Here is a 144179-nt window from a genome sequence, read left to right on the forward strand (position 1 = left end):
ATCTATCTATCTATCTATCTATCTATCTCCAGTCCCCAAATTGTCCAAACTGTAGGCTTGAATACAGTGAATCTGGTGGTGATGCTGCTGTTTATGTATAATGTGTTTCATGACAGAAGGAAGCTTCTCATTCTCCTTCAGTCTGTTGTGGTTTCTTCTGTTAAAATATATTATTGCACTGATATGTGGAGGAGAATGTTCTGAGCATCACAAGATGAACATTTTCTTCAGGCAAGAGTTGATGAAGCTATGCGACTCACAGGTGACATTAGCAGTCACATTACTTGTTCATGGAAACTGGCAGGGTTACAGCAGAAGATCAAAGCTGCTGTTTTACATAGACCTTCTGCTGGCATTTTTCTTCTTTTTTTTTTTTTCTCACTTGTCTTTGAGCCTTGCTTTATGCTTTCTCATTTTACCATCTCTGGAGTTTTCTTTTGTCACTGGAATAATTTGATTTCTTTGGAGCTTTCTCAGGCTGGAATAGATGTGTTTGGTTGGTTGCCTGTCCACCTTCTCTTTGACTCAAAAGTCATCCCCTGTGCTATAAACATCCATGCAAACCTTTGCTTTCCTTCTCAAGTTGTTGCCCAGCTCTCTATCTGCGCGCAGGAGGTAACTGAAAGCATGCAGCAGAGGATGGAGAACAGTGTTCTCTACAGCATGTTCTTCGGTATAGAGCCTGCTCAGAGGGGTGCAACGATGCACCACTAACATGGGTGTACCCAGAATGCTTCATAAAGGCATCATGCTTCCCTTAGAGGAACAACTCTCAGACTCTTCTTGCTGCTGCAGAAGTAGCACATGCCTAGGTACATTCCCATCCAACCAAGCCTTTACAGAGATGTTTAGATCTGTGGAGTGGGAGCCCTGCTAGCATGTTAACTTTAAATGTATGTGCCCACACATGCTTAACTTGGCTAGCAGCTATTGCAATGAAACAAGTTTTGCCAGTAGCTTGGGCCGACATAGTCTTTTTTCCCATTAAATAGGTCACAATGTTGTTTTTTGATTTGTGCTCTTGTTTACCAGATTCTTAGCTTGGCTGACAGATAGCCTGAAGGCACGATGTTGCAAGGGGGCAGTGGGATGGCTGGAGGTCTGATGAGGGATGTGTTTCTCTTGCTGCAATGCCCTCTGTATCTCCCCAGAAGCCCCTATACAGACAGACAGACAGGAGGTGAAGAGATGGGGTCAGGCCAAGTTGTGCTATGCAGTTTGATGATTGTGCAATGCTGTGTCCCCAGGAAGAGGTTTAAGACAAGGCAGCAGGGCAGTCCAGGGTCTCCCTGCACCAGACACCTTCCCTTATTTTACAAGAATGCATTGCTGGGCAGGAAATTGGATGCAATAGATTTGTGGTCATATTGCGAAAAAAAAAAAAAAACAACAAAAGACTGTGAAATCAGCACATTTGTTTATCTTATGGAATAGTCAGATGAGAGAGCACTCACCTTCTTTCACTCTTTCACAGGTGAATTGTACAGACTGTGCCTCCAAAGGTGATGAGTGACAAAACCAAGACCATCTCTCTCACATCCCAGCGGCAAGTGTGCTGACAGGAATCGAGGGAGAATTGTAAAACAGCCAAACAAAGGAAGAATTTGGCAATGGTCATTTTGAAATAAACCTGTTTGTGACAAGCAGTGGCTCTGGCAATATTTATGCTATGATTCATACCAAAGTGCAGCACCTGCATTTCTAGTCTGGATGACATCTAGGATAGAAGCAGTAGCAAATACTATTCTAACATTTAATAATGAGCAAGCAAGCAAACACCAAAGCTGCTCTTGGCTCTGGAACTACATTAACTTAGAGTAGGACATGTGTAAGAGCTGGCTAGAAGCATCTTTACACTGCCAGGTGCATGTTACTCTTAACTGACTCACAACAGACTGGGGTTAGCACAGTTGCCTATCTCTCTGTATTCACTTGCAGTCTCTCTTTTATGTAACAATTGCAATTACAAGAAACTTTTAGCTGGCACATACCACAATAGAGCCCTTTGAGGATGCTTTCAGAATATCCCTTACACTGCCTTCTCCTTGATGGCAAGACTGACCTTTCTTACCTGTGTCTATGTGAAAGAGCCAGCAGAAGTGTCTGCAGGCTACTCCTGGAAGCCTCCCTACAGACAGATACAGGCATGTTATTCTCTCAGTGCTACTGAAATAAACAAACTGCTACAGCCAGGAAGACATGAGAGATACTTTGTAAGCCTGGTTATTGACTCTGTCAAAAGGCAGCTTTTAGAACCTCATCAAATTCCAGTGGATGCCAATGTGATCTGCATATAGTAACATTGCAAAAACAGCTTTTCTGAGGGTATGAAAAAGTGAGGTTCCTGTTTCTTTACAGAAACTCAGCTTCAAAATGTGGGCTTGTATTCCATCTCCTGCCCTACTAATATGATAAATACCTAGTTAGTGAAAAAGCCTGGCTTACTGGCTGTCTTACCAGGGGAAAATGAGATCAGAAAGAGGGGTGTCTACAGATTACTTCCTCTAAGTAGATCTTTGCTTCCAACAAAATCTGCAACATTTGGACTTCTCAGTTAGTCCTCAAAGGTAATTATTGGGTTTTGCCTATATAAAATACTTGTGCAGGGAAGTATCTTCACACAGGCTGGTTGGGTGACTTCTCTTCTTAGCACTACATGTTCTCTTAGTTTTTGCCTGTACTCAACTATTGAAGCTAGTTTTCAGCAGTTTAAAGAAAACATCCTTAAACATTTAAGCAGGAAAAAATAAGAAGAAACAAGTTTTTAAAACAGAAAAATTGACTGGAGGCTGGAAGAATTGCTTACATGATAAACCTGCTTGCTTACATTTTGGCCATCTCACCGGACTCTAATTTTCCACTTGAAGGAATTCTTGTTTCTTTTAATTTCTATTTCAGGTTTATGACTTTTAAGTCAGTGGAAATGTATCTCATATCTTGCTAGTGTATTTTTTCAATTGCTGGAGAGGTGAAAGTTATACCTCTACACTCTGCAAAAGGTTGCTGTTAATCACATCTGAAGCAATGACAGATCCTTTGCCTGTCCTGAACTGGACAGTCCCCACTGCACAGCCCAGTCCTTTCTACTTATTTATTTTGATGGGTGTGCACATTTGCTTTATACATGAAGAGGAAATAATTCACAGACACATATTTCCAAAGCCATGATAAATTATTCAGGTTTCCATACACAGCAAATAAAAGACAAAACACACATGTTAATAAAATTATAAATAGCTTTCTATACTCCTTTTTATTACACATACTAGTTAGAGACAACAAGACTCTGGACATTGTGAAAATGAATGCCATCTTCTGTTCACATGAAGTGTGATTTTCCCAATCTGAGTATCTTCCCCACAGTGTAGAAACTATGCTGGGTCAGGTAGAAATGTGAGGAGGCTGCATTATTGATACGTCTGCAGCTGATACTCTTACACAAAAAAATAACCTCTTCCCAGCAAGCAGGGTCAAATAGAAGAGAGGTGCTGTAAGTTCTTCAGTAAGAAAATATGGACCACTCAGAAAAGTTCACCCTAATCTACAGAAACAGTTTAGTTATGAAACTGTCCACTATCTGGTATCCACTGCCATACCTGGGAAACCCACCATCCAAAAGCAATGCCTTAATCCTTGTTCACACTTGGCCTGGTATCAGGGTCCAAGCAGATTTCTGCTCTAGCTCTCATGGTTCTTGGAAGGCTGCTCCTGGCGCATGGCCCCTGCAGACATCTGGGGCCATGTGCCAGCCATAGCATGGCAAACCCTGCAGCTTTGAGGGTGAAGAGTGAACAGGTTAAATGGAAACTGTTCTTCAGAGCCAGGATCACAGAACATCCCTTAAATTCATCAGGGTTTGTTCAAATACAGGAAGATACTTCCTGACTCACTGACAAAACTAGCGTGATTTGTTGGCTTGTGGTCTTAATGTTTTCCCAGAGTGATATAGACTCAGGTCTTGAAACCATCAGTGGTATTGGGTGTGCAAGGAAAATTGAGCCTTGCTTTGTAACAGTACTTTGAATTTTAAATTAAACTTGCTCATTATATTGGTTTAGGGAGCAACATTTGCAGCAGCTGCTGCCTATCTATAAAAGCATGCCCTTTCCCCCTTTCTTTTTTAGACTGAAAGGAAAGCAACAAATCCAAAAGCCAATAGACTAGAAATATCTGATGGATATAATGAAAGAGATGAAGGGGGACAGATGACACACAGATGAGTTTTGCACAAAAAGGTTTAATGGTGAGTAGTGCCACATTTCTTCTTCATGTTCTGTGCCTTTTTATCCACACTTCCATCTGGCCTCTCTCCTCCCAGCGGTTGTTTTGTTGCAGCATGTAAGGTTGTTGATGTGGGGTGATGATGGCTCACATCTGCACAGGTCCTGCACCTGTGACAGTGCTGCAGGACCAGCATAGCCCATACAATTCTCAGAAGCATAGCAAAAGTAATGGTCATTTTAGAGCTCAAGAGCTTCTGCAGCACTGAGACTTGAACTAGTTTTAGAAACATTTCCTGAGCAGCGCTGCAGCCCAGCCTTTGCAGGCAGGGCAGTACTACTACCTGTCAGCACACCACTGAGAACTGGGTCGAGGAAGGACTCTGCAACTTCAGCAGTGCCATGGGAATCCTATGGCATAGGCAAGCATGTAGCAAACTTTCCTTTCTTCAGTACTAACTCACCGTTCATCACTAGATGGATCAGAACTAGCTGTACCCAGGAGCATGAGGAGAGAAGGAAAGGGCTATGGATGTCACTCTCCATTTACTAAGAGGAGTCACCTAGTACTGAAGGGAGAACAGTGAGTCAGGAGAGGTCAATCCCACAGTGCTGCATTTGTGGTGCTGTCTGTCCAGAGCAGGTGCAGTTGGTGCTCAGGGCTTGCCTTCCTCATTAAACATTCTCCAGGGTACAGGCTTTCCCAGCTGACATCTAGTGTTTCTGGATTTGGGATAGTTGCTGTTTCCCCAGAAGTGGGTAGAGGATTGTTTTATTTTCTGCCAAGAGTCACTGGCATCAAAACAGTTTTACCAGGGCTTATGGAAGTACTTCTAGCTAAAACAAATACTGAAGTCAAACCTTTAGAGAATTTGAAAGTATTTATGGGTGTGGTTCACCAAGCAATTCGGGTGATTTAAACTAGGATTAGTGCTGAAAAAAGAAGATATTCTGGCCCTTCCCTCTTCTGTCAATTCTCATTTCTGCTCCAAGCTGTAGCAGCAAACTCATTGGGCTGCAAACAATGCCCTCAAAGCCAAGTGACAGCTTCCTGCTGGATGAGTGAGCTGAACTGGCTGAACACGCCAGGTATTTGTGTGAACCCAAAAGACTGCAAAGCAAGGATGGACAGGACAGATATTCCCCTTTTAGTGCAACATGGCTTTAGATTATTTTAAGAAACTCAGGAAAAATAGACAATCAAAAGTTAGTGTTGAGACTAGGGTGCTAAAATCTCTTCTGTGGCAAGCCAGGCAGAGATTCACACCAACCAGAATCTAATACACCCTACATAGCCTTAAACGTACACATCATCTATAAATTCTCTATTACTCTCTCTCCATTTTTGCCAAAATATTCTGGACTAAAGTAAAGCTAAAAAGTAGAAAAAAGCAAAACATGAGAAGCACAGAAGTTAATGCAACAGAATGCCTAAACCCTGTAATCTGTTCAGACTCTAGCTGTAAACACACATGCAACCTCACACACCAGCCACCCTCTAAACAGGAGACGTCAGCCTTGGTCACATTTGTTGATCAGTTGCCAACAGTCTCCTGATCAAAACACATGGACTAAGACTTTGAACTGTGGCTATCATCCAGAAGAGCACCTGCTCAGCTGCTGTGCTTAGTTTTGTTTACTGTTTCCCACTATCTTCTAACCGTGCTGCTTTTACAAGACAGTTTAGGTAAGTTGAACACAGGATTTACTAAGCTGGCAGAATTAGATTCCCTCTTGCAATCAATCTAAAGGGACTCTGTCAGAACTGGACGTACAGGGCTGTCCAGGAAACCATACCAGAACATGGGCTGGCTTAGAAAGAGTGGCTTATCTTATTTTCCAGGTGCCTTGTTTACCCGGACTATGGATGAACGAGGGCCTCCTTTTCCCAAGACTCTTTCTGTATCATGATGAGTAATGAAAAGGACTTGCCATTGCTTCCAGCTGCCATTTAAAACTGTCTCTGCTCCCTGCAGAAAGGACTGTAGATGTTTTCCAAAGGTGAGTGCCATTTTCTAGTCTGATTAATTCAACACTTAATTACTCTGTTCTCACTTCCCAAAGTGTTTAATTTACTTGGTTTGTTGGAGCTGGCAATCACAGGTAGGCTTCAGGGAGCAGAGGTTAGGAGAAGCACATCTGGCTTCCAAGATTTGAAACTCTATAATTTGATGCCCTGATGGATTAAAAGCTGGAAGGAAGGACTATAGCTATTTATGATGTAGCAAAGCCACAGAGCTTATGAAATTTATTCCTCAGGCAAGAACATCAACCTTTTCCTGACCCTAGACTCTAATTTCAGTCCTTGGCATCTGAACACTGCACTTTTGATCAACAGCTACGGGTACATAACATCCCCAACCATTCAACAAGGTTGAGAAGTCATTTACTTCACACATTTCCTTCTTTTTCACATTCCCATTCTACCTTCATCACCAGTTTCCTTCCATATAATTAATAGAAATAGCAGGAGATGACATAGAACACTGAATGAAGTCTCTCTCTTACTTATGGCTTACACTGTAGCCCTCCTCTCTGCACAGGGGCATCTAGGCCAGTCCCTTTATCATGTCAACTACTGCATCTCTGCCCATCAGGAATAAGACAATGCTATTCCTGGCTGATGCTGGGAAATATGAGGACACAACATGTCATCTGAACTGTGGTTTTAAATACTTCTTACTGTATAACACAATTTGGACAACATTTCTCATCAACAGTGGGACTGATTCAAACACTAGTAAGAGGAAGGACATCCTCACAATTAAGCATGTGTCAGATGAAAACTAAGTGACAAAGGCAGTTTAATAACCTTGCACCACACCCTGCCTGATGGCAACAGAGCATTCAAAAAATCCCTGTTGCTGGCAGTGCTAATAAAGGCCTTGTCTGAATTACAAACATGACACAGTATGTCTCCAGCTGGGATTTTTAAGTGTTGGGAAGCACCCTCTGGTCCACAGTAGTCTTCTGCTGGGCACACAGGGGAAACACTTCTGTTGAGCAGAGGAGGCAGAAATCAGACCCTCTTGGTGTGAAAGACTGTGCTCTTTGACTATATTTACAATGAGCAATTCCAGCCCAATTCCTTAGTTGTCTTTTTTCACAATATAGTCAAAATCACACTACAAGACTTCCATACTTCATTACATTTCCTAGATTTGAAAAAGACAAATTAATTGATTTGGCAGATAAGTTTTAAAACTGGAAATTGCAGAAAGAAAATACAAACAGCTTCTTGTTACAACTCAAATTACCATATTTGCAACTATCTGCTTCCCAAAACTGTCATTAGCACTGTTGGCACACTTTACTTTTTGAGGTTAACCTCAGTGCAGGCATAGAAATGTAGAGCCCTTGAATTGGTTGAGATTAGGTCTGCAGATCAGTTTCTCCAAGCTACAAATGGAAATTTGCTTTAGCTCTTGCAAAGTGTGGCTCTGGGCCTGGTGGATTTCAACAGTAAGGTTGCAGTGACCTCATAGTCTTCATACCTGCGATGTATGCATGGATGCAAGGCTCTAAATTCCTGTGAGGGAAGGTGGTGTTCCTTGGGGCTCTACTGGTGGGAGGGTTTCCACACTCCCACATCATGCACAGGAGTGGGCTTTGGCAGGAAAACCCACTCATCCCAGCAAACGGGTGCCATTTGGCCTCCCCCTCTCCAGTGAGAAAGTGTCAGGAAGCCCTGCCTGTGGGAGCCCTCCTGTCCTCTTGGCCCTTGTTCTCTTTGTCCCTCCTTTACTGGAAGCTTTGGGGGTAAGGGGACCAGTGTATTTGGGTTGAATTTCCTGCTGGTGTTAAACCACCACAACTTCTGTCTGTTATGCAAAGGCACGCTCAAGTCATGACTCCGCTATGGTGTTGCTATAGATGTGTAACAAGGAGTTGTGGCTTCAGATTGATAATGGATTACAGGAGTTTTTTAATACCAGATTTTGAAACTAATTCTTCAACAGAGACAGTTTGCATATACTTTACTTGCCAGTCAAAGTAACATTTGACAGAAGTCTCTCTTAGGAGATTATAAACAATCTCTGCCAAAGATTGTTTTTCCATTAGAAAAAACTTTTCTTTTAGAGATTTCATTGAAACACATTAAAAACAATGCACATCAGAGATTATGATGATAAATATTTGCTGAAAACAAGTGGTTTCCAGCAATTTTATAAAAATTAACTTCACTTCTGGAAATGAAAATGTTTAGTCCAATGAACTCTGGAAGAGGCAGGAATGCTTCCCTTAGTGCTTAATGCAGTAGTACAAGTACACGTGAACATCAAACTTGAGTTTAATGAGACCCCTTCATGATTATGATGTTTACTTCTGATCTCACTGGTGGAATCTGAAAGATGCTTTAAATCTAGCACAGCATAAAGTTGCACCTCTGTTCTTCTCACCAGATGCCATATTTGGGTATTTACAGATATGTCCATGGGAAATTCAGAGATCACATCCACATTGAGCAGCTGAATTTTGCTGGGGTTGGGCACAGGGTGGAACTGATGGTAGAAAGAGGCCCTTGCGACCATCATGTTTGTCTAATAAGCACCCCATGCACTCACTTTGACCTGTGCTCTCCTTTTGTGCAATGCCTGGCTCAACTGGCACCACAGTGTTTCACATGAATGATGTAGCATTCTTTCCTGCAGTGAACAATTTAAAGCAGAAGGGTAGGTCTGGTAGGGGAATTGTGAACATACTACGCTAGCATGGAAGACTGAACGTTCAAATAATTGAACATCCTTACTGAAGAAAAACGTATTAAAGAAGGCAGAATTTCTCTCTGGCATGCTTTACTTTGGTGGCTGTGGGAGTTTTGTAGAGCTTTCCTAGCCAAGACAGTAAGAAATAGGACAACTGTATGGTGCTAAGTCACAGCTGGGGAGGTTGTTCTTCCTGTAACTCTCCTTTACCTTCTGATGAAAAATATTCTCCCCGTTTTGCTAAGTACAAGCCAACAGTATGTCTTGGAGAATGAATGGCAAATTGGAAGTCACATGGTAGCTTTGTATTAATCTATTCGTATCTGTCCTGTAAACCCAAATTGACACCAGATTAGGTTCCTTTCTGTATTTTCCTGGGATGGCAGCAATAAGTGCTTTGCAAAACACTTCTCAGGCAGGTATTATTACCTGGGATAAAAAGGCTGGAAATCCCCCTCTTCTCAGTAGCACTTGCTAACTTTATGCCTTGATTCAGTTATTGAAGCCTACATGGAAACTGTATTAATCCATCAGTTTAAACATTCATGCAGCTCCTTTCTGAACCTCTATAAGCAGGCTGATACTGCAGATGATGCTTAAGCTTTCTCTGAAACCTGTACTGGCACCTGACTACCAGGTCTAGCAGCTGTAGGTGACATTTCCTTCTGACTGTGAGCAGCTGAGGAAATTTAGCCCATCCTATCTGATGTTAATTTGGTTATGGTGACTCACCTCCTTCCATGTTTTCCAGGGTAATTGCAACAACATTCTCCAACTGCCAACACAATCCCTGGGGTCTATAGAAAATTTTTATTTGAAGTGTTCTAGTTGTAGAGAATAGTGGTTAATTTCTTAAGTATAACCAAATCTGCGTCTAATCCTAGCTATCAGGTGTAATTGGGAAACACTTCTAAAGAAATGTATTTCCTGCTTCTTCTGCAGATACATACCTCAGAAATGATGAAATAATCCATACTATAGGCTTAGGAGAGTAGGTTATGTTTCTGTCCTGCAACTCACCTGGACCTACATGGGCCTTCATGTGCACTGACACATTGTCATTGGCACAAAATTCCAGACTTGTACCCTTTGTTTTTCCAGTAATAAAAGTTTTGGTTTAGCAGTAATTGATTGCACCCAGCAATCTCACATTTGCAACCAACAGAAAGACCTAAAAATAATACAAAGTTGTAGTGCTTTTTAGGTAAATTTAGTGACAACGGCATTCACTGCTAACCTCTCTGCACAACTTTTGCTTAGCTGATGGATTGCTACATCTATTTTGACTTGTAAGCAGTCCTGTGTAGGGGGTCTGAAAGTGAAGCTGATTCATCTTTCATGCGAAACAGACTAGTCAAACTATACTTCTTTGTGGCCAGGCTAAAAAACTTGATTTTGCAATGTAATGAGCAGCTCAAAAAGTGAAGCACAAGATGACAATGAGTCATACATATGCTGTTTTTTAACATCAGCAGTCGAGCCCCTCTAATGCAAGAGCCTTCTCCTCTCTCCCACGTTTCTCTGACAGCAATTTTGAAAAGTACAACTTCATCCTCCCCTCCCTGTGCACCACATGCTGGTGTCTCACTTAGTCCTTACTCATGCAAATTCCAACCCTCTCCCCCAGCCCTTCAATTGCTGAGGTGCAGCAGCAGCATACTGACTATATACTTCCAACACATAGAGTCCAGGGTTTTTCCAGGTGTGTTACATTCAGCTATGACCATGCCTGAATCCATAGGGAAGATACCTCACCAAGCTACACTCAGAATCCTGTGCAGATACAACGGAGTGCATACTCATGAGCCTGGTCGCAGAATCACAAGAAATGCCTACACCATTGCAGCAGATGTTACTGCATTTCTGCAGGAGGACTGTATGTGGGCTCAGGCTGTCAGCATCTCTTTGCTAACAAGTCCATGCAGCATGTCCAAGCATTCACTCCTATTTGAGACCCCTTATCACCCTGGCCTAGATTTTTTTAGTCTTTCTCTCTGCCTAGTGTATGCTAGTGCATATTGGCAGTGTAGGTTTCCTAGGCTTGGTGACAGCAGGAGCCAGAGTTTGAGCAAGGTGGTCCAGGTTTGCCTTGTCTCAGGACAGGCCAGTGAATTTTAAGATACATTCAACTGACTCAGTAACACAATTGCTTTCTGAAAAGCAATCTTTTAATATGCATGTGTTGGATTTGGCCCTCACCCGCAGTAGTCTGGCTGGTGCAGAAACGCTAGGTCAGTTTGGTTAATGCAAAACTGAACCAGGTTCACTGAGATCCTCATCTGGCTTTAAGGCAGAGTAGCTGCTGGTCCCACTGCTCCTGTAAATCTTGTTATGATAAATGGTGTAGCTATACAGAGGAATACCATCCATTCTCTTCTATATACCACTCATCTGACTTTTGAAGACCCAAATATTTCTACCTGCAAAGTCTGAGTGGCCTTTCAGAAACCAAGTACCTTAGGCATTGTTGAAAACTGATTTTCTTTCTCCTTTTCTCCCATTGCCTTGTTTTCTGAGTCAGACAATCCCTGAAAAGAAACATGAGTGAATTTTTCTGGGCTTTTTTTTTTTTTTTTGTTACACAGTAGACTGAGTTTAACAAATAAAAAATCAAATAGAAATTAATTTTAATATTGTGCAGAATGCTTTTAGGCCACCTTCAAATATACTGTAATGCTCTATCTCCTCTGACTTAGCCAATAGCAGGGTTAATTTACTTTCTTTGCAGTTACAACTTTGGCATTACTCCTCCATTTCACCGGCAAAGCTGGAATAGTGATGCAATTAAAATCGAGGCACCTGTTTTAAACAATGATGCTGCAACACATCATTTCTGCAATAAAAATTGCCATGAATTAGGGAGGTAACTTCTCCTTTGAGGGAGGAACACAGCCAACAGAGGTTTAGGACCTGGAATTGGCTCCAGCACAGCCAGCTCTATAAGCTTCACTGTTGCTCTCTGTTAAGACCTGACCATTTGGGAAGCTGGCTCCTTTCTAGACCTCCTGGCTCTGTAAAGCATGTGATATTTGGGAATTTCTAAACTCCTGCAGTTTCATAACTTTCTCAGTCACTTGAACCCCAAAGGTCCTAAAACCTGTGATTCTCATCTTACCCTTGTCTCCTCACCCTTTTAAAATGAAAAAAATCATATATATCCATCTTCACCTGAGGCTACCTCTGAATGCCCTTGGCCCCACCTTAAAATCATTTACATGTAATCAGTGATCTCTTGTGGCTTTCTGAACTCTGCAGTCAAGTCAGCAACAAAACTTCCAAAGACAGTACAGCCAGTAACAGCCAATAAAAATAGCCATATGAAGCACTTCTTTTATTTGATGCATGCTGCTGCATGCCAGGGAAAAATAATTGGAAAAATGGCCTGCACCAAAGTGTTTGCTTCTTCCCCATCTTCTTCAGAAAATTTCTTCAAGATTTGAGTCTGAGTGCCAGCAGAATACTTCTCTAAACTGCAAGGTAATCTGTAATGCATCTTGGCCTTGAGAAACAAACTGTGGAGTTTGTCTATATTATAGATTTGAAGGTAAAATTAAAATTGCCATTCATTCATTTATCCTCAAGATTGTGTTTCAGCAGCTCTTCTCTGAAGCTACAAAGATGGTTAGTATCCATCTTCAGTTATTTCACTGTCAGGAGATAAGCTTATCATGTTCTTTGCATGAACTACACTTTCTGTATACTTGCGACGTGCAAATACCTGCATTTTCTCAATTTCTGGAGTGAGTCAGGGCAGGATCTGTGCATCTTTTAAACACAATTCTAAAAATTATAGAATGAAGCTCTATTTCTAGTTGCATTCACAAAACAAAACAAGGCATTAATAAAAGTGAAACAACAGAATTGATACTCACTTGTAAAACTTGGCTACCCTTTTTTTTATCCACAAATTACCATCTAGACTTTTTTGGTTTTTTTATCAGTAGTACAGGATTTATAAGAAAGGAATCCAAAGCTATCCTGTGACTGTGATTCACTTTCCTGAGCCTATTGCCATGAAAGCAGTAAATGACGCAATAGGCTGTGACTTCTAGTCAAAGGTTCATCAGAGAGTCCACTAAGAAATTTATACTCCCAGGTCTGCATTTTACAGTAAATAGAAGCAAGGAACTGTGAGAAACATGCTGTTAGGAAGGGAAAAACAAAAAGAAAGTAAAAGGAGTAGTTAACCAGCGTTGGTAAGTTGACCACACATCTCAAGTGTGCATAAAGCCTCTGGGGAGGTGGGCAGAGGAGGAAAACTTTTCTAGTAGAAACCCAGGAAGTTTTATGATATAAGAAAGACCCCTCCACTTCCCAGAATCTGACAGAAGTACTAAACATGTCCACAGCTGGAAGCTGAAGTATGGTAGTGGCCATTAATTGACAGAGATAAATACAGGCTGAATAAAGGTGGGCTCTCTACTGAGCCACTTAGAGCAGCAGTGGGAGATGCTGAACAGTTTGTCAGAAGCAGAATATCAAAACACAGACAGCTCAGGTAGGACTGTTACTGAAGTACAAGTTCTAATACAGTGTCCTTTCTCTCTGCAGCACAGCATTATCTGGAGAATTTCTGATGACAGACTCACATTTGCTGTTTTGGTTTCCATTATGTAAAACCACAAAGGAAAAGCTATGTAGCAAACTGCTTTGGCTTGCCAATTGTTAAAATGAATGCAGACCCCTCTGCTGCATAGGGACCACCTCTGCAATAAAAAACCCACCACATATATTCCTGCAGTATACTAAAACATCAGCCTGAAGTCAAACAGGAGGTTCCCAGAACTTCAGAAGGCAGGCATTGCCTCCTCTCAATTCTGACTGTAACAAAAAGAGAAGCTTTGATACTCTTCAGCAACAGAAAGTGATCAAAAAGGATGCAACAAGCAACAGTTTATTTGTAGAAAAATCCTTTAAAATTTACTACAATGTAAGATTAAGGAAAAAATAGTCTTAATATATATACATACAATATATATAAACAAACACATATCGCACCATGAAAATTACATGCTTTTTAGAACAGAGAATGGGTCATATTCCCTCATAACAATTTTAAAGTTATCACTGCAAGGAACCTTGCTTCCTTTTTTATTTTTTTATCCCCATCAAAGTTTTCAAGTACAGGAAGTAAGTAATGCAGGATCTAATAGTAGAAAACCTTTGTTATACACAAATTACAACTGACAGCTAGACAATATTATTCTGCAGTATCCAACACTTGTGTGTTTTGAACTCTATCATAATGATATGAACTTTTACCTGAGGTGCATGGAAATAACAAAGCATGATAATTGGCAAGTTTAAGAGATTTTCACATTATGATTTGACTGTAATCGAAGTTGATTAGGTATCACATCTATACCTATAGTACTGGCACAAGAATGCTCTGCGTGAGTCATCACCAATGACTTAGAAGTGCAGGAAAAATTAACAGGCAAGCACCACTTGCAATGATAAGCATGCAGACAATTTAAGTGAAACAGAGGTAGCATGTTCTTGTAACTCCAGCAGGGTCATTCAAATCAACTGCACTCTCCCTTCTGCAAAAGGCACTCACTTTTTCAGCTAAAAACAATGCGCTTAAGTTTGGTCAGACTGACCACAAATGGTGGATTTCTCTCCTTACAAATATAAAAAAAAATGTTAAGCAGAGGACACAGAGAAAAGAAAAAAAATAGGAGGTAAGAAACACACATATAAGGTACTATGTGCTATTCACCTCTCCCTACCTTTTATGGGGAGATTTATATAAAACAGTTGCAGTACATAATCCAAAAGTTAAGACTTTCCAGTTGAAATGGCAGTATTAAGCAGCACATTCTCAATCAGAAATAGTTTTAAACCACCAGAAGTACACCAGTCTTTTTAATAAAGAGCAACGATTCACAGTTAGGAGTAGAAAGTTTATGCACAAAAAAGGTGGTGCCAGAGAAGAATCCTCTGATGCAAAAGCTCATAAATTAGTATGCACTGTAACTTTATATTGTATCTTCTATCCTTTCTGCACCTTGAAAGGATGCCCATGCAAAACACCTCCTCTTACCGTGACACTACAGAACTAATTGAGTTGTAAGATGTGCCACTGTTGCAACTGGAGGCATAAGCCTCTTGACCATTAGCATCAAAATTAATTTTGAATACTGAAGATGCCTTCAGTAAGAAATCTGCAGCATCTCTGCGACCTAATTCCCTCAGCTTAGACATTAGTATGCCTACAGTGCTGTCAGGTGCATTACTCCATTCCTGCAGAAGAGCATGAACTGGGCTTGAGAGAAAGTAATTTTGTGTTCCATTATTTGTGTTGTACTTTGCAACAAGATCAGGGAGGCCCAGGTTCATGGCAAGAAGGCACCAGTCTTTGCCCATTGGATCAGGTGGATCCAAAAGTCGACTTAGTTTTCTCCTGGTAAGTAGATTCAGATCAGAAACATGAATATCCATTCCTAGGCTTCCCTGGGAGTAAACATCAAGACATCCAAAACACAGTATACTGCTAAAGCTCTCTTTATATCCCCCCATAGTGTTAGTTAGTGATGTCTCTTTTTGACTCTGTGCACGGAAAAAGTCTCTAGGCTGGTAGACCATTACTGGTTCATGATGTTCCCTCAGCTGCTGAGGACTGAGGTAATATTTCCCGGTCAGAAGACCTGGTAAGGTTGTGGCTATTAAGTTATCAATGGTGCTGCACACAGAATCCAGAAGTAAACAGCACTTGATCTTCTCTGTTTCCAGTCCTCTAACTTGAACCTCTATACCCTGCCCATGGTTGACCAGCAGCACTAAAAGCTCAGCTCCACGATTCATAATCTTTGATCCATTTACCCAGAGACGTATATCAGCATCTCCCTCTGTGCTCTGCTGATGAATCCACCTGCAGAGATTCACCTGAACTTTGTGAAAAATTCCACAAGGAAATGGGGTAAGATGTTCCACAGGAACGATTCTAACACCACCATAAATCAGCACTTCATCCTCCTCATCTGTCCAAGACCTGTGGAGATTGTCAGTCTTTATGAGAGCAGGAATATCCACCATTGCTCCACTGCTAAGGTCCCTTGCACAAATATCCATGGCATCCAAAATCTGTATCAGTTCTTCTATGTCACTATCTGTCACCAAACGTTGGATGTCCTCTATGGTGTACCGACCTCTATAGTGATGGAGGGCTTTTGGGTTCTCCACTGACAAGATTTTTCCAAGGACATTAGAACAGAGCCAGCGAGGATCCAGAAGCACAACATCTTGGACAGTTTCACTCTGCATAATGTTAATCTGTTTATAAATATGAAAGTTACTGTTTACATCTTGTGAAGATGATAGCCCACATTCACACCTTCCTAACAGACTGACCCAACAATTTAATTAGCACCGCACACAGGAGAAAACAACAGTGCATTTAAATATATGGCAAGTACTCAGAACAAAAACCAGATCTTGTTATATTCCACTACTAATGAAATTATTAGAGCCCAACATCTGGAAAGCATAGTCATGCTCTGAAAAGCTGTTTAGGCAAAGGTGTTATCCTACTATTTGATTTCTAGTGAACATATATAAATCTCTCATATGCAGTGAACACTTCATAGAAGGTGATAACAGTGATCCTTTCCGGGTATTATATATTCATACAATCATAGCAATAAACTATAGTTCTTCCTGTCTCAAAGAGATTACACTGAACAAAATAGAAGCCACAAGACATAACGATAGCATGAAGTGTTAATAAGCATTCTCTACTTCTTATGATGTCTGAAGAGGAAAAAAAAAAAACCAAACAACTTTAGACATTTGCTTAAACTCATAAAGCAATATTCTACCTGAACAGTATCTTGCAAATAAAGAGATAGAATTTAGATAAAAATACTTACTTCTCCTATGCTATGCAACTGCTGTGCAATATGCCGTAGGTCATTTTCACTTGCTAGGGGATTAAGATGTTCCTGTACATCATACACAAACTGCTGTAAGGACATCAGCTGGTTGGGTCCATTAATTTTTCTCCAGGAAGGCAGTGTGGAGATTATTTTTTCACACAGGTGAGTCATAGGTGGGCAAGTCTTAGAAAAGCACAAAAAGCATCCATTTGAGAATAGTGGTAATAATTTTTTTTTCTGGCAGTCTAATGCATTCATAATGAATATTCAGATCTAAAGAGTTCCCTTTGTGCTGGATCCTTACTCTTTCATCTGGCATTCACTTGCCATAAGATCTATCTATCTTTTCTTAGAAAGGCGAATTGCAGAAACCAGTTTTTCACTGAAATAAGCAAATTTTCCAATTATCATAATGAGTTGCCATCATACATCTGTAAGTTAATTCTTGTTTCTAAAATTATCAGAATTTATTTAGAATCTGTACTCATCAATATCTTTGCAGGACCAATTTACTTCAAAAGATGAGATATCAGGGTACTAAATAAGAAACAAAAATGGCACTTTGATGTATTGTTTGCCTTACACTTCACTGATGCCCTCTCGTTGTATTCTCAAACCACAGCCTCCACTTCTTATGCAGTAAACCCCTTCAAACTAGTGACCATAGTTATAATAAAGCTTTCTTAGAGAAGGAAAGCTTACAAAGCTTACATCAGGAATGTAAAATAGGCTGAATTTTGCATGAATCCAAATATTTTCCTCAACCCACAGAATTAACTCAATAGTACATCGACCTGTAATTAATTACAAAAAAAAAAAAGCTTCAAAAGTGGCTGCAGAAAATCTTGTTGGTGTGTAACAAAGTATTAATCCATTTAACACAGGCTACAAAATATTTTATTTGGTCACCCTTAGTATGAACGTCTCCATGGATTCATGGTGGTAACATCAAACCATGGCTACTTTATCTTTAGTCTCATATGCATATACCTACATATATAGATACAACTGCAAGCAATATTTTTCAAATAAAAACACAGTCAAAAAGTTAAATCCTATTCATCCTACATATCCATATTTGAAATTATCTTTCTAACAGTTGAGAAAACTGTTCTACTCTGGTGGATTTTTTGTGAAAAAAAATTATTTTCCTGAAATATACTTATAATATATTTCTCTGTTTCTCTATAATTTCTCTATATTTCTCTGTTTCTCTACTACGCTGATTAAAAAAAAAAAATCCCAAAAAGGGGAAGCCAATGCTGGAATCAAATCACTGCCAATCAAAAAACAAAGTTATGACATAAAACTGAAATCTCAAATTATTTCCTTTCAACAGACAGGATTTTGGTTATCTGCTCAGAGCAGCTGCTATTTTGAAAATACTGACTGAATCTTTGATGCCAAGGGTTTATTTATCACAAGACCTGTAAAGTGTGCCGTTAGAACATTGAAACAATATTGGTTTCTGTATGCTTCATTGTTTTAAGTTTGAAATTTACAGTAGATTATTACACAAGATATTCACATTTTGGCTGATCCAACCCAGACCATTAGACACTACTTACAGAAATTATCTGGCTTCTTATTTCTTGCAAGTGATTTCGGAGAAGCTTCATATCTTTAGACCCAGATGCTCCAGCATCCAGGACAAATAACTTGTCTGAAATTTGCAAATCATTTCCAAATCTAAAGGAAAATAATTATTATTAACTTAGTTAATTTCTTAATACAATTGTACTTCAGTCTTAACTTTTACTAGAGTTGTTTTTCCTCAAGGAATGATGAAATTTAAGTAATGATTATGCTGAGATATTTTATAACCAGAGACACTATAGCTGCTGTAAAATTTTCTTGAAAATAATCAGAGATATAGAGAGAAAATTGTTTTCTCTCAGGATGAAGAGTGAATATGCCTAAGAAAACTGTAAATATGTCACATAACTTGTAATTTAAAAACAAAACATTTTACCAGAGAAAAGGTTACAGGCATTTATTATTTTTAAGATCTTAATATCTGTTGCTTGCTTTCTTCTCACTTTAAATAGTTTAATAGTCATTGCTGTTGACAGCTCTCTTTCTCACTTCCTTTTGACTTTCCAATCACACAAACCTGTTTTCCTAGCTCTGGACAGATTTGCATTTAAAATGATTCCAGCACCAAAGATGACACACAGGTATTTTTCTATTGGTTTATTTCAATTGATTAAGATACAGCCCCCCTCTTACACCACTGTTGTGCTGGAATTTCTACCTCTGTTTCCTGTACAGCCCAGACAAGCATCTGTACTTGCAGGTATGGATATTTCTCATACCCAGTGTTTCCCACCTACATGCTCACTCTGAAGATAATGTATTGTTACTTTAAACAATAGTATGTTTGTGGAAAATTCCCTATTTCCATCTACCTTTAGCATGTACTCCAGACATTTGCTGAAGAATTCTAGAAGTTTTGCTAACTTCTAGGTATCTCTTAGATTATCTTGTCACCTGTGACTCCACAATGTCCAGCTTTCTGCAAATTGTGTGGGGAGTACTTCCAGGCATCATTTATGTTTTATTTCATACCTATCCTAAATCAGTAAAGACCTAAGGGTAGTTTTCTTGTAAAGTTTCCTCTTTTGCATTTTGCATCCAGAGATTTTACCTGCAAATGGCCTACTTTTACAGTGCAAAACCCAAAAACCAAGATATTAGATTGAAAATTGGAATTGGTCTTTGGATGTAGCCCAGTGTGTACAGGGTAAGACTGCCTACACCACAATAAATTTTGACACCACTTGGCTCATTTTAGCTCACTCAGGGCAGCTTACTCCCTGTAATATTGGTAAATGTTTCAATTTTAGCACAACATATGTTTCCTGAACATATTCAAAATGTCATAATATCATATAAGCCATATAAAAACCTTTTACCTATTCCAATGCATTTTAGTTTTGCATTTTTCTTTCCAATTAGCACGTTTAAACACTATGTACAAATATACTTCCCACTTACCTGTTTCTGATTTCTTTCAACAGGGACATGTCTTTGTCATACCAGAACTCTCCCCCAACAGGCCGAGGCAGATTAACTATGTCAGCATGTGTGGCAACCAAAACAACACGCAGGGGACTTTTCAGCTTTCCACCAAATGCTAGAAGAAAAACAAGAGGATTCCCACACTACGAGGCATGCCTATGGAGGTGGCTGATACGGAGCCAGAAAAGCTGAAATACATTCTACATTCCTTATACCAACCACTTCTTTGGTGATTTACCAACTCCAAGTACAGCCATTAACTGCTGGTACTCTGGCAATTACCTGCTTACAGGATTGTCTATATAAGGCCCAATTTTAATAGCTACACTATTTGAATAACATCAGATACATTTATACTGTGTTGCTTTATTGGTTTAACAAAAACAGTAATCAGTAGCACTAATGATATAGCTACTAACTACAAACTATGACAGCATGAGGAAAAAATAATTGGAAATCACAGCTTCTTTAAAGGGTTTTGCATAATCTTTGGATAGTCCTGAATATTACAGGTGGAGAACAGAGGACTGTAAGAACACAAAATGTCTACAACATTCATATGTTGATATGAATGTTATTTTGAAGTACTTACACAAACAATGACCTCTCACTTAGGTGAGAGTTAAGTAGGAAAGCCTGGCAGAAGCCATGAAAAAGAATGAGAAAGAAGGAAAGAAAGATACAAATGGCATGAATGAGGTGACAGTACAGAACACAGAGTTTTCAATTTCTTCTCAAACTCATATTCCAGAAAAGAGAAGACATCATTAAACTATGTTTAAAAGAGGCAGTACACCCAATCCCACTCAGTTTTCATAAACTAAGGGCTACATAATCTTGGTTAATTCATAAAAAGCCACATTTCCCCAAATCTCTGCATAGCACTTCTTCTTTTTTTTTTTTTTTAATTGGCAGCTAAGGACTTAAAAAAATAACTGGAAAGTAATTTCAAGAGTTTTAACTTTTCTATAAATGTCAGTTACTAGATATTACTTGAGAGATTTGCAACAATATAGAGATGCACGGGTACTCATGTGTATAAACACAGTATATGTATAAAAACAGTATAAACACAGATTTAAGCTAAGTATCTAAGTAATCCTGATGATCAGAATCCAAGAGGAAAACATCAGCTGAGACTGAGGAGCCATTAAAAGCTTTCAGCAGTTGCAAATTAGCTTTATTTGCAGCTTTGCCACCTTTTTTGCAAATTTCTGAGCTTTAACTTTCACAGGTAATTTATTGTTGTTTAGATCCAAATGGTGACATTATTAACATTGTAATTTGATCAAAACCAGAAAATAAACAAATGCAGATGCCTGAACCAAAAACTAAGAGCTGGCCTTGGCTCATTGTCTGTCTGATACAAGGCATACAGAAATGAACAGAACACACAGAGAGAAAATAACTAACTCTTTGCACAATGTTGTGTGTACAACCAAGTGGTGTGTACAATTCTTCTGGCTTCTTCCACACATAAAATTCCCTTTTACCAAGAAACCTAATGTGAAGTTTGTTTGAATACATGGAGATGAAGACACCCAACATGGATGATGTACAGAGTTGCAGAGAAATAAAAGAAGCTTTATTCTACAGACCTCTAATACTTTATTACCAAGCATAAGAACATACCTATTGGCTCCTCAACAGGGACCAATGATTTCAGGAAATTGAGCCAAAAAGTCACTTGGTTTAACTGTATTTCATAAGGCTCCTCAAGACTAAAAAGCACTATGTGAATTGCCGTGTGATCGTTTGCAGCAAAATAATCATAACAGCAGAAGTACACAGGATTCCCAGAGAATTCCCAGATGCTGAAATCACCAACTCCTGAAAAACAGACAAACAGATGGAGAGATTGCACTTCATCAATAAGCATGAAACATCTTCTGGCCATGGAAATACAAACAAAACATTTAATGTGATTCAAACTTTCACAAACATAAACTGTATGCATGTGATAAAGAAAGACTGAAAATGCAATCATGAACAAAGGGAACAAGTTTCTGTCAGTTTCAGAAGCTTAGCAGTTAGACCCACAAAATTTGTTCCTTTCTCACATTCCTTCTCTAGGACATTTAGCAAGATGCCACATGTAAGTACCTGTGTTAAATGCATACAGTCTTATGCAATTAAATTGAGTTTTGCCTTGAACAATAGCATCAGATCTTACAATAGTCTTGAAAACCAAGAATAATGGCTCCCATTATTTTCCTGTTCACCTCAAAAAAACGTAAATTTTTATTAATTATTCTTAACATGCCACCAGTGACTTTAAAAACTATTGAAGCACATTCTAAGGAGAAGCTGCTTTGCTTTACAGAATTGTATTATTCACATAGTATGTCAGGGTACATCAGAGATGACAAATCACTATGTTAAGGGTTCTAAGAGATCCATGCTTCTTTTTGCCATCTCCTTTAGCTTTGGGTGAGAAAAGTGTTAGTATGTTGCACTTCCCACATGCTCCATCTGATTAGAGTGGTATCTGCTGCACTTGTACTACTTATTAAAAAAATGGTGATTAAGATGCACCTCAAACTTTTACGAGGAGAGAAGTCAAAACACTCCAAACTGCTGTTATGAGTGCAGCTACTCAGAGTTCACCTGTGTGTACATTTTGTTCTGTACCAAGACAATGCAGAGAAAGAAAAGAAAGTACTTCTGACAGCCCATGGCACAACTCTGTTTCCTGCACAAAGAACAAGCTTTAGCTACCTGGTGAACTCTTCAGCATCTAGGATAAATGTTTTGTCACTGCATTTGTTATTGTGCACTCATAAACAGGTTTCTGTCTCCAAAGTAAACTCTTGATTAATACTAACCCACCTTCAAAATTGCACCTGCTAAGGTACACAAAGCATTTTCCTTATGAAGAAGAGATCTGACTGCCTATGTAAATGGCAATTACTATGGCTGGTGGAGTATAAGGACAATTTGTGTGGTCTCAGAGCCAAAAGCCTTGTGCGTACTTCTGACACCTTCTGTGACTGACCTCTCTTACTGCTAACTGGCTTCAACTGCAGAGCAGTTAGTTTCCTTGCACAAAATGAAATTGAATCAGAAGCTCCACTCACTATGACTGATGAACTCCAGTGCTCATCAAATATGCTCCAGCCCTGACATGAAGTGAAAACAGTATTTCCTTCAGATAGCCAGGAATATACTTAAATGGTGAGGACTAAAGGGGACCGAACGTAACCTGATAAAATCCCCAGATGACATATAGTATAGGTGAAGAAACCTTCATATTAGTAGCTACTTTTCCGACCTGCTCCTGTCATACCAAATCCCTCTTTTCTACTCTCCCACTTACTCACCTCAAAAACATTTCTATGTAATACTGTAAAGATCTGACATGAGTGATTAAAATGTATATTACAACAACTACAATAATTCAGGCAGATTTACTTTCTCAAACAAATTAAATCCCACCAGTGCTGGATTGTCAAATACAGTCACTACTGTATCAAGTCAGAATTTCCCCCCCATTTTTATTTTAAAAAACAAGTTAAATGGCATTAACTGTCCTGCAGCATTAAGGCTCCAGGGCTCTTCTTACCATACAAGCAGGCATTCTGGATGTCAATGGCCTTGGTGGACTGGTCATCAGAAGAGAAGTGAGAGTGATGAGCAGGGGATACAAAAGTTTCTAATACCCCTTTGGTCAGGCCTGGCTCAAACATCATACTACGGCTTCTCACGCTGACATTTTCACAACCAGGATAAAGATTCGTAATACTTACTGAAACTGGGTCAGGGAAAGGAAAATGAGATTACAAACCATGTGAAAATTACAACAAGACCACTTCAAAACAAGTATTCAAGTCATAAAAGCAGACTAAAAAGCCCAAAGGGCACTTCAGAGAAAGCAGATGTCTATGAAGCTGTGGGTGTACATAACTACTTTCTTATTCTGAGTGATTAAAATATTAGAATGATCCTATAAAGCACTTTTGTTCTTTAGCAGATATAACTCTGAGAGGGAAGCATAGAAGAAGATTGAAATTTATGTGCATGAAAGGTTTGAGTAGCTAAAGTTCTATGTTGTAAAGATATACTGCCTTTCTTTTTTAGGCTAAGGGCTACAGTTTCATTGCATGATCTATTATTAGTGGCATGGAAATGTCACATATTCATATTATGGATTCCTGTAAGAAATGCTAAAAAATATCACTGTGCAACAAGTGAATCCAGGATGTTCAGGGAGAAAAGCAGGCCTTTTACCAAAATTATTTTACTAATACGCAATTTTTAAGTTTCTTGTTTAGTCAGATTCTCAGAGTGCAAATGAGAAACAAAAAGGCTTTTAACTGACTTGCACCATCTAGTGGAGAAAGATTTCTTTCCTCCACTAGTTGGCAAATTCTAGTATTTGGGTTTTACAATAGAAAGAGATTACTAGTTAGCTGTAAACCTACACTTTCATGTTTGATCTCCTAGTGTAATATTTTAAGTCTTTTGGCTCTTGTAAATAAATACTTAGTGAATTTGCACACTTATTTTTACAGAATTTAAACAAGAATATAAACAAACAAATCATGTGACCAAGTATAGACCAAATTGTACTGATTTAAATGTTTATCTGATTATATATATCTCAGCTTATAATATAATTGAAATGCTATATAATGATTTACATCCAAAAAGAACATATACTGAAAGAAACAAAACCCGAACTTCCAAATACTAAAATAACACCACAGTAACTTTGTATGTATAGAACTGCACATCTTTTTTGGCTTTATATCTAGCTAAGCTCTTTTGAAGTGCATGCTTCAGATTCACCTTTATTTCTACACTGATTTTCCAGTGTGACTAGGTAGGAATCTTTCTGATTTTATGATGGTGTGAGCACATAACACCTTTTCTTTAGTTATGTTACCTACAAACAGAAAAAAATCTATCTTCAGTCAAAATCTTGTACTGCCTCCAGGAACTGATTTCAGGAATTCCCTGAGTGATTTATCGCCCTTTGTATGACACAGTAAATTAAGATAAATAAATCAAGAACCTCTGATTGATTAATTTAATCAAGTCCTTTTTTTCTGTTGTCACAGATGTGAGGCCCTTGTGTTAAGTAAACTCAAATGCAATAACAATGTCTATGGCATGTATCTTGCCTTGTTAAGCCACTCTGTGAATGACCTATAGCTTCCTCAGGTGAACAGAGAGAAAGCAGAGATGGAAACTATTGCTAACACTCTTCTAATACTGCTTTAAAACGATGAACAAAATCCCAACCTGTATCATCCAAAAGTTTTTTTTTAAAAAAAAAAACAAAAACCCTGGCCTCATCTAAAACTGACACAGTAAGACTACTTCTAAACATCAGTTTAAACTTGAGCTCCTCAGCTTACCTTGCTTGTGTAGGCTCCCAGTGTTAGAAAAGGGACCCAGACAAACAGTTCACTTGCCTTTCCACTGTCCCCCTGTGAATTCTTCAAAAACTGGGCACATGCTTAAGTGTAAACCTAGCTAGTTCCTCCACACCTTGTACTTCTTCCCATTTTGCACAGGCCAGCTGGTGCATCATGAGCAATCTATTCCCTAATATTTGCAAATGCTTTCTTCACTTTAGACAACTTCCATTTTCAGCTTGCCTGAACACGATTTTAGACAACTCTAGCTGGGCTAATTCAATCCTGTACCTTAAGGAAAAGCACTCCAAGGCATTAGAGGCAGTTCTGAAACTTGTTATTACTTAAAAATCACATAGAGATGCAGCAACTGGTCCAATTTTGCAGTGTTTATCGAAGTTCCTCCAGCAAAAAGGAAGCTAGTTATGACACTGATGTTTGCAGCCTAGGACTTTCTGTGAAAAATAAACAGCAGTGTTTACAAATCCTGTCCTCCACTCTACAAGTTCACTTATGCAGCATGTAAACCTTACTCATCTATCCTTCACACTCACTGGTCCCTCTTCCTCTTACTTTAGGTATAAGCCTGTGCACAAGGAAATCAATTCCCTCTCCCTTTGTCATTTGTTTCTTACATGATTAGGCAGTCCTGTCTTTTGCAAGGCAGCCAACAGCTTGTCCTTAGGAGCTTAGAGAATAAGAGGAAACCATTTTCTCATACAAACATTATGGCTTAAAACCATACCTGAAGGTTTGGAAGACAAAGGAGATGGGGGGAATCTGCTTGAGTTTGTGGAGGAGAGCCTAGGCCTACGTCTTCGGAAAAAGCTTCGTATCAGGCCACACTTGAGGGACTCCACTAAGGTGGTTTTCCCAGTGCCAGAGTATCCAAACAACTTCAGTTTGATCCGGGGCTGTGGACTCTGTGTGTGCCTCAGCTGCTGGATGAAAATCATGCGGTGTGTATCCTAGAATTCAACACAAAGAAGAAATCAGAATGTGTGGCAGGGAATTTTTGCCTCTCAAAAAACTCAACATGAGGTTCAGATACACTTTCTTGCCAGACTGGTGTTCATCTGGTTCATAATGTCCATCAGTTACTGGACAGGGCGACAGGAGAGTTTAATTCTCACTCTCAAGAGCCACCTTGATGTTTCGTGAAAATTGCATGTCTTCAGGCTCAAATCAGTGAATGGAACTATTTCTATCTCCAATGGAGAGGGCAAAGTGTCAAAACTAGTCTCTTTCAGTGCCCATTCTCCTAACCCAGCAGTCTCAGAAGGTTAACCAATATACACACTCTTGTAGAATATACATGCAGCAGTGAAGAATTTTGCTGTGACAGCTATCACCTAAACCATCCAACAACTCAGTGTGCATTTCTTCTCTTTTCTTTACATCAACTTTTTCTGTGCTTCTCATGTTTGGGTGAATTTCAAGGAAACAGGGAGAAAGCAGAAAAGTGTGAGGGGAAAGGAACTAGACTCATCTTCCGTTTCTTCATTCTCCCACTTGGAGATGAAATAGAGGTTCTATTCTGCATTTCCACCTTATTTACATATAGGATAAGCCCCCCCTGAATTATAAGCATGCAGCAAATGAACTGAGAAATTTGACAGAAACAGTAGTGTATTCAATTTTGTTCATTCCTCACCAGAAGGCACTTATTTAGTAATTTAGTGACAGTGCAAACACTGCACTCTTTACAGCTAATCCTGAATCCTCCATAAGAGCCACTATGATAGCAGGTTCTTCTTGTGTCTGTGTTAGATGCAAAATACTTCACAAGCACCAAAAATAAATGGAAGGTATGGTCTATACTACATGATGCTGACCATTTTAAGTAGTACTAGACTATTTTCAGTGTTTAGATCTAATTTGTTAATTTCAATTGATCAGATTCTCTGTTACAAAGTATAATCTAATGAAGTTTATTGTTACTATGCATTTTTCCCACATATATAGAGACAGGCCTTCAGTAATGTAGAGTCCACTATCAAGAAGAGAGTTACAATTTACTAATATTTCTTTCAAAAGAGATCTGACCTTCTTCCTTTGTTCTAAGTAAATTTGTATTATTTTCATATTTACATCATTAATAAATCACAAATTTACCTGCCTACATGCAGACACAAATAAGAATTCAGTGTGGAGATGTAACTATGTAAAATGGAGCCTATTATGACAAACTTTACAAAAGCTGCCATTGCAAAGGAAGTCTGAACTTTACACTTTCTCACATCTTCACACACCTAGTTTACAATCCTAGGAAGTATAGATTTGCTGGCTGGCCTAAAGGACATGATTCTACTTCTACCAGTGTGCATCATCTTCTAGCAAGAGAAATGGTCATTTGTTTCAATTTCTCAAATCACAGACTCATCACTATAATTATAACAGGATTATTTTAATTTGTCTGGCTCTTGCCTGTAGTCTCCAGGCAAACAGGCTCTGAACTTTCCCAGCGTGAATGATGCTGCCTATATGACTAATCAATGTGTATCAGATGTGTCAGACATATTGCCTTACAACAAGCCCAGGTCATCTCTTTGTTCTAATTGGCAAGACATTTGGATATCCTGAAGATGCAGAATTAAAATACAATATTGAGAAGTTAGGCAACTGTTACATATGCTACTGACATTTTTGTAAGGGGCACAAACCCCCCATTCTTCATAACCTTGATCTAAGTGAAATGGTGATGCTGAGGAAATAAGTAATCTTGGGGGATGTGCTAATTCTTAAGAGCTTATTTTCTACTAAACACCTTAAATGCTTTGCTAGGGACTGTCAGAAACTGATAGATACAAATCAGTGGTGCAGACTAGCTTAGCCAGCTTCTTTAATATGTACATATTTGCTTTGAGGCCATCATTTCAAATTAAAATATAAAAAAGCAAAAAAGAAAAAAAAAGACACCATTGCAGCAAGGAATTTTGCAACAGCTTTTAGAATGCTTTTGATGAAAACCTCACTTAAAATTCATGCATTTCCAACCTTTTTAAGTCTTGCAAGCAGACTGGCTACATGTTCATGCTGCTCTGCTCTGGCAAGATCTTCTGCTGTTTTCCCATCCTGTTAAAACACAAATTGTTAGCAGCAGTTCCTTCAGCTTTCTTTTACAGATGGGTATCTAGATGCCGCGGCAACACAATACTTTAAATTCAGAGTCTGAGAGCAAAGTCAACACTCCTCCCCCTGAATTCCATCTCTCTTTCTCACCAATTAGAAGATGATAGTGATTTCTAGATACTGCCCATGGAACAGATTTAAAAGGTCACAAAGAAGGGACACATCAACATATTGACTTACATGAATAGTAGGTGAATGTTTGTTTACCAATGGATAAAGACTGACAGTGGCATATCAGCCACTGGAGGATTCCAGAAAGTAAGAAACTTATAAGGCATACAGTTTAAATTACAACAGCAAGTTTAAAAGGAGAAGCAAAGCTGCCTTCAGCATTCTAGTCTTGCGATTTAGTCACCTATGTTTCACAGATTAGCAGTTTAATATTCAAAAGAATAAAAGAAAAATTGAACTACTTCGACTATTACAGCTATCTTATGCTATTGTATTGTTTTAAATTTTGGTAAGAGGTAACTAATTAAGGAGTACTTTGTTTATTTCACTATCTTATATAAAAGAATTTGAAAATACATTTACAAGCAAAATAGAAAGTTATTTTCCTATTCAAGCTTTTCTGAAAAGTAGCAGTGTGTCGATTCTCTTTCCTGAAGAGTATCTACACACTGGTGTAGCAATAGGTAACCAAAATTGACATATAAAAAGGGCTTGGTTACAGGATCCATGAAAGCATATTTTGCACCTACTGGTAATATTTCATTACAATGGCTGACTGGCTCCCTGTATTGCAAATCAGACAGCCTGCAAGAGCTGATCCCGAGTTTAATAGCATTTGCAAGCATCTGCATCCAAAATTTTTTAATCAATCTGACAATTTTAAAGTTGGTTTAGAAACTTCCATGAGCAGAATCCAACTGCATGGTGCCAGTTAACATGTGAGCACAAGAGAGGTTTTGTGGCAATTTTTAAACATTTGAAATGATTGCATGCTTCAGGAGTGGAATTTGTAATTCAGCCCAGCTACTTCATGGTGTTGGAAAAGTTAGCTCTTCAGAAATGGCATACTGACAGAAGAAAAAGGCCATTAATTCTACCGCACAGGCTCAGAAAGAGCTGTTAATAAACTTTTCAGAACAGTTTAAAAGGCTTCTAGCAAACCAATGCAAAACTGAAATATTAAAATCACAACATGAAAGTTCCTCTGGTCCTGTCCTACTTTTTCCTTCTCTCTGCCTCCACACTGCTGGAATAAGGGATAATTACGTATATTCAGTGTACTGCTCCTGCTAGATTTAGTATCAGCAGTATTTATTTTGTTATGTCCTTTAAACTGACCTAAGCTACAGAGACAAAATGTATTTTTATCTTGGAATGACAGTGTCCACACAGGCAATTATACCAACACAGCCATCATGACATAAATGAAGTGTAACAGCTCAAGAATTCCCCATCATCCTTTTTTTATCTCATCTCTACAGTACATAGTAGTGCAGATATATATACACAATAGGATGTAGCAAACAAACAAAAAAAGACAAACACAGGTGACAAAGGAAATCTGTAGAGCATCCTACCAAGTCCACTCTATGCACATTTCATTATTATTAATAGGGAACATGCCAATATACAATTCAATAGTTATCAAAAAATAATTATTAAGTCCTAAACTTATTTAAGCCACAAATCCAAGTTTATTGGCATTCTCCTCCTATGTGAAGTCTGTGCTTAAGAGAAGAGACTGCAGGGCTAAATCTAGAGGAAAACAACACAAAAATTAGTATTTTCTACCAAATGGGTAAAGCAAATTATACAGAAGTTTTCTTGTTTTCCCCCTCAATTTCAACCATCTCAGGAATAATTTGTTAGGAAAAGAACTCTGAAAAATGTGGACTCAACTCAAATCTGATGACAACTTGTCTTCCTCATACAGAGCAGTAGTTATTTCTAAGCAGAATACATGGGTTACAGTGAGCAGCAATTTAAAATGGTCTGCCGGATCTGAATAAAAAACGTGGTCAGTTTTTTCAAAACATACGTAATGGTGTGCATGATGCCTATAATTTATCATGCACATGTCGAAGGACACTTCATTCCTGCTGTGGGTATGTCATTAGGAGGATGTTTCTCACCTTACTGAAAATGAAAATTGCCTTCAGTGTTACTAACTGGAAGCAATGGTGCTAGCTGATCTGACATGAACAATTTAGTTCACCAGGATACTTGGATGCTAGTTCACTCATCCATGCAACCACGTGTCTCCCACCATAAAACCAGAATTTCTTAGCCCCCTTAAAGCAAGAAAAATATTTAAGATACATACAGTGTATTTGTATGTTTCTCAAATGTGATACGAAATGACACACCCCTTAATGAAGTGACTCACTGTGCTCATAGAAAACACAATGATGCAGGTAATCCTTAGATGAGGAAATTATTAGGTGCAGACAAAGTGCTAGCTGTATGGTACCATAATCAGTTCCAAATTCAGTTGCAGGAAGGGAACAAGTAGACAAGAGAGATACAACAAGTACCACTCATGCTGTATAACATACATCTTTGTTTTTGTTTTTTTTTAATTTCAAAATTTAACATCCTCTTCCTACACCTATGAGATCTTTTTCTGCTATCATGCATAAAAGAAGAACATCATCTCTCAATACTTACAGAGGTTAATGCTTCTACATTGGCACCGGTAAGGCAAAGGAACCGGACGACATCAAGGATGCCATTGTTTGCTGCCAGGTGTAAAGGCGTCCTTCCATACTAAAATGAGGAAAGAAGCACCACCACATTAGTCAAAGAACTTCACTTCAAATTCTGTAAGTAATAATCAGGCATATTACACAATTATACATACTGATACACAGGAAAGCTTTTGCTGTGAGAAAGACTGCAAGAAAAAGTACTTCTGATTGTGGCTTAAGCACAGCTGCTGAAAATGCAATTAAAAACAAAGGCTAGATGATTATTTAAAAAATGGGGAAACAATTTTCTAGCTAAATCACTCACAACTGTGAAGGAATCATTTAGAGGGATTTTTTGGCTATATTTGATAATGTATTTTTAATTCCTGAAAATTTAATTGCCTTTTTACTTAATTAAATATGAACCACTTAAACAATACTAATTCCTTAACCTTTAGAACTCTGGGTTCTACTTCAATCCAAATACCACTGAAGATTAAATATCTCCCCATTTCACGCAAAGAAATAAAAGGAATGAATGAAAGAAGTCAGCATGAAATAACATATTTTTTCAGTGAAGAGGGAAAGTGCTATAAAGTATTGCTTTTCCAATTTTTTCCCTTTTTTCCATGAATCTCTTCACTGACAACAGATGCTCATGACATCCACTTCTGGTTTTGCATGTTTGGAGCTACTGTTACAAAAACCACCATTTATTCTCTGATGGTAGGCAACTATTACTTCACATTTTTATGCTTTCAATAAAGTTCTTCCTGCCTACAATCAGAAACAAACTCATAAAACTATTTATTGAAGGACGTATTTCTTCTTTCAAGAGCAAAGCCAGCTTTCTGACAACTGGAATCTGAAAAGATGCTCAGAATCCTCCAAACCCTACACCTCAGTTTGTGTTACAAACTGTGTCCATCCAGCAAGAGCAGGGCAGTGATTGTTCTCCTCAAAATTGGCCACACCTCAAATCCTTGTTTAGTTTTTAGCTCCTCATGACAAGAAGGACATTGAGGTGCTAGGGCATGGCGAGAAAAAGGGAATGGAGCTGGGGAAGTGTTTGGAGCACAGGTCCTGTGAGGAGCTTCTGAGGGAGCTGGGGGTGTTTAACCTGGAGAAAAAGGAGGCTCGAGAGAGGCCTTGTCACTCTCTCTACAACTGCCTAAAAATAGGTGTAATGAACTGCGTGTTGCTTTCTTGTGCCATGAAACAAATGACAGGACTACAGGAAAGGGCCTCAGGTTGTGCCAGAGGACTTTTAGATTGGATATCAGGGAAAATTTCTTCACTAGGCAGGTTGTCAAGCACTGGAACAGGCTGTTCAGGGAAGTGGTGGAGTCACCATTCCTGGAGGTGTCTAAGTTATATAGATGTGGGACTTAGGGACTGGTTTAGTCATTGACTTGGCAGTGCTGGGCTAACTATTAAACTCTGATATTGCAGTTATTTTTCAACCTAAATGCTTCTGTGATTCTATGATTCTAAATAAATGTGTGTGATGTTCTACTGTACTGAACCTCTGAAAGAAACAGACAGTGCCTTCAATCAGTATTACATACATGTGGGACAAGGCCAAATGTTTGGACCAAGGACAGAAGTTCATTTTGTTAATGCTCTGTTAATACAGGATTTGCTCCTGAAGAGAAGATATTAAAATTCTCTAGTAACACTCAAAACTCACCATTTCAAATAAAGGGCTCTCCAAAAATCTCTCCAGAATACATTACTCCTAAAACAATTACAGCAAAAGACTAACTACACCACACGTTCTGTAGCCATGATCCCACAGCCATTGAACATTTGAAGGCTAATTTTTCTACAGCATGCCAGTGGTGATCCCAGTTCAGCATTCTCCATCAGCAAACAGGACAACAGCCTCGTGGTCCATTAACTCAACTTCTCTAAAATGTGCCCCTATCTGTGGGTCTGGATTTTATTGCCTAGTCAATCAGATTTAAGCTGAGAAGCAGGGCTGGTGAGCTAATTTTTAAAATTTTTTCATTAGACAGCTGATGATTTTAATTGTTGAAACCAAAAGTGTTTGCATGGACAATCCTCAAAAAACCTGATAATTTTCTTTATCTGGCTAGTACAATGTAAGTGTTTTGGTAATAAATAGAAGTGTTAACTAGCAAAGTATTTTTGCTAGGATATGTAATTTTCCAGGAAAAAAAACATGGAGAATCTGAAGTACCTGAGTTAAAGAAATTGCAGCTAGCAACATAAAGATTCCTATAAGTAACTTTTAACCTTTGTAGCATATATAAAATTTAAATAGGGCAGAGAAAGACATGCAAAGCTAAATATCAAGCCCTAAGCACCATAGCCTGTCAGCAGAGTTCAGTGGCTGCTGACCATGACCTATTCAAATCATATAAAGAAAGTTTCAGAAACAGCTCACTTTTCCCTTAAAGACCTCCAGGGTAAAAGACATTATATAAACCTGTAAAGCATTATTTTTAGTTATCCCAGGCACTGCAGCATTAGCACAACATAAACAACAAAAAAGGCACTAGTGTCTCGAAATTAAGAGACAGATAATGAAATATTCTTTTTGTAAAGTGCTTACACCAACTACAGGTTGTTTTTAGCCGGCATTCATCTACCAATAATCAATGCAAACACCATTTTTAGTCATGACAACGTAGCAGAAAACATACCAGACTTCAATTCTGTGTATAACTTAATGTTACATATGAAATCAAAGCCAGCTGCAATGCATTTCATCTGTTCCTTTGCACCTAGATGTAATCTGCATAAAGCTAAATGGCCAGGGGAAAAGGGTTGGCAAACATACTGTGATAATTTACCTGGGTTCTTTCTTCATGCATATTTAATGATCTGAAACGAACTTCGGTAAATTTATGAGGTGAGTAATTTAATACTTTGCATTTGGCCACTTTGAGAGACAGAAAAATCAAGGAAAATACTTTTTCATATCAGAGAACATGAAAAGGTCACGTAATGCAAAGGTGAGTTAATAAACAACATAGTTCATCACCCATATTCCATTTACCTTATTAGTGACATCCAAACTACAACTTGCTTCACAGAGTGCCATCACAATAGGCACATTCCCATCTTTGCAAGCCACATGTAAGGGAGTGTTGCCATGTCTGTCTTGGAAATCTACAAAACATCCTTGACTGATGAGAGTTTTAACTACTTCTATTTGACATCTTCTTACAGCAAGGTGCAGGGCTATATGGCCATCCTGAAATAGAGAGATGACCTGTAAGTGAGATCAAATAACGCTAAAAATCAAATAATTTAGTAGAGTCACAACCTTCTCAAGTAACAGGGTGCATCTCCTTGCCTCAAGAATCACAGTGGTTTTTAATTTGAAGGTGGAGACAGGGAGATGCACCATATCTGTCAGAACAAATAAGCCACGAGATGAAAGCAAATTTCTGTTAAGCCACTTTGCAGAGGAAGAAATGAAATACAAACATACATTCTCTTCTAACAGGTTTCCTTGGAGGGAGGAGAGTGATCAACAGTTACAACCAGCTGAATATTGTAAACTCTAGTGTTTACTAAACAGAAGTTAGTGATGCAAAAGTCATGCAATCTTTTCTGATCAGTAACTTTAAAGACAGAGCTTTCTCTCTGTGGAACAACTTAAAGAGACAATGTAACAGGAAAAAAAAATTTAATTCTTTTAGAAGTGAAAACTTTTTTTCTGAACTTACTTTAGTAACTACTTTGTTAATATGAATAATAAAGGTAGCTAAAAGGTCAAAATACCAAAACACCAATATGAAAAAATGTAAGGAACAAAATTCTTAATTTATTTATTGGAATTACATAATGGAAGACAAAAATTGATTCTGAATCAAATAGAGTCATATTTTTAAATAGTTCTTATTGGAAATGTGTGTGATTTATCCAACCCATAGTAATCAAAGGCAACAGCAAATCCATCTTTTTCTCTGAAGTTAACAGTTTGTTGCTGATTACAGAACCTAATATTCCTTCAATTTTTCAGAATGCTTACTCATGAGGTGATAAATGATAAGGAGGTGATAGATCAGCAAAAACCCAATAATGGAAAAATAATCATCAGTGAACCACCTTAAAGACTGTTTCAGCCATCAATAGGTCCTGTGTGAACCGCTACGAAAATTCATGTTGTGGAAACAATGCTGACTTGAACCACTTAGATGAAGCAATTGAGAGACACGTCCCTGTGATCTCCGGATATAACTAACCTTGTCTGTTGCATGAAGGTCAGCCATGTGTTCTGCCAAGCATTCCACAATATCATGGTAACCCCTAGCAGATGCTGTCAGGAGCGGGGTCTCCCCTTCTTTGTTTTTAATGTTCACATTGCAACCTGCTTCACAGAGTGCTTTGGCAACAGAGTAGTAGCCATGCCAAGCAGCACAGTGCAGTGGGGTTTCTTCTTCCTACCAACATCGAAAATCAAAAACCAGTACTGAACCAAACTTCAGGAAGGACAATTCACCAACTTAAAAATACAGAAATATGGTATGAAGAGATAAAAGGCAGTCTACTGAGTAAGCCCTATAAAAAGATGTTGTAATGTCTAATGCTAACATTCTAAAATCAAGAATAACTTCAGCCAACATACAAGTGATTATGATACCTTGTATGTCAGCAATCCTACTTTAAATCTATCCATGCTCCTGAGGCTTCCTATCTTGGCTCTCTCACTTGAAAACAGACCCTTGTTCACAAACAACTTCTACCTCCTGTGTGCTATGACTAATCCAGTGTCTAAAACAGATCTATCACCATGGAGATGCAAATCCCACTAGACCTGCAGTTTGAAGCAGGTCACTCTGCTTACCATGTTGAGAAAGCACATCCCAATGTTCTAGCAGTGAAGATGCTTAAAAACCCGAGTCCTTTAAAGACACATCACAGCAAGCCTTTGAACTGTCTGCATTTGGAATTCAGTCATGACTGAAGTACTAATTTGCTTTTTTGCTTGAACCCAGGAAACTTCAGAATATTCAAATATTCAACTTCAATTCATTGTACATCAGCAGTTACATGGAATACCATTAAAAATCTCAAATATTTCACAAAAACATGCCAAAAGTAGCCCATTGAAAAAGCAGGGAGAATAAAACCCACTAAAAGGAGCTCTTTCAAATCCTAAGAAATGGGATATCCCTTCTGTAACTGGCAGATATCAAAGAGGAGACAATTGAGGCTGATGATAGCAGAGGATTTGGACTGCATTCAAGATTTCTGTAAAAATCTGAGTGTGAAGAAATAGACAAAGACCATGTCCTGACCTCTCTCAGCCTAGGGCTCCTTAAACAATGAAAAGGATGTCCTAGAGGATTCAGCACTTGGGGAGGCTTGTGGAGTCAAATTTGGGTCAAATGGATTTTCTTTTTCTATTAAGCCTTTTCTTCCTTGTTTTCTTGCAAGAGTTCAGATCTCTAAAGCAATCCTACTGAGAACTCCTGTAATTTTCAAGAATGAGTCCTTGACACTGCAGAAAAATCCTATGACTGGTAAAACCAAGCAGAATTCAAGGCAAAAACCAATAAAAACTTCAGCTGAATTCACAGAGTACACACCACCACCCACACCTTCGCGGAGCTGTTTCTCCATCTTTAAGCTTTCAGTTTTGAGAGGACCTGTGTTTTATAGCATTGGTTGGTTCTCTCTGTTTTTCACATAATCTTTATCTATTAAGAGCTATCAAAACCTCCATAATTCTGGTTTGCAAACAGGCCAGAGGCTAAAAGTGATACTTGAAGTTTTGACCACTTATGTAAAGCTTCATTTGTTGAAAGAAAAGCAGACAGTGTCCATGACTCACCTTGTCTTGAAAGTTTGGATTGGATCCAATGCTACAGAGAAACTGAACTACGTCCACGTGCCCATACCGAGCTGCCACGTGGAGAGCGGTCTCCCCGGACTGGAATTACAGGAGAACATGCCAGTGTAATTTCCTGTGTCACACCATGGTATCACTGCCTGTACACTGTGTACAGCCTGAATGCCCCAAGTGCTGCATGGGATACTCCTCCCTCTCCGTGACCCAGACACACAGCTCCATCAGCAGACCTTACAAACTGCCTGTACATGACAGACACACCAGCATTCGGCAGGTAGGTTATTTCTTCAAATGCTTTCTTTTTCCAGAACTTATTTTTCTACTTTATTTGTTCCATATCACAGCCACCATGGGATTTCTGAGCAATACAGGGAGGAAGCTGTGTGTGCAATTGTATTGAAGCACATGTCCCATTTCTATTCATAATATTTCTGTATGCTCCCCCTGCCCTGTTTATTCAAATGTAAGGAGCTGGCCTAATATTTTTGTATACCATGGCGCATTTTGGTCTCTATGTCTATTTTCAACACTTTCTTTTTTGAAATTATATACTACAGAAAAATATTTTTATTTAGTGAGCAACCTCTTTCCTAGTAGCCTTATCAGGAGTCAAACAATAATTTTCCTAATGTACCTTGCCTTGCATTAGTTCCCTTAACAAAGAAAACTGTTTCACAAATATAATTTCTTCTGTACAGGAGCTTTGGCTAGTATAAATCATTGCTATAGTATAAAAATTTAACAGCAACCAGTTTCCAGGCCATATGTTGCTCAAATAACACTGCCAAAGACAAGTTAAGTGCTCATCAGCTATAAATTGTTAGGCTTCCTTATACTCATCTTAATAACACTCAAATTTACTTGTCACACAAAAGTGATTTTCAATCAAGAGGAATGAAAAACCAAATCACGATTTCACCTTGAGTTCCAATGAGAAATCAAGTCTTTAAGTGAAAATCAATTTAGGCTTCCCACCTACCCACCATGTACTCACCACATTTAACATGCACACTTGGCAAACATTTGTCAGTAAAATAATGAGTACATCCAGCTACTTTAAAGTTCTGTTATCACGGCCTTGTATGTCAACTTAGAAAACCACACTGAAAAGCCAGCTAAATTCTTGGAATTATGGCACAGCTGAAAATTTGAAAGACCTCTCTCTTTATTAAGATAAAGTTATAGGAAATGGCTCTCTGCATAGAAAAAGAGTTATTTTCTTACCTTATCCTTAATATCCAAAGGACATTTATTGTCATTGAGAAATTTCAGTGTTTCTACATGTCCATGTCGAGAAGCCCAGTAGATTGCATTAGATCCAGCCTGTCAAAAATATTGATCAAGTTAAAATTCTAATTCTAGATTTTCAGCTGAGGTACATGTGCACATAGGTGTAAACTGACACACTGAAAATCTATTCAAGCTTATATGAATGCATTCACATTTAAAAAAAATTCAAATTGATTCAACAACCCTACATACCAACAGTGACAACAAAAACCCCTCTGTGCAAGGATGATTAACAGGATTACTAACTGTTTGCAAGGATAATCCTCTTCTCCCTTGCTAGGGAGTTCTTTGGAAAGAACAGTCATGGGATAAGAACCTTTCTTCTGCTTGCTTTACCATATATTAAATGGAGAAGCAGACAGTTAATCAAGCTTGCTTTAAATGAATTGTTACAGCATGTTTGGAAAAAAAGCCTATTGTAAAGCATGTTCTCCATCAAATATGAATTTTAGTTGCAATATTCACCATGACTAATATATTAATTTATCCTGCTACATTAAGTAAAGTTCACCATTGTGTTTTAGGGCAATCACTAATTTGAAGTAATTGAGGTGGTTTTGTAAGCATGAACTACACTGTAAGATTTATATCAATCAAATTATTTCAGTTAATAAAGTGATGCAAATCAGAGGCTATATATTAAAAACAAATGACATTGCTAAAAACTTGGTCATAAATTTTTGCTGTGGAAAACAGAAAACAGGATCTACAGCTCAGAGTTTTAAATTTCCAATACCACTTGGTATGAAATGCTTGCCTCCTGCTAACTGTACTAAAAAGCTTATAAAGAACAGTTGAAAAGCAGAAGCCCAACCTTATCTTGGACATCAATACGAGACCCACGCTTTAAAAGTAACTGAAGCATCTGAATGTTTCCACAGCCAGCTGCAATCAATAGTGGAGGTGTTCCATGCTAGCAGTGAAATACAACCAAGAATTATATAATTAATTATTGAAGGATTAAGAAAACAGTAAAATAGAAGACAGGCATTAAATAGCATTTCTGGATTTCCACTTTCAAATTAAGTCTTCAGGATATATTGTATGAAAAAAATTTATCCCTTTGGTAAAAAAAAAAAAATGCACAGTTATTCTCCATATTTTTGAGAGGAATTCATGATATATCACACAGTAAATTTATGCTTTTAAAATTAGGAATATTAATGTTGAGTTCTTATTAGCCTTGCTTGGCAAGGACACTCTCCTCTGCAATCTCTTTGCAGCTACCACACCACCTCAGACACAAGCCATCTGCAATGTCTAGTTCAAGACCCTATAAGACAGTAAAATAACATATTTTACTTCTATACTGCTCTTCACAAATATTTCTGAAAGTACTTTGTAATGAAGGTCACTATAACTATGTAAAAAACTGTGACCTTGTCTTGAACCATTTAAGAAATCATGTGTTTTTGTGTTTTAATGGGCAGTCCCATTTCACTTTCCTAAATGTTACTGGTGCACTGAAATACCGTAGTGGACAAGCAATTTCATTACTGAAAATGAACACTGCCATCTAACGTGCTTACATAACCAACTTCTGCAGTTTGCAACTTCTAACAGTGCTTTACAAAGTTGATTTTAGCAGTCTGGTTATTTTTAGGTACTCTGCCATCTTCACTGGCCACAGGAAACAGCAACTGCAACCAAGAGTGAAGGCTGATAATTGATGCACCACAGTTTCTGACCACAGATTTGAGTTATACTTTTGAAATGCCTAGGCAAAAAGTCCCCATTTAGGGCTCCATTTTAATGTATCTTGTGAAGACTGAACACAAAGCACATAAAAACTTCTCCTAGAAAAAAGGCAGAAGTTTTTCCCATTTGTTTGCCTTTTCATTTCAGGTGTTACATTTCTATTTAACAATCACACTGCTCTATTCAACAGGGTGGCACCTAGTCCCACACACACCTCACACCTCAACACAGAGCAACACTACCTTGTTGGGTTGATTGACATCGTAATTTGTCAGAGATCCCAGAAGGTGCTGTAATCCAGGAACATTGTCATCATTGATGGCATGAATAATAGCTTTCATCACAAAAGAATCTTCCTCATCCTTGCAATTAAATATGAAAGAAGAAAAATTGTTAGCTTTAAGAAAAAAATCCATATCTAAACAGCTGCCAAGACACACAAAAAAAATAAAACCTAATTTTTTTTTTTTTTTTGTAAAATAGTGCTTCTGCTGCAAGTTGTAATCTTTCATGAGGCATATGGCTAGCATGTATGCATGTTATTTGAAAACTCACACTCAACCCCCCACCACATTTTCTAGTAAAGTATGCTTCCCTCTTCTTCTTCACACACAAACCTGTTACTCACGGAGATTCCACACAGGTTACTTTTATTAGGTGTATTTTTTTTCTTCATAGGAAAAGTATATATGATAGATTTCAATTGAAGCACTACTTGCATAAAATAAAATAATTCCATGCATACATGTGGTGATTAAAACACCCAAGAGGAGCATGAATACCAGCTGAAGTACCAGTTTTCGTGCCATCCACAGGGGAGCTGCTTTGTTCCAAGATTCTAATTACTCAAATGCATCAGTTAAAAATCTAGAACCTAAGTAATAAGCCTAGGTACCTCTGCAGGTGTAACTTTATTTTTCTCCTCCGCACTAGAATTTCAAAGAGCTGCAATTCACAGAGCCCATTATTTGGATTGTTCTTACCTCCTCTCTCCTGAGGTTTCAGATTTTTTAGGACACTAACATTGGGCTATAATCCTTTCTGCTGGAACACAGGTGTGAAATGCTGATCCAGTGTTAAAAGGCATACAGATAGCTAAGGTGGGGGGCCAGTGGGCAGGGAAAAGAGAGCAAGAGGAGAACAAAGAGCACAGAATCCAAAAGATAAGAGGAGAAAAAGTGGAAACATGAGCATGGGAGTAGCACAGGAGGGACATGGGGAAGATAAATGTATGAAAAGGGCTTTGGAGAATTTTTGAAGTTTGATCCTATTAATGCACAGAAAAGATGATACTCCCAAGCTCTAAACAAATTAATACACATTCCTTGCTGATCTCAGGGAATTTGTGAAGTGTGTATTAAAACTCTTAGAGTAAGCTAAGAAGAATGTTTTTGGATTTACAAGCATTTTAATTACAAATTACAGCAATTGCTCATAACTACTCAACTCTAGTTGTATCTAATACCACAAACTGAATTCTGGCCAACTCTAAAGTTTCCACCTTAAAAAACTGCTTGTTGTGACACTGCTGTCTAGCATTCATTTGGTTTAAAAAAGTCTCAATTATTTTGAATATTCAGTGAAAATAAAAGGAATATAAGCAATATTATTTTAATCTACACAATGATGATGGAAATGTTGAGTAAAATTCAGATGACACTTTTTCACAATATAATTGTTATGGTATTAAAAAATCCTCATGAATCAAACTTCAAAATCAAGAAATTAATTTTTGACACCAGGAATCAGCCTCAACACAGTAAGTTAAATTTCAAGGTTTCAAGGTGCAGAAGATCAAACTATGGATAACTGACCTTCATAGCCTGAAAATCTATTTCTTCCTACTTAGGAGATTAGTTGATTATGCAAGTTGTCAAGAGCCTAATACTTCTGTTAGCTAGGAACTGGCAAAGTTCATATGTAATAAAGCATTCTAAATATGTAAGAGGACACTTACCAGGGTATCATCACTTCTAGCGACACTCATACTACTTCTGGACAAGAAAGATCTTGATAATCTTTGGCACAAGGATATTAAGCGCACTGATTGCTTTATAAAAATAATAAGAAAAGAAGCTACATGTAAAAAGATTAGAAAATTCTGACAGGATGCTATTGCAAAGATTTTAAAGGACTTAGCAAAACAAATTGAAGTTTGACTTCAACACCCCATCTGCTTTTTATACTGAATTTGAAACTTCAACTTTTGATTTTCATAATCCAGCAGAAGCACAAAGCAAACAATCCACACACAGCATTGGTATACAGATCATTAACAAAGAAGTCTTCTCCCATACTACCATACTCAAGGACTTATTCTCAGTGATGGAAGAATGTATTTCTTCTTCCTTCTTTTCCACCCTTAAATGTGTTGACCTTTCCCCAGAACAGGCAATGCTTATGTATTTGTATGCAACCAACATTTTGATGTGTTATTGAATGACTTACTTTCCATTTTCGTCGTGCTGCAAACTTCTTGAATTTCTCCATATTCACTGCAGAAGCTTTTCTGCTGAGTGCTTGCTGAGTGTCTTTCGGCTGTGACCAAAAGGAAAATCAAGCTGTTCTAAAAAATTCCATGATTTCTACTTGTAGGACTCTGTCCGTCAGTGATAAGTTCCACGTACATTATAATAGTACTCCAATCATACTCTAATAATGAAGTAATTGTAAGCACATAATTTTCATATTCAGAGATTAGTTTGGCATAGAGATGGAATTTCTTAGGAAAATGCTGTAAGGGAATTCCAGACATAAGAATGCAATACCAAAATGTGCTTTTTAATTTTAAACAAAAAACCTTGAAACACCAGACCCTTGAAACATTCAGCCTTGTCCTTCACCTCCCTCTCAGATAGAGGCATTTGATTTCCAAGATAAATCTTGTCTTCTGGGAAGATTTCCTGACTGATTTTAAATGCAGTGAATCCTTGCTGCAGTCACAGTGTAATCACCTGGATGCTGCTGAAAAATTACCCCCTTCCCAAACAAAATCACATCCCACCTACCAGTGGAACAAGATCTAAGCCTGCATACATTCAAAATTTTCATGGGCCAACACAAAGCACCAATGACTATGGAGTATATCTAATTTTGGATTTTTATGATCCCATTCTTGAAGTAATTTTTGCAGATATATATGTATATATGTATTAGAATCATGGAAAGACTTCAGTTGGAAGGGAACTAGTTTCAACCTTCCCTACCATGGAAACCCAAGTAAAGATAGTGGTGGGAAAGGGGAAAAGAGGATATGACCAGTGGAGTGGGAGTCAGATGCTTGGAAAGTTAAGTTACAAAGCAAAGTAATAGGGTACAACCTGTCTCTTTGCAGAACTGTGGAACTTGGTCCAAGAGAGACCAGCCTGCACAATGATTGCTTCAGTGGTTTAAAATATCATGTCAATACGTTCCACACATTTCAACTACTTCAGATTACTTCAGCAAAATGTCAGCAAAGCACGGTCAAAATCGTAATTTGGCATATTGGTGTTGAAATGCCTGCCCTCAGATGCTGAACTGTGAACTGGAGCAGTTGTGGCACAGATGAATATTCTGCTAACTGATTCTTTGGGAAATGGAATGGGATCAAATACCCACTGTGCATCCCCACATCCTGGGAATTCAATGGCACTCAATGGATTTACTACTCACAACCAGAATGTGATATGGAATTAAAAAAATTAACTGCCAGCTAGTAGTACACACATTAAGAAGAATGTTAGGTGCCATTTTCTCCCTCTCAACTTAGTAGCTTCACAACAGCTCAATCCAAACCAAACACTTAAACACTGAATAAGGAAGTGGAGCACCACATCAACTACTCTCTTCAATCTAAAAGGGAAGGACAGAAGAGAGATTACTGGTTTTTTCCAAGTCTAAATAAGACCATTAGAAAAAGAAAAAAAAAATTAATGTGAATTGGACTGGATTCAGAGACTGTTTGTGAGTGCAATGCTCTCTGAAGATTAGCTTCTCTGTCTGACCACGAGTTTAGTACCCATAGGGGGCTGCTTCCCTAATGCTAACTCACATAGAGCATACAGTAATGAAGCCCACATTCTGCATGTATTAGCTTTCATACAGACAGCTTTCCAAAACACTAACTTACATTAAACTATTACAACAATATTCCATGTTAAAGAACTTGAAAAGCATGAAATGAAGAATGATTCATTCTTCATTTGAATGATCAAAAACCGGACAACAGAGAATGAATAGCATGCTAACCTTGATCCAAGGATGCAGCAAACTGTCTTGGATAGTCATTCTCTTCCTTTGAGAGAATAAGAGATAGAACTGTTTCAGGTATTAATAAAATACATACTGTTTTATGTTTATGAAATTATCATCTCCAAATATCATATAATTTTAAACACTAGAGATGTAAGTGCCACACAGAAGAAAAACAACTCACTTTGGATCTTTGACTAGAAGTCTTCGTATAAAGTCTTTAGCTAGGGCACTGGTATTACTGAAGAATTCTTCTTCAAATTCATAATTCACAGCAGACACATTTGCCAATGTTTCTTGTTTGGTTTCTCCAAGAAATGGAGATGCACCACTTAGACTGCAAGAAAGACAGAATATTCCTCTCATTACAAGTTGTAACACTGCTGCTTCAACCCTCGAGATCAAACAACCGTAGAAAGTGAACAGTACTGTTTTCCATTTAAGGCTGCAAATTTACTTTCAGGAAAATGTGATGTAGCAGGGCAAAAAACTTTGCTGTAATTTCAAAGAATACTGTTAAGTTATACCTGTAGGAAAGTCACCTACAGATTTGAAGATAGCTTCCCATGCTAGCTCAATGCTGATTAATAGCAATTCTTTCAATAATTATAATATTGCTTTTAAGATCATACAATTTGAATCATGATGTACAATCAGAATAGTCTGATTTGTACACACACCACCAACACCCCAGAGGATAGAATAGGAATTTAAAAAACAACAGCATTTGCAAGAAACACCCATAGATTTTGGTACTTACAGAATATAAGTTATTACACCAATGCTCCTGGATTGAACGTAAAACAAACAAAAAAAGGATGAGGGAGAGGAGAGAAAAATAGATGGAAAGAGAGAGGAGAGAAAAAAAAAGGTTAGAACATAAGCATAATCATGAGAGATTAATTTCAAGTAAGATCCAATAACTTACCACATATCTGCTTCAAGACCAAGAGGCTCATAATTTACTATTTCAGGAGCTAAAGGAAAAAGCAGCAAGATAAGTACCTAGTCAAAGAACAGGAATAAGTCTCACTCTGAGTCCAAGTATGTCAGAGATAATAAGCTAAGATGCCTGATAGATTAAAACACCTTAATGCCAGTCTAATTTGAAATCAAATTGTTCAAATCACTTATTTAAGTTTCAAAATGTCATGAATTACACACAAATTTCATAATCTGTTAATCAGACAAGCCAAGTTAAGTCACAAATACTGTTTCACAAACTGAAAAAGAATAGTTTGAAGAAACGACAGTTTTCTCACCAACAAATTCTGGCGTTCCGAAGATATTTTTGAATTCATTTCCAAAGTCAATTTTGTGTGCTAAACCAAAGTCAATAATCTTGATTCGAGGCTTTGGTACATTCCTGTCCAACAACATTATGTTTTCAGGCTTTGAGAAGGAGGAAGGAGGAGAGAAAGAGCAATTACACATAGGTACAAACTGTGGACCAGTGTTCTTCAGCACTGAACATTCCTTTTTACCTCCATTAGACACTTGAATTGTGTTTTAGGAAGAAAAATCCTTTTTTTTCCTACTATGATCTAACATATGCTAAAAGTTAACTACAGTAAATTTCATGTTGATGCTGGAGTGTTATGATTTCCACAAGGCCAAGATTTTGCTTTTAGTAAATATCACAGTTTCATTTTCCATGTGGACTGACCCTAAGCAAACACACTGTCCTCCAGTAAAGATCACAGGCCCTGCTCTACAGCTATTCCAGCACTGCTGGGAGCTTGCAGGAAGCAAAACTCTATAAACTAATTACTGGGTTTGGTTTACATGAGTCCCTGGAAAAGGTTTCTTTCACACCATATAAGCAATCAGGAAAGTGTATCTTGTTGCCTTCGGATCTTCCAGGCAAATTTCTGGAGTGGTTCAGCTCCCAGATTTTTAGGCCCAACATGCTTATAAGAAAGGAAAAAGAGCAGGTTCTCCTGTCTTTTCTAGCTTATTTTGAAATATGGACTTCACACTGCTTTACCTCAAAAATCTGCAAAGGCAGAACAAAGAAGATGAAATGTCAAGATTGTCAGCAAAGGGGTGTTTCTACACTGCATCACTTTAATGAGGATACAGAAACAGCTTTTTGGTCTCCGTGTCCTGTTATGTCCATAAGCTGGTGTGTTCTGAAGAGATCCTGTAGCTACATCCATCCTGTTCAGAGTGTTCAGAGCTTTTGGGGTCATTAAGGACATCTCTTCATTGCAACCCTTCTTTTACCTCTTTTCCCAATCACTGGACCTGATACGTGCAAATGTAATTTTCTTTATTCCCTCCCTGCATTTCTATTGCATACTTTTATTGGTCTGCACACTGCTGCCTAGTTTAATGTACAAATTTTTGGTATCCAGTGTATCCAAGGATGACTCGTTCAATTACAAAGACATTGGCAAAAATCACATTTGATACTCTAAAAATGACATTATTTTCTAGCTTTGCCATTTTTTTCTTGCTGACTGTCATACAAAGGCCAAATATATTACTGAGGTGATGAGGACGAAACTGGAAAAGGTATGCTTACTCTGAAATCCATTCCCTTCCCTAACTCATCCCCCTTTCAGAACTACATTTCAATTTTAATGAAATAATCATGCCTCCTTTTTCTCTTATAGACAGACTTAGCTGCCCACTTCAGCAGACTTGAGGAAAATGTTTAGTTGATTACCTCTGAAAAAAAAAAATGGGGGAAAAGATCCTGAAATTGAAACATTGAAAAGCAGTTGCTGAGTTTAGATATAAAAAGCTCTGCTTTCACTATTAAAAGGATGAAATCAACAACTTTTCTGAAAACAAAAAAGCCATAAAAAGGAAAAAGACAGAAGTGGAAATCTGCTGCCTGCTCCACAAAATTCCTTGCACTTAACTCAGTGCAGTTTCAAATAAGTGCCTAAAAAAAACAAAACAAAAACCCTGTTGAAAAAGGCATCTAGGTCAGAATGTTTTTCCCAGACCTCTTTCACATTAAAAAAACCCAAAACATAGTCTTCATTTTTATTTCAGGTTTGTTTTATCAGAATTATTTAATTGTGGAAAAAGGTGCCATTTCCCCTGAAGAATCATGTTAGAAGCAGACAGGAGCTATTTACAGTTCAGTAACTTCTTTCTAATGGCTGAGCTTTCCCCCTGTCTACACAAGCTAGCAAAACAAAACTGAGCCCAAGATCTGCATGAAGACTGTTTTGTGGCTAGAATTACAAGGGTCTTTAATGGATGTTGCTTACAGTTGCTGAAGTTTTTATCTGTTCAACGAACCTTAAGATCAAAGTGGGCAATTTGCAGAGAGTGGAGATATTGAACGCCATTAAGTATTTGTTTGAGAAATTCTGTAGCTTCCTCTTCTGTAAGAGATTCTTTTTCAGCCAGGAAGTCGAAGAGCTCCCCACCTGCAACACTTGGAGAGCAGAAGCAGAGTTACTGACAAGCTTGATTTAACCAGAGGGCTCCTTTCAGTACAGCTGTCCTCAAACCTTGAAAAGCCTTGAAACTCATCCAGATGCTTTAAATTTTTCAAATATCAGAAAAAATTATGAAAATTACTTAGTTCTACACCCAAAAGAGTAATTCCCTCCCTCCCCCTGAAAAGAATACAGTAAAAAGAGTCTTTTCTTTCAGACAAAAAAAAATGTTTAGAAAACCCAAACAAACATGGTTAACAGTATTTAAATTTAAGTGAAGTAAAAGCCTCCTACTCCCTATCTGCACATTTAAAAGAACAAAATTAAATACGAAGTAACAAGACTCAAAACATACTAGCATAATGGGACATTACATTATCTAGAAAATAAAACATGAATTGGCTCATATCAGTAAAACATCAGATTTCCACACCCTCATTGAAAAGTAAAAAATTAAATCTTATTTTTAATTATTTATTGGCAGCTGTCCTACTATTTAATTGCTAAACTCCTCACAGCATCCAACCCTTTGAAAATAGATTCTGCTTTTGAAATACTGTATTACATATAGCACCTACATCTAATGGCATTACCTTTTCTACAATGAAATGCCCTTAAAACCGTTTCCAGCAAGTGCTGTAGCCTCACAGCAGAAAGAAAAGAGGTAAGACAGGGTACATAAGCATAGCTGGATTTTTGCATTTGAGAGAGAGGTAGGAATAAAGAGAAGATGACCCTCTTCTCAGCTCAGTCAAGCAGCTCTCAACTCAGTCAAGAGCATAAAGAGAAGTGATAGGAAACTGAAGTAATAGAACTACAGCTATTCACAAATAAGAGACAAACACATTTCAGCTGAAGGACGTATGACTGTCCACTGTGGCAAACCAATTTTCCCATCTGTGAAAGCAGGGGTATACTTAGAAAAGTCTGAGAGATTGCAAAAATAGTAATACCCCCTGTGTTTTTCATTGTAATGATATTTAAACAAATTCAGAACATGCACCCTAATTTTTATTGCTTTTCTGCAGGGAAAGAAAATAATCTGTTCATGATTTAAAGCCCTGATTATGAAACATGAGGTGGTGATTAACATATAACAATAGGTAAATAGTTTGGGCAAATTTCTGGAAATACATTTGACTTCTTTATCATGTCTACTTTTTGAGAGACTTAATCTGCATTATTGTAATGCAAATTGCATGAAAAGTGTATTTTAATGAGTTCTTGGAGCTTTCATTGAGCTGCCTAGACAATAATGAGAGTATTGTTTTGGGTATTATTTGTGTTGTAATATTTTCTGCATGAAAGCAATTATTGAAACAAAGTGCCATTAAAATATAAGAATTGTAGACTGCAAGGACAAGAGGTCATTTTAATGATTTTTTGTTGTTGTAGATACATTAAAATGGAGTTCCTAATGATTAAATCCAACTTGTTATTTTACAGCGACTCGTCAGAAGTATCTTCCAAATGGACATACATGTATATTCTCTCATTGTTTGCTTCTAACAGAAAAAAAAAAAAAAAAAAAAAAAATTCAAGCTCTATGTCTGAGGTCTGCACTGAACGGTGACATTCATTTCCAATTACTGGGCTAAAGGCCTTAGCATCATGTGAAGCCTGCTTCCACGTGTTTACAAGGGAACCTTGGCTGCAATTGTTGAGTGGCTGTGAACTGGAGCGCAGCCTTGCCACATGGAGCAGGCAGACTCAGTGTGGCTGCTGCCCCAGTCATGGCAGCTGTGGGAGCAGCCATGGCAAAACCCATCACCTGTAAGCACTCAGCATGGTTGGGCACTGGGCTAGCTACATCACAGTTTGGGGAACCAGAAGAGATGGATCCTCAGCTGAGGAAGAACTTGTAAGGCTGCACCAAAAGACTGCATCTGGTCCCACTTTTCAAGCAGCTGGAAACCCTGCAAAACAACAAAAGCCCCTGCTGGTGCTTAGATCATTCATCAGCTATCACAAATACAAGAGAATTATTCAGGCAGGCATTTTCAGCCATGCCCTCTCCAAGAACTGTGCTGTCCACCCTGCAGTCTCAAACAGACAATGACAGTGTCACGCACTTGGTGTTACACTTCATGGCTGGCAAAGCTTGCTCTTACTCCTGTTGGCATTTTAAAGACATGAAGTCTGTGAAAATTAATGGTCATCTATGATTATCACTGATTATATGCATTCCTTAGAGACCCCTAAAAAATGATGTAACTACTAAAGTTTGAAACTTTTCAAGATATCTGTATTTGTACAAAATGGAATGTGCCTCTTCAATTTTTTCTTATCTGCAATTATTCTGGTTCTGTACTGCTGAGTACTATTCTTCTGTCTTTACCACAGCTAACTGTAGTGACCTTTTTTTAATGACACACCATAAGCCTTATCATTGTGCGCAATAAAACGTTATCTGTATTTCACAGGTAATATACCTAGTGCTTGCAAATCTCAAAACTGAGGGCCAGAGAAGATAAAAGGCTTGAAATGTTGTTTTATTTTTTTTTCTTTTATAAAACTGAGAGTTCACTAGCAAAAGTGGTAGATTTTTCCAATCTGTTGTGTGCTTCTTTGATGCTTAAGTACTGTTACCGTAAGTGACTTGGCAGCCCTTGCTGAGCGAGTAGGCGAGTGAGAAGGGATGAGCTGTAATGCACTCAAAGTGTTGTTCCAGAAGCAGCTGTACCTCTGTTCTGTGGCACTTTGGTGTGCCCCCTCACGTTACACATCTCACTCTCGATGTCTAGGAGGAGATCCTGCGTGGGTTCACCTCAGAGGGGGGACCACTGTGAATTCTCCTGCTGGTGACTCCTCATCGGTGGGGGCGAACTCCGGAAGCCGTGTTCTCCCCTGGGGCGCTGCCATAGCTGGCAAGCACAGTGCCCGTGTAGCTGCTCCTGCTGCTTACTTACAGTAGGGACATAAAGCATGAGAAAAAAGGGTTTTTACAGCAACGATGGGTAAAAAGTTATCCTAGCATTCATAAGGAACTTCACCTGGAAGCTCAGAAATGCTTGGCTTCCCAGAAAGGTCTCTGCACCAGGCAGCCTCCTAGGGAAGCCCTCCTCACACATGTAAGGCAGTGACCCATGTCCCCATGGGAGGCTGTATTTTTCAGCTTTTTCAGGAAAAAATGCTTTTTGCTTGTCAGGAGACTGCTTATTCCTTAGCCTTTTGCTGATTCAGGAAGATCTGATGTTAAGCTGTACTAACATGGGCATACAAAAAACCCATGGTATCACAAAAGGCAGTCTTCAGGTGACTCATGGAGGGTTAATACAGGTCCGCACTCAACATACATCACAGGTTTGACTTCCACTATTAATTGACTGAATTACAATGTCCTCAGATTTATATATGTAGAATAACTAGATGATCTTGACTAGACTTCCAGATATCACAGATGAAGAAATGGGTTAGAATAAACCAGTAAGGACACTGCTGTGAAAGCTACTGCAGCCTTCATAGGTCTCCTAAAATGCTGCTGTGTTGTTGAGTCTAGTCCTGTGCCTCAACCAATGTAAAAAAGTCCCACAATACATAAACACCGCATGTTTTAATAAACCAGAGTCACCTTCTAAAGTGGAGCCAGAAGGCAAGGAGAGAGTCCCATTCCACTAATGTGGATATCCCATCTCACACACAGAAGCAGTGTTAATCTAAAGGAGGTGGCATAGGTAATTCCATACATCAGCCTTTTTGACTGGTCTTTTTGAACATCATTTTCTACCAAGAAGTGCGGTGTTTTCACCTCCATTACAAAGGGCCCTTGCTTCTAAATTAGCTTTGGGGATACTGATGCACAAACACTTGCTGAAATCTGACTGAAACCAGCCCATTGCATGGGTTTCCCAAGCCACACAAACTTGCTCCCAGCCTGCCTCTGGGCCTCTACAGAGGGACCCACACAACCAACACCTAAGAGACTGCTGCCCCAACTACCAACTGGAAAAAGATGCTTCCTGAATGGAGCGGAGGCAAGTGGTTCACCAAGCCCCCAAGCACCAGTGCATCTTCCTGCAGAGGACTTTGGAGTATCTCTACCTGGTACCCCCAGGAAACACAGAGCTTCTCTCTGTTCAGTTTCTCTGTTTGCCTGGTAGGGATTACCAGACAGTTCTTCTGTGCCCTAAGAGAGCTCCAACTGCCAAAATGCCAGCACATAAAAGACAGACAGCAACCTATACCCATTCAGTTTAACAGAGAAACTTGATTGCAAGTCAAATCACTGCTAAATTCTTTATGGCTGCAAAGCCTCCATATTCACTTTCACATACTGTTTTCCTCTAAAGCATTAAGTCATTAATGTTCCCATATAAAACCTTTCTGCTTATGTTTAAATTAAGTCATAATTTTGCAGTCATAATATGTTGTTCAAGCATCATGCTCGATAAAATAAAAGTTTGTAATTTGTGGCAGTCACATCTTAGTTCCATCTAATTCTAATGTATTATTGACCATGTTATAACATGGAAAGTCATAAGGGCTGAGTTAATCAATTTCATCATTATAATATGACTTTTTATATTGTTTTAAAGTAGCAGAGCACATGTTTTTACAAGTATTTTATATATACATTTTCACTAAGATCAAAGGTGGTATGTGTTATTTCACTGATGCTTCTAGGCAGAAGTGCTAGCTTTCCTTAAATGAGAAGTAAATTAAAGCTTTCAGCTGACTGCATTCTTTCTCATAAAATGCAACAGTGGTAAAAGCACTTCCCAGCCTTCTGAAAGGAAGGTTGACAGATGTGATTGCAACCCACACACCTCCCTCTGGGAAATAAAATACATCACGCCCATGGAAAAAGGATTTCTGGATAGTGCTTTTTCAAATTGCCAGGTTTTCTTAACTGTGAAATAGAACTATTGCTAGATCTCAGAGGAAGTCATTATGGGAACCTACTCAGAGAACTTAGAATCAATTAACCTTCAAAGCCAGCGTGGTCACCTCGTAATGACTCAGTCATATGCTATGATCACACTGCTTATTATGCAATAGCACCTAGATGATAATTAATGATTATCTAAGGATATCTAATGCATTTTAAAATCTACAAATGAACCCTAAAATCTAGGCCAAACCCCTTGAAGAAACAGTTATCTTGCTTAGATTTCAAAACAACATAAACTAAGCCAAAGAAGCATGCCATCAATTTATTCCAGTTTTAAAGCAGATGCAATTTGATAAATTATCTGAATTCTTCTCTAGTCTAAATGTTTCTTCTGTCAACTTGTAAAAAGAAATGTCTCCCTTAGGGGTTCTGAGGACAAATGCATCTTGTATGACAGCCAGTCATGCAGTTGTCAGCCCAAGACTAGACTCATATTTTTTTTACTTCTGTTTTATGTAAGAATAAGGGGGTTTACATCCACTTCATTTCACAGCCTTTATGAATTGTGCAGTTACCAACCCACTCCTCAGAAGTACAAAGTGTACCAAACATTTTGAAACAGCAGAACAGGGCTGCTAGCTCATTAAATTGCCTACTGGCAGAACAGCATTGCACTTCAATTTTTCTTTATCTAGCTACCAGAAAAATGAAGACATGTCCCAGCATCACCACACCTTTTCATTTTCATTTGTCTAGCTTCTATTAGAAACATCAATTGTCATGAGATCCTCTCTTTAGTGTACCTAAATTCTTCAGGTGTACTGAACAGGAAGCATTGGCCTCAATGGCCAGCCAGAACACACGCACCAAAACTTGGACTGTAATTTAAGCAGCTAAGTGCCACTAAGAGGTGGAGGGAAGGGGGGGGGGGGGGGGGAGGAGGGTGGGAGCCTAAACACTTCTGTGAATCTTTCCTGCTCTCAAACACCACTTATATTTTCATCACTGAAATTCCTGAAGTGCTCAGAGTCTGGCTATAGCAGGTGGTTACCTTGGCTCAGCAGAGTGCCTTAGCATTTTGGTCTCATCTGTGACATTTAAATTTAATATATGAGGAACATTCAGGTTTAGCAAACAAGAGGGGCAATGACTTTGCTCAGGATCTGCAGCACACAATTTTCCCCTTGAGATGTGCTCACTGTGTGGCAGTCACACCCGCTCTAGAGCCTGTCCTGTCAACCCTGTCAAGCCTTTGTTCTAACCTGTCTACAAATTCTCTGTGCATCTATCTGTGGGCTTGGAATTTAAGATTTTGAAGCCCAAAGGTGGCACAAGATCCACAAATTAGTGTCACAGAGTTTGCTCACCACCTGTTACTTCTTAGAAGCACCAAATATTTAATCCTCCTCTCAAATTTCAGTGCAAAGCCTCTGGAGAATAACTTTCTTACTTACTTATGGGTTAAAATTAAAAAAATCTCAGAGGTATTTCTACCAAAAGACAACTAAAAGAAATTATGGGAAGACTTCAAGCTTCTCTGGATGACAGGCTATAACTCCCTTCCTGAGTATAACTGTAAAAAGTTAAATTAAAACCCCAGTAAGGTAGAAGAGGAATTTAAAGAGTTCACAGTTATTCACTATTATTTACTCTTCAATGATCAACCAATGAAATTGTCATAATTTTTACACAAGGATGTATCATGCCCTCCTTGCACTGTTCTGTTTTGATTAATAATATGAAGCTACCAACAAACTAGAAAGTCAGAGACAGTGTGATGCACAGGACTAAGTTTAAAAGAAAGTTTATACTTTCAAATGAAGCATAAATCCTAGTATTTAATGCATAAATGCTTCTAATACTTTCAAAGCTTTCTATTTTGAAAAATTTATAAAACAGATAATAATCACTCAGAACTATGCTACAAGAGCTAACAATCTTAAATTAAGATTTCAAATTCAGAAATGAAGTTGTGTTTTTTGCAAAGAAAAATATGTACTCCATCCACAACTTCCAAGTAAAAGGAGTCAGGGATTGCTATCAAGGTATTTTAAAAAAAGAGACCACCTGTATTAATTTTGTAAATTCTAAAGAATTACTACACAATATAGGATGAAAACATTTATTTTCTATGTTGCAGCAAGAAGCCATTACCAAGGCTCCACAAAGAACCACAAACTGAGTATATTTTATGTCTGCAGTCTAAATATAGACATAATAAAATGGAAGAGAAAATAAAATGGAAGAGAAAAATTATGCATCCAAGGCCAGAAAAAGGGGAACCAAGTAGGTGCAAAAGATGCTTGAGGAAAAAAAAATAATTATCACTGTGCAGAGACATCTGTGTTTTCTAGTCTGTGAAGTCTGAAAAAATGATGGCTGCAGCAGAGCTCACTAGAAATAGCTTAGTACTCCTAATATATACTCTAATTGCTGCAGCTGGATAGAAAAATGTACTATGAAATTCTGACCAAGTCAATTATTTGTGTGATAAAAGCAAAAAAAACAAAAACAAAAACAAAAACCAACCAAAAAAACCCCAACAACCCCCCCAAAGAAAACCAACAAAAAACCCCAAAACAAAACAAAACAACAAAACAAAAACTATTAAGTTTTTCAGTTAGATGAGGAAAAGACAGTGCCTTCCAGTTTGTATGTAATATGCATAACATTCCTTTCAAGATGATGAAAGAGTCCACAGAGTGGGAATTAAAAAGGTTATTACCAAGTCAAGGAGACACTTGTCACTAAGACCTAGAGTTATGAAAATATCTCTGAATGCTCTAAATATACTAAAAGACTGCGATACAGTAAGGTTCTTCAAGGACATCTCATGCTTGTGCATGGCTGCTGAATCTTCTAAGGAAGGATTTGGTCTTTAAAGTTTGATAAATTAAATGTTTAATAGTAATTAGGTTTTTTGGTAAATCAATTTTCTGATACAAGGTAGTTAAAAGAAAAAATTCCAAATAGCTCTGTGGCTAAAGTAGCTCTGTTTTGTATTCAGTGCTGTGAGGACCTACTTGGTCATTGCAATAATTAACCAAATGCCCACCTATTCCTGCATATAAATCATGACCTTGAATAGAATCAGAGAACGGTTTGTGTTGGAAGGGACCTTAAAGATCAACAAGGTCCAACTCCCCTGCCACGAGCAGGGTCACCTCCCACTAGACCAAGTTTCTGAGAGCCTCACACCCAACCTGGCCATGAGCACTTCCAGGGATGGAGACCCAAAAGTTCTCTGGGCAACCTGTTTCAGTGCCTCACCACCACAACCACAGTTAAGAATTTCTTCCTATTGTCAAATCTGAGTCTACCATCTTTCAGTTTGATGCCATTCCCCCTTGTCCATACCCCCTTGCTGACATCTGAGAAGCTGCCAATTAGTAAGGCAGAGAAATGTTTAGGAGGCTGTATGTAATACAGCAAACCTCTTGCTGAAGCGGAAAATAAAAATCAATAATGAAGAGGCCTTAGACCCTGTTGCCTTGGGACTGTGGATGTTGACATATGGCAACAAAAGGGCAGCTGCAGTTACTCAGTTATACAAAATTTTGTCTCTGTGTAGTATACTGCCTCATTATTGTAGTCAGAACAGAACACATGTGTCAGGAGATATACTATGTTCTAATCAGAATGGAAAATAAACATTTAGGGTAGATTTTGAGGACAGCAAAGTAGGTTATTTAATGAAATTTCACCTTTATTTCTGTTCTGTATGAAATTTTTCTGTAAGAACAAAGACTGTCAAGAGCGTAGGTCCCTAGGCAAAATGTGAATATTAGAAGGTTAGAGAAAAAGAATTACATATTTAATGTCTAAGCATGTGATTAAAATGACAATCCTCTCTATTCAATAGCTTTATGTAACATCACGGTGATTTTGAGAACTACAAAACTTTGTAGCAGTTAGCATGTTCAAGTTTACAAAGGGATTGCTAACATCATCTTTTCCTCTTTGACTGCCTAAATAAATAAATGCATTACCTTTGTGATATCCAAAATAACACTTCTTCAACTTGAAAGACTCATGAAGCAGTTTGGAAAAGCGGAAAAAAAAATCTCCAATTGAAACTATATAGGGATTGCTCACCTCACGAAACAATTACCTAAATTGCAATGCAAATAATTTGCTGAGCTTCCTGCCATCAAGACTATGAAATATGCAGATTGACATTCCTCTGCTCAATGGACAGTAGTCGGTGCACACTGACACACACATACACACATAGCAACTTTGCTGCCAAAAGAGCTCCTATTCCATGTGCAAAGTGGGGATGGGTGGAGCAGTCCATCCCTCCTACCACTGCCATGATTCCCTCCCAGCTTTCAAGTACAGACACTGGCCTGATTTCATCTGGACAGACTTCAGATCAGAAGGAGCTGCAGAAGCAACAATAGTGAGGTTATAGAGGAAGAGAACATGACAGTTAGTATCAAGTGGGGAGAGGAAGAAGCATCACACTAATTTTGCATATTCACATCACACTTCAAAGAATTCTGAACAAAACACAGAAACAGTAAGAATGAAAGGAACTTTATGCAGGATGATAATTTAGTTTGGAAAAAAATCCTGGTTTAAATTATCCAAATTTGGCAAACTAACCCAAGTGTATACAAATGGATCTAAAAAACCAATTTGGACTACAGCTATTACAATAAACCATCACATGCTGGGCTAGAAGTGCAAAAATATGTTTGCATAAACATAACAAAGTCATATCATGCATATATAGACCATAGGAAAAATAGAACTCCAAAAGCTACTTCCCAGCTTTCTTTTTAAATCTACACTGTAAATCAACATGTTACTGAAATCACGCAACACTGAACTATCTTCATAAGGTGGAAATACCATTTATCAAACCTAGTAAACAGACAGACAAAACTTACATAAGAAAAACCGCATGAACAGCCAAGAAAAAGACACAAGTGCTGCCCATGATTTTGGTACCAAGTCTTCTGCATGCATGAAATTCTTACTCTAAAGCATGTTTAACTGATATTGAGCAGGTATGGCAATAATAAAGCACCAGGCATGCCATCTGTGTAAAGATATGCACATTCCAGCAGCAGGCACTGACAAACACTTAACAGGTGACTAATACTTAACTCCTACAATTTCAGTCTTTGAGGAACTGGAAGCCAGACTCGAAAAATTGCAGAAGCAGTCTCTGCTGACATATTTACCTCAATCTATTAGCAACGACATCGGATGAAAAATTGGGAACTAAACCAGTATGAAATGGTGTGAAAGTTCAGTTCTCATTTCAACAGGAGAGAACTGGGAAAATTCTGTTCTGTTTTATGTGGGTTAGAAAATAAGAAAAAAGCATTCAGTGAGGCTAATCTACACCAACACAGTAAAATTTGCTAAACTAATCTCCACTATGAATCTCTATTCCCTCTGCTCTGATCTTCAGATCAGTTTATTTAGTTCCAAGCTATTCTTCTGGATCCATGACATCAACAGTGATTAAAGCAAAAAGCAGAAAAAAGAAATCCTAAATATGCTGATTTTTAAAAAAACTTTGTAGTGCATTCACAGTGAAAAATATATGTAGAAATAAGGAACCTATAACACTGACTTAGAAATTAAGATTTCTTAGTCTATTATCTATTTTCTTTTGGGGTGATAAGGATCTTCCATTAAATCACTGCAATTCTCAAAGTGTCTGTTTTTAAAAACCAAAGAAAGAAATATTCTCCTACTCGCCCACGGGTCTCTAGAGTTACTTACAGCTCCAGAATAAGAATGACATCTGTTTTGTTCTCATAGACATCATGAAGTGTAATCACATTAGGATGCCGAATCTCTTTTAGTATGCCGACTTCTCGTTCGATATCTTCCCGGCTTACTCCACGGCGGCTGGATTTCGTTCTCCTTTTCTTGATGAATTTTGCTGCAAACTGCTGACCAGTACTTTTCTCGCGGCATTTTTTCACTACAGCAAACTGCCCACTAAAAAAAAAAAAAAAGAGATGATGAGAGTTCAGCTCAAGGAAATTTAGAGTTAATGGTAGCCTGTTTACAGTGGTGGGGGGAAATCAGCTTTTAACTCTGCTTGACCTAAGCATACTACTGCTCTTTATGCCATCTAGAATAAGACTTGAAAAAAACCTAGAAGAGGCAGGAAAGATAATTTAGGTTATGGCTTTTGCATTACACAAATGTACACATTTCAACATGTCAGTAAATAAAAGGTACCACCTTATCAGTGAGGATCACCGGATTTTTTGACAAATATATATGGGGGATTATATAACTCTGCACTGGGGATTACTGGGCAAAAATAATGGTTTCTGGATTTCTCCTCCCATATGCTTTTTTTTGTTCTGCAGCTGGGACAATTAGGAGTCTCTTACAATCTCAATGATTTGTCAATATTCACTTTATTATGTCCTCAAGTTTGTTTTTATTTTTTAAAAGTTTTTAAAACAAAACTGGATTTCATGACCCTGCTTTGGATTTTTAAAGCCCTAAGTACAGTAGTATCAAGAATTGCAGTTACTGTATCATTTTACTAAGTACAAATTTGAAGATGAGAAAAGTAGCTAGCCACTGAGAAACTAAACCTGTGTTTGTACTACAAACCAGAAGAAACTCCAGGAAGCTGCTGACTCCAGCACACTATCATTGATTGTGTGTACATGCCTGTTGTTTCTAGATGGAAATACTGATCTAGATCAGAAATCTCCAGGAGTCTAATGTGGAGTTAAAGAAACAGCAGGATTTTTAAAACTGTTTTTCTCTTAAGTTTTTCTAATCTCTTTTTGAGTATTCTCAGGAAATTTTGCTCCTGCTTTTTTCACCATATGAAGAAATCATAGAATTGCAAAATGATACTAATGAGAACATCTTTTCAAGTTAGCCTACCCTGTTGACTGAAGAAGAGCTGTTCTCTAAAGTAGCCTTAGAACAGCAATTAAATCAGAGCTAGCCCTAATAGGTTTGACTATTTGAGCAGCCATATAGCATTCAGAGATATACATTTCATGCCACCATTTCTATGCTGATCCCACAGAGCACCCCGAGTGACACTCTCTTGAGCTGGGACATGCAGTTGGGCAAAGCTAAATGACTGTCACTTGTAGAAGGGCAGGGCAAAGACAAGACCTCTCATGTGAACTCTCAGAAAGGCACTCTAGAGTAGCCACCAACCACCTGGGAAATCTTTGAATGTAGTCATGGGTAGTGAGAGAAGTAAACTTGGAGAGGAGTCTTAAGTTTGACAGTCTGAAGTTGAGGTTTAGTTTTATTTCAGTATTATGATCACCATTCAAGTTTAATTCTTCACTGTTTGATGAAATCAATTAATGAACTTATGAGAAGATGTTATGCTGCATGAAAAATAACTTTGCCTTAAATTTCACCCGCCCCTAACACCACACAAAGTTTTCAAGTATCAGATTTGCCATAGAGGGACCCCCATATTATTATTGCGAACTGCAGTGGACAGAGCAGTGCTTCAGACCACACCATATCCATCCATCACACACAGCCTGGAAGACCTGCTTCACTTGCCCAGACAGGCCTGCTAGTGTTATCAGAGATGCTCTTTGATACGTAAGACATTCATATGTGACTGAAAGAGAAAGCACAGACCTCTGGAATATCTGTGTCATCCTAAACTGGCAGCTGAGAGCTAGACAAGGTGTCCTAAGGTCATCAGCCTTCTCTGCCTGGTTCAGTCCAATTTCACAAAACCTGAGTTTGATCTCCAACGTTTGGGCAATTTTGCACTGCCAGAGTAGAGGTATTTGCACTGCTAAATTTAAAACACAGCATTTCTGGCTCTTGCTTCCAGGGAGAAAAGCAAGTGATTGTCTCACACTCTCTCCCACAGCATGTACATCTCCACAGAGATAGAAAGCTTCATTTAAAAAGCAGTCAATTTTGCAGAAAATTCACAGTTTCAGAGAAACAACAAAGAGGAGTAGTAGACAGATACAGACATCATCACAACTCCAAACAGCTACTCAAGATCATGGATCACAAGGAAGTCAAAAGCTGCTGTTTGTCTTTTGACCACCTGGCTGGCTTTCAGGCTAGAAGCCTAAAATGCTTGATAGAGGAAGAAAAATATTTCTGCTTATGATTCGCCCATAGGCTTGCATGTTGCATGGCTAATCACTTTCTTATCATTGCTCAGCCTCTAAGTTTAGCAAAAACTACTGCTTCACTTTAGAAAATCAACAAAACAAACACAAAAAAGAAACAATCCTCCCCCCTAACCACCCACCCTTCCCCATTCCCCATAATCCCCACCCAATCCCTGCAATGCAAGTTAAACTAACCCAGAAAAAACAATCCCCAAAATATAATATTAAAACCAAAATTGCATCTAACATCAGCTCTGGAATAAAAAAGGAAAAACATAAATCTGAACTATACAGACATATAATGTATTCTGATATTCAAAAAGATTTCATTGTGAAAGTTATTTTAAAAAAATGGGGATTAAAAGTTTTCTGTTTTACTGACATGATGATTTTTACATAGTATTATTCATAATTGAATTACATCAGTCCCCAAAGCCACTTCATGCTGCTGATGCCTTTAGGGCTAAGACTGTTTAATCTTATTTTGGCAATGGGTTAACCATGACATTATGGGATGAAGCTGAGCTCCTGGAACAAAGGGAACTACATAAGACAAGTAGATCTCCTCTCTTCTGAGGTATGTCATATTTTTTTCACTCCTTCACTATTTTCTCTGTCCTCAACAACCTGTTGAAAGGATCTATCACTATTCAATATAAAAGTGTTAACAGAAGTCCAACACATTGTTTAAAAATCTTTAAATGACTAAAGATTGGTCTCATCCAGTTTATAGCAGGTGAAGCTCCAAAAATCTTTGGCACTGCTCAGGACTGTAAGGAAGTTATCAACTAACAAGTACCTTGAGTAAGAGCCAGTTATATACCAAATAACCTTCTTATTATTGCTCTAGTGGTATTTATTCAGCACACAACTGCACAATTAGCTGTTTGTTATTAAACACTGTACACGCAGATCACACTTAAGCTGCAATCAAAGGGGCTGTTTCATGCCTGTGATTCCCGAAGCCACACCATTTTACAACTCTCTCTAAAATCCTGTTTTAAAAGCAGACAAGATGTGCAAATCAAAATGTATTTACTGGGTATCCCCTTGGACAACTGCAGTGACAAGCTGATATAAATCACCTTTTCATGGGCTAGCACTCATACAATATCCAGTAATATTTTCCCATTTACCTTACATTTTCAGATTCAACATTCATTCATATAGCACCTCCAAGAATCAGAAAAGTCCTTTAGTTTTTGAAGTTTCCTTGCTTTTCTAGGTTTGGTTTAAAGTGCATGGAGTAAAAAAAATGACTGCCATTCTAGAAGGAAATCGCACTAACCACTCTGCACCCTCTCACCAAAATAAATCACAAATTCACACTTAATAAAATATCTGACATCATTCCTCTTGACACAGTAGAATCAGGTTAAACAGCAAAGCAGGATGACAGCTTGATGTAAGAACAAATGCTTCTTCTAATAATAGCAATTTGTTTTGTGATCTTGTAATCCTTAACTCAAACAGCCCTTAATTACTACCCTAAACTTATTCTGTGGGACACTTGGCATACATCCTCATCCAGTGATTTTTCAGACTCACTTCAGAACAAGTACTTACCCATTACCTGATCATTACATTTCTGCATACTTTTTACTCCATGAGACACACTACCTTTTACAATAAATATAGGTATAAGTAAAAGTTATGCAGATAGGGCATGGAAGCACCAATAAAACCCCTATATGTCAACTTTTATTGGTCCTTGCTTAGTGGGATCACAAAACAACTACTCATTAGCATGAATTAAGGGAAGTTTTAAATACAGAGACATTTCATTTAGAATCAAAGGGAAAACACAAAAAAGTACTTTATTTTTTCCCACAAGGATGATGACATTGATTAGGAGTGGCAGACCTGTATTCCTTCCCACTCCCAGCTCTTCCCAGCTAGTTTGTTCTGTGAAGAGTAAAACTTTTGTCCCAAGAACCCAGTGAAAGAGTTCAAAGCAGGACACAGAAATGGTCAAGTAACCCCTAGGGACCAATTTACTAGTAGTTATTGCCACAAGAGGTCAATAATGGGGCAATTTTCTATGCAATCTTCTGAAAACTGCATTCTAAAGTTTAATGGGAGCAGGAAATAGGAGTAAGGAAAAGGCATGAAGTTGCCATCAGAGTAATAAGATGCCTTGGTATGTTTCTGACATGTAGGCACTTTTCTCCTATTTAAAAATTTTATATTCAGTGCACAACTCTGAAAATACAATGTACTGAGATTCAACTACTTTTACTATTTGACTACTTTCCTTTTTAAAATTGCACTAATACAACAGAAAGAGATTTACATAATACTATTAGATTAGCCTGTGAAAGAAACTGCAACTCTACCACGGGGCCACTTTTTCCCTGCTACAGAACACCTATCAACATACCGTACACACTCCTGTCTTTCCTCAGAGGTCTGCTGCAGGGAAGGCCAATGGACCAGGGGATGTGGAACCCCAGGAGCATCCCAGCATCAGTCAGCTCCGTCTGCAAACACTGTCTGTCATCTAAGGCATCTGACCTGCTCCTGCTAATAAGGCTATTTCTCACAAAAATCGCTGGTGAGGCAGCAGTATCCAAGTCTTTTCCAGAGAAAAGGAACACTTGTCCATAAACTTGACCACTTGGTAACATGAAGGAACAGCATCTATATACCTGGTAGGAGGAGCAGCTGGAAACACCTGAAGCTTCTTAATCACCATAAACTTGTTTAAGCTGCACATAAACAGTTGTTACAGGAAAGGGCATGGTGGCCATAGCATAACAGAAGTAGCAATTTTGGGAGTCACATGAAGAAAGCAGTACCAAAGAAAAGAAAAAAGAGAAGTTAAACACTATAAAATATTTAAGTTAAAGAGAAAATACTCCTCAAATTATATATGAGTGACTAAGCAGACAAATAAACCAGCTGGAAATTGATGGTGGACCACAGTGATCACTGTTAAGAACTGGCTCTTTCAAGTGCTGCTAGTATAGAAAAGCAAACATAAGGGCTTAGCTAGATCTGACTGTGGAACATTAAAAAGTTGAGTGCTGCAAGTACACAGGCAGGAGAGGAACTAGTGTTAGGCAATTGTGCAGTAGATTTCCAACAAGTGCAGAGTTAAAATGAAGATGCAATTTACACCCATCTACATACTGGTAATTTCCTTAGAAATATTTTGGAAAAGCAGCAAAGACAAAAAGAACAATAGTAAGGAAGGAGAAGCAAAGGGGAAAATCAGACAGATATATAAAACACTCCAAGTATACTAGCACCTAATATTTATGAGTTCTGATAACTCCCAATTTCCGAATTCCTTGTTATGCATAGATGAATTTTTATACTAATAAAGTCCACATCTTTTAAATTACTTTTCTTTATTTCTGAGAGAATAAATCTTGGTTTCTAATTATCAAGTTCCAAAAGTACAGAGATTCCACCATAGTGACTCAATGCACGTATGTGATGTTAAGTTTGATTATCCTTCACTATGACCACATAAAATATTTAAAGTTATTTTAACAAAATTTGAAAAGTATAAAAAATAATTCTTCCTTTATGTAATATTTTAAGTTAAAATACTCCAACTTTCAAAATGAACTCTATTATTACTGTACAATTCATTTAGATACCTTCTTTGTCTCTAGAGACCAACTGAAATTTCTGTTGTACTACCTATTCAAATACAGTTGTAACAGTGTAACTGTTAAAAATTAAAGAAATAGAAGCATTTTGATACTATCTATAACACGGGAACATGAAGCAGGCAGAATTTGAGATTTCAAGCAGTGTAAGAAGCATGTGGACTAAGTCAAATTTTTAAGCATATTTATAGACTAAACTACCTACCATAACTCTGTGTAACTGAAGTCTGATTGCATGATGGACCAGAAAATAATTATACTGCTGTGACTCAGCCCCAGATCAAGTACCTCTTCTCAGCCCCGCCAAGGTGTGATAGGGAGGAGAGTCAGGAAAAAAAAATAAAAGCTCAAGGGTTAAGATAAGAACCCTTTAAATAAAACGAAGATAATAACAATATGAATGGAAAGGAGAGGGTGAGAAACAGAGAGCAATAAAACCCAAGAGAGAAGTAATGAACAGTGCAATTGCTCAGCACACAACAATGCCCAAATCCATCCTCCAGCAATGACTGCCCCTGTCTTACAATGAACTCCTGCTGGATTTTATAATGGGTGTGATTTTCATAGTATGGTATAACATGGCCCAAAATTGGCCAGTTTGGGTCAGCTGTCCTGGCTGAGCAGATGCTCCCAGCTTTCAGTGTACCTGCTGGCTGGCTGCTTACCTTGCCTTAAGGTAGGCACTGCTGAGGAGCAACAAAACCTCAGTGTGCTACCATTATTATTCTCATGCTAAATCCAAACCATAGCACTGTACGAGCCACTAAGAAGAAAACTAACTCTAATATAGCTGAAACCAGACAAGAAAGAAGTACAGAATTTGTCCAATCTATTATTTTCTCCTGCATTTTAAAGCTTGTGCCTCCTATTTTTGTGGTTTGGTTACTTGAAAAACAAATCATCATGACTTTTACCTATGTATTTATATCCTGCAGAAATCCTCCTGTGCTGTCAGTACATAAGGCTGATGAAATTGGAGGTTTCTGTTGCTCTGCTGATTTCTGTAATTTCATTAGGTGGCTAAGAGACTTCTCTAGATGTTTGCTAAGCTTACAGAAAAGTGATTTTATTCACTATTTTCTCAGATACCCAGAAGAGCTACTAATCCTAAGGGAGGCATAAGAGCATGATAAAAAAAAAAATATGACAGATTTAAATAAGGTATATAGGAAAAAACTATACATTGTTCACTGTTTTTTTTATTATTGTATCTTAAATGTTTTGTATTGTTCCAAGTAGCGTAAGAAAAATTTTAGAGGAATAGTTATATTGGAGATGGGGAGGAAGAAAAAAAGGGATGAAAAGACAAGAGACTATTACTTTGTCTGTGTACAGGTATGCATGTGTATGCAGTACTGACTGTTACAAAATGGTTTTATTCCTTACTGTGAGGGTGGTTTGTCATAGAATTATCTGCTTTCTGTGCAACACATTTCAAAAAGCAAGTACCTGCCATTGCCAAGGCTCCCTATGGAGCCCATTTATCCATTTATGGATTTGCTCAAGATCACATCTCACTGAACATAGCTCCTCAGTACAGCAATTAGTTAAGCATGAGCAGATTAATCAGATGGCTCTGGCTGGTTCAGAGAGAAGGGGATAAAGAGAGGACAGCTGCTACATACTGTGCCTCTATGTCAGAAGTAAGACCAAGCATGCCTGTACAACTTCCCACACTCCTTCCCCCTTTAAGTGAGCACCCTCACCTAAAGGATCGGCACCTGCTTGGAATTTCCTTATTCTACTGAGGGAACCACGATCAAGTTTTTCCAACACACTTAATGTCAAACAAGTTAAACAGTTGGAGCATGAAGCATGCACACACCTGTGTATACATTTGCTGAGCTGAAAAGCACTTATTAACTAGCACAACCCATCAGGCAGAGAAGAGGCTCCTGTACCAGCAATTTGGCAATAAACATCAACTGCAGATGACTGAAGAATTCTTTGCATTTGCAAATAAGAAGCTTAGGAAAAATGTAATCTCACGATTAGGCTGAATTTCATAAAGTAGAATGAAGCAAAAGTTTCTGTCACTCTCTGTGTACGTATAAATATGCACAGTATCTCTATATCCATTACTCTGGGGATGAAAAAAACGGGATAAAAATATGAATGGGTGATATTTTGGGATTATATTTTGTTTATTGTTTATTTTATACACACTACATTGTGAAGTGAATTAATATTTGATATATTTTATCATAAGAGATAACTGACAAGGGTTTTAATTAGAAACACAACACCTTAAAAAAAATTAAAAGTCAAAATGCCTGCAGTATTTTCATCCTGCTGCTGTAGTTTATCTGCAGGCTAATGCATAGACCTTACTAAGTATGGCTGCTATGTAACCAGAGGAGAATGCAGTCCTCTTTTTTATCCAAGGAGAGTGCCTTCACAATTTTTTTTCCTTTTAAAAATGGCATCATTTCAATTCACAGCTCAAAACTGAACAGGATTTCACTGAAATCCTGTGTTCTGACTGGCTTATTCATGGAGCTACAAGTAGATCTATCTGTTCAGTGTGATTCCCAAGTGTTGGCATGTGACCTTGAAGGGGGGAGAAGAGTAGAAGGAATTACGAAAAGTACAGTCAGACATGCTTTATTATGTGATTCGATGTGAAAACAGTTGTGAAAATACTTGAATAAAAAGTGATATAAATGTTTTTTGTGCTCAGAGGAAAGAGTTAAAAGGGGGAGAATGGTGATGAGGAGGACAGATTTACTCAAGTGACCTTACAGCTGGGAGTACCAAGGCCTGAGGAATATCAGTGTGGGAAGCCATATGGGAAGCCAAGTTAGACCTACTGCTGTTTATCCTCTGTCTGTTTGGAGAAGTAGAGTTTCAGTGTAGAGATAACCTAGGTGTTTACAGAGACTCGTAGGCCCTACCCCAGACAGGCTTGAGCTCCCAGCTGGGAGAGAGATCAAAGCAGAGACCATAAAAAGCAGAGGGAGATCACAGCACGGTGCTGAACGAGGCGTGCTCAGGCCCTGGATAAACGGGCACAGCAGCAGCCCTGCTGCCCGCTGGGATGGGATTGATCCTGATGGTGCCTGTGCCCTCAGTCTGTGTCTCTGCTGCCCAGCCTCATTTCAGGATCCTCCAGTTAGCAAGGTAATTGAGCACATTTATTCTTTGCATTTCAGCTGTGGTTGTTTGGTTGATCTCAGTCACCTGTGTGCATTGATTCACAGTTCAAAACAGAAGCTATTTGTATTTTCCTTACGTAGTCCAATTCCTTGATATTTGATTAGATGTGTCTGAACTGTGGTTTGCTTCACCACTTTAAAGGAATATTTAGGTGAGTCATCACACATTAATAGAACCACAGTTTGGGTTGGAAGGGACCTGAAACATTAAGTTCCTACTCCCCTGCAATAGTCAGGGACACTTCCCACTAAACCAGATTGCTCAAACCTCCATGCAACTTGGCATTGAACGTTTCCAGAGATGGGGCATCCACAACTTCTCTGGGCCACCAGTTCCTCCTGTGGCTCACCATCCTCACAAGTAAGAAATTTCTTCCTAATAGCTACACTAAGAATTATTTTTTTAGTTTAAAACCATTCCTCTTGTTTTATCACTACATGTCCTTGTGAAAAATCCCTCTACAGCCCTTCTTGAAAGGCTGCGGTAAGGTTGCTGCAGAACCTTCTCTTTTCCAGGCTGAACACCCCAACTCTCTCAGCCTGTCAGTATACAGCCTGGCAGTACAGTATAGGAACAAGTAAATGGTGTTCAAGTGCAGTGTAAGAAAGTCATTCAGCTATTAGAGAACATCCAAAGGAGGGCCATGAGGATGGAGAATTGCCTTGAGGGGAAGATGTGTGAGGAGCAGCTGAGGTCACTTGATCTGTTCAGCCTGGAGGAGACTGAGGACAGACCTCACTGCAGTTACAACTTCCTTGTGAGGGGAAGAGGAGGGGCAGGCACTGATCCCTGCTCTGTGGTGACCAGTGACAGGACCTGAAGGAACGGCCTGAAGTTGTGTCAGGGGAGGTCACATATCAGGAGGGTGGTTGGGCACTGGAACAGGCTCCTCGGGGCAGTGGTCACAGCACAAGCCTGACTGAACTCCAGAAGCATTTGGACAACATTCAGGCACATGGTGAGACTCTTGGGGATGTCGTGTGCAGGGCCAGGAGTTGGACTTGATGATTCTGATAGGTAATTTCCAATTCAATATAATCATATGAATCTATGAACATTACTAATGTTCAAGACCCTTTTGAATGCCAAAATAAGGCAAAGATATCAAATTACAACAAAGCATTAAAACAGAAACATGTATCACAAATTTAATATAAACAAACTGTAAGCATATCACCTCTGAAGAATTTATTTGCATTGAACTCAAATTTATCTCTATTTAAAAATACCATTGTTCAAAAGAATAAGGAAGAAGAATATGGGAGTCATTGCAAAGAATGGAAAGCTCTGTTTTCCAATATGTACAGTACTTCAACAAATATTTATTATCTAAACTGCCACACAAAGCATGTAATTGTGAGGCAGTCAAGGTTTATGAAGCCATTTCATAATTGTTTAAAAGTATTAGACAATGAAATTTACCTAGGACTTTAAATTAGAGTTAACACCCATAAAATCAAGTTGGCAGGTAGCAAATCAATATCGTAATAGAAATTTCACAAGGTCCTTTGGAAAGCACCTACTCATTAAAGAAAATGCTGTCCAAGAAAGATGCGACTGTAAGCCTCTGATCAGTCCTTAAGCTTAACCTTTGATGCTGCCTAAATTTTGTATTTGTGTATATCTTGTTAGTTAGTGTTAAATTCAGGTTAATATTTTTATTAACTTTTTATCTTTTTAAGGGCAAGAAAAGCTTCCAGATACTCAATTTCCCTCAATTTAGATAATTGTAAAATAATTTTATTTCTTTTTTCCCATGTTGTATTCAAATTTGTTATGGCATGAAAATAACCTTCATATTTTTTTAGTATTCAATAGAAGAGAAATCTATAAAACCCGTGTGCAAAGTAAGTGAAGAAACCCACACATGAAATAATTACCCTGTGATCAAGATATGACATAACTTGATACAAAATGCCATCTAAAAGTGTAAAATTTAACACCAGTGAATACACGAGAAAATTTAAGAAATCACACAGAATTCTTCAAACTATTTCTCTGGGTAGTTTTCTCTTTTCAACACTGATTCAATGGAATCATTCTGGGAAGCACTTAAAAATTCACAGAAATAGCTCCCATCTGTTAAACGTAATACCATGAGTGGCTTCATAGGCTCTTTATCTCTGGTGTTTACCAGCTTCAGTCCTCTTCATCCCATTCACTGTGCTCTTTTAATACAACTGAAAGGTTGCCTTCTAATGATTTTCACCAGTGTCAGCCCCCTGTATTTATTTTCCTCACCCAGCTGTCTTAATTCCAGATTTTTAAGACCTCCTCCTTCATCTGCAGCTTCAGAACTTGCAAGTAAGTCCACCTTCTCTTGTATCTCAGTAAATCTTGGTCTTCAAACTATTGTTGTCCAAAACTTGGAAAAATTACAAACCTCTGCTCATTCCTTTCACTTCTGCTCTCATTGTTACTGCACTTTCCCGTCCTTACACATTCACCTGACACCAGCACAGTGGCCAGGTATTCAGATCTCTTCCTGAAGCTCAGTTAAAGAAATGAATCAGTACTCCCCACAAAGTCTCCCCTAATGAGAGATAACTGAGAGAGATTTGGAGACACCCTTCTCCAAATCACCCTCTTGCTTCCTATACTATGTTCTCTGCTTGACATTTGTTTTCCTTCCAACTTACCTAGCTCCCCTTCAAAATAAAATGGCAAAGCACACGAAAAACATAACTGGAAAAAACATAACCAAACCCAAACCATTGACAATTATGCTTCTGTTCTGGACCAAACAGAGTGCTGAGTCCCAAACATGAAGTTCACACTCACCCAGTTCTTCTAATACACAGGTCTTATTCAATATGTAGACAGAAACAGCTCTTCAGAACCTATTATGTTCTCAGCTATGGATGTATGAAATGGGTGGAGTCATTGCATGTTCAAGTTAACACACACAGTTTTAATCTACCAAAAAGGGGAATAAACAATTATCTAAGTTATAAATCTGAAGCTTCTGTATACCTCATTAAAAATACAATTCTGCTGCTTTCAAGGTTATTTACTCCCTTTTATTTAGATAGCTTAATTTTTGTTAATAATAAATAAAAAGTAAAAGCATATATGCACAACAACTAAGTTTAACTTAACAATTAAACAGATATTAAACAGTTAAGTAGATGCCACCTGATCCAGTTACCCATCAGTTTACAACATGGGTGAAAGAATTTATCTACAAATCTTGCTGCATAACCAGCATCTGTATAGACACTGTCTCCCCCTGCCTTAAATCCTCCTCTTCTCACACGTATTAAAAAAAATCTGTTCATTAAGCAACAGTATTTCAGTAGTAAATTCTTGGACAGTTACCCATCCATTTGCTTTTGGGTCCAACTCAGTTCATTTTAAGTACTGCTGCATTTGAAATCTTAAAAAGATCCTGCATTTGCAAAGATACTTCACTCACAGAAATTCTGCTATGTATGAAGTTTCACATTTCTAAGTTCAATCCACTGTTCTTTTGAAGATGTAAATACATCTTCTTCAGGTTAGCTTTAGGGCTTTTTACTTCCTCTATCAACAGTCTCACCATAACCGAACTAAATGGCACAATTATCCAAAACCACACTAAAATAACTTTTCTTTGGCTTACTGCATGCACACAGATCTAACTCTGAAGACAGAGAAGACTGTAGCACCTGTACGCTGTCTAGTCTGAGAGCATAGTACAGATTCAATCGCTGGAGGGGGCAGAAAAGACAGTGACAAATTTTTTATTCTTCTCTTTATATAGCTAACCTCTAGCCAAATCCCTATAACTGTCTTCAACCCCTTTCCTTAAAGGAAAAATAAAGCCTATGACCTAGAAATTCAATCTACACAGCTTTATGTTAAAATATGGTAAAGATTGCTGCTTTTTATTACTTTGATATTGGTTTTGTTTAATGTGGAAGTACATTCTATTAGAAATTTGTGCTACAGCAACAATCACAGCATTCTTGTGAAAGTAATGGATGAAAATCATCAGTGCCAAAACCAGCTCACTTCATTAAAAAACACAGTGTCCTCTTCCTCTGGTAGGATTTGGAAGTGCTGTTGTACAGCACTAGAGTGACAGCAAATCTGAGCATGACTGCTGAATAATTACATGGGCCCAGGTTAAGCACACATTTTATTTGCATAAGTGTGGAATAAGAATGAGGTTTCCAGTTAGACTTCTGGATGGAATTTAAGAAGACATGAAAACATCCAGTTTTTGGAGGACTGATTATCTAACTTTTTCAGAATGTAAATGAGAAATAAGAACAGATCACTGAAAACTAAAAAGCTTGTATCAAATTAATATGAGAAATAGATGCATCTTATTCATCTTTTGGAACTCTTTCATTGCATGAAATAAAATCGCAATGCTACCACTATGCTTCAGGATTCCATCAATTTGTGTTCCTGAGTATCAGTTGCATACACTTTCTCTCAAAAAACAACAAATATTCCTTGCATGTTTTTAACATGATTTCTGCCTGCAAGAACTTACTCTGACTCATCATAAAAAAGCTAGCAGTATGTATTTAGTTAAGAGTATTGAACATTCCATTTTTCAGTGTTAGTTTTGCAGAGAATATCATTAATCTTTCTTTATATTTGCAGGCAGCTGAGTTGATCTTCTTTTAAAGCAGGGAAGTGGATGAGATGGTTTATATAAAGTATAAAGCTAGAGCATGGAGATGTCCCACTTCTGCAACTGGATGCTGTGCACAGAAGCTCTCTTCTTTGTGTAAGCTTTGGCCTAACACCACCTCCATTTCTGAATTCAGCAGTCAGAAATGCAGTCAGTGTTTTGAAGCAATCAGAAGCCCACATGTCTACTTCAATGATCTTTATGAAAGCTAAGAAAACTATTACACTGAAGGAAAGGCTGGAAACTGCTGTAACCAATGCAGACACTTTTATTAGTGTATGGAGTATGCTCAATGAATATTAGCAATGATAAAATTAATGCAACTGAAAAAAGGGGAAAAAAAACGCAAGTTCATACCAGCATTACTAAAAACAAGTGGATTTCTAAAATTCAGCTTCTTTGTCAAAATAGAGATATTTTTTCTAGGTTTGGCTTTGAGTAAGGAAATTTGTCATCCAAACAGTTGTGTATTTAGAATTGCTAGCATCACTGGTAAGTTTCAATTTCTACAGTAATTCAGTCAGTCTCTGAGAGATTGCCATGCATCAATTCCAGCTCTCAGTGCTTCAGCTCTTCTTACTCACATGAAGAGTTAGGCATCAGAATAAAAACACATCAACTTGGACTTCCAACTGCAGTTGAAAGCTCTGCTTCCCATTACAAGGGCTGAGAGAAAAAGACTGCACAAACTACAAGGAAACACTTTAGAAATTATTGTCTTAATCAAGATGCACTTCTGTAGAATTCTGCGGTGTAGAATTGTAGCTGACCTACATAACCTGGCTTTGCCACTCTCCACCTCTGTGCTTCATAAGCTATGGCTAAGCAATGCTGCACCAGAGACTGCAGCAAGTGCAGTAACTTGGAGACATTTGGAGGAGGGATAAAGTGTGTTTAAATACGGCTCCAAAATAAAGCAATTATTTTAAAATTAATAAATTACTTCATAAATGGAGCTTCAACGAGTGCATTTTCCCAGAAAGGTGGTCTTTTCATTACAGCTGTCAAACAAAAGGGTAGTACCCTTGTGTAGAGCAGTATCAAAATCCATGCCACCTAAGAGTTAGGTATAAATAAGAAGTTATGAGCTTCTTTCCCATTGCTATCACCAGCACTGAGTCCCTACATTGATCTTGCTTCTATTCAGGAGCCTCCTGCATGCAAGCTGAAGATAAGCAAGGCCCTGGAAGAAAAGAAGAACCAGTTACCCATTGGCACTTCAGTACTTCCAAGGAAATTTCTCTGCACATCAGTTCCTTCTCCATCCTTCTAGAGGTATTTTACTGCATTCTCTTTGCTATTATCACTTCCTCAAAAAATAACTAGAAATTCACTTCTTGAAAGCATTAACTGTTTAAAGATTTCAGAGGTTTAGGGATGAGTACTATAGACATGCTGCAAGGGTATACAGGGCTTTTAGTTCATTTTAGCCCTGCAAAGCTGAAATGTTCAGGAAAAAAGTTTGGAAAGATTTCGTCAGATGTTCCTGCAGTATACAGTAATCTAATTAAAAAACCCCCAAATTGTCCACAATTGGCAGTCTGCTTTATGGAAGATATATTTATTGCAGTTATTACATAGTTTTGCACATGGAAATAAGAGGCAAACAATCTTGAAATATTTCACTACCCCAACCATGACCTACTTTGATCTTTGATTTTCTAGACACAGGCTTTTCAAGTTAATATTTCAAATATTAAACAGCACAAATTCCTGAAATTTTCTTGTATCTGTTGCCTGCTTTACAAAGGAAACAGACAGAAATGACACAAGCTCCACTAGAACAAAACAAGGTGTGATTAATTTTTGCTGAACTTTTCATTACAAATCCAGTTCACAAAGGCATTTGATTTTGGCCTCAAGAACACAAATTCCATTTTATGTATTTTCTTCCTTTTTCTGTCATCGAGCAACATTTATCTTTGTAATTTTCATCTACTCGAAACATTACCTGGAGCAAGGTCTCCCTTAGCAGGGATTGTTATTGCTTCTTTCACAGAAGCCCAGCTCTCCAATAAAAACACTGTGTGATTTTTAGAGCACTGTGTGCTTCTGCACAGACGCCCCATGCCAGCACTGCCAGCAGCCTGCCTTTCCTACCACCAGCCACCAGCCTTCCAGTCCAACACAAATTGCATCAGAGAGGCCAGCACAGAGTGCTCTCCCCTGGTGACAAGCTTCATTTTCTTCTTTTTCATGTTAAAATGTAAAAGAAAGAATTGCTCTGATCAGGGGTTTCTCCTGGCTCTTGGACCAGCATGGTAGTATATTTGCCACAAATGGCCTTGCAAAACAGTGTGATGAAGAACAAATTTTAATGGTCCTTTTTCATTCTAGGGAAAGGGATCTCTCAAGAAGGATTTATTATAGTGGATAAGAAAACCCGTGCTGTCAGAGATAGAGTGTGGCAATTAGCATTTTCTTGTTTCACCTCCCATAAGTTCTCCCACCCAGCTAGAGAAGGTAGCAGTAGGTCCTTTTCAGGAAGTCAGCACACAGAGGTAGCTCCATGAAGCCAAGAGACCGCCCAGTGTTTTGCAGGATGGCTTCCTTCCTCTTAATGGTGCCTCAGCAACCTGCCTCAAGGCCATTTTGTACTTCTTAGTTGTTCAGCATGCAAAATTCAAACCAGAATCTTGCTATCCCTCTACACTACCGTATTTCTAAAACTATTCTGGCTGCTTAGTCAATCTGGAGGCAGGTGCACTGGTGTGCAATTCAGAGTTCAGGATGGACTCTCTGTCACTGCAGGTAATACTGTTTTGTTATGGCAACCTGTGCAGTACATTTACTCTGACCACCTGTGAGCAACCATGTGAATACTCCTTGGTAGCCACAAAAAAACTCATAATTGTGGTAGCCTGTCCAGAAAACCTAGGGGCGCCCAAGTTTGCATCTGCACAGCAACAACTGCGTGTTAAAATATTCCTCTCCCTCACAGGTCAGGTGTTTCTCTGGCAGCAAGAGTTGCTTTGTCCTCACAGCTTTCTCATAGCTGAACACCAACAATGTGCCAGAAGGAAAATGAGTTTTTTGGAGGCAAAACAAAATGAAAAAAAATAAAAAAAATAAAAGATTGCCAGAAAACAGAGACTGCTCTCTTCCTGTTTCCTAGAGCAACATCAGTGAAATTTTTCTAGCAATTAATGGGTTTGCACAGGTGTTACTCCAAGTGTAACCATAAGACTATCTAGCTGGCAGAAGTGATAGTGTGTTGGTGGTGACAGGCAGAAGAGCTGAGCTCAGCTGCTGCAAGCACACTGCTGCAGGATTGGCAGTCAAAAATCAGCTTGTAGGCTTGACATGAAAATCTGTCAAATGGAGTAGGGAATACTCCAACACCTTCCTTTCTGAAACTGTACAATCACACAAAAAGTCAGAAAAGCTTCTGAATTTTCATTATCTTGGCAGCACTACCAGTGAGTCTCAGCTGTTTTATAAACAGCTTTTAGGCTTAAATTCACTGCCATTATCAGTGCATTCACTATTTACAAGTGAAGTTACTTATTGGTCTTTTTGAAAGCTTTCTCAAAGCATGGAAATAAAAAAAACCCCAAAAGCAAAAAACAAATGAAACAAAGCTTCAGTATCAGAGAGCATTTCTCTCAAACTGTGAATCAAAGAACACTTGAGTAAAAAAGCTGAATTCTCAATATGTGTGTGTCTCCTTCTCCTCGAGCATGAGCAAGGTAGGTACAGGCATTGCTGCAAACAACCAGACACAACCTTTGTCAGGGATGCAAATACAAATTGACTTCACAATGAGTATCAACACCTCCCAAGAGAGGCTCCTCAAAAATCCAGGTCCCTTTGGAAGATGCAATCCAGTAGCAGCTGCATGGGACAAATGACCAGGCAGCTGTAAGACACCCAGCACACAACCATTTCAGCATGGTGGTAAGAGTTTGTCAGAGATGGGCAGAAGGGCTTGAAGCAGGACCCACATGAAAGGTGGTGGCACGTGGTGAGTAGTCTGTAGAAGTGAATCCCTAGAATTACCTAAGCACAAATACAGTGCTCTCAATTGCAAGTACACGGTCACTGGAATTACAGTGAGCACAAGGAACACTGCCCTCTTCTGCAGATGCTACAGGAAGCTGACAATCACATGGAAACCAGGCAGTCACCATGAAACAGTCACTTCTTCTGGCGTCACATGATTTTGCATGCTATAATGCTCAGACTCTTTTCACCTCATCTCTCACATGACTAGCAGAAAAAATAAACTCCAGTCAGTTCCACCAGGGTAGTACAAAAGAGGTACTACCAGAACTCCAAAAAATGAAAGCAGGAATGATTGAAGCTCTTTTGAGTTTTAAGCTGTAGGCCATACATTAAACAAATATCTAAAGTAAATCAGGAGAGAGCATAAAATCAGTGTAAAAAGTGGTACTATTGAGACCAATATGAAACTTCTCTATGCAATTTAAAACAATTGATAATTTTTTCCATTCGTAGTCCTCCCAAAATAGTAATTTTCCACAATTCAGTGTAACTAATTTTCATATTAACATCAATATACAGTGTATAAATATTTGTTGGGCTGGATTGCTAGCATAGTGAAAATTCTGCAGCCTGTGGCATTGTGGAAAGGGCCTCTAATATGTTCCTTGTCTGTCTAGAAGTGAAGTTAGTACAAAAATATCTGTGCATACCCTACTTACCCCCTGCATGCCCAGCTACTTCTTCCTGTTGCCATATCTCTTCTTAATATGATCTCACAAAACCAAGATTTACTTCTAACCATTAATGCTCAAAAATCCAACTTAAAAGATAATTTTAAAAACCCCAAATCCTGTTCACACAAGGCATGGCAGGAAGTGCTACCACATGTCCTAGGATGAAATGGCAATGCCACTTCATGCCAGTGCTGCTTTGTATTCTTCCTAAAACCATAGAATCATAGAATGGCCTTGACTGGAACAGACTTTAAAGATCATTTTGCTTCAATCCCCCCTACCATGGGCAGGCACAATTCTCACTAGACCACGTTGCTCAGAGCTTCATTCAACCTGGCCTTGAACACTTCCAGGGATAGCACTTCCACAGTCTCAGGACAACCTATTACAGTGCCTCACCATGCCCACAACAAAGAGTTTTTGTCTAGTATCTAAGCTAAACCTACTCTCTTTCAGTTTGAAGCCATTATCCCTTGTCCTGTCACTACTTGTAAAAACCTCTCTCCATCTTTCTCATAGTCTCCCTTCAGGTACAGGGGCTGAGATTAGGTCACCCCAAAGCCTTCTCTTCTACAGGTTGAACAAACCCTATTCTCTCAGCTTTTCCTCCCTCCTCTGCACTCACTCCCACAGTTCCATGTCCTTCCTCTGCTGGACCCCAGAGCTGGATGCAGGGTTCCAGCTGGGGTCTCACCAGAGCAGAGCAGAGCAGAGGGACAGAATCCCCTCCCTCCCCTGCTGCCCACACTTTGGATGCAGCCCAGGACACGTTTGGCTTTCTGGGCTGGGAGTGCCCATGGCTGGGTCATGTCCAGCCTCTCACCCACCAGCACCCCCAAGTCCTTCTCACAGGGCTGCTCTGATCTGTTCATCCCCAGCCTGTGCTGGTACCAGGGGTTGTCCTGACCCAGGTGCAGCACCTTGTACTTGGTCTTGTTAAATTGAATGAGATTCCCATGGGCCCAATTCTTGATCTTGTCCAGGTCCCTCTGGATGGCATCCTGTCCTACAGGTGTGTTAACTGCACCACTCAGCTTGGTGTCATCTGCCAATTTCCTGAGGGTGTTCTTGATCCATTCATGCTATTAAGACCTTAAATAACAGCACAGACCCCAGGGGACACCACTTGTCACTGAGTGGGTCTTCGACCCATTGACCACAACCCTCTGGATGAGCACCTCCAACCAGTTTTTTATCAATTTCTTTCTAATTTAAAGAAGGATGTTGTGGGGGACTGTGGCAAAGCCTTTACAGAAGTCCAGATAAATTTTATCAGTAGCCCTTCCCTTGTCCACTGGTGTAGTCACTGCATCCTAGAAGACCACTGGGTTGGTCAGACAGAACTTGCTCTTGGTGAAACCCTGCTGGCTTGAGTCACTTCTCTGTCGCTCATGTGCTTGGCACAGTTTTCAGGAGGATCTGTTCCACGTTCTTCCCAGGCACATAGACAATGCTGACAGGTCAGTAGTTCCCAGGATCTTATTTCTACCCTTTTTAAAGAGGCATACAATGCTTCCCCTTTTAAATTTCCTTTGCATGCCATGAGTTTTCAAATATCATGAAGAGAGACTTTGCAACTACATCAGCCAATTCCCTCAGGACTCTGGGGCATACCTCATCAGGTCCCATGGATTTATGCATGTTCAAGTTCCTCAGGTGGTCCCAAACCAGATCTTTATAGTGGGAGAAACTTTGTTCCCTCAGTCCACATCCTGCTGTCCACACAACTCAAGAGGTATGGGAAAGAAGGTTGCCATTGAAGATTAAGGCAAAAACATTATTAAGTACCTCAGCCTTCTCCTCATCCTTTCTTACCAGTTTGCCAGCATGGCTCATCACGGAGGGTACATCTTGCCTTTCTCACCCCATCCCTACACAACTGGACTTCATCTCTGTGCCCTTCCAGCTCATCTGTCCTTGTTTCCACTGCCTGTGCATTTGATTCACTCCCTTGAGTTTGACCCTACTCAGACATGCTGTTATCTTGCAGTCCTTGCCTGATTTCTTGTTCCTGGGGTTTGCCACTCTTCTGCTCTATGAAAAATTTCCTCAGAGATCTGCCAACTCTGTTCCATTCCCTTGTTCCTCTGGGCAGCCTTTCAGGAGAGCCCACTGACTACATCTCTGAAGTGCTGGAAGTCTGCTTTCCTAAGTTCAGGAGCCTAACTTTTCTACCTAGCTGACTCATATCCCTCAGGACTGCAAACTCCAGCAGTGCATGGTCACGGCAGCCCAGGCTGCTCAATTTCTTCCAACCACAGAAAATTATTATCCTCAGGTTAAGAAATTGTAATTGAAAATGGAAAAATTATTGATACAAAAATATGGAAAATTATTCATGAAATTATTTTCAAATTAATAATATTATGGAAATAATATACAGGATAATATTATGGAAACATCAAATTTGATTTTTTACATAGGACAGTACAGAGATGGATTACCTAAAATCAAATATAAACTCATGGTTTTGAATCAAGACTGACAGAATATGCAAAATAGGCCAGAATATTTTCCCTGTAGATTTTCTCCCTGAACTATGAAGCTGAGAGGACAGAACTGAGAACATTACACTTTTTTACACTAACTTTATAGCAGTAGCACCAAACCCTCTATGTTAAAAAGTACAAAGTCAACTCCAAATATTTTAATCAGCTTTCACTGTTGACAAGTTATACCCAAATTCCACAGGAAACAAGTTAAGGGGCCAGGTCGCAATGGTTGTGAAGGTCTGTTCAAGTGAGAAAAATAGTCAAACCACACAGCTGTTCCTGTAACTTGAAATCCAACAGAAACACATAATACAATAAAGATATTCCTTTACTATATCATCTTCTCATCCCAGATGAGTACTGATGTGCAGGTTAAATGCTTGGGATTTAGGAAGCCAGCAGGAAGGCTTGGACAGACAATAGTGATCTATGCAGGGCCAACTTTGGTGTCTTCAAAGGAAAACAGTGATTAATTCAACAGTTGCTTCGTGATGATCAGATCAAAAGGCCACTTTATAGCTCAGTGTCTGAAATAGTTCAGCTATATTCAGAGTAACCTCTTCTAACCAAAAACACAATGGAAGGATCATTCCAAACACCTAAAGCTGCATTGCTTTTAAACAATACAGCTACTGCAAATGGCAAAGAAGAGACTGTAAATTGACCTTTAGAGACCTCTCAAAAGCATGTAAAATATGAAATGCAGATTAATCTGAAAAATGTTAAGATACTGGCACTAGCTCTTTTCTCAACATCTTCCTACCCTGTACAAAAACAGTTACTGTCCAATTTTCAGAATGAAAATTCTAAATGTCTACAAAGAAATGAAATTTTCCATCACTTACTTATGAATAACCAAAATAACTACTAATAATTAGCAATTTTAAAATTAATATATATATAAGATTTTACTATAAAATGTCTTCTGATGATAATGATCTCAGCTTCTATTGTCTTATGACTGATTTTTAAGCTGAGGTGTTGGGGGGCTTGGATTTATTTTTTTTAATATTCCAACAACTTTTGGTTAAAACAGCTATATCAACTTTAAGAAAAAAGCAACCACAAAACTCAACTGACAGGAATTCACTGTGTACTAAGGTCAGCTTGTTACTGCACAAGTCAACTTTTTTGAGGAAGAAAACAATAGGCTAAAAGCACAGCACAGGCAGAGGAGATGCTTTCAGACTGAACTTGAAGATGTTTTCAACCTTTCAACATCCTGGAAAATCTCAGCTCCTGTCTATTTATTGAGTGATTAAGAACGGCATGTTGCATTTTGACACTTGGAGACAAAGTCAACCAAAACATCCAACAGGCAGCAGGAAGCGAATATCACGTTGAGATTGTATAGATGCCAAAGTGCAGAGGGCAAAAAGCAAATGTAAGCAAAGATAACATCCAAGACAGACCAGAAGGCAGTGATGTGTTTCTTCTGATGGTATGCAGAAGCAACTGAACCTTAATACAAGGAAGAAGAAAGAGAACGAAGAATAATGGGTAGAACATAATTGATTTTTAAAACTACACAAAGAAACAAGCTATCAAATGTGCTTAACAACTAGTCTGAGCTTTACAAAGATTAACAAATTTCTTCCCTGAGCAATGTTGAAATACAGGAAATCTACTGAAAAGATAAGGTAAAGACCAGCACCCACGCAGCACACCTGAAACTTGCGGTTCTTTGCTTTTGTTAGAGAACAGCTCCACACTACATGGGGACAAGCCATTATAAATACCTACAGTAAAACTAGAGTAAAACTGCTCTCATGCCAGCAAAAGGCTACATCATGCATCTGAGAAATGTGCAGTTACCACCTCCATGCAGGTACATGCAACCCAAGCTCTCTCATGCACATTTTATAACTACCAACAAGGTGATAGAAACCATACCCCTAAAGCTCATCCCTTTCCCTAGAGGGTGGATTCAATTCTCAGTTCAATAGATATCACATTATTGGCTTTTTCCCTTGTTTCAGGTCTAACCAAGCTAGGAAACTGTTTCCAAAGATCCTTAATTTTATTTATGTCAGCTACTTGTTATTCTTTAAAATATATGTAAGACCACCAGCCATAAACAGTATTAAAGATACCATTACTGAGCAGATAGAAGAAAATTGTGTTTAAATGAAAAGTTAGAAGTAGTTTAAAAGTTCATAGTATTTCCAAATGAACAAGAGAACTGAGTGAAGGAACAGAACTTCATTATTAAGTAATTTTGTGCAGCTGAACATACACTAGACCTCCCAAAACACACCAATAACACTACAATCTATATGTGTGGTAAAAATGGAACCAAGACCAAGCACAGGTACACAATTACCATATATCCTGCATGTCTCTACGTGTTTCTACCATACATTCTGCCTACATATCTCTACAAACAGGTGCACACTCTTCCCCTCCACCTCTATTTTTAAGAAAAAAAGGGAGTCATCTCCCTCACAAAACACACAGCATAGAGTACATATATGCCATTTAAAGCATGCCACCCTATTGTCCCTAACTTTTTCAAAAAGAAGTTACAAAAAAGAGAAACTAATACTGGAACATATAAACAACAAAAATATATATATAGTTTGCTTACTTAGTTTTCAAATGGGAGTGACAGTCAGAAGAGCTCTCCCACCTCAGCTTTCCTTTTCCCTGCCAAAAGCAGTCATGATGAGAGCACAGAGGATACTACTAATTGCAAAAAGCCAAATACAACTTAATACAATTCAAAGCTCCAGCTCTGAATTCTGCACTACTCACACAATGAAATCTCCTAGAGAGGCACAATCAATCCTCCAGGAAGAGATCAAAATTAGTATCTTACAATTATTTTATTTAGCAAATTAATCCAATGGCAGCCAGGAAATTATGATCTTCATTGCACTGTACTTTGCAGATCATCAGCTTCAATAATTCTAAAACACTTCCTACTTGACAGTGAAGGTCTTATTTTAGCAAGTGAATTTTTCTGTCACTAGGCTACTCCATAAGCTTGAAAAACTCCTGTGCCTCCACTTAATTTGTGGCTTGTTTTAGTAAAGATAGACATACACAAGGAACTTGAAAGTAATTTCCATCTGCCTTACAAAGGAGGCAGAGAAAACATTCCTTCAGTTGGGTCTCTAATTTATGCTACCATTACACACAGTACAAACTAGAAGTGCAATAAGATACTCTTCACAGCATAGCCCCATCTCAGTGTAGCCCCACATTCATCCACACAGTGAACAAGGGCAGGTAACACAGGTTCCAGAAGATGAAAGCTTCACTCAGCAGCAGCATATAGCTTCACATTTTCTTAGAGATGGCCCTGATAAGCTCAATACCACCAGTATTGAAAAGGCACTGGAAGGTTTTCAGCAAGGTGCAGCTAAGGAAAGCACTGCTGACATGAGGCAAGCAGGCTCCCTCTCTTTCACCTACATTTGCTTGCTGCTGTGCTTTGAACCTTTCCAGAGCATGGGGTTTAAGAGCTGTCATTGCATCTCTTGTTCTATTTTGACTTCTGGTCTCTTATTAGTTACCTGCTTTCAGATCATGTAGCATTTCAAATTCACATTATGCATGCCTTACATAAGCCTTACGAAAAACAATGTGCAGAAACACAGGCACGGATTCAAGAGTTTGTCTTTCTGAAGTGCTGTGCAGCATGAAGAACAGGGTTTTTCCAGAAGAAAAGGTGGCATGGCTCGGACCATGAAAGAAAGAGAAAGGAAAGATCTTGCAGCTGCTAAATTCCCCACAGACAGCACCAGCACACAGCCCTCCCTCCAATTAATGTGGTCTTCTACTTTCAAAGCAGCACATGGCTTTAAAGAAGTTATGACCACAGGGTTATCAAACAATATATGGGTTTCTCCATGATCATACTCTGCTAAGCAATTAGGTCAAACTGTGCTCTTGAAAATTCGTTTAGTGCAACTGAAGGTCACGTAATGAAAGCATGTGGGAGAGATGAAGTAAAAAAGAAGTAGAGGGATTTAACTCTCAAGCATATACAGAGCCCTTGCCAGAAAGAGGACTTGCACTGTTGCTAGAACTTTGTAGTGTATGAAAGGAGCATTCTTGGCACTGAAAAACTGGCATCTGTGTACAAATAGAAAAAAAATTCCAAGTTACAAGCTGTACACAGGAATGAAAAAGGAACTTCTTCACATCAATGTGCTCACCAGTACTGTCTTGTTCATTCTAAATTACACTTTTGTCAGTGGATTGATGTGGCTTAGTTGTCAGGCAAATAAGGAGATTTTTGTTACTTTTAACGAGAACAAAGAGATGTTATATGCTTTTACAAAGTTCTGTAATTATTTAAAAAAAAACAACAAAAAACAAAAAAACCCCCATACTCTTTTGCATAAGCGGGAATCCTGATGTCAGATCCTTTTTCTTATATTCACATTTGGGTTTTGGAATGCAAATTGGAATGATTAAAGTACTTTGGGTCTATGTTGGCAGCAGATGTTCAGAAGAAAAGGCACACTGAAAAAACTAGAAGCATTACTGAAGGTTTGATGATTCTGTTCTCCTGGATACCCATGGATTACTGCAGATACAAAACAGAGACACACTAACTCATGGTTGTAAGAAATTGACTGAACTATTCTTCTGAAAGTAGTCAAAGAAAAAATTCTCTTTCCTGCTTTTTCTAGTGCTTTGAACTGTTGAATAGGTGGGCGAGAGGCAAACATTAGACAGGCAGAGACAAAACCTTCCCTATTTCCTGTATGCATATAAACAATTCAGCTCTGTCTCCAGTTTCATATTATCTATCCAGCACTTCCACAGTCTGGGTAACACCAAACATGCACACTTGTCACTGTGCCAGTAGACAGGACAAGAAATGCAAGTTATCAACGTTGCTGAAACTTCATACAAAAGGCTGAGTATTGGTCAGACACTATTTTTATGCTGTCCAATCCATTTACTGCCTAGCAGGACAGCAATTACATTATGGGGGGGAGGGAGGGGGAAGGAGGGTTAAAAAAACCAAACAAAAAAGGCAGCTGCTGGTTATTCCTTTCTAAACAAAAGCGTAGTATCTAAAGGCTGTAACTTCCACACTTCAGGTGCAGTAAAACTTTTCACTGCTCAGGAGATAAACATTTTTTCTTACTGAGAATTCATCTTACCCTGGGATTGCACTGCAATTTAAAGTTTAATCTAATACAGTTCAATATGACATAAATGCAGAGGCATTAAACAAAGAGCTAGAAAATCTGAGAGTTAGTTTGTACAGTCTTCTCTGTGGTATGTTCAATTTATTTTTTTAAATTTTTCTTTTTAATATGAGACTAAGCAATACTGCAAAGCTCAAGAGCTCTTAGCTTTCTAGTACATGGACAAAAGCAGTGCTACTCTCACACTTTCACAAAAAGAAATGCAGTGTTAGATTGAGTGAATTTTGGTATTCTGTGGTCTGTGGTTCTCTCTCAAGGAGCACTTCTTAGTCACTAATCTTTGAAACGTGCATTGGTAAAAGGCAAAAAGTACTGACCTGTTCTAGAGGAATTTGGAGCTGCTCCTTTGCAGTTACAGTGGGAACAATAATAATTCGCTGAATGTGGTGACATGACAAATGTAAAGTGAACACAACCATTATTAGAGTGAATTCAGTCTAAACACATATATGATTCAGGGTAAAACTTAGGGATGGTAAAACAACACAAAAGTGAAAATGTGAGATGTTCCTATGCCTCAAATGCCTTAACAAAACACTTAAGTAATTATCAAACTACAGAATGTGAAGAGCTAGATAGTACTAGAGAAAATACTTTCAATCAAAGTCTACTCAGACAAAGGAATACAGATGTGAAGTCCACATCAAAATGCAGTGCTATTTAATGTACAAGCTGGAATAATGTGTATGGCTGTAAAACTTCCAAGGCACTGTATATCACCCATTTCCTATTAATCGTGCCTGGGCTGAAGCTTGTAGAAACCCATTTGGTCTGAATATATGTACATCTGCTAAGGCCTTTTCAGAAATCATCTTATACTGTCAAAAGCAGAGTACTCACACTTGTAAGCAGTTGAAGTAATAACTACATTTATAACATACAGGAAAATGCCCCCCCCCCCTCCCCCCCATCAAAAAAAAATAAAATTCAAAGAAAGCCACAGATTTTCAAGCAATTGCCATTCATGGTATTAAAAAGTACATGAACGAATACATCTATAAGAATCAATGCCTAAGCATTACCATGTAAATAGAGAACTTAATATACCTTGAAAGTACTTAAGTAGAGTCTTGATGCTTCTACTGTTATTTAGTATTTAATTTTCCCCTTTTCTTTAACTTTTCATGAAATTTGTAAACCAACTCAGCAATTAACATTAAATCATAAGTTAATCTAGCTAAATGTTTAAAGACACGTGACAAAAGTCTGACTCACTGACTCAGAACTGATCATAAACACTCAGTTATCACTTGCTCAGAAAATCTTATACCAGGACACTGGTGTGAATATTAAAACATATGAGCAGAACAAACATTTGATTTTGGTGATGCTAAAGACTGTTCTTGCTGCTATTTCATAACTAGTGTTCTGAGTTACATGCTTCTCTTTTCAGTAATGGGTTCTGAAGCATGCCTAAGTGGGTGTTTGTCCTTCAGTTTGGGGAAGAAATGTCTGCTGATAATTCTGATCAGAACTCACTTTCTTCACAATGAACGGCCTTTCTTCATTTCACCTTTTCAGAAATTCCCTGTTTAGTAGCACATGACCTCTCATCTTAATGAGCAATATCACTGTGCCTATAAGCAGCATTCCTATGGAGATTTTTACTGTGGAAGGTATCTGTGTTAAATGGCCCCAAATAAAACCACAGAAATTCATCACCTATACAGCACAGCTGCACCTCTTAAATACATTAAACAAAGCTGATTTGAGAAAATGTTTTCTTCAGTATACTTGAAAAACATAATTTAATACAGTCATAGAATATGGATCATTCAAGCACTCGCTAGAAAAAGGATGAAATCTAATCATTAAGAGCAGAAGTGAGGATGGACGGCAAAGCCCCAGGCAGGTTATGACTCAGCTTTCTCTAGAAATTATACAAATTAAAGGTGTGGAAAAGATTTAAAGTCTGGTCATTTTCTATTTCTACCAGGTACGAAGAATCACTAAAATACACAGGCGTATTACTGACCTTTTAGTATTAGAAATAATCTCCTTATGCTCCACAGAAGACAGCAGACTAATTTTTTGTACAGAAAAATTCCAGATTTTCTCCTCCAATTATAAATTTGATGTTAGTTAAATATGTAAGAAACTCACTGAGCTATAAACACATCATCTAAGCCAGTTATGAAAATACTGTTTTCCGTAACTTAAAGGCAGCTTTTTAAGATGATAAGGCATTACAAAGCAATTTGTGTTACAAACACAATGCCCTCGTGCTAAGTGTCTTAGTAACTTCCATACACATTAAGGTTTTATGAGCCACTATTTAAAACTAAGTAATTGTCTGCTTCACCAGATTCTCAGGTTTTATTCACAGCTATCCACTCTTGCAGACAAACTTGGGCACTTGAAAATTTAGAACATGTAGAAAAAAAAGAAAGAAAAAAGACTATTCCAAGTTGTCTCCTCTGACCCCTGTGCAAAGGAGGACTTGTCTGGTTACCCTATGGCTGCTGCCACAGGAAAACATACTCAGACTGTGCTGTCACCAGTCTCATTGTCCAGGGTTAATCAGTCAGGTTTTGCTTCCCAGTTCACAGCAGCTGTTCCACACGGTCCTAGCTGCCCGGACCTGCACAGCACTGATGCAGAGCACACTCAGTGCAGGCTTTTCAGAGAGGTTTAGTAGGCTGAGCCAGTACCTGTCACAAGCAGAGGCTTCCCCATCCCACGGGCCTTGAATTCCTATGCTGTGCTGGCAGCTGGCACCAATCCTTGTCTGACATGCCTTGTTGACCCAGTTCAGGGAGCTCAATCTGTAATCCCCTCCCGCTTCCAGGCTGAGCTCACGATGGTGCCAGTGCTAGCACAGGAGAATGCTGCTCATGGGTGAGGAACAGGACTCTGCTATTCTCTGCCCCTTGTGCTAGACTGGCTCAGCCACCATGGGTGGGCTCTCAGGCAGGCAGAGCAGCATTGACTGACCAGGAGCTAACACACCCACAGGAGGAGCAGTAACATAAAGGTTTTTTTCTAGAGGAACAAAAGAGGCAGCAGAAGTAGACCAGCTTTGCAAGATAGAATCCGGAGTGGTTTGTTCTTCAGTTAATGTTAGAACTGGCAGCAAAACCAGGAAAAGAGATATCCTCCTTTCAGGCAAGAACGTGAAGTAAATAGTATCACAAGGCCCTTTCAAATAAAAAACAATGAGAAAAGATGAGACATAAGGAGCTGAGCCATTCCCTGACGTACTTTCCTTTCCCAGGGAATCAGTGGCAATTCTATGAAGATGGCCCTGCTCATAGAAAAAGAAAGATAACACACCAACAAAGTCAACACTCTCATGCTACAATGTTTGAAGTCTGTGTTTGTAAGGCATAAAAACCACAACAAAACAAAAACACACACGTACAAACCCAACCAATCAAAACTAAATCCCTAAAAAAAGAGAAAGCTGAAGGAGAGAAGTTGAAATATCCATCTCCAAGATTACATCTGCATCACCTTCCTTAAAGGTAACAGGAGCCAAGTGTCCCAACAAAGGAGCTCAAGACAGCCAGAAGAGGAAATGAAAAATAAAATTTGTTATCATTCAAGACTTTCTCTTTTTTTTCTTATACAATAATAAACTTGCAGCCTTGTTGATGGAGTTATTCAATGTTAAGTTATTGGCCTCAAAGTTGTAGGATCCAAGCAAGACACACACTAGTATTATCTTCCCCTGTGGAAAAAAGGGTGTCATAGTTTGACCCTGGCCAAACACCAGTCACCTAGGAAAGCCAGTCACTCACCCTCCCCTGTCACAACTGGACAGAGGAGAGAAAAAAACTAACAAAGGCTTCATGAGTTGACATAACCATGAGAAAACCAAAGGGCAAAATAGGCTCAACCCAGAGGTTCAAAATTAATTTATTACTAACAGAGTCAGAGGAGGATAATGAGAAGTAAAATAAGCCCTTGTAACACCATTTCCCCCATCCCCACCCTCCTTCCCACTGACAGTGTAGGGAGACAGGGCATGGGGGTTTTGGTCAGCTCATCACTGAGATTTTCTTCTGCTGCTCTGGGAGAGGAGTCCTTCCCCTGTGAGGCTGTGGGGTCCCTCCCATGGGACACAGTTCTCCATGAACTTCTCCAGCGTGGCTCCACTCTCATGAGCAGCAATTCTGCCAAAGCTGCTGCAACCTGAGTGCCTCCTACGGGCACACAGTCCTCCCAAACTGCTGAGACATGGCTCTTTCTTTCCACGGGGTGCAGTCCTCCAAGGACAGGCTGCTCCAGCCTGGAAGCAGGACCCTCTCTCTTCCAGGTCTCCACTGGATCACAGCCTCTTCCAGACATCACCTGCTCTGGTGTGGGCACCTCCTCCACGGGCTGTGGGTGGATCTCTGCATCCCCTGTGGATCCCCACGGGCTGTGGGTGGATCTCTGCATCCCCCGTGGATCCCCACAGGCTGTGGGTGGATCTCTGCATCCCCTGTGGATCCCCATGGGCTGTGGGTGGATCTCTGCATCCCCCATGGATCCCCACGGGCTGTGGGTGGATCTCTGCATCCCCCATGGATCCCCATGGGCTGTGGGTGGATCTCTGCATCCCTCATGGATCCCCATGGGCTGTGGGTGGATCTCTGCATCCCCCATGGATCCCCATGGGCTGTGGGTGGATCTCTGCATCCCCCATGGATCCCCATGGGCTGCAGGGACAAAGCTGCCTCTACCATGGTCTCACTGTGGCCTCCAGAGGAATCTTGGCTCCAGCTCCTGGAGCAGCTCTTGCCCCTCCTTCTCCACTCATCTTGGTCTCTCCATGTTGTTTCCCTCACATGTTCTCATATCCTGCTCTTTGACTAGAAGAAAAAAAGCCCTGTGGCCCACTTTGGTTTGATTTTCTTCTTAAATATATTATCACAGAGGTATCACCCGCCTCTGTCATTGGCCCAGCTTTGGCCAGCAGCATGTCCATCTTCAGAGACATCAGGGATTGGCTCTGCTGAACATGGTAGAAGCTACCAGCAGCTTCTTATAGGAGCCACCTCTGTGGCCAACCTGCTACCAAAAACCAGGCTAAGCAAAACCAACCTAAGGGACAAATGCCACACCTTGTGACCCATTAAGCCTGGCAGAATGACCTAACCTGGTAGAATAATTTAACTGTAAACTATGTCAGAATAAAACATTATCAGTTTTCATAGGAGTTAGCTGCACTCAGTTATACCTATATAGCTAGGCAAAGTAAGCACAGTGCTGAATAAGAGACACCACAAAGGACACACATGATTTGAAGCTTTATGCATCGGCTTTCCTATTCTCCTTTAGAAATACAGGATTACAAAATACTGTATCAGCAGTGAAGTTCAATCCTCTTCTCTAAAACTTCAGCAAACAGAAAGAGTAGGAGAGCAGAAATGAGAGTCTCCACACAACTTCTCCATAAGCACAAGACAGTTAGAAATGACCAGTTTCCAGAAAATTAGCAGCCATAATTGTTAACAGATTCAGAACACTGCAGGTCCAACAGACTCTGGTCTGGTGAAAATGCCCCTCTGCTATCAGTTCCTGTGGCATGAAAACAGGAACTCCAAGTGCATGCTTCTATAGGCACACCTAGCCAGTATCTCAAAGTTAGAACAACCACTGACACTTGAGAGAAGACTGAGGAAATCTACAAGAGCCTAGAAGCCAATTTACATACCAGACAGAAAGCAGGATTCCAAGTAACTCACGAAAACTTACAAGTGTACCATTAATTGCTCACAAATAAAGACTCAGTGGAAATAAAATATTTCCAGTACACTGATTCAGTTACAGACTCTTAGCATCCTGTTTAGGCAAGAAGATCACAGACAAATGCTATTGCCAAGTAATTTTTATCCTTTCCAAAACCTCACTCCTCTGCATAATTCAGAAAAAAGATCTCAAACTATAATTTCAACCAGTATGTAGACAGTTATAATTTACACTATCAAATCTCCAGCTTTGCATAATGCTTAGGGATCTCTGTAGGCTCATGACCACCCAGTAAGGTATTTTTCTTTTTGTTAAATACAGGCAAGACCATCTGAGCTTTACAAAAAACAGAGACCTGCAGCTGCAAGCAGATGGTACTGGGGAAGATTTGCTCTGGTAGAATGGCATACCAGGGCCCCTGCTACTGGTGGTAAAGGCACCCATATGGTGTGGATGGTCACTCAGTGCTTCTTCCTCAACACCACTGCCTCTGGAAGCAGAAATGGTTTGGCACATCAGCTTGCACAAACAGGAAGGAATAAGAGGAAGGAAATTAAACTTCTCAGACCAAGAGAATAAAGCTGCAAACCACCATGGTTTACTTAGTGTAGCATTTTACAGTACTGCTGTAAACAATGTGAGTTATTCTAGGACTGTGTGAAAAGTACCTATTACAAAATACCCCCTCCAATATCAATGTGAACAGCAACAACAAACCAAACCACAAAACTCCAGCATGCCAAAAATACCACACTTTTAGTACAGCAGGACAAAATACAAGGACTACAATATACCTGGAAACTTTGAAAGACAGTATTAAAACTGATCCAAAATATCAACAATGATTGTGTCCTTACCAGCCACCTTCTTTCCCAGAACAATATCATGCCATTCTTTCTTTTAATTTTATAAGCTTAATTTTTATATAATTTAGATTCCCTATTGAAACTGGTCTCATTTCAAGAGGTCCCATAAGGTCACCTTCCTTGAGGCAAGAAGCCTTTCCACTCCAAGCATAGTGGTACAAAACTAAATGTAATGAAGTCTTAAGTCTTCTCTCTCACAGCTTCGCCACCTTTGCTTAGCATCTCTTCTTCACTTTAGAAGAGAACACTAGCTATCTCTTTGAAATGGAGGGACAAGGCCTACAAGTAACAGGTGATGGAGGATGTAGCAAGGTTTGCAAGGATATGGAGAGCTACCTGCCCCTACAATTCATCTCTGTCATTAGTCTGTTCCATAACTGCACCAAAACCAACAGGAATGTCACTCAACAACTGACTGAAATGTGCAGGCTCCACTCTTCCTGTATCACCTGCTAGAAAAGATCTCAATTTAGCAACATCACCTACATTAGAGCCCTCGGCACTGGCCTTTGTACCCAATTCTGCAAAATTTCACATTATGCCAGAATTCACTGCATAAGGTGGACAAGCAACAAAACAGAAAAGGCTTGAAGATCTTTAGGCTTTTTTTACACTTTTCTCAGCTTCACCCATTTCAGCCACGAACTCATCATAGTTATGACCTATTATACTGCATGGCAAGTCAATGAATGCTGTTCAGGTTTAGTGATTAATTCTCCTTTGTCTCACCTATCTCCCAGCAAGAGGGACAAAACACAGTTTGAGAAACAACAATTTTATTTGAGACAGAGCTCCTACAAAGCCACTACATCCAAGGAACAAGCTGCTGAGCCACAGCTTTAACTGGCATCATTTCTTCAGAATATAAAATTGTATCAACAAGTTGCACAGGCAACAAGCTGCACAGGTTTTCTACCCAAGCCAGTTAAAAACAGAAGGACACCTGGACATGAAACCAAGGTTTCACAAGAAACACACATTTTCCTCCAAAAACTGGTACAGCTTTGAATACCTCTGACTACCTGCAACAACCATTCGTGAAGATTACTCTAATTACTATTGCACCTCCCATAGATCTCCTAATTTCCAGCTTAAACTTCCTTGTTGTCAGTTTATGCTCTTCTGTCTTTGTAGTAAAGTTACTCTCTCTTTCCCTCCTGCATATTTAACTTGAAGTAGATTTATGGAGGCAATCACAACTCCATGCAGGCTGAGATTTCACAGAGCTTTCAGCTGATCTGAGTGTACGCCTGCCATAAATTAGATAAAAGGTGGGGTATTTATCCCCTTTGACAGCAGCACAACATAAAAAATATTAGCAATAAAAAAAAAACCTGAAGCAAAACATCCTACAGAGAAACACACAGCAGAGGAAAGAGATACTGATCCTTTTAACCACCAACACCGCAGCCTGAGTTTTGAACAAAGCTCTCATGAAATAGAGAAGTCAGCCTCCTCTTCCTAGGCTAAAGGGGCTAACTTCTGTTCAGTACACATAATTCCAGCAGAGAAACTGTCATACTCAAACATCTATAATGAGAGAAAATGGGAAGGAAAAAAAACACCAAAAAAACCCCCATGAACACAGAAGGACTAATCTGGAAAGATAGAAAGACAGACTGAAGTTTCAGCACACCCCTAACATGCCTGCTCTGGTACTCATCATGCCTCACTGAGCCTGGCTAGAAGAAAAAACAGACAAGCATTTTTATCTGCTTCCTGATGAGTTTAGATTTACAAAGATTTGTGCATTTAAACTGAAAGCACAGAATTATCAGCAAGCTCTAGTTTTTATTACACTGTATTTTAAAAGACATACAAAGCAGTCATTATTCTTCCCCGGAGAAAGAAATAAAGTAAGCAGTACCAAGTTATACCCAAAAAAGCATCAGCACTTCTTGTGCTTTTAATGAAGAAAACCTCTCAGTACATTTTATACTGCAGCAATTGTCACCAGTAGCACTGTACAGTGACAGCTCTTGCAGTCTGCGCAATCAGCAGCTTACAGGTTATTGTGCTTCTGTGAAAAGGAGACATTTTGAAGCATGTCTGAGTGGAAAAGTGACTCGAGATGCATAATTTTTGCAACCATGCTTTCCAGTTAAGAAACCTTCCTTTTCAGTATCCATGCAACCTCCAAAGCCAGTACTTAAAGACAAGCATAGAACAACCAACTTCTCCTCCAAGGGTTGACAAGACTGATAAAACATGTGCATGGTTCACAAACAGCACAGAAAGGGTTATTTGATGTAATGTCAACTACACAGCCATCAATTCCTCAAATTAAAACAAAAGAGCACACAAAGACACCAATCAACCAAGTTTTCCTGGTCAAACAGGAGCTCAACATTTTCAGAGTTCCTTCTGAGGTCCTTTTCCCTGAAAAGCTAATATAGTCCACTCAATTTAATTAATTATCAGGTACTACTAAAATCTGAATAAAATAGTTATAAAACCAGTGAATTATGCACTCACAATATTTATCACCATGGCTGTATGAAAAACAGGAAGTGGCACCACAGAGGTCTGCACCTTCTGCTTCTTCAGTTTAACCACTTTGCTGCTGCATGAGAAGGAAGGTTAACACATGCCTTATAATGGAACAATGAAGATGAGCTTACAGCAAGAAAATGCAAGGAAACAAAAACCAAGAATTTTAATGTACCACAGTTAAAAATTTTATAGCTCACATGAAACAGTTTCAGCCTTATGAAACCATCTTTAACACTGCCCGTACTCCTTCCCCATATGACTTTCTGATAATTCATAGGAAAGAATATTACACTATAAGATTATTATAGATAGCTGTTGTGGATTTTAAATGTGACAGTTTTGAAAGGAAGTATCCCCTGAAATGCATTTTACATCCTATAAATCTCACAACAGAGCCTGACTATGCCGACACAATTTTAATACATGGGCTAGTTAGCAAGATTAACTTAGGTTGTCAATCTTGTAAAGGGCTATGAACATCAAATCTGATCACCATTCAAGCTGGTTTGTTTGGGGTTTTTCCAGTGCTTTTGCTTTCCTCTGACTACAGAAGTGCAATGTAGCTACAGTTCCAGTGTTTGGATAGATGACAGGCAGCCTCTGCAGTTGTAAAAAGCAGTGCTGCAAAAACCCACAATTTGAATAACCAAGAATACATACATTCATGCACATATATATATATATATATTTATACATTTGTACATTCAGCCTACATACTCTGTGTTTACAATGGAAATAATTTTCCAAGGAAAAATAAAAAAATTTCACTCAACTTTTTCACTCAGCTCTGAAAGGTGGAAGAACATTTTACAGAATGTAAATACATATTTGCACAGCTCTCTGTTCACTCTTATCAACATCTTCAGCATGTTTTCCTAGGCATTTTTCTCTTACAACTGATAAAACCATTAGGTACATTAGGTAGCAGGGTTAGGTTGCTGCTTTTTACTCTTAGCATCTCGGCTTAGTGAGCCATCAAGCAGAGTCAGAGCAGTCTCCAAAGCTGGCAAGATTCAGCATAGCTTTCCTTCCACAAGTTGCAAGTGTTTCCCTAGTGAGTCCAACAGGTCCAAACAAGCCTGACATTCAAAACACTTAGATACCTCTTCCTACCTTCTGAATCAACAAGAATCTAAAAACTGTGAACTACAGTGCAATGTAAATACCATCCTTCAATTCCAAAACTTTACCTTAACACTCTGCATCTCTTTTAGCAAGCACATGAAAGCTTGAAGGAAAACCAAACAACCAAAAATACCAAATAAGGGTGCTGGGGGTGAAGGAAGAATGAGCTGTCTATGTGATCAGGAGCTCACACAGACAAACACAGTATGCATTTATAACACAGCTTTGGATAGCTCTCCCTAAAACTACTTAAGCAACACCACATTTCTCACAATATTTTACAAATTCCCAAACAAGCGAGGAAAAAACATAGCTTGAAAAGTTCAGTGCACTTTGAAGGTCTTTGCTTGCTTGCTTTTAACACTGGTGAACTTGAATTCCTGACTTTCGGGCAAACTGAAGTAAAACCACTGCAGCAGGGTATTTAAAAATGCACAGTCACACCACCTGCAACTCCAGGCAGAATTAAAATGACAAAATTGCTTTTAGCAAATTTGTTGCTCTCCCATGATAATGTTTTCCACCCCTTGAAGCTTCATGGTTAGATGATTACTTAACACATCTGTAAGTAACACATATAATCTCTTATTTGTAAGATGGAAAACAAAAAGAAAGTGTATGCAACGGACCATACATTAATCAAGAGCAATAGTCTTTTTTGTTCCAAAGATAACATTAGGTCCGTAAGTCTCCCAAGACTCCATTAGTACAAAAGTTTAAGATAAACCAACCTGAACAGCCATGAACTTGTTAGGAGAAATCACATACAGACAGGAAAAATAAATAAGGGTGATTCTACCTGTATTCACAATTGCAATTTTTTTTTTCTTATTCTCCTCAGGCATAATTGAGAATGAACTAAAGACTAGAAGAAAATACAGATATTTTAGGTAGGTAACTATGGACTATGGTTGCTCATTACTTTTTCTGCAAAAGCACAGTGAAATACCAGAAAACTAGAGACCGCTTTTATTTTCTTTAGTGCAGGCACACCATCATCCCTTCTCCTTATTTCCAACAACCCTAGGTTTTATGCTAAGCACTACTTAAACGTCCTTTACTACTTTCTATCAAAAATGCAATTTACACAGTCCATTTGTTTTCTTCAACACGTGTTTCTTATTAAAATGATTTTTTTATTCTAGTTACTGTCAGAAGTATTATAATGTAACAAAGACTTAAGTAATTTACAAGGGAAAACAGTGCAGATTATTTAAATCAAGATTATTAAAATTAAAATTCACCCAGCTCTCTCAAACGGCAGGTAGGCTTAGGAACTTAAGGATCTTTTCATTCTAACACAAACCTTCCAATAAAAACTCACCTGTTAATTTATTCACCTTTTTTGCTTCATGCCTGCAGCTAAGTAAGAGGAAATAAAAACATTCTTCCAAGAGAATGGGGGAAAAATCAGTTGATTTTGCAAAATGGAACCTTTCATCATTGCTTAGTTGAAGTATTCATTCACAATTTGGGTTCCCAAATGAATACAGAAAATTTAAAGTCAAAGCTGTTTTTAATATTCACTGTTTTTTCAGTTTTGAGCCTCAGGGTAACTACATTTATATGCAAATCTGACAGTGAGAAACCTGCTAAGGAGTAAATAAGGAATGGAAAGTGATAGATGTACAAAAAAGTATTTTGTGCAACCCTAGAAACGTAAGTTCAAAAAGAAGTTAAAAACACCCCTGAAATAACCCTTACAATAGGTACCCTGATGTTTGCTTACTCTTATACTTTTATGCCAGCATCTCATAGTAGAATAATCCTGGTTTCTTAAAATGATACTGAAGCAAAAGCTTTGGCCCTTTTAAATAACAATATTCCATTTTTAAAATAAAAGCCCTGCCAAACATTTCACAGTGTTTTACCATCCACTGGTATTTTCTCACGTATGTAGAGAAAATTGATGAGGTTCTTTGATTTGAAAACCAGAGTAGATTTTAACATTCCTTAAAGTTCATAAAATATTACAGGTTTAGACTGCATGTCAAGCTTCTATAACATTAGGATGGAAAAAACTCACAGTATTGTAATATCCTGTTGGTAAATGATCAAATGAATATACCATTTTTAAACTGAATTTTAAACCTAACACTCTGCCAATTTGAAACCTCCATTTTTTTCTGGGTTTTTTTTGGTTGCTCTTTTACTACCTAACATTTTCAGTGTTTGCACTTCCCACACTGTAAAAACAAAATGCCTGTTCTCCACTGCTGTGTTCTGGAGCTTTTGACTTGAGACTTCCAAAGAACATTTATTTGAAAAAAAAATAAATCCATGTATTTAAACACTTCTTATGTAACTGGCCTTCGGGCAAATGTTCTGTTTCATAAATATGTATTAGGGACCAAACATTGCACTGATACTTCCTCTTAAAAAAAAAAAAAAAAGAAAATACAGGAGAAATTACATAAACCTTAACACCTTCTAAATTTGAATATTGACATTGTGTTCTCCCTGAAGAACCTTAAAAACCCCATAACATATGTGTGACTTTATTTTCTTCCATAAAGTCAATAATTTATCAGAACCTGAAAGGATAACAATGCTTTTATTTTTAAGAATACAGAGACCTCAACCTGAATTCTTGGATGCTATGTATCCTTGGTTTTTTTTAAAAAAAAAAACAAAACAAAACAAAAAAAACAAACACTGGAAATTAAATAGAACAATTTTAAGTGCTAAAATAATTGCTTAGACCACAAAATCTAAATGTATGCTTTAGCATGATAACATGTCTTCCTATCAAGTTATCCAGCAAGTTAATATTACTTCACAGTGTAACACAGAATTTTACTATAGATGTACGAAAATGCCAACCCAGAACACTGTGGAAATAAAAGCACATATGTATCACCAAAGTCACATCAACAAACTTTTATATAAATGGGGTGAAGTTTATTAGAAATATGGTGCAATTAACTTTCTTATAATTGCAGGGGTGAGGGGCCTTCTTGGTTAGTTAGTTATTGTTTGAGTGGGGGTTTTTTTGTTGTTTTGTTTGTCTTGTTATTTGGGGTTTTGTTTTTATTTTCATTTATTTATAAGAAAACATTAAATATTTCTAAGTTCCTGCCTATTCAAGTGACTTATTCCCAGCATTTGCTACTTGGACCCTGGAAAGATACCCAGAGGCAGATATGGGGGCATTTGCTCTACGTATACTGAATGCCCTATGTTAATTGAACTCTGATCCCATGTTTTGACATCACCAAGATGAACACTAGAAAAGGATTCTGCCGTACTGCTTCGGATTCCTCCTTAAAGAAGGGGGAAAGAACATGAAACTGACTCTCATGTAACAAAGCTCAGCGCTTTAACAGTCTTAAGTCACGGAGAGCACTGAAAAAACAAGGCATGAGTAATAGCGTGAGCTCGGAGGAGCTCAGAACTACATAGCATTCAAGAATCAAGGCTCAAGAAAGCAGCTCTGCATCTGCAGTGCTCTGCTCACATCCCTTAATCTGACTTCCAGCTCCAACAGCGATGCCCAGACAGTGATCTTCATCACAATAGTATCGATGTAACACAGAGCTTCTCTCACGTCTTTAATCATGTTGTTAAGGAAAAATCCAACACGCAATACAAACGTAGTCCTCCACACTACGAACAATGCCAACTTCTCTCCTTCAAGCCCAGCCCGTTTCTAGTTCCCCGCCCGGCGAGCAGCGGCGAGCCTGGCTCGCACAGCCCCAGCTGCGCCGCCGGCAGCGGGTTCGCCCCTGCGCGCCGCGCAGCATCCGGGAGGGCGCCGAGCTGAGCAGGAACCACTTTAGGAACTGTTCCTGTCCAAAAATCTCATCAGACCCGTATTAAAAAAGCAAAGACGCGGTAACTTCAAATCCAACTCCCTCTTCGGGCACCTCAGACATGGTGGAAAAGCAACCTGGGTACGAGCCTGCCCTCGCCCCTTGCACCGCCGCGCTCAGCAGCCACGGCTCCATCCGCCCGCACCCACCTGCCAAGGTCCTCGCCCGTTTCATAGTGCTCCTCCAGGTTCTCTTGCCGGAACACCGTCATGGTCGCCTCCCGCCGCCGGCTTCAGCCCCTGCTCGGCGCCCTCATCACCAGCGCCCGGAGCCGCCCCGCGCTCGGCTGCGAGCCCTGCGGAGGAGCGCGGAGGTGAACGCCCCTGCCCGCGGTCCCTCCCGGCCCCGGGGGCTCTCCCCGCCCTCCTCACCCGCGAAGGAAGCGGCACGGCGAGCCGAAGGGCACCTCCCCTGCCCCTGCCCGACCGCCTGGAGAAGAAAGCGGCGCCCCGCGCCTCCGCCCCTTCCCCGGCAGCGGCGGCCGCCCAGCTACCGTGACGGCCACCGGAGCCCGGCCGCCCTACCGCCGCATTCCTCAGTGGCTCCGTTGCCCTGTCAACCGGGACGTGCCGCCGGGCCTGCGGCAGGAGTCCCCCCTCCTCCCCGGACATCCCCGCAACCTGACCCCGGGCGAGGCGGGGATCCCCTCGGGGCCGGGGCCAGCGGCCCCGGTTCTCCGCTCCCGCGGCACCGCCCGCTTACCCGCTCACGCTGCCGCGGCTCCCGCCGCTCCGAGCCCTGGGAAGCGGCGACAGCGCCGGGCCGCTCCCGGCCGGCGCGCAGGCACTCGCGGTGTGTCCGCACGGCCAACGAGGAGCGGCCCGCCCGCCGCGCCGCCCTCCGCCCCTCCCCGCGGCCTCCCGCCCCCGACCCTGCCCCTCCGCTCGCCTCGGCCAGGTGCGCCGGCCCCGCCCCGCCCCGCTAGGCACGGCACGGCGCGGCACGGCACGGCACGGCGCGGCGCGGCACGGCACGGCGCGGCACGGCACGGCACGGCACGGCGCGGCACGGCGCGGCACGGCACGGCGCGGCGCGGCACGGCACGGCCAGCCCGCGGCGGTGGGACCCGCCCAGCGCGGCTCTGCGGGCGGCTCCCGGCAGGGCCATTGTGTGCGCGTCCGCCGCCGCGCCCTCCCGCAGCCCGCCCCGGGCAGGGCGAGCTGGGGCCAGGGCGGCCGAAGGCTGCCGGCTGCTGCCCTCCGCCCACTCTCTGCTGGCACCCTGCTCTACCAAAAGAAGCCGTCCCCATCCCAGCGCCCGCCCCGTCCGGAGCCCCCGGGCCGCGCCGCGCCAGTAGCGGCGAGCTCTGGAGGGCGGCAGCAGCGTGGTACACGGGGCCAGCCCGGTCCCACCGAGTGCTCCCGGGCCGCACAGAGAAGGGTGCCTCTGCCACTGGCAGCGCTCTCGGGCACCTCAGAAAGCAAACACTTGCTGTTTGCAGGTATTCTCTTACCAGGCCACACTAATGACCCTTTTTTAAAAATACAGGATACACTCTACTCTTTCTATAGAGTGTTACACCTTATATTTGAGGTTTTCCTGCCCTCTTATGAGCCTCTATTTCTTCTCTGGCTCAGATTTCCCAGCACTTTATGTTTTCTGTAGTGTATTGGTTCCATGCCAAGTTGAGTACTGAGTACTGATTACATCCTGGAGACTAGTGTTTTTCCTAGTAGCTCTATTTTCTTCCCATCCGTTTTGTTCAGTCTTTGAAGGGTATATGACATCACATAACTGAGAAACTTTTAAGTTTCATCTGAACTTCGGAGAGAGAATTGCCCATCAAAGACAACAGGAAGTTCAGTGCACTCATATGATTTCACACCTATTTGATTTAGCACTTGAAAGAACCCAGCCTTCAGATAGAGGTCAACCATACAGAATCCCTGGAATTTTCTGACTCAGTTACAGCATGACCTAGTGCAAGTGTCAAAAATGCTTTGCACCTCCATTGGGGACCTCTGTAAATTGAAGGGACAGTATTTGGTTGGATTGCTGGATGTGAAGTTACACAAGACCACCTGCAAACAGGACAGCATGGTGGCATCTCATCTTGAGTTTAGATTAGGAAATAGGCATCCCTCTGTCATTTGTAGCCAAAGATGCAGGAGTATGGATGCTTCTGTCTGTGCTTCAGCCGACCTTCTATATGTTTAACAGGTTTTCAAAGTCATGACTCACAGTTCAGGCTGTCAGATTTTCAACACAGCTCCAGGCTTTTAACAAACACTGGGTACAGGTTCAAAAGTTCATTTTGGTTTTGGAGAATGCTCATTTGCTGAAAATAAGGACAACCAGTGTAGCCAGCCCATGGAATTTCCAACACTCCAACCTTGCTTGATCTTCAGGGGGTTTCCATGGCTTTACTTTGGTATTTTTTATGGGGGCCTTGAGGTCATGCAAGAATTAACATTGCTTGTACCTTGTATGTATTTTGCATTGCAAGCAGCACTCAATGTGCAATTCAGTATTACTCTTTATGTCCCAGCCCTGCTTCAACTGAAGGAAATGGAATTTTTCTATTGATTCAAGTAAAGCAGGTGCACATTGGAATCAATACACAATAACTGAGATAATTATCAAGATGCAAAGGAACAACAGAAAAATGAATTGCTTAAATATTTCTCTTTCCCCTTTCATTAAACAACTATATTAGAAACTGGAAATCTTGCAACTGTCACCTGTCCATCTAGGTTTGGGATGCCTGAATTCTGTTGTCCAGGCCCCCCACAGTGTGCAGAGGTTTGTGTTTGAGTATTCTGGTGGCAGCAGCAATAGCACAGGTCCCCACGTTGTATACATGAGGAGAAGTTATGCTCCACTTGAGTGAAGTCAGCCTCAATGATGTATCCATGCCACGGTATATATGGGTACAAAAGAAGAGGTTTGCCAAGAGAAGCACTGTTCCTGTTTTTCCAGAGAAGTACTCACCTGGTTTTGTCTGATGCAGTCCACTTTTAAAGGGCCTGCCAGTTCCTGGTGGGACTCATCTGGCAGTCTGGGAACAGTTAGCCTAGGTGAAAACCAGTCCCACTGCTGTGCCTTCAAAATGCTCATCGACATTCATGAGAATTATATTAGATTGTACATGTAGTACAATGTAGTAAATGGAATAAATAATTCTAAATTGCTGTCAGATAGAACTCAGCAATTATGATTGTGGTTTATGCTTCCAGGTTTAATAGCATATTGGATGAAATCCAGCCCTAATAAACTTCGTGGCAGAATCTCCATGATTTCATGGTTCCATGACTTCAAGCCAGTGTGATTTTTTTCACTTATTGTAATATAACAGTAATAATAATAAAGTGAGTAACTCCTTACTAACACCATTGTAAATCAGGAGTGATACTGATTATTTCAGTATGAAAGAGACTCAGGAGGAAGATTAGTAATAAAAAAAATGCTTTTTCAAAGGAGAGATTTGTGCCTCCTGGATTACTATGTGGAGTGTTTCAAGTACATTTTGTTGTGTAGAAAAGCAAGTGTTTCTGTTTCTCAGTATATATTACAAAGAATCAAATGTGCGGAGTATGTATATCCCCAAGCAGTGTTAAGTGAGAAGAAAGCTACATTGTTTCTGTAAGTCAAGTGATTTCTAGCGCTCTTCAGCCACTTGGCTCCTGTACCTACACAGCCTTTTCTACGCTGAGTTAACAGACAAGGAGGCATTCTAAGTGTATTGTTTCAGGATAAACCTTTTCAAAATCACTGTCTAATTATTTTCTGACATCCAGGTAACACGTCTCTCCTAATAATGTAAGACCTTAATTATGGCAAAGAGCATAAATTACTTAGGCTGGCTATTACTTCTTCTGTGTATTATTTATTTTCTTCTTAAGAGATCAGTATTTGTTTTCAACACGACTGTAGAAGCAATTTCCTGGGTTATTACCTGGGTTTCCTGGTGATATCCTCTGCTGATTCATAGGTTTTCCATCCCTATTTCAATTTCTCACAAAGCAGTCTAGCTACTACCCCTGAAAATTGAGCTTCCTTATCCATCATAATCATCAGGAATTATAGCATAATTGGAAGGTGACAATTGGTGTCACAGAGCCACTGAGTTTTAGTAAACCCAAAGCACTTTTCTTAGAAAAGTTGGTCCAGGTGTGCCAATGACTTTTGTTACTAGGTCCTGCATCACTCAGAAAGTAGACTGGAAACACTGATTCACAAAGGCCTGAAACTGCTGACAAGGTAGGACCTGTAGCCTCACAGTGCTTCTACTGTAGTAACTGCACTCAGTTAAGTGGTGCAGGGTAAATTTTTCAAGTAGGGAAAAGAATTCCTTAGGCCTTCAATAGCAAACAAAATACTGTGTTGCTTAAAATTGAAAAAATTCATTTAATTGCTGTATTTTGGAAGACACATAGAAATAGTTAATGGAAAATTATCATCGGCATCAATGTTCTGGAAGCATCTCAGAATGATTAGTGCCTCTTTTATTCTCTAGGTATTTATGTCAGTTCCTCAGGGAAAAAAAAAAAAAGAGGTTTTTTTCACCTAGACTTATAGCTAACCTAGCATCTGTAAACTCATGTGTTTATTCATCAGGGACCCATACCCCAACATGTGCTCTTCTCTACTGAAAAATGTAGGCTGTTGATGGAAACAGGAAGCCTCGCATCTGCAGTGGATGGATCATTTTCCCTGAAGTTGAACTATGATCATGAAAGCCTTTGACAAATGACCCAAGAATAATAATTAATCAAAATCAGGGCTAAATAGCAATTACATTCCTTTGACTTACAATAATTCTCACACGTAAGTTTGGTCACTGTGTTATTGTATATTTATTTAATAGAAAATAATCTGAAAAGAATAGGTTTTAATTTTTTCACAGAGCTGTTTCTTTCTGAAAGGAATGTTTACTCCAAGTCAAAACATTTTGACAGATTGTGTTAATGTATAATTTCAGTAAGGTAGATGTGTATTTTCTTATGTTAAGTTAAAATATCACTTTTAATAGTATATCTTTTTTGTTGTATATAGGATAACATATTCTGTGGAGCAAAAATATATATTTCTAAAGTTGCGTGACTAAATCCTTTGTTTTTTTGAGTTTTTAATTCTGAGCTCAAAGAGTTTGATTTCCTATGAAAACAAAACAAATCAAATATGCACCTGTATTTTTTTGTATTTTTTTTTTTTCAGTCAGGCCAAAGGATATTCTATACATTCATTTGAAAGAAGAAGGCAAGAGAGCACTTGCTGGAAATTCTTGGTAATTCTCATGCTACCTTGAGAATTTTACAGGGACAATGAGGGATTTATTTGTACTTCATATTGCACTATAAACCTTGAACTTGATTGGCATCTCAGTATTGTGATATGCATGTTTAATAATAAATTTTATAACATTTGCTGAGATAAAACAATAAGCTTTGCATCAGCTTTTACGCAATAGGCACTAGAGTTTTCTGCCACTCAGCTTTGAAACATAGAAGTTCTTCAGACCTATCAGTAATATATGATACAGCAAACACATTTTACTCAGATCAGTAAGTTTCATGGGGTAATGGATAACAGGATGAGGTAGCATTTCCTGTCCTGTCCTTATGTCTGTTTATTCTCTTTTCTTTTTTAAGGGATGCTCTACAATTCTGGTTAGTATAGAAACAAAGAAATTGAAGTATACATATATACAAAAGAATAAAGGATATAGCAGTTAATAAGGGAACTTAAATTTATATAATGACTTTCTTTCAGGTGCTCCTAAAACACTTTGCATGCATTGGTTCCTTTAATTATCCTCTCCTACACCTCTGTAACAGCTAGGTGTAAAGTAATTTTACTTGTAGATACTGAACAGTTACTCACCACAGACAAGAACCAGCTTTAGAGAGACCCATGTGAAGGGCAGAAGAGACTGGTGAGATAGTGCCTGTGGTGCTTTATTTTGGTGCTGTAACCCACCAAACTTCCCACACCTTCCTGCACTTCCCACACATTTTCCTGCTGATGTCAGGTGTTAGAAGGTAAATGTACTTGCTGACACACGGCCTTGGCTCACTGCCTGCCAAAGACACCTGTGGGTTCAAATTCCTCTGGCACAGTATGGTAATGTGGTGGTCATAACCTTACCCTCAGAAATAAATGCTGAGTAGTGTATAAAGTAATAATTTTACAGATAAGGCTTGGGAAGTGCAGGTGGGATATAGGGTTTAATTCTCAAACCATGGATGTATATTTAGCTGCTGAAAATATTTTTTCTTTTCTAGCTAACCATGACTAAACTGTACATGAAGAATGTCTGTAAGATCTGTGTGACGTGCACAGACTTGAAATAAGTGATGATGACTGAAAAAAGATGTTATCCTAACACTTAACTCCTTATTCCAGTTAGACTCTGTCAGATACCGTGAGACAAGACACCCACACAACAGTGTTTCCTTCAAGGATGCACTGTGAAAATCTGGATTTAAAGTCATTAGTACTTTTAACTGCTGCCCCAGATTTTTCCTGTCTCAGCAGGTCTGGCATGACAGATATACCACTGTGGAGTCCATAATAAAGACCTTGTTACTACAGCAAGCATTACTATCTCTGGTTTTGAAAGCCCATTTACCACAGGAATCTCAAGTCTGTACACTCATGCAAAAATCAGTCTTCACACTACTGCTTGCATGTGCCTGTCACAATTTTTGTTGGGGAAAAACTGATAATGCAAGAGTAGTGCTAAACTAGAACAGATATAGCAGGTGATATTTAAAGGTAGAAATGTGGGAGACTTCTTTTGTGGGATTAGTACATGATCCAGGTTGCTCAAAATACTGAGGAATCAAGGGCAGCAGTTTGAAAAGCATGAACTGGGATGAACGCATCAACTGCCTGGCACCCTGACAAGCTATAGGTGGAGTGTAAAAGGAGTAGCACACTCCAGCTATTTGTGAAATGCTTATGTGTGAGATCATTGGCACATGAAAAAAAAACAACTGTTTTACTGTTTTGTGGCATTTGTTCTGTGTATTTGGGCATTACTGAAAACAAAACAACCCTAAGCATGAATCTACAATAAACAGGAGCTGTAGACAATTGTCATCTAGATGTTAGGGAGATAAAGTAATCATATTTGGAATGTTTCATGCCCATAAATTCCACCGACCTATCTTACTTACATGTGTGGAAGACAATGAAACAATTGTGACTAATTTCTGAAGAGATAAATTGGAAGTTTGTGCTTAGTTTCCTTTGTGTGTGATTCCTTTGCCCAGGTACTGCCCACAACACACTCTGATTGTGCTTCTCTCTCTGTGTGTGTGTATGTCATACAGAGAGCTAGGCAGAAGCACAACTAAACTTCTGCAAACAGTCAGACTCATCTAGCAAAAGGGAAAAAGCCACAAGAGACTTCTGTTATATAAATGACACATAATCTTGGAGAGCTGATTAAGAGATGCTGTATACTGTTCAAATATTCTAATCAAGTCAGTTGAAGTTTTCTGTGGTATAGAAAAAAAGTCTGTCCTGTGAAATTCCAGTTTCTGAGTTTGATCTTAAAGTTTGCTTGGCATAAGTGGTACTGGTTGTGATGTTCAGACGTTGTCTGCTGAACTTTGTTTCCCCAGACCCACCCCTTCCACTTTATTTTTACCTAGTTGTTCTGTTAGTTCAAGGTAACACAACCTGAGTATGTCCCACCTTGCTATGGATGGTTACAAAAGCCTACTGAGGATCAGTGTCAACAGTTTACATCATGGCACCTCTTTGCTGGTGTAGCTGGGAGTAAAAATGTTGGCAGAAGGACTCTGGGACAAAAAAATAATTTCCAAATTAACACAGGGTATATGTAAAGTTGAAGGCTACTAGTGAGCACTTCCCATGATGTGTGGTTCAGAGTGTGTGAAAAGGAGGGTCAAAATCATTTTTCTCAGCTGAATTAATCCTTTCCAGCATGCCTTCAATTAATTTAGTATTTTATCCCTTAAACTGATTTGTTATTGTATCACAAATAAAGCTGTACAAGTGATTTAATGAGTTCAGGTACTACAATGGAAGGGTTAGTGTTGTATGTTTTAGTGATTATTTTCTTTCTGTACAATTTTCAAAGGAAAAGCACCAGCCATATACCTACTTACTCAACTGTGCCAGTAGGATTTTGCATCCTGAGTCCCTGGAGGACTTTCCTTCTACATATAACCTAGAGGCTTCTCAGCTACAATCAGAACAGGTGTGACAAGTGGGAGTAGAGCTGTTTTGCAAAAAACAATATATATTGTATTATTTATTAGTGATTGTCACAGCCCCCCATTAACATGGAAACATCTTGCAGGAATCTGAAGCTAAGATTCACCAAGGCATATCTGGAGGTCTAGATGCTAGACATAACAACATGAACTCTTAATCTGGTGGAGTAAACCACTGGTCACATAAGTATAGGCTGGGAGAGCACCTGAGAGTGCAGCATCCTGTAGAACAAAGGGTGAAAGTCAAACTTATGTGGTTAAATAAGGGGACTACTTTTCAAATCCAGAGTCTCACCCTGGCTTCAAGACATAGGGAAGAGCATGAGTCCACCATTAAAATACAGAATGTCATTCTAGAATTTTCATAAGAAAAGTAGCATCATGATTCATTCCTATTCACATTACAAAAAATATGCATTATTTATATGCACATTGCTCAAATAGGTACCATTGTATCCACAAAGAATTACTAAATGAGAAGCAAGCATTCAGAACATCTTATTCTCAAATTAACAAAGACATGCATTAACAATGATGGGTCTTGTACCTGAAACCATATTTAGCAACTAATTTAACTGACAGGCAAGGAGAGAGCATTCTGTTATGCAGACATGACCTTCAGCTATCAGGCTGTTGCAAAGACCTAACATATAATACTATGCAAAGGAATTTCAAAGCACTTTTTAACTTTTCTTTCTCTCTTTTTATTTTTTTATTTATGTTTTTAACATTACATACAAGTATTTAAACAAACAAAGATATTTTACAACCTGGCCAGTGAGAAATAAAATTTAGTGAGGATACATGAAAGAATAGCAGACACATGAGGAAATTCAGGTTAAATACTAGAAATTCCTATTTAAAACCTGGTGAATATTGCTCAAGGGAAGAGACTGACTTGAATCCAATGAGGGAGATGGGTGGGTTGGTGACTCAGCCGCACAACCAGGACCTCTGACTCTGGAACAAAAGCAGTGGTAATGGAAAAGGATTGAGACCAGAGGAGGAGGAAGCTCATGTCTTTGCCACGGCTTTGGAAAATCTGCAGCTGCATTGCCTTTCATGCAGCAATGACTAGAGAGAACAAAAAGAAGCACCAGAGAACACTAACCTCTATTCCAAATGAAGTGAAAACTATTCTGTAATATTAAATGTCAGAAAGTTATCCAGGATTAGTTCTTCAGCTGCTCTCTAATCAGTATGATAAATTAGTTTGGTCCTCTAAAGTAATGGAACTAGGAAAATTTAAACAAGGTCAGTATTTAACATGAATTAACTGAGTAACTTAATTAACATGAATAACTTAACCACTTGACTTGGGGTGATTTAGTGCTAAATAAAAGGCATGTGTGAAACCAGCCTTGGAGAAATATCCATACAGTTCAAATGCTGGGCTAGCTACTGAGCGTGAGAGTGGAAATTGTACATTGTTTCAGAATAATTACATGGAAGCCAGGATGGTTTTTTCTCCTGGTACAAGCCTGTTAAAATTAGATTACATTGTGTTCCAGTGTTCAGACTTTGGAGGGTGCTTTGTAAGCTCTTCTTGGCCTGTTGGTCTGCATCTGGAAATATTAATTTTGTAGTTGCTGCTGTGCAAGGGAAAGGTGACACACTGAGTTAATGCAACAGCACTTTACCTAAGGAAATTGGGGTTCTACTTCAAATTTGACATTGTTCTGGCATTGCCAGGCTAGCATAGGTGCTTGTTCCCATCCCTCCCAAGAGACACAGCGCAGCGCTGTAGAGCTGACACCAGCAGTTAGTGCATGTGCACAAGAGATACAAGACTGCAGATGGACGGCTGCTCACAGGAGCTGACAAAGGGGACCGGACTGGAAATATTTCAGGCAGCACATCCTGTGCTTCCTCAGCACACTGAGAATTCACTTGGCTTCTCTACACCTGTCAAAACAATAACTATTACATCCTCCATCCCAAAACATGCAGATTAATAAAGGCTGGGGGTTGGGAGGTTTTGCTGATTATTGACTGTAATGAAGGAGAGTGGGTGGTGATAGCACATAGCAGAAACCCAGAAGAAAGGCAGTATGATATAATTTCACCCTCAGAATCTATTGCTATGGCAACAAAGAACAGATTTTTTTTTTTTGTAGGGTTCAATACAAAAGTATCATAAAAGCAGAAATCACATTTTTGACAAACTCTTTCTCTTGTTTCCTTATATTTTGTACATTTGTATTTTTATTCATTTGTATAGAAATATTTGTAAATACAGAAAAGAAATGTTTGTAGCCACTAACATTCCTCTTAAAATAAATAAAATATGGTTGTGTTAGCTTTATTGGTGTGAAGTGACAGCAAATTTCCTATTTGTGTTCTCGATGTTCAGGTTACGGACCATTTAGAGTTTACATTTCTCTTACAGTTATTGAAGTGTTCCTCGAGATTTAACAAGATATTACTGAGGACAGAATTTGGCCTGCACCATTTCATATTATCCTATACAGATAAAAAAATTAATGAAAATTATTACTTCTGGTTAAAGCTACTGAACTACGTTTTGATGGCCATTACAAGACACCCTGGCAGCAACATTTCACTTCAGGAACTGCAGCACTTGGGATGGTGAATTGGTGCTTGGGGAGCCAATTTTCTAAATTTTCTGTGTGAGAAAGGTTAAAGCTTTGCAGTAACATTAAATGAAGGAACAGTGCTAATCACACCTCTTCAGGAAGAAGTAAAGCCTTTTATCAGAATGCCAGATTAATATTGCATGGGTCTGTGCCAGCAATGCCTGCCAAAGCCTTGGGATCACTACTCTGTCTGCTGGAGACAAGCTGCTGATACAAGGAAGAGTGACCAGTTCTGGGTTTCTTTCCCTCTTCAGGGTTTAAATGAGCATTGTGATCCACTAGCTAGATGAGCTAAGGATTAGCCTGTACTGGAGATCTGCTCCCCCATTTCCCCTTTGAGACATATTCATTTCATGATTTTAGGTTTAATCTCACCCTATTTTTCTAATGCCTGCACTATGGAAATAACATTTGCTACTGTTTTGCTCAGAAAAGATGCCAATTTCAATTGCATGCTCATGTTTATATTATTTTAGCTCAACACCAGGTGTAATTCTATATTTTTATTATATCAATTGTGTATTTCGATGTATCTGCAAGCTTTTCGTATCATATTAAAATTCTCTTTTACCATACCTTTTTTTCTGACATAGATCTTCCAAAAGAGGGATCTGCTTCTGTGAGACACACTGAGCTCCATGAACAAAAATCTCTGGGATCACCAATAATATTGATAGTTAAAATACAAATTTAGTGAAGGAAGGCAGCACACCTATGGCAAGAGACATTAACCCAAACAAAGCAATTTCTCTCTGTATGACCAGCTTGTACAAAACATAAACAAGCCAGACCTAAAACTGAAACATGAGCAGAGAAGAATGAATAAGAACCAAGGACTGACTCTATCTGACAGAAGACAAAGCTAAACACAGATACAGAACCCTGTGGGGTTTTCCCTCCAATATGCTGCTAAGGCAAGAACACTGTCCGGTTAAAAACTCAGTTTAGAAGCACCTGCCAGGATGAGAGAGGTGCAGAAATATTAATTTACCACATTTTCACTATATTTAGCATACACTTATAGCAGATTAGATTGGTAAGCATTGCTCACCTTTGGACCCTTTCAGAAGGCTGTTGGGGACACAAGTTGCATATAAGGATCTGTGGTTGGCGAGTATAGAAATGTGGTTGGCATTGACCTTATTCATACAGCTCTGGAATACACACTTCCTCATCTCATTTCTGGGCAAACAAAGCAGCAAACAAACTTTAGCATGTGTTAAGTGTCCTGAGATGAAAATCTCTGGCAAAGAGGGAAGTCTTCTTTGGGCATATTGTGCTCTGTCAGCCTTTGTCCAGAAAAAATACCTGCAAGGACCAGTGCTACTTAGAAATTTTCTGAGACCAATTTTCACTCTCTCTTCAAGTGTCTCGCCTATAATATATGAATTTGCAATCAAAGGACTCTGTCCACCAGACAAAGATTCTGTCACAGAATTACTGCTCACAGAAACTGCAACACTTGTATCTGGATGGAAAGGCACTGAATTACATGTCCATGACACTGAAGAAGTAAAACTTGGTCTCAGAGTTCTTGCTGCATAAAGAACAGGGACAGCCTTATGTGTTTTTTTGGGCTAGTATTTTTTTTTTAATGTTTTAATTTTTTTTTTTTTTTTTTGTTTATGTGCTCTTCTTGTTCTCACAACACCACTACCAGTTTTCCTGCTGGCAGGCCCTCTGGCAAGAAGCCCTCTGATGTGAGTGAGCCTTGGCACTGCTGTTAGTGTCAAGTAAAGCATCAGCTTCTTCTATCCATTTGTGTTGCTAATGGAGCTTAAAATGAGCATGGCTTTCCTATGTATTTGCACAGAACTTCGCATGGGTTTTATCAGAGTTGCACTTGACTTTTTTTTTGTAAAGTACTAACCATGAGTACCTAAATTCACCTGTTCTATTACCATACCCTAGCATTAATATATGGCAGGCATAAATCCTTCCATTAATTCTTTTTCTTCTTCTAATGCTCATAATCATTAGAGAGACCTCTGTGAAAACTGTGGAGTACTTTTAGGTTGCTGTTTGTTAAGCCTAACTTACAATATTTTTTTGAAACAAAGTGTGTTTAGTATGAACTGATTTTTGTTGAATATCAAATGCTTGGAATTTATGCAGCAGAGACATCCCACCTTGAATGGAACAGAACATTAGCAATTTTACCTTCTATTAAACAATACATATATACTCTGCCTTGGATCTGTGTAGGCTGCAGTAAGTGTGCATGTTTTTTCTATAGAAAAGTCTCATTGAATTGAACAAGGAAGAAATCAGTAATATTCCACAGAAATTTAGTGCAGCTAATAGCTAAGAATGGAGAATTAAATCCCTGCTACAGTGCTCTCTGGGTGGTTCTATCCACTCTATAGAAAGCTTGTCATTCCCTATTAAGTTCCATAGGAATTTCCCCTAAATGCTGCTTTTTGAGCTATTGGAACTGGAAGTAGATGCTAAGGTTTAGCAAGCACCATCATTTTATTGGACTACTAAAATTTATTTTTTAGTCTGCCTTACATAGGTGTCATTCTTCCGGGACCAAAAGACAATCTGAAATCTAAAGTACATTACAGTGATGCATTATAGCAGCACCAGTGTAATGGGGGAAAAAAAGGTGGAATGAATGGGATGTCACCACAGCTTTAACCTGGTAGAAAGAAGAGAAATAGGATGTTCATTATTGTCCTTAACTCCAAAGCAATGATATAACCCACACTGTACAGTACAGCTACACTACTTCAGCACTGATTATTGTTTAGGGTTCAGCAAATGAACATATTGTTAGATTGGTAGGTTTTAATAAATACTGTGGTGTGAGAGCTGGAATTGTGTCTGCCCATGGGCTGCAGGAAACCCTAGTGTACATTCAGGGATCACATTTCCCTGAATGACACTGAGCCTATGTGATCCTGGTGTCATAGCAACATCCACGAGTGATGTTTTTTCTGAGATTTGTTTATACAAAAAAATATTGTCAGGATGAGTCCTGCCCTTCTACTCTTCACTGTAGTGAAAAGAACTGCAAAGCGGTCTTACCAGCTTCAGTGTGGGTCATGGGGGAGTTCTCTGTGGCAGGAACCTCAGTGCTCAGTGCCTTTACAGACATTAGCACCTACTGAGCTTTATTAATGAAAAAGCTTGGTTTTGCAATGGCAAAAAAATATAAAGAAATAACACTTGAAATAATACTTTCCAAATGTGCTTTCCTAAGAATAAAAAGGAATTTAAGGAGTTATTGTGCCTGAACAGTGTAAAGCCTCATGGCTAGCCTTCTTTGTGCTCACCAGATTACTGCTCAAGAGAACATAAGTCCAGAGAAGGAAAATTCCTGTAGCATCTGAGAGTAAGCAATTTGCTTTGCCTATGCTCTTCTCAGGTTAGGGAAGGGAAGCTCAGGTCTACACACTCCTCACCAACCTCCACTTCCTCCCGCACAAATGCAATAGGATTAATGAACAGAGACTTTGTTTTAAATCAGGCCTACCAAGTAACCAAAGGGATGAAACTGATCTAGTGAGGAATTCGCTCTCCTCTGCTTTGGCAGGTAAACATATAGAAGGTGGTGCTGGAATTTGTGCCTAAACAGCAATACAGAAAGACAATGCTATCTGTGTAGAATAATAACTGTAGTATGAATCCTTGGGCTTACAACTTTTGGTCAAGCTACTGTTTCCATTTGGCCTTGAAAATTCTGTGGAAGAGAAAATGTTTTCATTAACAGTTTCCCTATGAAAGGATAATCTACTGCAGTGTCAACTACGGCATGGAGGAGACCAAGTAGGATTACCTGTTTGGTAACCATACATTTCTGATTATTTCATTTTCTCTGCTGTCAATGGTATTAGTTCATTCAAAGTGTAAAATAACTAGTTGTCATTATTTAAGAATAGCACTCCTCAATTCATTGCCCCCCACCAAACCTCTCCAAATGAGACATCACTCTTCCCCAAATGTTCACCACACTTCCCCTTTCCCATCTCTCTCTGGGGATGAAGTTGAGAACTGAAGGCACAAAAATGGGAAAATCACAGATTGAGATAGGAACAATTTATGGGAAACAGTATGAAGATAAGAAAATGAAAACTTACAACAATAATATCAATAACAAAAGTGTACAAAGAGAGGGCAATACACATGGAAAATGCTCACCAAGCCCAGGAACATGAACAATGGTGGACCCCTGCCACAGCCATGGCCATGCTTGCTCTCCTGACTGGAAAGGGCCACCATTTCTCAGAAGAGCAAGACTACTTTTCCCTCTGCCCTGGCAATGATGCAAGGTAATATTTAATAACATGATGTCTTGGTCACACATGCTGTCACTGATTTGGACAGGAATCAGTACACCACTTCTTAAAGTCACTGCACTCAGATGGTATTGACTGGAAAGGAAGAACACACATTAAAATCTTCAAGTTATGTAGAGGGCTATAAAAACTTCGTGCAACAAAACAGAGGGAATATTACATTAAATACCTTATACATTTTCATAAAATGGAAGAGATATTTTAAATTTAAATTACTGATTCTGGCATACAGCACCATAGATAGTACTGCAAAGACAAATCTAGTGCTACCCTTAAAGCTCATAACCTTGCCAGACAAAGAGTGCTGCAGACACAAAAAAGCCTCAGGGTTCTTCATCCTCTAGATGAAAATTGGTTTTGCTGGGAACATGAACATTTTTGATCCTAATTCAAAATGTGGCCTTTGACAATAAACTAATTTTGATACTACAGACAGTAGAGCTGAACTACAGGGGATCAGAAATTAACAGTAAAGATGAAGTTCAGGCATATTATATCATTCTAGGTGAAAAAAATTTTTCAGATCATAACTAAAGACTCTGGGCAGAAATATAAGCTCTTGTCAGTGCTGCAAGAAGGAATCTCCATGCACCCTTCTGCAGAGATAGGTGGTGACTTCACACATGCATGCAGTAACCTCCAGAATTTCAGGAGTTTTGTGTTATGGGTAATTAAAAATTAGTCCTGGTATTCTACAGTGGTCAAGTCACATCCACACTTCACACTTTCATTTGTGCGGTTAACAGACATGTAAAAGATGTGAGTGACACTGTGCTTGTGCCTGAACCAAGTGTTTTGCTTCCAGGGAAATACTAACTTACTTTACTACTGAGCAGTCTGTTATGATCACAGTTCTAATTTTTTTTGCAGTTCTTCCTCCCTCACCCCAGTGTGAAAGTGGTAAAAAAACCTTTTTTTTAATCACATGATTTATCTACATGGAGGTGTCTATTATATCTGCTGCATCAGTTATGTTTATTAAATATTGCAGAGAGTACTGGCAGATTAGCCACAGTCCCTTACAGTCTGAACTATCTATATTGTTTCTCAGTGAAATAGATGGATGCTGAGGAAATGGTTGGGATGACATAAATCTTCCAGGGAGGAATGTGTGCCCTTGCTGACCCTCCTGGGATTTCTTCTTTCTGGAATTATTGGGGGACTATCTGTAGGAGCCTAACACTGTGTAACCCTCCTTTATTTCAAAATTTATTCATTTATTTCTATTGTACATTTGTTCTTATATCCATTTCACCCAGTTTACTCTCCTTGTATTGGTTTCCTATCCTGTACTTTGGTTGCTACTTTTGGTTGCTAGAGGCCCTTTCTGCCTTGAACACTTCCCAGGACCTGTGCTCTGTCTCAGGCAGCTGAGACTCAGTGCACTGCCTGATCCCACAGGCCAGGGCCAGAGCCCCAGCCTAGTAGAGCCCTGTGCTTCCTTCCTCTGGCCTTAAATCATCAGTTATGAACTGCTCTTAGTCTATCAGATCTGGGACCAGAGAACTTCGTGCCTTTGCCTGTGATCCTCTTTTCAGTGATTCTAGAAATTAGAAAGAACACTGTCAGCATCTGTCTGAATTTTCAGCAAAAATCCTAGTAAAAAGGATGTTGAGACCTTTCCTCTTTTAATTCTACTTTGCAGTCATTATTTCTCAAGGATGATAATGAATTCCTGGCCTCTGATTTTCTCTGTTAACAGGGCTCATTAGCATGACCTTGTAGCACTTGGCAGTACCAGACACCTGACCTTGTTTCTTCCTGACATTTATTAGTCACTCTGAGGTGGTAATCTGTTTACATCTCGTGAAAACCTATTTGCCTTATATGAAGCTGCTGTCCTTGATCACAAAATGAGGGAACATTTGTGTCTTTATGACTCTAAAGGGAAACATAGGAGCAATGTCACTGACAGATAAATGGAAATGAGACAAACAGGTGCTTGTAATGGTGATAGGCCAATGGAAAAAAAGTGTTACCTCTTGAATAAAGTAGATAGTATCTAGGAAGTTGGTAACAAAAACAAATCCATCTAGTGAAGCAGACTTCCAGACTAGTTATATATGCCTTGAGAGCAAAGACTTCTGGGGAATCTCTTGTCTCAAGCATAGTTATAAAGGAACAAAGAGCAACCTCAGTTACGCACTTGCAGATTAGTCATTGGGCATCAGGTTTTCATGTAATCATTCACATAACAGTGAAGCTGGCACTTCTGACAGGAAAGATTGATAGCTAATACCATGATATTGATACAAGAGATTATTTCTGGTGTTTCTAGAATATGTTCCCAGTTTGCAGACCATAAGAGAGAGATCTTTCCAGATGGCTTCTAGATAAAAGAACAAGACGACAGAAGTCATACCCATAGTTGCCAGGATTTACCTCTTGACTTTGTGATCCTCAGCAAAGACTCCTATACTGGTCTTAAAAGGTCCCAGTGGACCTTCTCTAAGGAAAGGACAGTAACATCCATTTCCAGCTCTTTCTTATTTTCAATTTTTGTGAGTGGCTGCTAGTCAATAGTGCAGCTAATGCCTGCAAGAACAGAAATAGTCTTACTTCAAGACTTATGAAAAGAGCTGAAAAGCTTGAAAGCTGAAAAGCACCTATCAAAATAGGTGTCTTACTTTCATCCATTAGGTAGGGAGAAGGAGTGGAACGGATGGAGCTGGAAAGGTCTTTCTTGTCCAGAATGAGGCTAGGTTTGCTGCCTGTTTCCAGACTTGGACTTTCCAGCTCACGAGGCCTGCCTGTTAGAGAAAGTTTGCTGATAACAGACCCCCTGACTCCTGTTTGCAACTGTGTGAATCAACAGAATCATCACACAGATGACTGAAAGCAGCCAAAAAAACACAGCTGAAATGCAAAGAATAAATGTGTTCAATTACCTTGCTAACTGGAGGATCCTGAAATGAGGCTGGGCAGCAGAGACACAGACTGAGGGCACAGGCACCATCAGGATCAATCCCATCCCAGCGGGCAGCAGGGCTGCTGCTGTGCCCGTTTATCCAGGGCCTGAGCACGCCTCGTTCAGCACCGTGCTGTGATCTCCCTCTGCTTTTTATGGTCTCTGCTTTGATCTCTCTCCCAACTGGGAGCTCAAGCCTGTCTGGGGTAGGGCCTACGAGTCTCTGTAAACACCTAGGTTATCTCTACACTGAAACTCTACTTCTCCAAACAGACAGAGGATAAACAGCAGTAGGTCTAACTTGGCTTCCCATATGGCTTCCCACACTGATATTCCTCAGGCCTTGGTACTCCCAGCTGTAAGGTCACTTGAGTAAATCCATCCTCCTCACCACCATTCTCCCCCTTTTAACTCTTTCCTCCCAAGAGCAGAGCTTTAAGAAGACAGCACCTCTCCTTGTAGTTAGGCTTGAATCTTTTAATCATTTTATTCTGGGTACTTAGAAGTTATGGGTAGCCACCACCACGGGTAGCTCAATTACACAATTTAGATCCTTTAGTCCAACACACAACTTTTTCTCCCTTCAGTCTGCTTTGTTCTCCCTTCAGCTAGAACTACAATTTCTACATTGCCTTTTCTTCTACTTTCTGTGCAGTTCAGATTGTGAGATGGAGTTCACTTCCAAATGAGGTAGGTTATGCTAGGTTCTGTAATTCTCTCCCAACAGGAGAGAACACTGCTCATTGAGGAAGTTGCTAAAGTTGCCTTTGATTAGTACCTTTGCCTTTTAGTGGTGAGTCACCCTGTTCTTTCCTCCTGTGAAAGCTAATCTCAGTTGTTGTTTTGGGACAAATACTTTACAACTGCAAAGTTATTCACTAGCAGTGAACTCAATGTCTTTTTATCTACAGCAAAATTTATATACTCCATTGTCTTGTGATAGATCTGAACTTAACAGAATCACAGGGGATGGCACTGTACCCTTCTGTGCTGAAAAGAGCTCAAGAAAAAAGCTGTGATACAGGAAGCAGAAAAGTGGTAAAGGGGAATGGATCATTTTTCCATGGAGATGTTTTGAAACATACATTTGTTTTTGAGGAGGTGAAAAGGAAGCCAAAGTTATAAAGAACAATTGGCCATTCATTAGCCTCTCCCTATCCAAACTCAAGAAATCTATGTCCCAGATCAGTAGAACATCTCTTAATACACAGCAAAACATCATCATGCTGGAGAAGGTGAATCCATCTAAGTAAGGTAAGACCTTTAAAGAAATGCTGTCATGGTCAATAATTTAAGTTGCATGGCTGTGTAAACACAGATAACTTTGTATAGCAAAAAAGTTTTGCTCCCTGCTGGTGAAATTATCAGTGAACAGAAAGTGTCTCCACCTCTTTTACAGGGAAGTGTAAGACCTATTTAAATGTGTGTAATGGAAAAGACTGAGAACCAGAAAACAATCAGCTCTCCAGGCTGTAGTGACAGTGGGATCTATAAATTTACTTTAGAGGTTTGTTAACCCTCTGTGTGCCCAGAATCAAAAAAATGGGCAAGGCTGGGGGTGGACCACAATGGGTCATCTGGTCCAACCTCCCTGCACAAGCAGGTTGATTCCAGAACACATGGCACAGGATTATGCCCAGCCAGCTCCTGGATATCTCCAGTGAGGTAGATACCACAGCCTCTCTGGACAATCTGTTCCAGTGCTTGTTCACCTGCACAGTAAAGAAGTTCTTCCTCATGTCCAGCTGGAATTTCCTGTGCACCAGTTTCTGCCCATTGCCTCCTGTCTATTGCTCAGCACCACTGAGCAGAGCCTGGATCCATGCCCTGAACCCCCCGCTTCAGATACTGATATGCATCAATGAGGTCCCCTCTCAGTTGTCTCTCCTTGAGGTGGAACAGGCTCAGCTCCCTCAGCCTTTCCTTGCAGTAGAGATGCTCCAGTCCTATAACTATCTTCATGTTCTTCTACTGAATTCTCTCAGCAGCTCTGTGTCTCTCCATATTGTAGAATCATTAATGGTTTGGGTTGAAAGGGACCTTAAAGATCACCTATTTTCAATCCTTGCCATGGGCAGAGATACTTTCCCCCAGACCAGGCTGCTCAAAGCTGCATCCAACCTGGCCTTGAACACTTCCAGGGGTTTTAGTATTGCTAGGTGCTGGTGTGTTTCAAGTATGAGTTATTTATATGTTTTTCCAGGTTAAATGCAGTAAAGTGGCAATGCAGTCTGAACACCTAAAAGCAGGCAAGGAGAGAGATCTGCCACTAATGAGTTTGTACATGTAATTGGCATCCAGGCTAACAAAGGTTTGTCAGTGCTGGCTCGGGGCACTTGACCCACATCTTGCTGTGGGACTGTCATGAGTTGGTTTGACTTTGAAGAAACTATACCTCAGACGGAAGGCTTGATAAATTGTGCAACATAAAGAGGGTGGTTGCTTCTCCAGAAACCCTCATCCTGCTTCCATTTGCTGTTTTTGAGGCAATCCTAGCATTACAGTATCACAGTTGTTTACATGGTCCAGGACAACAGCTTGTAAAAGAAAATATGTATAGTATTCTGTCTTCACCATCACCTATTGACACAAGATGGAATCCTGTAGTTGTTTTGCATTAAAAAAAAGAGAGACAATTGTAGCAATGGGAAAGGCACAACCTGGCCTTGAAACTTGTTCATGCTTGTCTTATTCAGGCATTTTGCTTTCTGAATCTAGGGATGCCTTTTACTCTCTTTCACCACTGACCACTGTATACCATCCTTGTGGAGATTACTTGCAAGGAAACTTAATGCTATAAAAGAATCACACACATTTCTAGCAGCCTTTAGTCCACCTAAGTGGGTAAGAAATAATGAGAAGAGCCATATCAATGAGCTAATCCTCTTCTCCAAGGATGACAAGATTAAGATTCTAAAAGTTTTGGTGTTAAGCAAAGGCTAAAAATTGCTTATTCTTACCTCCCTCTAAAATTTCCATTGACTATAATATACCCTTTACCAAATAACATTTACTTTCCTTTAGAACTGTTTCCCTCTTATAGGTTCCAGATTCCCATTCCAATGCATTTCAGGTGCCTAAGTAATAGCTGGGAATGGGAGTCTGAAGAGATCTGAGTACTGGGCCACATAGTTACATATACATTCCTAAGTTTAGATCTTTCCAAAATATGAAACCAAAAACCAAAACCAGATAAACTGCAGTATCTAGCAGCCTTTTTTTATTTATTTATTTTTTTTTGTAAGCTACAGCAGTCACTTAGGAAGTAATGCATATGCACTTTGATGCAGATGAAGCTTTTGGATGGACAAGTCCTAATCTTGCAGTTTGCCCAGAAAATAAGGAATCAAGGTGAAGCAGTAATGCCTTCAGGAAAATAGTTCACAAGTTTGTTTTAGTGTCTAGATGCAGAAGGGTCACATGACTTCATGTCTGTAGGAGGTAAATACTGTGAGGGAGAAATTAAAAGGAAATTCTCTGTAATTTTTGTAATTCAAAACAGTTTACCATATTTGCTGCCAGCACAGAGTGTTCAGGTTTGGATGTTGACTAAAGGATTAAAAAATACAAGCTCTGTGAAACTGGTCATTAACTGCTGAAGAGGAGTAAATGTTTACGAGGGAAGGCACAAAACATGCACTTACTTTCTACATCACTCCCTCTGTACCATCATGCTCCTTGACCATTTATTTTCTATCCACAGGGCATTTCACTACAGCTGCATCCTGCCCTTTACAAGCTGCTCTTCTTCACTAGCATTTGGCATCTTTAATAGAAGTTCAGAATCATGCTGGTTTGCAATAGCTCTGTGATGTATGCAAAAGAGGAAAAACAGGATCAAAGCCACATGTCTGTGTTTGCTTGTAGGCCAGAGAGATATTTGAACTTAGGTTTTCAGGATGAGCAAGCATTATTTTTTTATTTTTACAATTCACAGTATGTTTCAAAAATTGTTATGGCTTAAAGCCCACTGCTTAGAGCCTGTGGTTGAATTTGCGCTTCTTTTGATAAGAAAAAAAACACCCCACTGTGCTTGTATGGGTTTGAAAGAACATAAAACATTGTACAAAATGCAACTCTCTTATGCAGGGAGGCAAAAATACACTGCTCACTTACTGGTTTTTAAGACGCTTTGACAAATTGAGGCATGGCCTTTGTGAAAAACTGTTCCCTGTTTCTAAAAGAACTCTGCTTGAGTTCTTGTTTAGTAGCTCAGGACACAAAGCAGGGTGGAACAAGACTTGCATTTTGCAAATTATTATGCATTTGATCATCTATAGTTAATACTGGCCATAAGAGCAGCACTGCTAGGTCAGTGAATGCTCTGGTGAAAAGTCTGGCCTGTGTGTTTCCTCACAAAAAGGCACTCCTGAGCATCTCAGGAAGGAAGGGAAGGGAGTTTCTACCTCAAACAGCAAGGCTGCTGCCTGCCCTCCAGTCAGCTGTGTGGTAAGGAAGAATTTGCTATTCTGAACATGTCTGAGAAGGAAAACACAGCAGTGTCGCTAATGCTTCTCTTCCTCATAAGTCCTGTCAGTGCCAAGAGAGAAAATCTTTCATAACTCCAAATCTGACAGTGGTTTACAGGCTATCTGAGCAGGCGTCAGAAAGCTTCAGGTGTTTTAGCAATTGATCTTTGCTATGCAAGGTAGCTATGGATACCACTGTAGATGTAACATGAAGATAAAAGCATACTGGATAGCACAGTAGAGAGACAAACTGTACAGGACAAGTCCCAGATGTTCTTGAGTGAGGATTTACCTGAGAGATTAAGAGTTATTATTTTCTTCTCTGATTTACTATGCAGGATTATGAGAAGATAGTACTAATACTGCTCAGCTGCTCTTAAAAGTACAAAAAAAATAGATGAAAAGTGAATGTAAACCCAAAACACTTCCTACAGTACTGCTGCTACAAAGGTCAGAAAACAGTCACTGGACTATTATGAAGAGGCAACTATTGTGTGACTATTTTACCTAAAATTTAATTCTGATTATTTATTTCCAAATTCTAAGCCAAGGCTCTACAAAAGTGACAGAATTAGTTCAAAATGAAACAGAATTCAATTCAGGTGAATACGTTTACATACTGAAAATAAATTGATACAATATTCTGTGTACGGTCAGGATAGAATGACTATTTAGTAGAATAAAGTAATCATCTAGACAGCTATTATCAGTTGCTATTACGTGCTTACTTGCACTCTTCCTGAAGAATGTAATTTACAAGTAGCTAAAATTTTCAAATACAGTATTTCTATTATTTCATTACCTAAATATTTAATTTGAAGAAAATGTGTACATAAAATAAGTCTTAACACTTTTTCCTGTGTGGAAGCCAGAGCAAATGAATAGAAAGGAAACATAAGGACAAAGGCAGATTGATCCCTACTAAGTAGTGGATTATTGCCTTATAATTGGTACATTTGGTAAATACAGCATTACATTAATAAGCCAAATGTAAAACCAGAAAACTCTTATATACATGCTGATTTATTTTATATTCTTTGAATTCAGAACATTCTTTCATTAGTAAGATTCTGATATTTAACTTGAATCAGAGCTCACTGGAGACTGAGGTTTTGCTTTTATGAAAACAGTACTCTGACCCCTAAGCAATAAAAAATGAGAAGGATGCAAAAAACTAGGGGTCTGCAATACTCCTGATCCCATTCTTCAAAGTACTCTGTCAACTCAGGAAGAGTTCTTTCTATCCAGACTTACTGTATTTTCTATTTACTCTGCCTCTTCTCTGCTAACAATAAATGGTTCTTGCTGCTTGAACGGAAGGAGCCCTTTGATCCCTATCTGTCTTGTGGGCATTGTCTGTTTGTTGAATGAAAGAAAATAATGGGAAGCATCAACCCTCAGCTCATTCTCTTCTACCGTCCAAAGAAGTCTGTGCAACCAACAGCCTAAAGGCGTTTCTTCGAGAAAGACACCAGGTGGCTTTATACTCCATTTTCAGGCCTCTCTCCTGCAGATGGAAGATATCTGATTCTCCACCATTCCATTTGGATCTTATAAATTCTAAGATACGAGCTGTGCAACTCTGTCTCTTTACGTAACTCTGCTGCTAAAGATGGCAGGATTATCAGTTCATGTCAGAGAAAACGCTTTGAATCCTGTTATTGTTCATTGACACATATTACTGCAACTCTCTTCAAAAGTGCTTGCTTTGGAGTGTGAATATTCAATTATTGTGTCAAACTTCTTTCTAAAACTAAAAGAAACTGAGGCTGAGTAAATTTACATTTAAACAATTTATATACTCCTCTGACTTATCGTTTAATCCTTTTTCTAGAGGAATAGTTCAGAAGGAATAAAAATGCGGTTTCCATTACCTATGTTGCACATTCTATGTTGATAGCTGCTGGGGGTTAAGTTTCCCTGTTTTTACTTAGAGAATTGTTTTCCCTGTAAGTTGCTAAGAAACTAACTACTGGGTACTTACGGGTAGTTACAAAAAAACAAAAGAAGTGGCTAGGGTCAGGACAGAAATGTAGCATCTGGCTACACCTCATTTTTTTCTGAGAGTGTCTCTCCCAGGGACGGAGATACTGGGAGATTTGGGGGCAAGGCAAGGACAGGGCTGGGGGCAGCTGCTCACTCTCTAACTCAGGAGAAGGGCGGTCGGGCTGCCGTCTGGGGAGAGGAGTTCGCTGCCACTGCCATAACCCAGCCGGGAGCTGCCTTTCTTCTGCTGGGCCCTGCACCCCTGCCCTGCCGGGACGTCCTGCAGAGCTTCTGATACATCTCATCCACTGCCCTGGGATTTCTGCTCATTCCCGCCGTTCCAGCTTGCTGCTTCCCACAGTCCCGCAGGGGCACGGGGATCGGCTGCCCCAGGTTTGTGAAGCAAAGCCTCCCCTCCATCCCTTCCCGGCCGGGCCCGGCCGCCATCACCGCGGCTCCCCGAGCCCGCCCCACAGCGCCCCCTGCAGGAGCGGGGGAATCATGGCCCGCCCTGCCCGCCGGGAGCCACCGGCGCCCCTGCTGGCAGTGCCCGGAACTGCACCCAGGGGAAAGCGCCCGCGGCCCAGAGGAACTGTCCCAGCTCCTGCTCTGGGTGGGGGTAATGCTGCGGGGGGTGGCGGTGCTTTGGTCGATTTACTGTACGTACTAGTAAAGAACTGCCATTCCTAGTCTCATATCCTTACCTGAGAGCCCCTTAACTTCAAAATTATAATAATTCGGAGGGAAGGGGTCTACATTTTCCATTCCAAGGGAGGCTCCTGCCTTCCCTAGCAGACACCTGTCTTTCAAACCAAGATAATAGTCAACACTCCTACCAAATTAAGTAAATGCTTTAATTCTACCCCTTTAATTGTCACACTTGAAACAGAACAGTACCGTGTGTTAGCTAGTATTTATCATACTTATATATTTCGGGTTTTTTGGAAAATAATAGTAGCACATAAATATAGGAAAACATGAGCTACAGTTTAAAAAAAAAATTGTTAATAGGGACATTTTACATAGGTCCAAGTATTGTTTGCTGATATTTTTCAGAAAAATCTGATAGCAAAATGTGAAATATTTGAGAAAAGATATACATTATTTTCTGTCCAGATAAGCTCACTTTTCATGAAGAGTGAAGCTGGTAGCATTTTTATCTATAGAATATGGGTGTTTTTCCATCTGTAAGTCCATATAATGTAGCTGCTCTGAGGAAAAACAGTCTCCTGCAATTAGAATGATGGCAAATTCCCTATACTATTGTTTTTTTCAGAAAAGGGATAGTACATTAGGGCTCATTTAGAGTTGTTTGTATTTCCTGATTATTACAGATCTTCAGTTTTAAAGTAGGCAAGATACTGTATTTTCTTCCTCTTGGAAACAATATCCTGTACCATCATCAAAGGGATGATCAACTTATTTTAGATACAGAATTAATGCATGCAGAGATATTTTTCTTACTCCCAAAGTAGTTTAAGAGGCAAGTTTTCTCTCTATGCAAGCTCAAGATGAAAAGTATGTTAGCAGCTATGCAGAGAGCACTGGTTCAGTATGAATGCTGACAAATGTTGCATACTGTTGCACAAGACAGGACTAGCACTCCTGACTTTGGAATCCTTCTCTTCCAAGAATTCTTGCTGTATGTATCACCGTCCCATGTCTTGCTTCCTCAGCCATTATCCTGCAGCCTGCAGAGCTATCAGACAGAGGATATTGAGTAATATATTCTTTCATTAACTTTCCTTGCATTTAAGAGAGAAGATGGTGACCATAGTAATCACCATACTGGGAACAGAGTTTGTGGCAGTAAGAATGTAGAGAAACACTTCCTTTCCATATCTCATCTTATAATGGAGTATCTGTTTTGTCACACAAGATGCTGGGTAAATTTATTTTACACCCTGGATGCTGAGTATAGAAAAAAAAAAAAGACTGGAAAATTGTAAGCAAGTGTGATATGATTACAAAAACCAAAGCTGCCTTGGAATGTTGCCTACTCAGTCTTACATGCTAATAACAAACGAGAAGATCCCTTGTTTCCTGACATGCTTTATAATTAGTCATGAAAGAGATATTGCAGATCTATTCCCAGAGATGCATCAGGATTAGGGACTGTTCCAATATTTCAGGCATTGGCTACAAAGAAGATGGAGACTTCCTTTTTACAGGGAGTCACACAGAACAGTCAAGGTGTAATATGTACACATTACTCCCAGGGAGATTTTAACACATGACAGAGTGGAAAAATTTATGAGAACAATCAGCCATTGACATAATCTCCCCAGGAACTGTTTTCAGCTGGGCAAGTTGTTGGGCTATCTTGTCTAGACCATGCATTTGCCAAAAGCTGTACCTTGAGGTCTCCTCCAAACATGATATTCTATGATTCCGTGATCTAAATAGGGAAACTCCATCATCCTAACCATCTGAATTCTCCTCATGAAATTCTTTTCACTTGCATCTGAAGAAGCATTTACATACAGCCAGCTAATGAGCATTTTCATTTAAGTAGACAATTAAATAAAAGGTGCTGTACTACAAACAAGTTCTGTTATATAGTGCCCTGTTGTGGTGTGTTTTTATGTTCTATTAACAGTTTGTTCCATTGTCCCCTAGTTAATGGTTTAACCCAAGCTGTACTCTCCTACCCACATAGAAGGTTCCTTGGTCTACCTACCCCTGTTGTCAATCCACCCTGATACCTCCCCTTGTTCCAGCAAGTTCCCTGTCAATCCTCCCTTGTGCCAGCCCCCTGCTTGGACATCTCCTTTGGAAATCCCCTAATCCTCCATGTCCCATCGGTCCATGTGACCCATTCTCCTCTGCCTGCTTCCCCCATTGGTTCTTGCTTATGTAAACCCCACCTTTTACTCCTTCCCAGGATATTCCCAATTGGTTAAAGATTTGTACTCTCCCCTAGGCCCTCCCCTGTAAAAAAGCCCCTGCATGCCAAATTTCTTCTTTTGTCCCTGACCCTTTGTTGGAAAGGAGCTTGTTTGGAAGCCATATGGAAGATCTCTCCCTCATCTTTGCCTCCACTTGCATCTGTTTTATCTGTGCCATAGAGCCTCTGCTCTAAGCTATACCCCTAATCGCTTTTGGGGAACAGCCCACTCTTGGTGTGGTTCTGGGAGCTAGTCTTGGCTCTGGCACTGTGTCAGTGGCCAGTTTCCAGAGTAGCCAGGAAGCAGTCCCACGTGAGTAAAAGTCTGGGAACACTGTCTCTAAAAACAAGCCTGGTTGATTAATGTGTCTTTGTATCTGGCTGTATTTTGAAGTCAGACCTTGGTAACATGGGAGAAGTATATTCACTTTACTAATAGTGACAAAGACTGTTGACTCCAGAAAGAAACCCCCAACAAAACAACTAACACTTAAGAACACTCTTCTAAAACCACAAAAAGATGAAATAATTTTGCAACACCTCGAGCCTTTTTTTCTGGAAGGCAAGTAAGACAAAACTACAAAGACACAAAGGTAGAATACAGCCCAGTAAAAGTCTGTGCATGTAGCAGGGAGTGGGGGAGTACCACAGAGAAACCACAACCTGTTTCCACCTCCCCATGGGAAGCCATGGGGAGGGCATTGCAGAGATCTGAGCAGACTGTCTACAAATTAGCGTGGATGTACAGCTTCTAATGCACCACATTGGAAACACTGACATACAAAACAGCTTTTGCAATATACTTCTCAAACCGGTTAAAAGTTCTTGGCTATGTGGGTGTCCTCACATTGATCTCCACTAGGACACTAGGCTCTGCCCCCATCCATCCAGCTCACAAAGCAGGGGTTAAGTAATTACCTTGGTAATTAAAGCCTGATCTGTGTCTTTTCATCCTGGAAGACTAGATGAGGTCTGCTCTTGCTTTTTAATTCTGTCCTTACTTTAGAGGCTGTTGGATGCTGGCATGGGTAACTGCAAACTGCTGTAGAAAATATTTAGTTTTGTAAAGCACAGAAAATACACAAAAAACAATGACAGAAGGTCAATCACATTGTCAACCATCACATGGAACTTCTGAGAATGGTGCAATTTTTGCCCTAATGATACCAACAACAGCAGCAGGCCTTATGGAAATGTGTCGTTTCACAAGATGGGTGATACAGACCAAAGTGGCAGAGGCTTCTGGTTGGCAAGCTCCCAAGAGTTGTAGCAGTTCTCTGACCATCCTGACACAGCATGCCTTAAGGTGAGAAAGCCTGGTAAACCTTTGCCGTGAGACTTTAGCAGAAACTATGGCAACAGTAACAATGGCTTTGCCTTATCAATATTTAACTTTGTATTCCGGCCCATTTTTAACTTGTCTAAGTCTAGAGCGACCAGCTGGCAAGGACACATATTTTCTCATATCTTGGCTAGAAATTTTGGCTTGATTGATTAAAGAAAAATATTTATAGAGTTACAAGTTCTTTTACCCGGATGTTTCTCCACAATAGTCTGCAAGGAGTTTTCTTCTACATATAATTGCAACTGCAACCTACCACTCATACTGTAATTCATTATTACTAGACCTATGGAAGGAGTTAACTAGGTGAACAACTTTTTCCTTAAAGACCTACCAATCTCATACATTCCTGTGTTGCATCCCAGGAGTCAATGAAGGAAGCCATGGCCCAGAGGCCCTGGGAAGAAGCACCCCTCTAAAAGTTATGGAGATATTCTCACACAGTTTTACTGCAGCTCCATGTTAATTACCCAGTTATGTTACCCCTAGTCTCCTCCCCAGTTCTAGAATGTTCCCTGCTCCAGACTTCCCTGCGCACCTCCGTTCCTAGCCACTCCTCCCCTGAATCACAGTTGGTTGTTTCTCCTCAGTCCCGCCTCCTCTCTGCCCTTGTTCCCTCAGCCCACTGGCCCTCAGTTCTGTTGCTCTACTCTCTGCTATCCAGTTTATATATCTATGCCCTCTATTGTTCTTGGTTCTTTGTCCCTTGTTCCCTTCCATGCACAGTCAATAAAGCAGCATAGGAATACCACAAAAAGAACCACTCCTGTTGTTACTTGCTTACCTTCAGATACAACAGGGTGCATGAGCATCTGCTGTGCCCTCAGCTATTCTTTCTCATGGCGGAGACGCTTTTGGGAAGGTGGTGGTCTTGGCAGCTCCTGCTGCAATGCTGCAGCTGGTCCCCACATTTTATTGGTGGCTAAAAACAAAGGCAAATAGGAAAACACCCCCAGCACTGAGTGTGCTTTGCCTTCAAGAGATATTATAATAAAACTAAATTCTTTGTACACATCAATAAACATATTATCATGGCAGATATGCTATGGAAAAACTCTGCTGGACAGAAAGCAATTCAGAAAAATAAGGTTCTGTAAGTTCAAGAAAGGTCTAATGTTCTAGAGAGATGAAAGCCATACAAAAAATTAGCTTTCATTACAAGTACTTCTGCTCAACATGGTACAAATTGCTCTTTCTGCTGAAAATGTAGCTTGAGTATGAAGGCATATCCATAGAGATTAAAGGATACGGCATTACTTTCTGCATGCACTGTCCCAGTTCTATTTTTGCAGTTCATAAACAACTTTCTCATAAGATAGCTGTGATTTTACAGGGCCTCATGCTGTAGGGCTCATCATCTCTCCTCCAGATTTGCATTACAACAATAGGAAGAAGGTTAGACAAAATCTCATGGAAGAAAAATCCTTCCAAGAGCTACCTCTTTGCTGACAAGCAGACTTTGATGCTAAACCATGTAACTCACACAGGTACTTGTTGCAAAAACCAAACACTACCTATCAGCCCTAGCTATATGTGCAGCAGCTTGCCAAACTAATGCTTTACCCTCAGACCCTACAGCCTTAACCTGCAGTCTTTTGCCTTGCTCTAAACAAGTACTCCAATATAGTGTATGTTCTTCTTTATCCCTTTTCTGTATTTCCAGTTCTTTGTCTTGTATTTCTGAAGCTAGAGCCATCACCATCACACATTCTGACCTCACTTCAGAGTATTGCCTTTTTATTGACAAGGTTCCTTGCACCCCACACAAATACAGCCTAATTTCTTGAAAGCTGCAGATAGATAGAAATATTGGTGGCATTTACCAGAGGTGTCCTGGTACTTGCAGGTCACCAAGTCTTTGCTGTACTGTGGATAACGTAAATGCAGTAGACGTCAATACGGTAGCTTGGCTATCTGGGGCAACCGAGAACTGCAACACACTGCCTTGGCAGCCATGGAAAGCCTACCATGAGCTGTGTCACATGGGCTCCACTGGAAACTGCCGTGTCAGAGCTGCTATGTAGTTTCTCCTTTCCAGGCAGGTAGCCTTATATCTTAAAAATGAAACCAAGTATCAGAAGAACCTAAGTTAAAAATGAAAGCTGTGGAGTGTGGCAGCTCCAAAAGCAATTACACTCCCGCCTTGTAGGGGCAGAGGCAGGCAAGGAGAAACACCCCTTGAGGTGTGGTAAGAAGCACCTCCTTCCCATAGGCCTTTGCAAGCACATGTTAATCCTTGAGTTCTATTGGTTTACACAGTTGATGTCACCCTTGTTCACCCTGGTTCAGCCCTGTTTACCATACATGTACCTCCCCATGAATGTTCTTCCCTCTCCTGATCCCCACTGGCTCTGTTTTGCCACATTGTTCCACCCCCATTGGTTCTCCCAGTTGGCTGCCCCTCTTCTGCACCATTTCCTCCTGTTACCATCAGCCCTCGACCCTCAGATCCACCCCTTCTTCCCTGTATTTAACTCTGTGCCCTCAACCCCATCTTGTCTTTTGTTTCTGGACCCTCTTTGAGACAATAAACTGTTCTTGGAGCTCCATACAAAGACCCATCCTTTGCCTTTGTCAGTAATTCAATAAGTGTACTCCAGGCTTTGAGGGTGCTAGTCACTCGCAGTGACCTGTTGAAGTGCACTGCTTCAGTGGAGAACCTAGAGTAAAAGAGCAATATTTCAAACATTCACCAGCTTTTGTTAGACAAGCTCTAGCAAAGGTGGAAAACACATCAGCAACAGAATAAAATTATGGACTACCTTGTTTCAACTGCATGCATAGTTTCTTTAATCAGTGATACAGGGCTGCTACTACCTTCTCTATCAACACTATTCTATTCTGTTCTTGGATTCCCTTTCTCAGAGTTTTATTGGGCCTATTTAGCATAATCCTTGCAATGGGATGCTGGAGCAGATCCCAGAAGCATTGAGAAATACTTTGAATTTATTTTCTGAAACCAATTTTCAGATGAGTGTTTCATGTGGAGAATGATGTCTCTTTTAAATAAAATGGAATATACCAGATAACATACCAATAACATAACATTGGTGTTATTGAAATTTATATTGCCAGAAGTTTCTAGTGTGTTGGCCAGAGTAACATGACGAAAGCTTCTATTTATACTTTGAAGCTGTTCTTTCATCAGTACTTAATCGCCTCCTACTTTTGTTCAGGGAATTTATTTTGAGGAGTATGTAGGAGAACAGGAATGTTATCAGAAGGGAAAATATGAAAGAAACCTATAGGTTTGTGACAGCTTGGTCAGAAAGGAAACGGAACAGAGAGAACAGTGCCAATGAAAGAAGTCCACTGCTAAAAAAGCCATTTTTATTGTGTCATAGGTGAAGACTTATTTCCTACAGAAATTTGTTGTTTCTTGGCAGTTATCAGTCTGACTATAAAGGTTAGAAATTGAAGGATTAGTAGATATTATTCCTTTTTACACTTAGTCTTTTAACTTACATTAAAAAAAATAGAAAAAAAAAGAAAAGGAACACTATATTATATCCACCATCCTATGCCAATATGAGGTTGGGGCAGATGAGTCTGGCTATTGGCATGAGCTATCTGCCACCAGCTAGTCCTTCCCAAAGCAATATTTTGGTATGCTTTCGAATAGCCATAGGACATTAAATTCTCTACAGGGGCCTCAAAGATGAAGACAAACTACTCTAGAGCATAAAAGACCTCAGCTATAAGAATTTAAGGCAAGCCATACTTGTCCTCAATGCTAGAGAATGGTCCGTGGCCAATTTTACGTACTACTGTACATATAAGCTAGGCTTGGTTTGAAAAAGTAAACCCAGATGTTGCAACAGCCACAAAAATGGTGGACTGCTGTTCCCAGGACTGTCCATTTTAATCCTGATGCCCAGATCTGAGCAACAACTTTCCTTCAACAGGACCTCAGCAGTAGACTTTAGTTGCAGACTGTTAGTTGACAAAAGCTATTGAATCTGTTCTCTAGTGTTACACAGCAGTTTGTTTTTAATATTCCAGACAGACTAGCCAATGGCCTTGGGGAAATTTACTGCAAGTTTCCTGAAACCTAATATAAAGGCAGTTCTGTTTATCCTCTGCATTTCACATGACAGAGTACAGGAAAGGTTAAATAAAGAGCTTTATGTGCTGATTATTAAGGGTTACAGTTGAAAGTGAAGAGCATTTTAGACTATTTATAGCTTCTATTTTTCCACTTGTGGAAAGAGTGGAACTCTTTTTTCAATTTGCAAAATACAGGTTAAAATGCTTGTCAGCTCAGAAAGATGACAAAATACACAAAAGAATGTTACAAGAATTATGGGAGGGGTCATATCTTTGGTTTCATATCCTAGAATTAAGGCAAATCATAGGCAGCCTTCAACAGTCATTAGGTGCATTAAATACAAAATATTTCAAAGTTTCCAATATATAATCTACAGAATTATTGTATGAGCATCTCCAGTCATGATAAACTTAATATATTATCTGGACATACTAATAACTGGAGATCAAAGGACTCAGCTAGTGATTAAAATGTTTTGCTCAGATTCTACACATTGTGGAATAACAAATGATACAAGTAATTACTGGTCTCTGAAAACTGCAACATTTTTGAAGTGTAGTGTGCTACTATGATCCAGAGCTTGTTTTTGTTTATTTTTTTAATTGAAGGTTTTTAAATGGCCAGAAGGCAGTAAGATAATGAAAAAGGAAAACTGAAATGTCATGACAACATATCTTTGCCATTGGAAATAGCAGCTATATGATGATATACAAATAATTTTAAAGTCACAGAATACTAGAGAGGGCACATTTCTATTATGTCAATCTTTCAGTGTGACTGCACTTCTAAACAAAAATGTATTTTGAGATAGTATTGTTGTTTTCTGGCTTCAGGTTGCACTCTTTCTTTATGTGCTTCATTGTAAGATAATGCTAATTGTGTTAGGAGTCTGAAAGTGGGTGGTATAAAATTCTTTATTCTGAACTGCAGATTCAGATAATGTAGGTTTTTAACCAATAAATTGTGTCTCCCTTGTCATTGGAGTTTGATGTACCTTAAATGAAGTGAAACATCAAAGGTAAAAAGCTTGCTTCATTAACTGTACTTCTATAAAGTGAAAAACATGGGAATTTTGGTTAAGTAGGATCCAGGTAACTGGATTAGTTAGCTGTCTTCAGCTGTAGATGCACAAATCAGGAATTCTTGGTTTCAAAATAGAAACTTTGCTGCTTATTCTAAAACTGCATCCTTTCCCTGGATATGAACCAGCAATACGTTATAGCACTTGATTTGTCAGTCAGAGTGACAATGAGACTCCTGCCCAGGCAACAAGATCAATATATGTTTTTTAAACTCTCCCCTTTTCTCATCATCAGTATGCATTGTTCTGTTCAGGATCTTCCACAGCAATTGTGCTCTCAAAGCTGTCACTGCATCACTAACTGTGGGCAACTGACAAGGTCATATAATCCAGTCTTCCTTCAGAAAATTAATATAATAAATATAATATGATATAGTATGTGATGTTCTACCTACAGATTTTTCTTATTATCCTTAGGGTTTTAACAATCTTTAAAGTTATTCTTCTGGTTCTTATCTGATATATAATTCTTGTTTATCTCAAACCAGAAAAATCTGATTCCATATTTCATAATGATTCCTTAGAAGAGCTTCAGAAAAATTAGAAAATCCTATTACAGTTTGACATAAATGCATAGCACAGACACTTGCATGGCACAGCTACTTTCCAAGAACACTTGTGTATTTTACTCACAATGCTCCCTATAAGTGGATTTCTCAGTACATGGATTACTGGGAATGGACATGTTCTGACACTGGAAATTAAAAAACCAGCACCCTCCTTGGTCAGAAACAACAGTGAGAAACAAATCTTGGTTAAGGATCATTTAGCATTACTGAAATTGTTTTACTAAGACATGTTTTCGCTGCTCTCTGTTGAACAGTACTCTTAAACAGCATCAAAACTGTTGCTGCTTTTGTCTTGTTAGATCATGTATCCTTTGAACAGATTTTGCCAAAGCACATGCCCCCACATCTGGCTTACACTTTCATTAATGGAATTTTTGTAGCATTTTCCACTTGCACCTGGGCAGTCTTGTTTTGAGCTCTGCACCCTGTGTACTGCAGCTGCACCCTGTGTACTGCAGCTGCACCCTGTGTATTGCAACTGTCTAGAGGTATAGGGTAAGGTAAAGATACTGTTCACTTTTTGTACAAAAGAGTGAGGGACAATGTCAGTGCTCCATCATGCAGAAAGGTAGCTCTTCAGTACTGATTTTCCTCCAAAACAGAACAGACTTCTCTGTTAAAGGATGTTAATTGCAGAAGTAAAGGTGCTTTTTCTCGATCCCTTAAAAAGCATTTCAGACTGCTGCATGCATCCAGTTCAGTCTTTCCACTGAACTTCTTCCTTTCTGCTACTAAACACATTGCCTGGTATCATGTGTTTCATGTATTTCAGGGTAGGGAACAGTAGTAACAAAAACTAAAAGCCTTCAAGCAAGAGAAAGAAAGAAAAAGTCAAATTATGATAATATTTCCCATGGAACTTGGGAGGTGAAGGAAGTCTGTTGTCTGTGGTAAAGATATGAAAGAAATACATTTCAATTTTTGAAGCTAGAACATTATTTTTTTATTTATATTTATATAAATATTTTTAAATTTATATTTTAAAATTAATTTAATTTTAATAAATTTAATTTTTAATTTATATTTATTTTTTAGCTAGAACTATTTTTTTCCCAATGAAAAACATAGATTTCCACTAAAAATACCCCTTCTGCAGATATATAGATAAGAGTGTCTAAAAACCAGTATTTTCAGAGTTTTACACAAAAATTGAATTTATTTCATGGAAATCAGTACTTAATTTCACATCTAATGTCCTAGGGACAATATTTGTGAAAATCTACTCTACTCACCACAAAAAAGCCCAAGACTATCTGCAGAGTCTCCCGGGGAGAGGTCTTCACACTATACTGAATACAACACTTGTCAGAAGCCTAAACAGTATCTCATGATATTCTTCTGCCTTAGATTAAGAAATCTACTATTATGCCTGTTGCTTTGTCATATTGAGCAGGTAAATAATGAAAAGAAGAAAATTATCTTAAAACCATGAGTTACACTTTTAAAAATCTAATTTATGTAAACATTAGGCAGCCATCTTAGAATACTGAAGAAACAACCTGGATTCTCAGTGCAAAGTACCATTTTCTCTGAATCCCGGACACACAGATGCATTTAAGCATCATGTTTCATGTCAGACTTTCTGCCTCAGCCCGAGTTCCCTCATTCTTCACCAGTGCCACTTGATTCGTACCCTTCAATGTGCTGCTCTGCCACCCACTGGCCTCTCCATTCCTAACAGTGTAGTGCAAGAAAAAAATCCTATTTTCCCACATACTTCAAACTGACTGTTTGAAGCAGACCCACTTGAAGTGTCTTTACAGCAAATGAAGCATTATTTCAACGTGGCACTTGTACTTTTCCAAAATGAAGAAATCTATGTAAATGAAATGTGGCTAAGGAGTGGGACATAGGCTATCTAGCACTCCAGACTACCTGTCCTGGGTACCACTGGGATATTGAACTTTCCATGCACTTTGACTCTTACAGTACAGAATAGTAATTAGTAACTTCCACTGGCATTAAAAGGGAAATATGACTCGTGCCCTGAAAGGCTAAGACCAGTAAGTATTTAATTGTGGACTGAACACATGGCTATCTAAACTGAGGTTACATTATCTAAAATCAAAACTCAAGAGTTGGGAGGCCTTGAGTTCTACTTATCTGCATATATGAGTTAATATTAAGTGTGGGAAAGGAATCCCCACAGACTGGAAAGGTCTCTCTGGCCTTTCCAATTTCTCTGTTTATGTCTTACAGCTGTGCTTTGCATGTTAAAGACCATGTTGCTTGTGCATGCGAGCACTAACATTAGATAATAAAGCTTATTGCGCTTCCAACTTCTCAGAAATTATTTTTATGTTTTGAAAATTAAAATTATACTACTGAAACAGAACTATTACCAAAACATTTAAAATGTTTTGGAAAGCTTTTACAGTTTTACAGAAAAATGTAAAACCTCTCCTCAAGTAAATTGTTAAAAATTAACAGATTGCTAAGTTTCTGTTTTGACCTGTGAAAGAACATGATACAATTTTTTTTATTTAATATAAGGCATAAATATGCTACCCCATATTTCCCTGTTCACATGAAAGCACAGCTTTTTGTAAATTGCATCCAATATTCTCATATGATTAATGAAACCCCTTTCTGTAGCACACATCCAGATAACTCATGGACGTCATATGCTCATACTACCCTACCACTTAAGCAAGAGTGCTTATTCCTGAATTCATGTCCTGATCATTTTAAGAGCAGTATTCTTAAACAGCATTAAAACTGTTGCTGCTCTTGTCTTGTTAGATCGTGTATCCTTTGAAGAGACTTTGCCAAAGCACATGCCCCCACATCTGGCTTACACTTGCATTAGTGAAGCATGGTAAGCATTGGGATCCAGTTGCCCAGCTACTTGACAGCCTGGTATATCCCTTTTATTAGAGAGCAGAATAGTTACAGTTTCCATATCCATCAAATTTACCCTTATTTTAAGTGGTTTAAATTCTCCAGGGCTAAAAGATAGTTCTGTGTTTTCCTCTTGTAACAATGAAGAACATGTTCCTTTTAATGATGGTCATATTAGACATTCTCTCAATCATTGTTACACGGAAGCAATTACTTTAAATCAGTTTCCATGAAATAGAGGGGAAAAGAAGACAATACTATACTATGAACAAACTACTGATGAAGACAGAAAAAATGAGGTGGGAAAAAAAAGTAATTCTCAATTAAAACATATTAACAGTGATGGGACCCCATCAGGCACCATGAACTGAGGGATCTAGGTGAATGGAGAGCCTTTGCACATTAGAAGCAGAGTCCCATCTAAGTGTCAGGACCTGCAGTTGTGCTGACCTGCAAACTGATGCATCATAAGAGGGAAGAGGAGACCTGTGCACAATCCAGTGTAATTAATCAGAGTACACAGCAATTCAGAAACAAGATCACCTTAGTTTCTGAAATACTATTCAGCATGTAGACCCTGTAGTCATTTGGTAATGTCTATCAAAACATGACACACATAATAGGGCAGAATTGCTTTTCAGCAGGCCAAAGGCAGATTTCTGCTAACGTATCTGAGGCAAAGTAAGACACTGAAATACTGAGAAGTCCAGGGATTTTGCTACAACAAACCAAAACCAGGGAGAAAATACATCAGATATTAAGAAAAACAGATTGGCAAAATTTGTGAAGTTTATCTTCACTGACTCTTGATCCCAAGTAGCACCCTTATTAGCTCATTGCATTCAGTGTTTATTTTACTGTTCCCTGGCTAGACTTAAAAGTTATGTAAATCAGCATGGAGATGATACAAAATTTCACTGTGTGCTAATTAAGTTTATTTAATGGGAATTTTGCCTTCAGTACAGAAGCAAGAGAATCAGACTCACTGGTTTTGGCAGTGATTACCTGTGCTGAAGTGCTTCCTCCACAGACTCACACTAAGGTACCTCATGTAGTATGCTTTTGAATCAAATAGTCAGCAGAATAAAAGACTGTATTATATTTCATTATTCTGTTTTTAATATACTCTACCAGCTAATCCTTTCACAATAGACAATGTTCTAGTTGTCACAAAACTGGGAGATGTTTAGCCACAATTGGGGATCCTGATTCCAGTTTTGCCCTGCCTGGATCCTTGGACAGGTCAAGAAGTGGCAACTGAGCTTGCTATCAGTTACCATCACCTAGTGATGTTTGTTCTGTCTTGGAGAGGAGCAAGACTTTTGTTTGATCTTGACAATGGACCTAGAGTTGTTCTATCTCTACCTATGACTGATCACTGAGCTCCAGAGCATCTATAAAAGAAAAAAAACTAAATTTCAGTATTTATGTTCTCTCCAGACATGCTTTCTCTTAGCTATCTTCAGATCCACAATCAATTTGTCTTTTTAACTCAGATTATTCTCAGCTTGGGAAGAAGCTGTCAGAGTTTTTTTTTTTTTTAATAAGCATTATGCCTGCCCATATCACCCTGCCGCATAATTGTAGTTCTGGATTGCTTTCTGTGGATTGTATGTGTCAGGCAAAAATGAAAAGAAATAAATCAGAGGTATTATAGTAGCCAAGATCACAAATTTTGAATGAAGTTGTTTGGCACAGCATTTTAGATTCACATTTGTTAAAAATAGCTGTCAAAGTTTTATGTCAATCTGTTGGCACAATGTTCAACTTATCTTTCTTCTCAGCAAGGTTGCCTGGAAACAGGGAAATAGTATGAGAAATCTTTTTTGGAAAGTGTAACACTGGAGAAATCAATATGGCCTCTTTGGTTTTATTCAGAGATTTAGAACCTCTGAGATTAAAAACAAAAACCAAAGAAAACAAACCAGCTTGTAGCAATCTTAAGTACACCTGGCACAACTAGCAATTTGGAGGGAAATCTTTGTTCATCACATAGCAATCTGTCACTTTCACAATTGTAGTGTACACTGGTATCTCTCCTGGTGCAAGTAATAATTACATTCAAGGCAGAGTTCAGCTTGTAACATGCAAACTTAGGGCTGACTGGCTCCACAGAGAGAAACAAAAGCAAATTATTTGTAGCCACAAACCATGAAATTGCAGCGAGAGCACAGAAGTATCTGTACCGGAAGACAAACAGAAGTCCTATGGCCAGAGTAGCTCATTCAAATGATGCTGCAGAAGATACACACAGCCAGGTTTGTTGTCAGTTCATATAATGTTTCATGTTATGCAAGGCTGATAAGGCCATGTAGGCAAGGACAGGCAGCAACAGAGCAATGATTGGGGTCAGTTATATTAACTGGTCCAGAGGAGAGGTGATAATGCAAGGTTTTCTAGAAAAAGTTCCAAATTGTGACTCTCTCATTTGACTGTGCTGAACTCTGTTCTGACTAGTAATGGCCTCCAGGGATCACTTATAAAACAACACTTATAAAGCATCAGTCACTGCAAAGAGCTTTTTGAGAAATACAGCTAGGTTGCAGGATTTTTTCTAATGCCAAAGATTTACCAAAGCTTTTAATTATTTTCTTTATTGGATTCTAAAGAGGTTAAATTAATTACATTAAAAAAACATAATCACACAGGTTATCCCCCTGAAGTTCTTGGGATGCAGGTATGGGTTTAAATGTACTGCTTGATCAGGCTCCACAAGTTTTTGACAGCTGCATTTTGACACAGTAGAGCCTGTTCCACAACACCCCCCCACTCCCTGCAGTTGCGCTCTTCCATTTTCCACATTCCTCAGAATCTTGCCTTTGTAGACACCAGAGAAACACAAAAAGTGCTGAACTATGATTATGCTGCATATTAAACCATGAATGCAACAAGCATAGGTGGATGGAAAATGTTTCATTGTGGTCAGTTGCACCATTGTCCTGTCAGGACTTCAAGGAGATGCAGGCAGAACAAAAAAGAGTAGGAGAAGACAGTGCCTGCTGGAAGAGCAGGGTGAACAGTTTATATTGAACAATTAATATGCTGTGCTTCATTATTCTCACTCTTCACAGGTTACCTCTCAGCAGGCTCATCATTTTCCTTTCAATCTTCTGAGGTGAAAAAAGATCCAGATTGATTTCTGTCAGGGATGTTTTTTGCCATCAGTGGGGACAGAGGGAGCACTCAGTATGCAGACTCATCAGTTACACTGGTTGCTTTTGACCATACAAACATGCTTATTTTCTGTCTCCTTGCATGGAGAGTGACATTCTTCAAAACCTGGTCCTGCTGCAACTAAATTTCCTCCAAGATTACCATTGACTTGATATGAAACATCTTGCAGTCATATGCTCAGTGAATCAGTGCAGCACATGTACTCACACTGAAAATAAAAACAAAGCCTCAGAGAGGAGTTTATACTTCACATACATGAATTTTCCTGTCCAAAAGATTACTTACACATGGAGGACATGACAACAAAATGCATAGGCCAATTCCTGTTCTTACTTATATCTGAGAAGGAGAAGTGTAATTCATTTGTAGCCAAAAGTTGTTGCACTTTATATACTTAACAGCAAAATTTGACACAAGGCAGGAGGGCCAAGAGCCAATATCCAGCAACCTTTTGAATTTTGTGGCCTTCAGCTAGAGCTATGATGACTCAAATAATACAACATGCAATTTCAATAACCCTACAGGGATGCTGTTCATGAGTAAATGGAAATGATGGTGAATTTATGCATCCCTGGAGATTTACTCAAAGAGAATACAGAGATGATTGCCTTTGGGATGAATGAAAGCTGCAGTACTCACTGTGTGATACTCACATTAGCTTCTGTGAGCAAGACATGAAGAATGATGGCAGAAAGACAGAAAGAAGAGAATTGTTCTCAGGAGGGTTCCAAAAAGAGCTGCTCCACGGGTGAATGCTTGTCAGAGAAGCTGGGGTATCTCCAGGGCAACTTGTTTCTGTGATGCTCATGCCACAAGCATAAGGTATTGACCCGTACAACGCTAGATGTATGTAGGCCTTGGGTTTCAGACGTCTTTCAATATAGTCTTTGCCTGAACATTGCTGTAGCACTGTTTTCAAGAGCAGTTAATTCATGGAGAAAACTCAGCAGCTCTAACACAGACGCCAGCAAATGCACTCAGGTAGATGTTGCCTCTTCACTGACGCAGATGTTCATATGCTAAGGTGCTCAAGGATACAGAGGAAATTTTAAGCACAGGCAGAACAAGAAACAGTCATCAGGAAATGGTTATCAAGTAAAACCCACATGGATTAGAATGTGGGGGTTTTTCAGGTGAAATAACTGTAAATGGTACTTCATTACAATTTACCAATTCACTTGGAACCCTTTTCCTTAATAATATATAATATAATGCTAGTACTTCAGAAGGCTGGGGGTTCTGTGTGTGAATTGCAGTCCCATTCACCTGAATTTCACCTCACCCCTAATTACCTACCACCTCTAATGATCACTCTCTGTAGACTGCTTTGCTGCTCAAGACTGGTGGGAGGGTATGCTGCAGTTTTACTCCCTATAAGCTGTATTCGCCTCACCGAAGTGTTATTGCACTTGAAAACAGAGCAGGGCTAATTAATTTGCAACAGAGACAAGTGAAGTGGATACAAAGTAAAACAGGGTCTTTTCTCCAGTGCCTTGTCTCTGTTGTGTTCCACAAGATGATCACCCACAAAGAGACCTTTCAGAAGGGCACTCTTAACTGTTCAAGCAGAAGGCTTTATTCAGAGGGATCTTTAATTAGAGGCTGTAAGAAATGGTGGTGTGGAAAGTAGCACAGCATACACTTGGGGTTATAATACTGACAGCAAAGGAAGAACTTGAACAGTGTGGCAAGACAACAGAAAAGTGATATGGGTCAGAAATTACAGATGAGTTTTCAAGATGACTTGGTTGAGCCATTCACTGAAACTTATCTTTATGCAGCCTACTTGAGATTTCTAGCCCAGGCACTGCAAGTTGTATGCTAACAGGAGATGGTTTTCCACTCTGCCTTTTATGCACAACAGGTGCTTCATGAATGGCTAAGAGTACCTGAACTTAAATAGCAATAAGTAAATCTGTAACTCAGACAACATCTAAGACCTTACCACACATTTTCATGTTTGGTCAGTCACATGGCTTCTTCATATACATGTTGTACAGACTAAATAGTCTGAAACTGGGGAAAAAAAAATCTTTCACAGAGACAAGGTGAACTTCACTGACTCCTTCCTTAGATACCTAAGAACAGCTAGCTGTTGCATTTAGAGTAATTACACTTGGTCTGGTCACGTGAAAAATTGCTTATGTGAGGAAGCCAAATTTGAAAATCCATTCATTTCAGGGGTGTAAGGGAAGCCTTCTCCCTCAATGTGTTTCACATTCCTCTTCAAATCTCAACTGAAGATATTGCTGTATTACAATAAATCTGCATAAACAAAAATTGATCCTTTTAGAGTTGTCCATTTAATGGAAGGAGGAGGAGGGAAATAGCCTCTTACTACATTTGTAGAATTTTTTTGTGTCTTCATCCTGAACAGTATTATTCTTGTTCTGATACTGAACAGGAAATAGTACAGAAGACATGTAAAAAAGAACCTGAAGGCTGACTGACACAGAGAAAATCATAAAGCAGCCCCGTTCTCTACCCCCTGCTTACCCTTTTATTAAGAAACTGGGAAAAGTGGAGGGAACGCTAAAGATGGTATCAGCACAATGGAGAACATGCTGCCCTCCTCAGGCAACCTGCCGTGAGGAGCTCACTGCTGCCTTCAGCCCAGACAGTAACGCAGGACAGGCGCCAGGACAAGAAATAACGCTACTTAATTTCAACAACCAAGACAGAACTCGGGAACAAAATGCCGTCCACCGCAGCTCCCAAGCTGGCGACGTGTCCGCTCCCCCTGTGAGGGCAGGGCGGGGGCGCAGCGGCTTCCTCGGCTCTCCTCGCGGGCCTTAAAATGGCGGCGGGCGAGCTGCGAAGGGGGGGGGCGGTAGCGCTGCCGGCATGGGTGCCCGCAGACCCTCCTGACAGGGGCTTAGACGGCGCTGTCGTGAGGCGGGAGCTGAGGGAGTGCTGTGTAGCTGGCAAGCACCTGCCTCAGGCGAAGGGCGCTCCGGGCGGCGAAGGGGGAGGAGGGGGACATGCAGCATTACAGCCCTCCCTCCTCTCTCTTCCCTCCTCGCCCCGCTCCGCGCCGCCTGGAGCAGCGCATGCCAGAGCCAGCTGCGCAGATTCGTTCGTGTCGTGGAAAGGCTCAGCCGAGAGAATAGTAATTAACAATTGAAACAAAGTACCGGTGGTGGGTTTTTCGGTGGGGGTTTGGTTTTGTGGTTGGTTTGTTGCTGTTGTTTGTTTTGATTTTTGGTTTTGAGGTTTTTTTGCCTGCTTCCTTCAGACTTACAGACAGAAACTAATAGGCCATATATGATCTAATGATAGAATGGGTATCCTGTAATTTTTGCCTATGATCTTGGTAGCCCAGGAGATAATCATCCCTTAAATGATACATTAATATACCCTGCACTTGATGGACAACCCGAATTTAGACATGCGCAAGAACAATTATTTTTGTATTGGTTTCTTAATGTTCTCAAGCTAGACTGATGACCAGTGGCAGAATCTGAGGGGATGGCCTGAAGCTATGTTAGGGGAGGTTTAGGTTGGATATTAGGAAAGGATTTTTCCCCCAGAGGGTGTTTGTGCACTGGAGCAGGCTCCCCGGGGCAGTGGTCACAGCACCAGCCTGACAGAGCTCAAGAGCATTTGATAATGCCTGCAGCATATGGCGTGACTCTTGGGGATGGGCCTGCGCCAGGCCAGGGATTAATTCTGTGCTTCTTGTGGGTCATTTCCAAGTCGGCATATTCTATCATTCTGTGAAGTCAGGTTGTCCATGGCACAGGTGGTAAGATTTGCAAAAGCACAATCTTGTAGCCCCCCCCCCCCCCCCCTTTTTTTTGGGTGTGAAATGCACCGTAGGATGTACAGAGATGGCATCCAGACAGCACATAGCTATGGGTTCGTTTCTGATGGACTCACTACTTAAACCTGCTGTAGTTAGAGATGGGGAAGTAGGAAGTATTTCTTATGTCTCACTGGGCTCTGTCAGGTGGGATTACTGGCTGACATCTGTTCAACTATCTTCAATCCAAACAGCTGGCTGTCAGGCTGAAGTGTCCAATGTGAGAGACAGTCAGCCTCAACTGAAAATTTTGTAGTTGCTTATGTTCACAGAATCACAGAGCAATCTAGAAGGGACCCACAAGGATCGCTGAGTACAACTGGCCCTGCACAGGACCAGGTCCAGGAGCTGCACCATTTGCCTGAGAGCACTGAGTGCTGTGACCATTTCCCTAGGGATTCTGTTCCAGGGCCCAGCCACCTCGGTGAAGAGGCTAACATCCAGCCTAAACATTCCCTCAGGTCCTGTCAGTGGGCACCACAGAGCAGAGATCAGTGCCTGTCCCTGCTCTTCCCCTCACAAGGAAGTTGGAATTGCAGTGAGGTCTGTCCTCAGTGTCCTCCAGGCTGAACAGACCAAGTGATCGCACCCACTCCTTGTAAAACTTCCCTTTAAGGCCCTTTACCTTAAATTATTAATTTACCTTTAATGTCTTTCTCATATGGTGACACTCAGACCAGCCCCCAGCACTGTAGGTGAGGCTGCCCCAGCTCACAGCAGAGCAGGACAATCCCCTCCCTTGTCCAGCTGTGATGCTGTGCCTGATGTCCCCAGGACAGGGTTGTCCCTCCTGGCTGCCAGGGCACAATGACTCAGGTTCAACTTGCCATCCACCAGGAACCCCAGGTGCCTTTACATGGTACTGCTTTCCAGCATCCCATTCCCCAGTCTGTCCATACATCAGACATGGTTCCCCCATCCCAGATCCTGAATCTGGCACTTTCCCATTGAATTTTGTATGGTTGGTATGAATTTCTCAGGTCCTCTAATTTGTGGAGGTCTCCCTTCAGGGCTTCCCTGCCCTCAAGGGCATCAACACATCCTCCCAGTTTTGTATCATTTGTGAACTTAGTATCCCTTCCAGACCTTTTTCCAAGATGTTGAAGAGCACAGGGCCTAAGATGCAGCTCTATGGGTCCCTCACATTTTCATCTCTCAGTCTCAGCCCTGATTTCTTCCCACATCTCTATAAAAAGTTCCTTTTAACCCACTTTTTTTTGCAGACCCAGGAAATTCAGTTGAAGATTGGCTTAAGTGTTTAAATTCACTGATTTACTACTGCACTTTGATCTGCCTTTCATTGATTTTGCTGGAGCTACCACTAATGAGAAGCTTCAGGCATAAATCCAGGATGGGATTGAGTCAAGTTCTCATTTTGGTATAGTGTAAGGTATCTGTTACGAATTCAGCACATGCAACCTTTCTCACCGATAATCAAAAAAGTTATAGGAAATAAGTAGAAGGCATACCACGTGCATGGCCTGAGCAAGCCAGTTTATATTCTCAATTACACAGCTGTAAAAATAAGGTAATTAATTAAATTCTAGTGATGCTAGGTTTATCTGACTGCAACAGTTATATACGTATATATGTATATATATTTGTATTTTTCTTTAGCGTGATTGATCTAAGGCTTGGAAAGGCAACTTGTGAGTTTACAGAACATTCACTATTAATCCACAAAGTGGTGCTGTTGTCATATTCTGGATGTAGTGCAGTAGAATATAGATGTATCTTTAGACTGTTTAATTTAGCTAAACTTTTTGTCCAGGTGGCATTGTAACTGAGGGCAGAATTTATACAAAATATATTTATTTTCCAGGCATTCAGCCTTTCTGAAAAATAAGGGTTCTGTTCTAATTGCAGTTCCTTGTATCCAGATTAGTTTTTGTGTTTTCAGCCAGGTTCATGTCATGTTATTGTTT

General features: G+C 39.4%; 1 protein-coding gene across 1 annotated transcript; it reads right to left on the reverse strand.

Moving 5' to 3' along the window:
* Positions 1-14968: 14968 nt before the first annotated feature.
* Positions 14969-98271, reverse strand: DAPK1 (death associated protein kinase 1). Its single transcript, XM_062512669.1, has 25 exons — positions 98210-98271; positions 57981-58202; positions 47265-47403; positions 45269-45398; positions 44935-44983; positions 44767-44793; positions 44191-44343; positions 44004-44049; positions 42222-42311; positions 41731-41823; positions 40016-40135; positions 38890-38988; positions 38010-38108; positions 36768-36866; positions 35176-35373; positions 33981-34178; positions 30936-31034; positions 28182-28259; positions 25930-26152; positions 23387-23575; positions 21457-21654; positions 19801-19939; positions 18372-18492; positions 16798-16986; positions 14969-16201 (listed from the first exon to the last, which is right to left on the reverse strand). Exons 1-25 carry the CDS (start codon positions 98269-98271, stop codon positions 14969-14971), a joined length of 4293 nt encoding a protein of 1430 aa, XP_062368653.1.
* Between the last annotated feature and the right edge of the window lie 45908 nt (positions 98272-144179).

This window comes from Cinclus cinclus, chromosome Z (assembly GCF_963662255.1).
Source record: "Cinclus cinclus chromosome Z, bCinCin1.1, whole genome shotgun sequence".
In the NCBI taxonomy this organism is placed as follows: Eukaryota; Metazoa; Chordata; class Aves; order Passeriformes; family Cinclidae; genus Cinclus; species Cinclus cinclus.

What these genes read in the sequence shown, in the direction of transcription:
- DAPK1 (XM_062512669.1), bottom strand. Translation starts at nt 98,271, where the DNA reads ATGACGGTGTTCCGGCAAGAGAACCTGGAGGAGCACTATGAAACGGGC. An exon ending in TGCTGCATCCTTGGATCAAG is followed by an intron (nt 42,312 to 44,003) that starts GTTAGCATGCTA and finishes TTTTGGTCACAG; the next exon opens with CCGAAAGACACTCAGCAAGC. An exon ending in CTAGAAGTGATGATACCCTG is followed by an intron (nt 40,136 to 41,730) that starts GTAAGTGTCCTC and finishes TTTAATTGCAAG; the next exon opens with GATGAGGAAGATTCTTTTGT.